Source organism: Aotus nancymaae, unplaced genomic scaffold (genome assembly GCF_030222135.1).
Source record: "Aotus nancymaae isolate 86718 unplaced genomic scaffold, 86718_ANA_hifiasm-v0.15.2.pri h1tg000022l_1, whole genome shotgun sequence".
Taxonomy (NCBI): Eukaryota; Metazoa; Chordata; class Mammalia; order Primates; family Aotidae; genus Aotus; species Aotus nancymaae.
The window spans coordinates 47,819,740-47,941,635 of NW_026988435.1; the positions used below are offsets into that span (position 1 = coordinate 47,819,740).

The 121,896-nt window shown below is 61.1% G+C and overlaps 2 protein-coding genes across 3 annotated transcripts; one reads left to right on the forward strand and one right to left on the reverse strand.

The window, feature by feature from the left end:
* The first annotated feature begins 34,706 nt into the window (after nucleotides 1-34,706).
* COL18A1 (collagen type XVIII alpha 1 chain) lies at nucleotides 34,707-90,298 on the forward strand. Of its 2 annotated transcripts, none has more exons than XM_064380260.1 (41): nucleotides 34,707-36,027; nucleotides 46,411-46,955; nucleotides 53,030-53,107; nucleotides 54,083-54,142; nucleotides 54,962-55,091; nucleotides 57,155-57,231; nucleotides 57,494-57,718; nucleotides 58,092-58,118; nucleotides 60,701-60,763; nucleotides 60,868-60,954; nucleotides 61,398-61,451; nucleotides 61,616-61,774; nucleotides 62,738-62,800; nucleotides 63,211-63,237; nucleotides 66,746-66,877; nucleotides 67,324-67,386; nucleotides 68,263-68,289; nucleotides 69,212-69,247; nucleotides 69,913-69,984; nucleotides 70,252-70,287; nucleotides 70,630-70,719; nucleotides 71,825-71,854; nucleotides 71,953-71,979; nucleotides 72,351-72,413; nucleotides 72,675-72,749; nucleotides 73,658-73,684; nucleotides 73,972-74,025; nucleotides 74,442-74,516; nucleotides 75,695-75,763; nucleotides 76,269-76,311; nucleotides 76,759-76,821; nucleotides 82,262-82,305; nucleotides 82,640-82,747; nucleotides 83,304-83,457; nucleotides 83,536-83,609; nucleotides 83,992-84,120; nucleotides 85,756-85,791; nucleotides 87,276-87,521; nucleotides 87,988-88,185; nucleotides 88,879-88,994; nucleotides 89,898-90,298. In XM_064380260.1, exons 1-41 carry the CDS (start codon nucleotides 34,707-34,709, stop codon nucleotides 90,106-90,108), a joined length of 5,214 nt encoding a protein of 1,737 aa, XP_064236330.1. In that variant the 3' UTR covers nucleotides 90,109-90,298. The 2 variants fall into 2 exon arrangements, with proteins under 2 accessions (XP_064236330.1, XP_064236331.1); XM_064380261.1 differs by having other exon boundaries at nucleotides 34,707-35,325.
* A 2,290-nt stretch (nucleotides 90,299-92,588) lies between these two features.
* SLC19A1 (solute carrier family 19 member 1) lies at nucleotides 92,589-121,447 on the reverse strand. Its single transcript, XM_021669421.2, has 6 exons — nucleotides 121,361-121,447; nucleotides 113,308-113,541; nucleotides 107,443-108,205; nucleotides 106,780-106,981; nucleotides 102,685-102,826; nucleotides 92,589-94,246 (listed from the first exon to the last, which is right to left on the reverse strand). Exons 2-6 carry the CDS (start codon nucleotides 113,494-113,496, stop codon nucleotides 93,776-93,778), a joined length of 1,767 nt encoding a protein of 588 aa, XP_021525096.2. The 5' UTR covers nucleotides 113,497-113,541; nucleotides 121,361-121,447; the 3' UTR covers nucleotides 92,589-93,775.
* Nucleotides 121,448-121,896: the final 449 nt, after the last annotated feature.

Sequence of the window (121,896 nt, forward strand, 5' to 3'; positions counted from 1 at the left end):
GTGCTCTCAGGACGCAGGTGCTCTCAGGGACAGGCGCTCTCGGGGACAGGCGCTCTCAGGGACAGGCGCTCTCAGGACGCAGGCGCTCACAGGGGCAGGCGCTCTCAGGGGCAGGTGCTCTCAGGACGCAGGCGCTCTCAGGGGCAGGCGCTCTCAGGGGCAGGCGCTCTCAGGAGCAAGTGCTCTCAGTACGCAGGTGCTCTCAGGGGCAGGCGCTCTCAGGGACAGGTGCTCTCAGGACGCAGGTGCTCTCAGGGACAGGCGCTCTCAGGGACAGGTGCTCTCAGTACGCAGGCGCTCTCAGGACGCAGGCGCTCTCACGGACAGGTGCTCTCACGGACAGTCACTCTCAGGGGCAGGCGCTCTCACGACGAAGGCCCTCTCAGGGGCAGGTGCTCTCAGGGGCAGGCGCTCTCAAGGGCAGGTGCTCTCAGGACGCAGGCGCTCTCAGGGGCAGGCGCTCTCAGGGGCAGGTGCTCTCAGGACGCAGGTGCTCTCAGGGGCAGGTGCTCTCAGGGGCAGGCGCTCTCAGGAGCAGGTGCTCTCAGGACGCAGGCGCTCTCAGGGGCAGGCGCTCTCAGGGGCAGGCGCTCTCAGGGACAGGTGCTCTCAGGACGCAGGTGCTCTCAGGGGCAGGTGCTCTCAGGGGCAGGCGCTCTCAGGAGCAAGTGCTCTCAGTACGCAGGTGCTCTCAGGGGCAGGCGCTCTCAGGGACAGGTGCTCTCAGGAGCAAGTGCTCTCAGTACGCAGGTGCTCTCAGGACGCAGGCGCTCTCAGGGACAGGTGCTCTCAGGGCGCAGGTGCTCTCAGGACACAGGTGCTCTCAGGGACAGGTGCTCTCAGGACGCAGGCGCTCTCAGGACGCAGGCGCTCTCAGGACGCAGGTGCTCTCAGGACGCAGGCGCTCTCACAGACAGGCGCTCTCAGGGGCAGGTGCTCTCAGGATGCAGGCGCTCTCAGGGGCAGGCGCTCTCAGGGGCAGGCGCTCTCAGGGACAGGCGCTCTCAGGGGCAGGTGCTCTCAGGGGCAGGCGCTCTCAGGGGCAGGCGCTCTCAGGGGCAGGCGCTCTCAGGACGCAGGCGCTCTCAGGGGCAGGCGCTCTCAGGGGCAGGCGCTCTCAGGGGCAGGTGCTCTCAGGACGCAGGTGCTCTCAGGGGCAGGTGCTCTCAGGACGCAGGTGCTCTCAGGGGCAGGTGCTCTCAGGGGCAGGCGCTCTCAGGAGCAGGTTCTCTCAGGACGCAGGCGCTCTCAGGGGCAGGCGCTCTCAGGAGCAGGTGCTCTCAGGGGCAGGCACTCTCAGGGGCAGGCGCTCTCAGGAACAGGTGCTCTCAGGGGCAGGTGCTCTCAGGGGCAGGTGCTCTCAGGACGCAGGCGCTCTCAGGGGCAGGCGCTCTCAGGAGCAGGCGCTCTTAGGGGCAGGTGCTCTCACGATGCAGGCGCTCTCAGGACGCAGGTGCTCTCAGGACGCAGGTGCTCTCAGGACGCAGGTGCTCTCAGGGACAGGTGCTCTCAGGACGCAGGCGCTCTCAGGGACAGGTGCTCTCAGGACGCAGGCGCTCTCAGGGGCAGGCGCTCTCAGGGTGCAGGTGCTCTCAAGACGCAGGTCATCTCAGCCGCGCTGTCCCAGGTCCACACCACAGTAGTGCTGGTCCCTGAGGTACAGATGCCCCTGCTTCACGCTCAGCCTTCTGGAAGGCAATGCCTGTGCATTTGCTTTCTGTTGCATTTTAAGAAGCCGGGCTCTCTCGGGAGCAGTTGTGGGGCCTGGTCACTGGAATATTTAGATCGGTGGCATTGATGGGCGACTGGGCTGGGGACTGGGCCCGCCTTCCCGTTCTCCGTTTTGGTGCCGTATCTACCTCCATCGCAGCTCTTTCTCTGGAGCTTTTAAATCAAAGCATCCCTTCCCCCTGCTGTCCTGCTGTGGGCCGCTGGAGGCTTCTCCCCACTCCTTTCTTCTGGGTCTTATGGTTGGCATCGACCCAGGAGGCCAGATGTGTCCCCTCGTAACTCACAGCAGCCCCTGGGGCTTCTGGCTCCCCTGCCTGCTGGCCTCCCATGCCTGCCTCGGGCCCCCGACCCACCTGGCACTGACCAGACCGTGTGCCGGGTGCTGTGCCCACGGGCTCCGCCTCCCCCAGGCAGGCCCCCTCTTGCTCCATGGCACCCTGGCCCCTGACCTCACACAGCTGTGGGCGTGCTGGGACACACCAGCACCACGGTGGGCGGGGAGCAGAACTCTCCAGGTGGCCAGGCGGGTGGGCAGTCACCGAGGCTTCTGTACACACTGGCAAGTACCCTGGACTTGGCCTCGAGGGGTGGCCAGTGCTCTGGGTGCCTTTGCTGGATGATGGGTCCACCAGGCCGAGCATTCACACTGGTCGCTGTCACTCGACCCCCTGCTTCCTGGACCCACGTTGGGTCTGCAGGGCTGAGAACCAGCGGAAGAGGGGTGAGGCCTCGGGAACGCGCAGCACCTGGCGATGAGCTCAGGCCTGACTAATGAGCCGAGGTGACTCATAGGTGCCCCCGGGCCTGGATGAGTCTGATGGTTCAGGCACTTCCCTGCTTGCCCTGTCCTGGGAGACACCGTCCCTGGCCCTGCAGAGCCTGGAGGACACGAGGTCTCCTGGGTCACAGCCGAGGCGGCCGACTCTTGCCCACTGCTCACACCGGCTGAGGCCCAGTGGCGCCACCTCCTCCATGAAGCCTTCCTGACTGCCCCTGCCCCCGTCCCTCTGTGTGCAGCTTGAGTGTGCATCTTGAGTGCTGTGCAGTGTAGGGCACGGTGCTCCCATGGGCAGGCGGCGTCCAGGCCCTGGGCTCTCTGACTTTGAGGAGTGTGTGGCGAGGGTGGCCTCGGGCCTGAAACACGCAGCATTGTGCGAACTGGGAGACTGGCTGAGCCTGCTCCGAGGAAGGTGGGGCCAGGGGCATGCAGGGGTGACCCACCAGGTGCGGCCAGGGGTGGGGTGTGTGGGGTCGGGAGGCCTCAGTAGCGGCCAGGACTGAGGCTACAGTTTCCATCTTTGGCATGTTCCATCTTTTATAGAACTGGAAACAGAGTCTTCAACTTTTTAAAGTTGAGGTGAGATTCACAACACATAAAATTAACCATTCGGTGGCATTCGGTCTGGTCAGAAGACTGTGCGGTCATCACCACTACCCGATTCTAGAACATTCGCACACCTGGGACAGGAGGCCCTGTGCCGTCATGCGTCACTGCTCAGCCATCACCACTGCCCAATTCTAGAACATTCGCACACCTGGGACAGGAGGCCCTGTGCCGTCATGCGGTCACTGCTCAGCCATCACCACTGCCCGATTCTAGAACATTCGCACACCTGGGACAGGAGGCCTGTGCCGTCGCGCAGTCACTACCCGGCCATCACCACTACCCAGTTCTAGAACCTGCTTCATCCTTTTCATGGGTGTGTAATAGTCCACCTTGGATTCTCTATGTTTTAAAGCGTGTTTTATGTGCCCTAAATGTCTCTGTGTTAGAGACTATAGCTGTCTTTAAACGCATCCCCGGAGGGATGGGAGAGTCTCTTTCCCTGTCTTCTTTCCTTCGGAAAACGTTCCAGCTGTTCCTCCCCAAGAGCAGAGTCCTAGGCATGGGTGCTGCAGGTGCGCAGTTGCCATGGTGAACTCTGGGTGATGGTCACCGTCACCCATGGCTGCTGCAGGTCCCTGTGAGGAAGGGGCAGTGCCAGAGCAGGAGGAGAGGGGTCAGCGGACATCATTTAGCCGAGCCATACATTCAGGCACCCGCCCATTCCATCCTCGTCACCCACTGTTTGCCCAGCACCCAGGCTCGGCTGCTCAGAACACCGCCCAGGAAGGCTCCACTTCCTGTCTCCTCCTCTCCCCTCTCCGGTCTCACGAGGTGGCTGGAGGCATTTTCTAGTTTCGAGTTCTGAGCTAATGAGCACGCTCATGAGCAGGCGGTGGGACCCTGGGACTGTGCAACCTGGCGCCAGGCTCTTACGGCCTCTGTCAGCGTCCTCTCCAGGGCCTGCGAGGGTCACTGTGTCCTCAGCTTCCAGTGCCCCTCCCCACCTCCCCTGGGCCCGTGTGCGCAGGACCTGGGCTGCCCCGACCACACCAGCCCTGGTGCCTGCCCGCCTTGGTCCAGCACGACGGCTCCCACCTCTATACCGCTGCAGGGCCAGGAGTGCTGTGTCCGTGGAGTGGGGGTCATAGTTTGGGGGCACCCTGTTTCCCTGGCACCCTCTCGCCCTCTCCTGCACGTGCGGGACTCCATGGTGGTCAGAGCCAACGCTCTACGCAGGCTGAAGGACCCTCCCTGGCTCCTCTCCCTCGGATGCCCTGGGGGACACAGCCTTTCCTTGGGCTGTGATTGACATGGCAGGAGGGGCTCCCCGCCGCCCGGCCCTCCGCTAGGGAAGGGGCTGGAGACCGGCATCGGGCTTCTGCTCCACCTGTGCCCAGGGGAGCTGCTGAGGAGGGGCTGGGTGAGGCATCCGCCCCGGGCAGGTTCAGGGTCATTCTTGGTGACCCCGGGTCCAGTTACAAAGGCTGATGGAGCACGTGGGTGGCTGCCTAAGTCTCTGGAAGCCCAGGAATGTGGCGAGGGCGCGTCTAGGCCTGGGATCTCGAGGCGGGTCTGGGAGAGCTCGCCTCTATTTCTAGGAAGGAGAGCAGACTGAGGGAGGCTTGATGGCCCGGCGGCTTCTCCGGCAGATCCCCCCAGCCCCCAGCCTGCACTCATCCGCTAGAGCAAGCTCCTTTGTGGGGCTGGCCTGGGAAGCCGGGATCACCCCATGAGGCAGGGTCGGCTCCGGAGCACGGCGGATCAGACGGAGCAGAACGCGGACTGCCTCGCCTGCCCTTCTGCCGGGCCATTGAAAACCAAGGCCTAGAAAGACCTAGAAATGAGGCCCTGGGTGCCGATGCCCGCTTGGCGGTGGGCCTGGCAGGGCTATACGCAGGCTGGCTCGGGTCTCTCGGCTTGCAGGTGGTTTGTGGGCAAGGCTGGGGGTGACACTCGGGAGAAGGTTGCATTCCATTCACAACAGCTTATCTGGGCTGTCAGGCGGGCCTGGGAGGGGGCCCACCTCTGTTCCCTCCAAGGGTGGACGACGGACGGACAGCATGTCCCACCCCTTCTGGGCTGAGGACAGAGGGGCAGTGTTTGCAGGGACCTGGGGAGGCACAAGTGACCTCCATCGAGCCCCCTGTGTGCAGGGCCAGTGCTGGGTGTGGAGACAGCAGAGCCTGTGTGGACCCTGGCCTGGGGGAGGTGCCCTGGGCGTCAGGGGTGGAGGCCAGGCCTAGAAGGCCCACGGGGAGGGTGGGTCTTTCTGACCGATTCCTGGAAGCCTCTGGAGATGGTGATGTCTCGGAGGCCCCAGCAGACCCCACGGCCCCGTGACAATCCCAGCTGACTCTCTGTGGCTCCGTGTCTGCCGTTTGAGACCATCTGGACACAGGCCTGGGACAGGCTGTGGAGGGCGGTCTAAGCTGCATGCATTGATGGGGTAGCAGAGCCCCTGCCCTCAGCTTCTCAGGATGCAGCGGGGGCACCAGGGTGGGTGGCTGGGCCGGGGCTCATTTTGGCAGCTGGAGGCTGGCTGGTGTGCAGCCTGGAGCCGGCTGTGGGAGGCACTTGCTGGCCCCTGCTGGTGCTGCTCTCGTTCCTGGCCCGTCGCTAAGAAGGCTGTCAGGAGCCGCCTTGTGGCCCACATCCTGTGAGCCCACCCCTGGAGACCCTCCCACGGCCAATCCTGCTGCGGCCTGCATCCCCGGGCGGTGCTCCCCTCAGTCCCCACTGGCCTCCTTCCGCCCTTTAGAGCAGACACAGGTTGGAGATGGGGAAAGTTCCGGAGCAGGGACCGGAACAAGCCCTAGGCCTCTCCCTGCCCTGGCAGGGCCTCCCTGGGTTTGGGAGACAGGGGCCCTCATGGGGGGTCCTGAAAGTCAGGCTGGGGCTGGGCTGGGGCTGGCAGAGGTGACCTTGGCGGGGATGGCGTTCCACGGTCTCACTGAGAGTCCGAGCCTTTCAGGGACGGCCTCCTCTGCCTCTGCACAGGGCCTGGAGTGGGAAGGACGGGCCGAGAGGCTGCGGGCTGGGGGCTCTGCAGGCCCTGGTGAGAGCCACACTGCCACCTTTTGTCACCCACGTTTTGAGTCCACACATCTGCTGCACCTCAGCACCTGTGGCTCCAGTCAGAGCGTCTGTACCACACTGCTGGGGCAGAGGCCGACAGGACAACGGGCAGTTTCTGTGTGATTGCTGGCGGGAATCTTCAGCCATTCCGTGGGCTGGGATCCGGAAGCTTCCTTGAAATGTCTCTGGGGATGCGGCTCTGTGTGTCGGACGGCTCCGTGGGTCAGGTGGCTCTGTGGGTCGGGCAGCTCCGTGGGTTGGTCTGTGGCCCCGTAGCAAGCCCTCCTGCAGCAAAAGGCTGCGCTGTGAGCCAGCCCTGTGCAGGCCTCTCTCTGCACGGCCTCCAGGAACTCACGCTTCACCCCCAGAAATCCAGGGCTGCGGGAGACAGCGCCCTGCACTGACCGCTCGGCAGAGTGATGCCAGATGCCCCTCGAAATTCACCCCTGTAGGGAGAGGCGCCTCCTGTGGCCACTTGGACTAAAACAAATATGAGAAACCCCAAGTAGGTTCTAGAAAAAACAGCAGTTTGCACAGATGTTAATCCTCTTTGAAACTTGACTGAATAATTTAGCCAAAGAAAATAGTAACAGCGGCCTCATTTTGAGAGGGTCACGGGCGCCTTTAATGCTGGATTCCTTCTGACCTTGTGAGTATTATGAAAGGGCAAGGAGGGGCGAGCTGGGCTGGGTCAGATGTGGACAGAAGGTTCGGATACAGCGACAGAACGTTGAGTTCCATCTTTTAATTTAAGGCTCTTAAAAGCCCTTTATTTTTTACAGGTAACAGGCTTTAAAGACTAACGTCTGAGGTTGCTGGTGCTCTCTGTGTGTGGATTGGACGGCTCCATGAGAGGTGGAGCCCTGGAGCCTCTCTGGGATCCCTGGGGCCCCAGTAGCGCTGTCTGGAAGGTGGCTGGGGCCACAGAACACCAGGAAAATATCGGGGCCTTTGCAGATCTTGGGCTGGACTCAGGTTGAGCCAACAGACCCCGTCCGAGGGCCTGCAAGGAGGTGTCTTCTGTGTGGCTGCCACAGCCCCTGGGCACTGGGTCTGCAAGAACACCTTCCGAGGTCGCCCCTGGGGAGACGAGCGGGTGGCATTTGGGCCACAGCAGCACACGCTCCTGAGCTCTTGGTCCCGTGGGCTCGATGACTGTTTTCTTTACAGGCAGCATCTCCTTGACCTGCCGTGTGACTGTTGGGTCATGTGTCTTCTCTGTGCCTTAGTTTTTCTCTCCTGCAAATGGGTTTACTAAAAGCACCGGCCAGGGGAGGGGCTGTGGCATACCATGAGGGGCCGAGGGGCAACAAGCAGGTGCCAGGAGCCAGGGGGTGTCAGGCGAGCCCTCGGGAACCCCAGTCTGTGTGCACAGTGGGAAAGAGGCCATGAGGGGCAGAGGGGAATGAATCCCCACCCTTCGGGGGCTCAGGTGCTAAACAGATGCGTGAGCAGGTGGGTGAGCCGGGAGTGAGAGCAGACACTGCCTGTGCCCCTGTGGCTCATGGGTGGGTGGCCGGAAACCCAGAGGGAGTGGCTTCACCACGGGTGGTGACATTCAGGCTCTTGCAGGAGGGGTTGGTGGCAGGGTGGGCAGAGCATCTGGGGGAAGGATGCAGGTCCCAGCATTTCTGCCGTCGGGGACAGGCGCCCCACGCTGGGACGGGAGCAGGAGCTCCTGAGACCTCTGCTGTCCTTTCAGAAACCAGGTGCTTTTCCCATCTGACCCCAGGCAGCAGTTAACAGGGCCAGTAAGAGAGTTTGTCCCTGAGGTCTGCGTTCCTTGCTCTCTCCTCGGGTTCTGAGCGTCGGGCCGGAGGCTGGGACTCCTCCCTGCCTTAGAATGAGGACGAGGGCTTCCCGTGGCTCTGTGAGCTTCAGATGCTTGGCGGGTACAAGCAGGGCGGTTATGATAGCATTTAGAAGTCACGGAGAAGCACGTGCGTTTCCTCTCGGGAAAGAGGCTGAAATGAATTTGCACCTGGGACGTTCTGCCTTCACCTTCTTCCTGACCGAAGGACTGTGTACGCAGGTGGTTCGCAGACGTGTCTGGGATGAGGAGGGCTGACCAGCAGCGGGGAGAAGATGGGGGATCCCCCACATCTTGGCGGGGGTCCTGGTGGGTCACGGCCCCCAGAGCCAGACTTCCTGGAAAGGGGCACCACTGCTCTGCTTTGGGGGTTGCTCTGGTGAGGGTGACCCAGGGCCTTGGAACAGCCGGTTCTAGACCAGGCTGTGGTCCCTGTGATGTTGAAGGCTGCGGCTTGAGAGGCTGGGGTGGGAAAGCCCCGTCAGAGAGGAAGCCTGGGGCTGGTTCTGATCCACGTGGTTTCCTGAGGGACGTGCTCAGTGGGATTTGTCCCTGGAGCACTGAGGGCTGAAGGAAACCCGCTGCCCCGCTCTCTTGCTGGGGCCCTGGTCCCCGTTCTTCTGTGGGTGCAGGTGGGGACAGTGGGGTGAGCCTGCCCTCCTGGGGATGGATATATGCCGGGATGCTGGATGCTGCCGGTGTGAACCTCGGGAAGTGGGTGGGGGTGGGAGGAGGAGGAAGGGGGACTGGGAGTGGGAGAAGGGTGGAGGGAGGAGGAGGAAGGTGGGGTGGGGGCGGGAGGAGGGAGGAGGAGGAGGAAGGTGGGGTGGGAGCCGGAGGAGGGAGGAGGAGGAAGGTGGGGTGGGAGCGGGAGGAGGGAGGAGGAGGAAGGTGGGGTGGGGGCGGGAGGAGGGAGGAGGAGGAAGGGCACATCCCCATCAGGGATGCCTTCTGCAGGCCTCCAGCAGTTTGGTCCGTGGGTGGGTGGGTTTGGCCTGGGTTTGGGGGATCCTTCAATGTGGGGTGCTCAGCTGGGCCATGGAGCCCTGGCCTTCCCTCTGAGCACAGGCCCACCAGGAATGTGCAGCCTGTCCTTGGTGACCCTGGGGGCTGGGGAGTACCTGCCCTTGAACCCCAGCTTGGCCCCCATGTCAGGTGGGAGGCACCGGCAGGGCCGGGCTGTGGGAGTCTGAGAGGGAGTCGGGGGTTGGCTGGGGCAGAGGCGGGGTCTGGGAGCAGGAAGTGAGAGTTTGGCCGCTGGTGTGGAGGTGGCGTGGAGGCGGGGTGGAGGCGGGGTGGACGGGGAGCTGGGAGTGAAGGGTGAAGGGTCTGCCCTGGGCTGGGGCACTGTTGGGGCATCATGAGCACCCATGCGCCCCTCGGCCCTCCCCACTGTGCTCCCTGCCACAGGTCTGCCCCAGGGTGTCGGCCTCGCTACAGTCAGGATCGTGCGTCTGTTAACCCGGCCATCCAGGAATGAGTGCTCTTCGTGTCATAACCCCGTGAGCCCCTCTCCTGAGCCCTGTGAGATGCAGCCTGAGGTCCCGGCCTCACCCGCTGTCCTTCACAGCAGAGCTGGAGGTCCATGGTGCAGGGTCTGGAGGGTCTTCTCTACGGGTGTGGAGACGAGAGACTGGAAATACACGATACACCGAAATCAGGAGACAGAGCTGGCCCAGGGGAGAAGAAAGAGCTGGCCCAGGGGGGAAAGAGCTGGCCCAGGGGGGAGAAAGTGCTGGCCCAGGGGAGAGAAAGAGCTGGCCCAGGGGAGAGAGAGAGCTGGCCCAGGGGAGAGAGAGAGCTGGCCCAGGGGAGAGAAAGAGCTGGCCCAGGGGAGAGAGAGAGCTGGCCCAGGGGAGAGAGAGAGCTGGCCCAGGGGGGAAAGAGCTGGCCCAGGGGAGAGAGAGAGCTGGCCCAGGGGGGAAAGAGCTGGCCCAGGGGAGAAAGAGCTGGCCCAGGGGGGAGAAAGTGCTGGCCCAGGGGAGAGAAAGAGCTGGCCCAGGGGAGAGAGAGAGCTGGCCCAGGGGAGAGAGAGAGCTGGCTCAGGGGAGAGAGAGAGCTGGCCCAGGGGGGAAAGAGCTGGCCCAGGGGAGAGAGAGAGCTGGCCCAGGGGAGAGAGAGAGCTGGCTCAGGGGAGAGAGAGAGCTGGCCCAGGGGGGAAAGAGCTGGCCCAGGGGAGAGAGAGAGCTGGCCCAGGGGGGAAAGAGCTGGCCCAGGGGAGAAAGTGCTGGCCCAGGGGAGAGAGAGAGCTGGCCCAGGGGAGAGAGAGAGCTGGCTCAGGGGAGAGAGAGAGCTGGCCCAGGGGAGAAGAAAGAGCTGGCCCAGGGGGGAAAGAGCTGGCCCAGGGGGGAGAAAGTGCTGGCCCAGGGGAGAGAAAGAGCTGGCCCAGGGGGGAAAGAGCTGGCCCAGGGGGGAAAGAGCTGGCCCAGGGGGGAAAGAGCTGGCCCAGGGGAGAGAAAGAGCTGGCCCAGGGGAGAGAAAGAGCTGGCCCAGGGGGGAAAGAGCTGGCCCAGGGGAGAGAGAGAGCTGGCCCAGGGGAGAGAAAGAGCTGGCCCAGGGGAGAGAAAGAGCTGGCCCAGGGGGGAGAAAGTGCTGGCCCAGGGGAGAGAAAGAGCTGGCCCAGGGGAGAGAAAGAGCTGGCCCAGGGGAGAGAGAGAGCTGGCCCAGGGGAGAGAGAGCTGGCCCAGGGGACCACCGCCACCCGCACGCGGCGACCAGCCATGGCCCCCAGTGCCTGACACTCTGACTTTTACTGGGTACAAAACGGGGGCAGGGTAAGCAGGGTGAGTCCTCCACAGTTATCGATAGGGTCAAGCAAATCACGTGTCTAAGGAACAGGCGGCCCAGGGCTGGGAAGTAACTGCAGCGGGGCAGCGGGACGCCCCCGTCAAGTGAGGACAAAGGCTTCAAGAATTATGCTCCTTCTTACTGTGGACTAAAGCGGAGCCAGGCGCAGAAGTAGGGAGTGAAAGCGGACACAGATTGTAACCAACACAGAGAGGTAAGCCCCGGGCGGCTGCGGTCGGGCTGACTGATCTCAGCCCTTCCTCAAGAGCACGGGGCAGCGGAGTGTTCTCAGACTCGCCCGAGGACAGGGATGTCCCCTTCCAAGGTCTGCTGAGTAGCGGGTGCTTCCAAGCCCTGGCGCTGCCGCGGAGCTTTCAGATGCCTCCAGCGGGCCTGTGGCGGCGTGAGAGGGCTGGGCTTCGGCGTCCAACAGGCTGTCCCTGCTGGGCGCCCCAGTCGATGTTCCCCAGGTGACAGGTGTTACCGCCCTTGCCTCGTGGCCACATGCCATGACGTCCCTTATCAGTCTCCAACCACAGCAGCCCAAGGTTCCCATATAATCGTGCATAAGGTACGAGAAGGCTTTAATCAAAGTTTAATGTTCGATGTGAGTCACATCCGATCACTCGTGACACTTAACATTCAGCAAGTCTAACATCCGATCACTCGTGATATTTATTCCTGACGAAATTCTTCTTTCTGTACTCTATTTATTAAATGAGAATTGGCCGAGGCTTCAGTCTCCTGCTTCGGCACATATGAGAGTTTCCACCCACACGTGGCCTGGCAGGGTGGCCGATTCCTGTCCACTGGAGTCGGCAAGAGGGACACTGGGGCCTCAGGCTCGTCTTCTGGCCGCCTTTATAAAGCCAGCATAACGTGGGCCTTGGCGGGCAGTATCCTCTGTGAGGAAGAGCGTGTTAAAGGGGCCCGTTTGGAACCTGCCTACGGGGCTGCCATCTCTTTGGTGAAACGCCCACGTGGGTGGCGGCAGTGATTCTAGCCCTTGACTTCCTGGAGCTGATGGTGGGCCTGGGCTCAGAAGCCCCTCAGTCAGGAGATCCCAGGCTCAGGGACCAGTGAAGCAGCCGCCCTTGCCCCAGGACGAGGGACTGGGCCGGTGCCCCAGTGTGAATCTATGCCCATTTTCCTGACTTCCTGCAGACCACATTTCTTGTGATTTTAAAGCTGGGGGGCGGGGGTTCCATTTCCTTCTCTGTCTGGAAGGAGAGGGCTTTCAATTCGGCAGAAAGGTCATCTTTGTGGGCGCCTGTGCCTCAGGCCACATAGAGGCCACGTGGAGCTCCCATGGGGGAGGGGATCCTGGAAGTGAATGGCGGGAAAGTGCCCCACCTCTGCAGCCCTGGAGCTGTGGCTGGGGTGGGCTGAGGCTGGGGGAGGGAGCCTGGTGGGGAGGGAGCTGAGGCTGTTGGGGTCATTGCCACTAGGGGGCCTTGGGAGGAGGGAGTCATGGCTGTGGGGTCCCTGAAGGGAGGGAAGTGTGGCTGGAGGGGAAGCCATGGCTTGGGGGACCCTGGCTGGGGAGGGGCTGGCTGGGGGTGAGCTGGGCTGGGGGGCCTTGGCTGGAGAGGGGCTGGCTGTGTCGGGAGCCATGGCTAGGGGGGGTCCTGGCTGGGGAGGGGCTGGCTGGGGGTGAGCTGGGCTGGGGGGCCTTGGCTGGAGAGGGGCTGGCTGTGTCGGGAGCCATGGCTGGGGGGGGGTCCTGGCTGGGGAGGGGCTGGCTGGGGGTGAGCTGGGCTGGGGGGCCTTGGCTGGAGAGGGGCTGGCTGTGTCGGGAGCTGTGGCTGGGGAGGGTCCTGGCTGGGGAGGGCTGGCTGTGTTGGGAGCCGTGGCTGGGGGGGGGTCGTGGCTGAGGAGGGCTGGCTGTGGCTGGAGCCGTGGCTGGGGGGGTCCTGGCTGGGGAGGGCTGGCTGTGGCTGGAGCCGTGGCTGGGGGGGGGTCCTGGCTGGGGAGGGGCTGGCTGTGTTGGGAGCCGTGGCTGGGGAGGGTCGTGGCTGGAGAGGGGCTGGCTGTGTTGGGAGCCATGGCTGGGGAGGGTTGTGGCTGGGGAGGGCTGGCTGTGTTGGGAGCCGTGGCTGGGGGGGGTCCTGGCTGGGGAGGGCTGGCTGTGTTGGGAGCCGTGGCTGGGGGGGGGTCCTGGCTGGGGAGGGCTGGCTGTGTTGGGAGCCGTGGCTGGGGGGGGTCCTGGCTGGGGAGGGCTGGCTGTGTTGGGAGCCGTGGCTGGGGAGGGTTGTGGCTGGGGAGGGGCTGGCTGTGTTGGGAGCCGTGGCTGGGGGGGGGTCCTGGCTGGGGAGGGCTGGCTGTGTTGGGAGCCGTGGCTGGGGGGGGTCGTGGCTGGGGAGGGCTGGCTGTGGCTGGAGCCGTGGCTGGAGCTTCTGCTCCCTTGTCCCTCCCTGTACATAGAGGACGTGGGTTCTATTGCCAAGGTTCTGCAGGTGGGGGTGTACTGCTCACTCCAAGCGTCACACAGGCTTTCTCCTGCACAGACACACTCAGACCCTCACTCTCCAGGGCTGCCCTGAGAGGACCCCGGACCTGGCCTCCGGAGCTCGTCCCGGGGTGGCTGGGCTGTGAGTGCCGTCGCACTGTGGGCCCTCCTCGTTTTCTCCATGTTGGGTTTACTCTTCCTGCTGGCGGCACGGGCTGCTTCTCAAGGCTCTGGGCTGCCCTGCAGGCTGGTGTTTCAGGCAGGACAGGGAAGGGGGCTGTGGAGAGGGAGCGTGTGCCTGGGGAGGGGGCGTGTGCCTGGGGAGGGGGCGTGTGCCTGGGGAGGGAAGCGTGTGCCTGGGGAGGGGGCGTGTGCCTGGGGAGGGGGCGTGTGCCTGGGGAGGGGGCGTGTGCCTGGGGAGGGAAGCGTGTGCCTGGGGAGGGGGCGTGTGCCTGGGGAGGCTGAGACCCCATTGGCTTTGGGCCCTCACGTGGCCACTCAACTCCGGGGGGAGGAGGGGGGTCCACTGAGGCTCAGGGCTCGTCCACATGGTGCCAGGGCCATGAGAGCTCCCCAGCACGTGGTCAAAGGTGCGTCTGATCCTTTTGGGCAGAGCAATTAGCTTAGTAGACAGCGTTAGCAGGTCTGTCTGTGCAGCCAGAGGGAAGAAATGAAGTTAGATGCCCATACGTGACTTGGCACCCAGAGACCCATTCCAGATGGCGACCCGGGCTCCGTGGGTGTGGTCTGGGGGCCGGCGGGGGCCGAGGGGCTGCTCGGTCTGTGTGGAGACTGGTGTGGAAGCCACAGACTTGCATGGCTGTTGGGCAGAGCCGTTTCCAGCACAAAGAAAGGTGACTGTCGGAGGTGCTGCTCATCACCCGAGTCTGACCCACCGGGCACCCCACAAATGCGACCCTCATGCGTCAGTTAAAAACTACTCTTAATTAAAGGTTTTGAATTTGAGAAAACATATCTGTTGCTGTTAGGTACAGTGCGGTGATCGACAAACTTGTTCCTTGGTCATTTCCTAGCAAAACGTGGGAGGGACGTGCGCTTCCGCGGCGCCTCTGGCCGGCCTGGCCTGGCCCCGACGGCCGTGGCTGGGGGGCGCGGGGGGTGCAGAGGACGTGGTGCGTTCCATTCCGGCTGCTCTGGTGTGTGCCGCCGTGCGTGCCTCGTGTGTGTGAGCAGAGGCCAGGTGGATGCCAGGTGGATGCCAGGTGGATGCCAGGTGCCCGCCGGTCCTGGGCCGCTGGGCAGAGAGGTCATGGCCTTTTCCTCTCTAGGCCTGTATGTATTGCAACGTGTTCATTATGTTCATGATAAAAACGTGCAATGAAACGGAGCGCAAAGTGAACTTTCCGGTGCAGCTCGGGGTGGGACTAAGGTGCCTGCTGAGAAATGCCCCGGCCTGTGGCTCCCCCTGGCGGCCAGTCCCTGGCTGGACAGAAGCGTGCCCCGCGAGGGCTCCAGGCGTCCTGCATCGTCCCGTGCCCAGGGCCTCAGGGTCTGCGAGCTGTGGGGGATTCGCAGCGTGTTATTCCTGGAGCTGCTGCCCCCACCCCGGGTGGCTTTGGGCGCGTGCAGCGAGCAGGGTTTGGGTTTGGAAGCGAAGCTTGTCCGGGTGCCAAGCCCAGAGCCTGGCCTCAGGATGCTCAGGAAATGCTGTGCCCTGCTCAGTGCAAACCTGCGAAGTCGATTACGGGACTCCAGCAGGGAGTGGGAGCCAGGCAGGGGAGACGGGACTGTTTGTCTGAATGACTTCCTGAGTGAAAGCAAACGGAAATCTCTGACTGCGCACTGGTGCTCCAGCCCCCCACCTCCCACCCCCAACCCCAGCCCTGCACCTCCCAGCCAGACCCCTCAACTCCCACCCTGGCCCTGCACCTCCCACCCCTGCTGTGTGGCCAGCACCCAAAAAGGGCAGGGCAGGCTGGCAGGCTGTGGGCCGTACTGACGGCAGGGCCGGTCCTCTGATAACAGGACAGATGTCTCCGGCCTAGTCCCCGATGCTCGGGGACGTGAGGGCAAGAGCTTCGGGGTCAGAACCTCTGCTGTGACTGCGTGGCCACGCCACAGTTTCCAGCTCAGCTTCCTGACCTGTGTGTCCACAGGCTCTGGCTGGAATTTGCTGCGTCCACCAAGCTCTGCACATTTCAGAAGCAGGAGCCTCCCTGGGCTCTCACGGCCCCCTGGCTTCTTGACCGCCCACGTAGGGGGTTCAGGGCTGCCCCTTGCTGTCTGTGAGGAAAGCGGGTGCTTCAGGCCTGCTGTGGGGGCTCTGGGAGTTGCTGGGTGGGCTCCTCAGGCCCTGCCCGGGGCTGACCTCTGCCTCCAGCTCTCCGTGCCACGTTCCCGGAAGCAGTCGGGGCCTGCTGGGGCTTTGTGTCACACCCCGGCTGCACACGGGGGTCGTGCCTGAGCGTTTTGAAAATGTCGATGCCGGACTCCACCCCAGAACTGGAGCTAGGAGCTGGCCCCTGGCCGTGGGCCCGGGCAGGGTGAGGTTTCACAGCACCCTGGGTGGTTCAGCGTGGGAGCAGGGCTGGAACCTGGGGACGAGAGTGGCACTTCTAGCAAGCTAGGACGTTATGATGCGTGGGAACCACGGGATGCTCACGCACAGGAGGCTGATGGAGACCTCGCTGCGTGCCCGTGGGATGCAAACCCCAGGGACACCCGCCTCCCCCTCCCAGCCAGGCCCTGGGACTTACAGCAACCTCCCGTCTCCCCACTTGGGCAGAATCTGCTGCAGCCGCCCAGACCCAGAGTCTTAGCAGGTGCTGGACACCGCTGCTCCCCTACACATGGGGGCCGCTCGCGGGTGTCCCTCACCCCTCACCTCTATTCCTGGCACACGCGTGCCCCTCGCCTGCTGTTCTTCGGGGTTCATCTTGAGGTCTTATTTTGGTTCTGCACCGGGGGAGGGGGAAGCAGTGGGGCCAGACACTGCCGCTACCGTCCCTGGAAGATGAGGGACGGCACAGACGCTGAGGCTGAGTTTTCCTGTGTTAGATCATAAAACCCCCAAATGCCTGCCCCAGCCCCGCCACCTGCCCCAGCAGCTGCCTCCCGGCCTTGGGACGCCTGACCCCACCTCCAGGTCTGCCGGCTCTTGGGCTGGAGATGCCACCTGGTCCTCCAGCACTGCTGCCCGCAGCCCTGGCCACAGTTCCTGTCCTGGCTGTTCCCGTTCCCCGTGCTCCCCCCCGTTCCTGCCGTCTCCACTCCACCTGCCAGCACCTTCCACAGAACACAGCGTGAGCTTCCCACGTTCTGCCGCTGGCTCGTCACACCACTGGCTCTCCTCTGAGCGGGGCCGGCTCTCAGTACAGCCCAGGTCAGCTCTCACCTGCTCCCCTCAGACACCCACCTCTGCTGTGTGACTATTTGCAACAGAAAATGTCCCATGTCCTTAAAGGACAGAGCACACTGCTGGGAACATGGCTCACTCCATAAAGGCAGAACCCCAGCCACGCCCAAGACCATGGGAGTCCAGGGAGGCTGCCCTCAGCACAGGGGCCATGGGGTCTTGGGGTCTCTCCCTGCCAAAGCATAGGCCTGATGACCTCTCAGGACCCCCACTCCCGGGAGAGGACTCTGCATCTTGTGGGCTTCTCACAGCCACTGTTGGGTACAGAAGGGGCTCTGCCCACCACCTCACATGGCCAGACCCACTCAACCCTCAAGAAAGCCCAGCCCAGAGCCGGCAGTGAAGGCAGACAACCGTCAGCTGACCTCCCCACACTGCACACTTGTTCACACAGTCCTGGGGGTCACCTCACCCTCACCCACACAGTCCTGGGGGGGTACTCACCCTCACCCACACAGTCCTGGGGGTCACCTCACCCTCATCCGCACAGTCCTGGGGGGTCACTCACCCTCATCCGCACAGTCCTGGGGGTCCCCTCACCCTCATCCACACAGTCTTGGGGGGTCACTCACCCTCATCCACAGAGTCCTGGGGGTCACCTCACCCTCACCCACACAGTCCTGGGGGGTCACCTCACCCACATCCGCACAGTCCTGGGGGTCCCCTCACCCTCATCCACACAGTCCTGGGGGTCCCCTCACCCTCATCCACACAGTCCTGGGGGTCCCCTCACCCTCATCCACACAGTCCTGGGGTCCCCTCACCCTCATCCACACAGTCCTGGGGGTCACCTCACCCTCATCCACACAGTCCTGGGGGTCACCTCACCCTCATCCACACAGTCCTGGGGGGTCACCTCACCCTCATCCGCACAGTCCTGGGGGTCCCCTCACCCTCATCCACACAGTCCTGGGGGTCCCCTCACCCTCATCCACACAGTCCTGGGGGTCCCCTCACCCTCATCCACACAGTCCTGGGGTCCCCTCACCCTCATCCACACAGTCCTGGGGATCACCTCACCCTCATCCACACAGTCGTGGGGGGTTACCTCACCCTCATCCGCACAGTCCTGGGGGTCACCTCACCCTCATCCACACAGTCCTGGGGGTCACCTCACCCTCATCCGCACAGTCCTGGGGGTCACCTCACCCTCATCCGCACAGTCCTGGGGGTCACCTCACCCTCATCCACACAGTCCTGGGGGGTCACCTCACCCTCATCCGCACAGTCCTGGGGGTCCCCTCACCCTCATCCACACAGTCCTGGGGGTCCCCTCACCCTCATCCACACAGTCCTGGGGTCCCCTCACCCTCATCCACACAGTCCTGGGGGTCACCTCACCCTCATCCACACAGTCCTGGGGGTCACCTCACCCTCATCCACACAGTCCTGGGGGGTCACCTCACCCTCATCCGCACAGTCCTGGGGGTCCCCTCACCCTCATCCGCACAGTCCTGGGGGTCCCCTCACCCTCATCCGCACAGTCCTGGGGGTCCCCTCACCCTCATCCGCACAGTCCTGGGGGTCCCCTCACCCTCATCCACACAGTCCTGGGGGTCACCTCACCCTCATCCACACAGTCCTGGGGGGTCCCCTCACCCTCATCCACACAGTCCTGGGGGTCACCTCACCCTCATCCACACAGTCCTGGGGGGTCACCTCACCCTCATCCACACAGTCCTGGGGGTCACCTCACCCTCATCCACACAGTCCTGGGGGTCACCTCACCCTCATCCACACAGTCCTGGGGGTCCCCTTACCCTCATCCACACAGTCCTGGGGGGTCACCTCACCCTCATCCACACAGTCCTGGGGGTCACCTCACCCTCATCCACACAGTCCTGGGGGTCACCTCACCCTCATCCACACAGTCCTGGGGGGTCACCTCACCCTCATCCGCACAGTCCTGGGGGTCCCCTCACCCTCATCCGCACAGTCCTGGGGGTCCCCTCACCCTCATCCACACAGTCCTGGGGGTCCCCTCACCCTCATCCACACAGTCCTGGGGGTCCCCTCACCCTCATCCGCACAGTCCTGGGGGTCACTCACCCTCATCCGCACAGTCCTGGGGGGTCACCTCACCCTCATCCGCACAGTCCTGGGGGGTCACCTCACCCTCATCCGCACAGTCCTGGGGGTCCCCTCACCCTCATCCGCACAGTCCTGGGGGTCCCCTCACCCTCATCCGCACAGTCCTGGGGGTCCCCTCACCCTCATCCACACAGTCCTGGGGGTCACCTCACCCTCATCCACACAGTCCTGGGGGATCACCTCACCCTCATCCGCACAGTCCTGGGGGTCCCCTTACCCTCATCCACACAGTCCTGGGGGTCCCCTCACCCTCATCCACACAGTCCTGGGGTCCCCTCACCCTCATCCACACAGTCCTGGGGATCACCTCACCCTCATCCACACAGTCCTGGGGTCCCCTCACCCTCATCCACACAGTCCTGGGGGTCACTCACCCTCATCCACACAGTCCTGGGGGGTCCCCTCACCCTCATCCGCACAGTCCTGGGGGTCCCCTCACCCTCATCCACACAGTCCTGGGGGTCCCCTCACCCTCATCCACACAGTCCTGGGGGTCCCCTCACCCTCATCCACACAGTCCTGGGGGTCACCTCACCCTCATCCGCACAGTCCTGGGGGTCACTCACCCTCATCCGCACAGTCCTGGGGGGTCACTCACCCTCATCCACACAGTCCTGGGGGTCAGTCACCCTCATCCACACGGTCCTGGGGGTCACTCACCCTCATCCACACAGTCCTGGGGGGTCACTCACCCTCATCCACACAGTCCTGGGGGGTCACTCACCCTCATCCACACAGTCCTGGGGGTCCCCTCACCCTCATCCACACAGTCCTGGGGGTCACTCACCCTCATCCACACAGTCCTGCAGGAAGGCCCACTTGGCCTTGACCGCACAGTCCTGCAGCTCAGCTTTGCCCTTGAGTGGGTGACGTTGCCCTGGTGCCCGCTGTGGCCACTGGCCGTGGCTGGATGCCACCCGCTGCCCTCGAACAGGATGCAGGTGAGGAGGCCCTGCCCCTGCCACGCCCGCGCGTTGCTCTTTCTCTCCTTTGTTTCAAATCCCACCCGTGAGTGTTATTTTTGTAACTGTAGAGCGTGATGAAAATGGTGAAGCCGCAGAGGCTGTGTGGCGTTTGTGGGGAGGGCCCTCACTCTCTGGCTCCGAGTCACCCCCCGCCTGTCTCCTCGCCACCGTGTCCCTGTCCCGAGCCCACCCACACCCGCATCCTCAGCCGGGCAGGTGCTGCCCCCCTCCCCCTCCGCCTCTGCCATCTCCTGGGCATCCTGGTCTCTGTCATTGGGCAGCAGCAGGACTGTGCCCCTTCGGACGAGCAGGCCCAGTGGTGGGGGCCAACAGCCAGGCTGGGGTCCACCCTGCAGGCTTTCCCCTCGTCTGTAGGGCGAGGCCCGGCAGGATGGTGGAGTCCCACTGTCAAGGACGTGATCGGGAGCGTCAGAGGGCGGGGCGGGTGTGGCGTAGGAGGGAGCTGCAGCCGCTGGGGCATCACGTGCCTGCCTTCACTTTCCAGGGCACGAGCTGAGAGGTGACCCCACAGTGGCCCCTCAGCAGCTCATGGGCCTGGGTCTGCCCCAGGCCGGTGCTGCTTTGCTGATGGTGGCCATGGTGTGCAGAACACAGGCCGTGGGTCCCCTCGCGGTGCGTCCACTGGGGAGATGGCCATGGTGCCCCAGGCCGACCACCTGCCTGCCCCTCGCCTCCCAGCCAGCCCTGCTTTCTGCATTGGTGATGATGTCTAGGTATTTGCAGTGAGGTGAGGTCCTGTGGCAAGGAGCAGATGGGGATGAGGGGTGGTCTGTGGTCAGGAGCGGGGCCTGGGACCCCAGCCTACATCGAGGTCCAGCCTGCCTTGGTCAGCCGGGTGTCCCTGAGCAGGCACAAGGTCGGAGGTCCTGGTGTGGGTGGGGTCCCAGTGCAAGGCGGGGGTCCCAGTGCAGGGCGGGGGTCCCAGTGCGGGCAGATTCCCAGAGGACAGGTGTGTCTTGTGTCCAGCACAGGTCCTGGTGCCTGGGAGGTGTTTACCCCATGGCCCGAACAGGCATGAGTGTGGCCATCACAGCCGGGGTCTGGGCGGGTCTGGCAGCCCCGTGGGAACCTGGCTGTGAGCCCGCCCTGGGACCTTCCATGAGAAAACCCAGTTAATGAGCAATCTGGTAGACCCTTGAAAACTAAGTGGGCCTCAGCAGCTTGAGAGGCCGCCCACCCTTGTCTCCTTCTCGGCCGTCGCAGCAGAGAGTCCTGCTGGTGGAGATGCTTTGCCTCCGCCCCCGCCCGCTCCAGGGCTGGGAGCCTCGGGCCAAGGGCCCGCTCCTTGCACCGTGGTCTCTCAGGATCTAGGAGGTCTGTGGACTGTGCTGAACTCTTGTCTGGCAGGCAGCCCTTTTTCTCCCACGTGGGCGAAGGGTGACACCTCTGGGTGGTCCTGTACATGCCCATCACATCCCGGGCTGCAGCTGGGTCCCCAGGGAGGCCTCAGTGGGAACACAAATCCAATGTGAATTTCCTGGCGAAGAGTCTTTGCGAGAGCAACGCGGCCTGTGCCCCTTCACGCGGCCCTGCTGGCGGAGAGGAACGGCGGAACGGCGGCACCAGAGAGGGACTCTCACCTGTAACCGTGGAGCGAGCGCCTAGACGCGTCCCAGGGACACTGGACACCGGGTGGCCCTCCAGACTCCCAGGAAGGGGACCGTCCTCCCGACGGCAGCTGGGACTGCTTGTCCTCTTTTGGGTGGCCAGGATGTTGCAGGCCGCGTGGGCGTCTGGCTCGGGAGGCCACGTTGCCACACAAGAACCTGGTGGCCCTCTGTGGGGAACGTGCTTCCCTGGCTGCCACGCGGCTGCTGTCTCTCGTCTTCTGCTTGGCCCCTCCCCCATTGCACATTCTGGCCTGGCCTGGTCGTCCGAGGTGCCCTCCACCCTCTCCAGCTTGTGTGGTCCTTGGTACCTCCTGCCTCCCGAAGTCACCTCTTCCATTCACTGTGCCAGGCACAGAAGCCACAAGGGCTGAGACCCTCCCCTTTTGCATCTTCAGTGCTGAGAGCAGGCTGGGCTTGCAGCAGGAGCCTGGGTGTGGGTGTGGGCTGAATGAAGGGCAGTGGTTGTGTGCGTGGCATGCAGGGGTGTGGTGAGGCATGGGGCATGTGGAGTGAAGGGCAGTGTTTGTGTTGGGGGGGGACTGCAGGGCTGTGGTGGGGCGTGGGGCCTGTGGAGTGAAGGGCAGGGCTCTTGTTGGGGGCGGATTGCAGGGCTGTGGTGGGGCGTGGGGCCTGTGGAGTGAATGAAGGGCAGTGGTCATGTGGGGGGGTTTGCAGGGGTGTGGTGGGGCGTGGGGCCTGTGGAGTGAATGAAGGGCAGTGGTCATGTGGGGGGGTTTGCAGGGGTGTGGTGGGGCATGGGGCCTGTGGAGTGAAGGGCAGGGCTCCTGCGGGGGGCGGGGGTTGCAGGGGTGTGGTGGGGCGTGGGGCCCGTGGAGTGAATGAAGGGCAGTGGTCATGTGGGGGGGTTTGCAGGGCTGTGGTGGGGCGTGGGGCCTGTGGAGTGAATGAAGGGCAGTGGTCATGTGGGGGGGTTTGCGGGGGTGTGGTGGGGCGTGGGGCCTGTGGAGTGAATGAAGGGCAGTGGTCATGTGGGGGGGTTTGCAGGGGTGTGGTGGGGCATGGGGCCTGTGGAGTGAAGGGCAGGGCTCCTGCGGGGGGCGGGGGTTGCAGGGGTGTGGTGGGGCGTGGGGCCCGTGGAGTGAATGATGGGCAGTGCTCGTGCGGGCGGGTTGCAGGGGTGTGGTGAGGCGTGGGGTGGGGCCGGCTGATCATCCCGGACTTTTGGGTTTCTGGCTGTAAAATGAATGCGTGTGCTAGGATGATTGTGCGGTGCACGCTCACTAGTGTGTAGAGCGTGGTTCCACAGTGCGTGGACACAGGAGCCCTGGATAAATCCCAGCCATGAGCACCAGGGGTCGGCGAGAGCATCTCCGAGAGCCGGGTCGTTCGGGGCGAGAGAGGCGCCCGGGATCGCGGGCTGTGAGCCCGGGAGGACACGCCACCGACGCGTCAGGGGAAGGCCACGTGCTGGTACCAGGCCAGCGGCAAAGATGACTCCGTGTCCGTGTCCTAGTTTCAAAAAATGATGAATACTCTCTTTACAAAAGAGTTTTAAAAGCTCAGGAATTTATAAGAGAAACACTTTCATAAAATATGTGAAAAAAATCCATCTCACTCAAAATGGAATTAACAAATTAATCAGCATGAAGGATTGTGTGGTGTGGAAAATGTGTGTGGGCCCCCCTTGGTTTTTTACAACGGCTTTGTTGAAATGTAATTCACATGCTGTACGATTCGCTCATTTGAAGTGCACAATCCGATGGTTTTTCAGTATATTCAGAAATCTGTGCCACCATCATCCCCGTCGACCGTGGAACGTTTCATCACTGCAGAGAAGCCTTTCCGCCGTCCCTCCCGTTCCGCCACTGCCGTTCCTGCAGTCCTGGCCCCGCTCATCTCCTTTCCGTCCCTGGGTTCTCTTTTCCGAGCCTTTCTGGAAAGGAACGTGTGGGCCTCTCTGCCTGGCTTCTTCCCCCTGGAGTGTGGTTTCTGGGCTCGTCTGTGTTCCGGCCTGTGCTGCGGCTTCGTTCCTTGCTGGGCGGAGACACCACGCTGTGTTTGTCCCTTCTGCAGTTGGTGGACCTCTGAGCGGGTTTCCACGTTTTCACTGTGATGAACGGTGCTGCCGTGAACACTTGTGTACAGGCTTCGACGTGGATGTGTGTCTCGTTTCCCTTGGGTTTGTACTAAGGCGTAATTGCCGGGACCACAGTAACTGTGCCCACGTGAGCAGCCGCCCGCCTGTTTTCCCAGGTGTCAGCACCAGCTCACGCCCCTTCGGCGGCCTTGAGAGTTCTAGCCCGTCTTCGCTGTAAAGCAGTATCTCGTGGTTTTCATTTGCGTTTTTGTGGCGACTGATCGTGTTGAACATCTTTTCTTGTGCTCGTTGGCAATTTGTGTTTCGAGAAGCGTCTATTCCGATTCTTGCCCACTTTCAGCTGGACTGCGTCTTCTGTTGGGTTCTGGGTTCTTTACGTCGTCCAGACACAACTGCTTCCTCACATACGTGGTTCGCAAATGTTTTCTCCCATTGTGTGGGTTGTCATTTCACTTCCTGATGGTGTCTTTTGAAGCACAAAACTTTTAAATTTTTATGAAGTCTAGTTTATCTATTTTTTTCTTGTCACTTGGGCTGCTCTCACGTGTAAGAATCCTTTGCCAAATCTAAGGTTATGAAGAAGAAAACCTTCAAAAGCCTTTCTGTCTTAGCTCCTACATTTAGGTCCATTTCAAGTTAATAGCTTCACGTGGTGGAAGGCCAGGATCCAGCTCCGCCCTTTTGCGTGTGTCTGTTCAGTTGGCCCAGCACCGTTTCACTGCTCTTTCCTCACTGAACAGTCTCAACATTCTTGTCAAAAGCAAGTTGACCGTAGGTTTGTGAGTTTATTACAGAACGCTCAGTTCCACTGCACTGATGTATGTGTCTGTCCGTGCACCACGCCCACACTGTCCTGTTACCATCGCTTTGTAGTAAGTTTTAAAACTGCGAGTATAAGTCCTTGGACTTTTTTCTAATCCAATACTATGAATGAACCAGATAGCAGATGAAATGGAAAAATTCCCAGAAAGGTGCAAACTCAAACTGATTCAACAAGAAACAGACAATGTGAGTAGATGTGTAAGAAGCAAAGAGGCTGAATTAGTCATCCAGAAACACCCGTAAAGAAAAGCCAAGGACCAGAGAGCTTCCCAGCTACATTCTACCAGGAATTTAAAGAATGAAAACCAAGCCTCACAAAGTCTTCCAAAAAACTAGGAGAGCGGGAAGCACTTTCCTATGCATTTTATGAGACCAATGTGACTCTGATACCATAATCAGACAGAGACGTTGCCAGAAAAAAGGAAACTGCAGACAAACTGATCCTGTGAATATGGGCACAGAAATCCTTGGTAAACTACCAGGAAACAAAATCCAGCAACATGTAAAAAAAAAATTCACCATGACTAAGTGGGATTTTCACCAGGAATTCAAGGTTGGTTTAACACTTCAAAAATCAATATAATACATTATATCAATAGAATAAAAAGTAAAAATCACCTGATCATCTCAACAGATGCAGAGAAAGTATCTGACAAAATTCAACACCATTCATGAAAAAGAACACTCACAAGAAGCTGGTAGAGAGCGCCCGAGACAAAGCCCACAGCTGACTCCACGCTTGTGGTGAAGGAGCAGATGCTCTCCTCCTAAGAGCAGGAGCAAGGTGAGGGTGTTCCCTGTCGCCCCTTCCATTTAACATTGAACTGGGGGTTCTAGCCAGGGGAGTTAGGCAAGCAGAAATAGAAGACATCCAGATTGGAAAGGAACAAGTAAAACTGCATTTTTAGAGGCCAGATCTTATATATGTTATATATCATATATGTTATATATCATATATGTTACATAAAGCTCCTGGCCTCTAAAAATAGTTTTTTATTATTCCTCTAAAAATACCGTTTTTTCTAATTAATCTACAAAAAAAATTGTCTGTACTAATAAGTGAGCTCAACAACATTGCAGCATACAAGATCAGTGTAGAAAAACCTATTGTATTTATTTATACTTGGAATGAACGATCCAAAAATGAAATTAAGAAAGAAAAATCTATTTACAACAGCATCAACAAGAATTCTACTCTGAAAACCACAAAACAACCTTGAAAGTAATTAAGGAAGGTCTAACTAAATGGAAAGTCATCCATGCTTGTGTATTGGAAGATAGCAGCACTCCCTAAATCAGCTAGGGTCCACGCAACTCCTGCCAGAATCCCCACTGGCTGTAGAGATTGTCAAGACGACCCCAATACTTAAATTGAATCTCGAGGAGCTCAGAATGGCCAAAGCAATCTTGGAGAAGAACAAAGTCGGGGACCCCTTGGCTCTTGAGGTTGTCAGAGTCTGAAAATACCTGCTTCGTTTTGAGGTAGAGTGGATGGTTCCCTTAGAGCCTACAGAGCACGTGGAGATCTTTTGTTTTGCCTCAGTGAACTTTACAACACCAAGCAGGAGACGTTGGTGACCTCGTGGCCCCACTGTGCCCCACCCATTGGCCCTTCTTGCTGCAGCATTCAGAAGACGGAGGCAGCATCTCCTGCCAGCCTCCTCAGGCTGGGAGGAGTAACAAGGCTTTGAAGGCGTCCCAGGACTGACACCCACACGGAGCCCCAGGGGACATGGATCGATGTCTGAAAAGCATTTCTTCCCACCTTCTGGTGATCACCTGCACTGCCAGACGTAGGGCTGGCATAGGGAGTTTGCCGGAAGGCATCAGGAAGAAACCTCTATTTTCTCTACAAACGTCCTATGAGAACATTTCAAACCTGCACTGAAGTTGGTAGGATGATCAGAAAATGCTCAGACACACCCTTCCATTCGACTCACAACCAAACACTTGACACGTTTTTCCCAAGCACGCCCTTTCTATCATGTCCGTATCCACGTACACACACATTGTGCACACATACCCACGTACGCAGGTATCCATGCACGTGCATACACAAGCATGTCATCTCCCTGCACCTCCACCTGCATATCTGCACACATCCTTGACGCATATCCATGTGTGAACCTGTGCATACCCACGCCCACAGATGACACATGCTCGTCTATATGCACACCTAATCCACACACAGTCCACTCCACAGATACCCGTGTGCATGTATCCATATGCACACTCATTCACACACACCCATATCCACACACCCGTATCACACCCATATCCACACAGCCGTATCCACACACACCCATATCCACACACCCATATCCACACACACCCATATCACACCCATATCCACACAGCCATATCCACACACACCCATATCACACCCATATCCACACACAGCCATATCCACACACACCCATATCACACCCATATCCACACAGCCATATCCACACACACCCATATCACACCCATATCCACACAGCCATATCCACACACACCCATATCACACCCATATCCACACACAGCCATATCCACACACACCCATATCACACCCATATCACACCCATATCCACACACCCATATCCACACAGCCATATCCACACACACCCATATCATACTCATCCATATCCACACACATCCATATCCACATGCAAATGCACACACCCTCTCGGTGAGGTAAGTGGCAGCTTCTCCACCTGTTGCTCTGTACATGCACTTCTGTGTGCATGTCCCAAGAATAACAACATTCTCCCACAGAACCGCAATGTCATCGTCACGCCTGCGAAGTCCACAGTAATTCTGTCCATCCTCCCGTGGGCAGTGTGTGTGTGGATATGGGTATATGTCCACGTGCACTCCATCATGCACTGGCCTGCGTTTCTCTCGGCAGCCCTGGAGCCACCGGGGACCACGTGTTGCATGAGTGTCCTGCTCTTGTAGTCTGTTGATTCTGGAGCAGCCCCTCTCGCCCCCGCCATCCACCGCCTTCTTCCTGACCTGGGTGTTTCTGGGAGTCCAGCTGGGTGTCTGTGGGAGCATCTGTCCAGCAGCCTGGACTCACCTGCATGCTGGTGTTTAGGTGCAGGCTTTGTGGAGAGTGGTGCAGGGACACGTGTCCTCCCCACGGGCTCCACTTGGAGGTATAGGTGGCCACTGTCCCCAGGAAGGTGTCTAATGTGTCTTCCCTGCATCGCTTTGATCCTCATGCTGCTCCTGCCTCGGGCCCCGCTGCCCCGCTCATGACGCTTTACCAGTGATCTGTCTCCTGTGGCTCTGGTGGCCTTCCCAAGGGTGGGCCCCTGGGGGGTGGCGGCTGCACCAGGCCAAGGGGAGGACCAGGCTCTCGTGGGCTTCCAGTTGCCGCTGGCCAGGTGTGGGGCCAAGAGGCAGGCTGCCCACTGAGCGCCAGGCTGTGCTTGGCATTAGTTTAGGAGCCGAGAAGCCTCCCACCGCTCGTGATCACCCAGTGGAGGGTTGGGGTTGAACAGCTAGGGCCCCCCACCTGGTAGCCCCCGGGCTCTGCCAAGCCATCTGCAGGGACGCCAGAGCCTGGGGAGGGGCGGGGCTGAGTCTGGGCGCGCGCAGCCAGGGAGCCGCTGAGAGGAGCCTCGTCATGTGGTCGTGGAGGGAAGCCTCACTCTGCCCCCACCGTGGCGAGAGGATGGGGTTACGGGGTACCCTCAGGACTGAGCAGAGGGAGAGGGAGGCTGTAACCTGGGAGTGGAGGTTAGATGGGGTGTGGCCACACTCCCTCCAGCACAGCGGGTCTCCAGGCCCCCGTGCTTGGCGACAGGGAAGCGTCCTCCAGGGACCTTGACCTGGGCCCGGCCACCTGGCTTCTCACTGCGGCCACCTCCAGCCACTGAACCTGGAGGCAGCAGCAGGTCGTGCCACTGGCCACGTTGTGGCGGCTGCCAGGTCTGGTGAGAGGTCCCGGCCTAGCAGTGGGGCCTTCAGGGGCGTTTCAGAGCTTCTGGCCTTTATCATTGTGGTTTGAAAAAGTAGCCACAGAACGCAGAGCGCAGGAAGCACATTCGGAGTTTGGACAGTCATAAAGTAGTTGCACCACAGGGAGATGAAAAGTCATGTTTTCATTTCAAAAGAGCTGGAGATGTGTCGGTAGCGCCCAGACCTCGACTGGCTGTGCCACCTGGGGGCGTGTCCACGGGCAGTGGGTGCTGGGACGGCAGTGCCCTGCCAGGGCCTGACCCTGTCCTCCGACAGTCTCTGGTCTCCGGGGCAGGAGGGGAGGGAGAGCACACTGGAGGGGGCGCTGCAGGACACTGTGGGCTCTGGCGAGCGTCGGGGGCGGCTCAGGTGGGGGAGGTCAGGCTCGCTCATCCGGGTCATCCTCAGGGCCGAGGTGTGGGAGGCCCATGGGGAGGGAGCCCAGAGCTGCCCGCCACCGGCCAAGGCCGGGGTGGTCAAAAGCAGAAGGGCGCCCCTGACGATTGAACTGCCTGGAGCCTCAGAGCTGCAGCTGGGCCTCAGCCCTGAGACGGGCCCCTTCCCCGACAAGCCAGTTTCCTCTGTTCACGTGTGGGTGTTTGTGCCTTTTTAAAAAAGGAAAATAAAAGACCACACTCTTTAGGAATCCGAACCAGACAGGCTAACAAGACAGGACAAACCCTGGCTCGGGGAGGGTGGAGGCAGGGGAGGGCGGGACCTTCCTGGAGACCAGATGGGGTGGGGGGTGGGGAGCTCAGTTCTTGGCACCTGTGATCATGGTGGGTGGCGTCCCTCAGCCTCTGAAACTGCAGCAACTGCCTACGACCCCCTCCCCTGCATCCCAGGCCTCCCACCTCCAGCCCGTGTCCCAGGCCTCTGTGTCCCAGGCCTCTGTGTCCCAGGCCTCCCGCTACCATGTCCCAGGCTTCCCACTGCCCCGCCCCCGTGTCCCAGGCCTCTCCCCGAGTCTCAGGCCTCCCTGCCTCCACGTCCCAGGCCTCCCCCCGCTGTGCCTACCCTGCACCCTGCTGCCAGCCTCTTCTGCGTTCGGAGCCTGTGGCTGGCTGTAGGGCACGTTGAGAGCCAGATGTAGGGCTGAGTGCCCACAGGGTCGTGGGGTGAGCCTTATGCTTTGCTGAGGCGCAGGATCTGAGAAATAAAGAGACAGGACACAGAAGTACAAGGAAAACGCAGCTGGGCTTGGGGGGCCACGCCACCTATGAGCGGAGTCAGGTTAGGCCCCGAATGTCCAGAAGCGTGAGTATTTATCGTGTATAGGTTAGGGGGCAGGGCAGTGAGTGAAATCATCTTTAAGGATTGTGATAGGGTCGTGAGCAATAAAACATGGGGTCCACCCCCATTAGGTCACCTAGGCCGGGAGGTGGACAGTGCGCAGCAAGGGGTGGGTTCCCATGAAGGCAAGGGCCGTGTGCAGTAAGGGGTCCATCTCCATTAGGTCACCGAGGCTTGAAGGTGGGCCGTGCGCAGTGAAGAGGGTGCAGTGTGCAATACTTCTGTCTATGGGCAGACTACTTCTAAGAAGATTTATGGGGGGATGCTTTAAGTCACACAGCAGTGACAGAGTTGTCAGGGTTACCGCCACCTTCTGGCAGCTTCCAGTGGGTTCTATGGGCAGATGCTTTTCAAGCAGCACAGTAGCAAGAGCTGATAAAGTTCACAGTCACCAAGGTGGATTGCCGGTCTGAGGGCAGCCTTCCACAAGAACTGGAGCAAGGTCCTACAACTCCTTTATCAGGAGGGGTGGCTCTCGCCCCAAGCCTGCCATACAGCGGGTATCTTTACGATACTGAACGCTGCCGCCTGGCCGTGGATTCTTGTCCTGGTATAACTGTTTTTCCCTTAAATCATGCTCTGCACTGTGTCTGCTCTAGGCATTCCTCCGATTATAAGCTGCTTATTCCTTAGTTCATGCTCTGCACTGTGTCCACTCTAGGCATTCCTCCGATTATAAGCTAAGACATAATTATAGGTATATATGTAGGGAAATATTCTTTAGGCACTCATACTATCAACTCTTATGTGATTATATATAAAGGATTATATAAAGGGATTCGTCAAGCCCTATTTCTATAAACAAATATATGACTATGTAAAGAATTATATAAAAGGAAATAGCTGAGTAGTAACACTATAAAGTGAGATATTCCTCAAGCCCTAACTGTGCCAGGGTTCTGCTTAGCTCTCATTCCCCGGTGCCTATCTGGGGGGTTACCCACAGCTGGCGTGGCAGTGGCGAGCCCTTGATGGCTGAGGGAGGAACCTGCTCCGTGGCACGGCAGCACCCCCGGTCCGCCAGGTCCAGGGCCCTCCTGGCTGCTCTGGCTCACGGTCACCTCAGGAGAGTCCTGGGCTGCCCCGGCTCTGCAGGACGGCGCCAGTGGGGGACAGCAGGTCCTCTGGGGGTGCGGGGTCCTGAGCTGTTCGCCTCGGGCCTCAGGAGTGGGCAGACCGTGATAACAGGAGTGGCTGAGTGCGGGCTGCCCATGGCTGCGGCTTCCAGCGGGCATTTCCAGTGCCCTGGCCAGACGGCCGGCCAGCGGGGGCCGTGCACCACCGCAGCACTGTAGCCTTCAGAGGACACCCATTTTCTCATCAGGTTAGCAGGGGAGTAGAGCAGGGCATCAACCCAAGATCAAACCACACAGACTGGGGCAGGCTGTGATGATGCCCAACCCAGCAGCGGGGCCAGCCTGGCTTCCAGGAACGGAGCCCCTTCTCCCGCCTGTTCTCATCACTAAGAGGAAGAGAAAGGATCCCACAGGCTCTGGGGCCTGAGGACATGGCTGGGTGGCTGCGTTCTGTGGTGCCACCTTTCTGGAATCCCAGGGGGTTGGCAAGCCACGTTCTTCCCCAGCTCCCCGCTGGCCTTCACAGGGATGACGCGCTTGTCTGTACAGGGTTCTCTGAGGGAGCTGGGGTTCTCTGACGGAGCTGGGGTTCTCTGAGGGAGCTGGGGTTTCGCTGAGGGAGCTGGGGTTCATGAGGGAGCTGGGGTTCGCTGAGGGAGCTGGGGTTCACTGAGGGAGCTGGGGTTCGCTGAGGGAGCTGGGGTTCTCTGAGGGAGCTGGGGTTCACTGAGGGAGCTGGGGTTCATGAGGGAGCTGGGGTTCACATTGCTCTTGCTGAGTCGAGTGAGGAACCGTGACGCGGCTGTGGAGGACCTTCCGTTTCTGCACTCAGTGGCAGGAACGCTCAGAGAGGAAGGCGACGGGATTTGAAGGCTGCTTCCTCTGTGAAATCCAACTAAGGGGTCGATCTCCGGCCTCAAAGCAATAGGGTGGTGAGACCTCAGACTGGGGCATTCTCCTCTGTCACCCACGTCCCCTGCACCCCAAGAAGGGGCCTCACCTGTCCTGTCGGCTCTGCTTGATCGGGGGCCATGGGCCCTCTTCCTCCTCAGTTTGGCTCCTCTCCGTGTGAGCTCCGTCACGGGCCTCCCAGCCGCCCCATCAGAGCCAAGCGGTTCCTGCCTCCCTGCAGACCCCAGGGTCCCTCAGGACCACAGGTGCGTCGTCTGTCTCTAACAGGCTGGAGGCTGCACTTGCCCAGGTGGGGCCAAGGAGCCGCAGGGAAACTGCCAAGTGCTGCTCCTCCTGCCTCAGCTTCTCCGCCTCTTCCACCAGAGGGGAAGAGGCCACCCCGACCCTGGTCCACACTGCTCGTGGCACTGCCTGGGCACACAGACTCCTGGAAGGAGCTGGGCGGGGGCTGGGGAGGAGGCCTGGATCCCTGGCTACACTGCTGGCGGGACTTGGGCGACACCAGCGTGCTCTCTGAGACTGCAGGCGTATGCTGAGTGTGCTTGCCTGTGTGTGTGTGCGTGAGTGTGCACGAGCATCTGTGAGTGGTCGTGTGAGCAGGCATGGCAGAGCTGGATATGTGCACGTGTGTGTTCATGTGTGAGCATGTGTGACTTCACATGTGACACACATGGCTTACTGAACATATGCACATGTATGTGTGCTGTGTGTGCATGTGTAAACTTATGCACAGCTGGGCACGCATATGGATGTGTATGTGTGTTGTGTGAGCATGTGCGCATGTGTGAGCATGTATGTATTCACATGTGACATGATAGAATAGCTGGCAGGCATATGGACATGTATATGTGAGCACATGCATACGTGTGAGCTTGTGTGTGTTTGTGTATTCACATGTGACATGGATGGCCTAGCTGAGCGTCTGTATGCATGTGTGTGTGTTCATGTGTGTGCATGTGTGTGTGAGCCTGTGTTTGTGAGCTTGTGTGAGTATTCACATGTGACATGGATGGCACAGCTGAGCATGCATATGTGCGTGCATGTGTGTTCATGTGTGAGCTTGTGTATGTGTTCATGTGTGAGCATGTGTGTGCATGTGCGATCTTGTGTGTGCATGTGAGTGTTCACATGTGACAGATGGCAGAGCTGGGCATGACGTGCACGTGTTCATGTTTGAGCAGGTGTGTGCATGCATGTGTGTGTGTAAGAAGGTGTTTGTGTGTGAGCACATATGCATGTGAGTGACGTGTGTGAGGAGGCTCACGTAGTAGCCACCCTTGCCGGGTGCTTCCTGGTGGGAACCGGATCCCAGGGGCTGAGCTGTGGAGCCGTGGCTGAGCCGCACTGGCTGGGATTTCCAAGAGAAGGCTGCACGCGTGCTGCTGCCGAGGAGCTTGGAGGATAAAACCCTGGATGGTGGACGGAGTCTCTCAAAGCACCTGGAGGCGGAGGGTCCTGGGCAGTGGGCTGGAAGGATGGGGTCAGGAGTCGGGGGCAGGTGAAGGGTGGAGGGAGCTGGCACCCCGCACATGCCAGGGTGGCGCTTGGTGCAGTGGGGCTGCCGCCATCCTCCGAGTGTGGCCCCAAGGGCTGGAGCTGCTGTCCCTCCGTTGCCAGCCATCATCAGTTGCACCTGGCTCTTCCCAGGAGCTGTATGTTGGGGGCGTGAATGCAGGGCCAGCCCAGCTGGGCAGTGACCCTCTGAGCACAGAGCCTTCGGGAAGGGGGCTGGGGACATCCCCTCCCTGACAGTGAGGCCGGGCATCCCCCGCAGGCAGAGCCCAGAGCTTCCTCCCCGAGATGTGACGGGGGACGAGGGGGGCGGCGTCTGGAATTTCTGTTCGGAGACTTTCCGGAGGCATGTTTAGGCACAAAATCACATCAGCACAGTTGGTTTTCAAGCAAGGAGACAGTTCTCTGGGCATCTCTAGGATGAGTTTGAGCAGCGTGGGGCTTCATTTTGGGAGCAAGCTCTCGCTGAGACGCGGCGTTTGCTCGTGGAATGCCAGTGCCTGCCCTGGAGAAGACGCTGTGCTCAGCTGCTTGAAATGAGTCGGGGTCCCACGCAGCCCAGCCCTGCCCTGGGGACAGTGGGGACAGCTCAGGACAGGTTGTGGGGCTGTGGCATCACAGCTGCTGTCACTGCTGACCCCAGCCCTAGGGGAGGGTGGCTGCGACCCCAGTCACACAGCCTGGACGGGGCAGGGTGACGAAGGACTCTGGCCGGGGGAGTGGGCATGCAGAGCGCTGCGGGAGGTAGATTGTGGGGCGAAAACTGCATGTGAGGATGTGCATACATGTGAATGTGTGTGTGTGAGCGTGTGTGTGGTAGCACGTGTGTGCGTGTGAGTGCATGCGTGTGAGTAATCACGCCTGTATAGGCTGCCTGGGTTTCCTCTGGCTCCACCTGCAATGGCCTCCGTGATCGTGAACTGGGTCAATAGGCTTGTGCCTCAGTTTCTTCATCTGGAAAATGGGCCACACACAGGTCCTCAGAGGGCGTAGGGCACACAGCACCCACTGCTGTGCAGCCTCTCACACGTCTCAGCCCCGTGAGTCGCTCACTCGTGGACTGTTCTGTCTAATTGGATCCTTTTGTGGACGGGGAGACTGAGGCAGGGAAGGAGGACGCCACTGTCTCGGCCCGTGAGCTGAGCGTGGCCAGAAGGCAGCATTCCTGCCCTGGCCCCGGGCGCCACCGTTGCCAGTCTCCTGAGCAGAAGGTCAGGAAGAGCTGAGAGAGACAGAGTCCCAGGCAGGTAAAGCCCAGGCTTCGAGGGGAGGCACAGCCGCTGAGAGGCTCCAAGCCCCTCCCCCGGGATGTTAGAACTCGGGCAGCCATTGCAACAGTGGAATTGGCATCGCAACAAGCTGAGCATTTTTTCGGTTCCAAGTTTACCACAGCACAGTAACTCCATGCCAGGCATCTCTGGGCATTCCAGGTCAGAGGGGGAGCAGGGGCTGGGGGCCACTGCCTCGGTGCCCCTGGGATGGGATCCTGGCCTGGAACCCCCTCCAGAGACCCAGCAGCCCTGCCCGGCAGTGCCTAGCGGAGCACGTCGGAACCCTGTGGGCACCGCGCAGTGCCTCTCTGTCCTCATGGGGCCCAGGGCTGCTGCGGGGCCATGGGAAGGAAGTTGTGAACCCTCGGGTGCTGGGACCTTCAGGTGCTGGGCACCTTGATTCCAAGGCTGGTGCCTTTTTTCCTTCTGCAAGAGTGAAGGGTGGGAGACAGCCACCCAGAGGCTGGGAAGGCTGCCCGGGGCGGGGAGGGCAGGAGGGCGGGAGCCTGGCTGGCCCCACCTCCAGGCACAGAGGCCTCGCGCCGCCCTCGGCTCCAGCTGCACAGCCCCAATGGCTCCCGACCCCAGCGGCCGCTGCGTCCTGCTGCTGCTCTTCTGCTGCCTGGGGGCTGCCCAGGCCGACCTGCTGGACCTGAGCTGGTTATGGCCCAGTAAGGACACCAGCCACACAGCTGCCACTGTCCTCAAGCCCACAGCAGGCCCCACCACGCATGTGGCCCCGCAGAATGGTTCCACGGAGCCAGAGACAGCCCCTGGCAACCCTAAGCCACCCTCAGAGCTGTTGGAGGGCGGCCAGGGCACCCCCACTTCTGCCGAGAGCCCGGACGCACCGGAGGAGAACATTGCTGGCGTGGGAGCTGAGATCCTGAACGTGGCCGAAGGCATCCGGAGTTTTGTACAGCTGTGGAATGACACTACTCCCACTGAGAGCGTGGCCAGGGCGGAAACGCTGGCCCTCGAAACTCCCGTGGGCCCCCTCGCCCTCCCTGGGCCCTCTGACGCCCCCCGGAAGAATGGGACCGCTCTCTGGCCTGGTCGTGGCGCTCCGAGCTCTCCAGGCCCCCACACGACCGAGGCTGGCACCCTGCCTGCACCCACCCTATCGCCTCCGTCGCTGGGCAGGCCCCTGGCACCACTCACGGGGCCCCCAGGGCCGCTGCCGTCCTCAGGTAGAGCTTCTCTCTCCTCGCTGGGCGGGGCGCCTCCCTGGGGCAGCCTCTCGGACCTGGATGGCCAAGGACTCTCGCCCGCCGCCTCCGCTCCCGGCCCGCAGCTCCGACGCCCTGACGTCCGCCCACGCTCGCCTCTTCTGCATCCCCTGGTGATGGGTTTCCTGGGCCACGCGGCCCCCTCTGCCTTCTCCTCTGGCCTCCCGGGCGCACCGTCTCAGGTCGCAGTCACCACTTTAATCCGGGACAGCGGTGCTTGGGTCTCCCACGCGGCTAACTCTGCGGGGCCTGGTCTCACTAATCACTCTGCCCTGCTCGGAGCGGACCCCGAGGCCCCCTCCGGCCGCTGCCTGCCCCTGCCGCCCTCCCTGCCAGTCTGCAGCCGCCTGGGCTTCTCGCGTTCCTGGCTACCCAACCACCTCCACCACGAGAGCGGCGAGCAGGTGCAGGCCGCGGCACGGGCATGGGGGGGCCTGCTGCGGACGCACTGCCACCCCTTCCTCGCCTGGTTCTTCTGCCTGCTGCTGGCACCCCCCTGCGGCAGGGTCCCGCCGCCCGCCCCACCGCCCTGCCGCCAGTTCTGCGAGGCCCTGCGGGACGCGTGCTGGAGCCGCCTGGGTGGGGGCCGGCTGCCTGTTGCCTGCGCCTCGCTCCCGACCCAGGAGGACGGGTACTGTGTGTTCATTGGGCCGGCGGCTGCAGGTAACTGGCCGGCCGCCGCCTCCCCGCCCTTTCCCTTTTGTCTTGTCAGGTAAGCCTGGTGCAGGCTCCCCCACACCGAGTCTCTTCGTTCAGGGCCGCGGCCCTCGGGCGGTGGGAGAGCTGGGAGGGAGGCGCCCGTGCGGGGAGGAGGTCGGCGTCTGGACCGGAAGGGACCTGGATGAACCGCAGCCGACATGTCCAGGCACTGCCCGGGCCAGCGGCTCCCTGGGCGTTTTAGTGCATTTAGTCCTCACCATGGTCCCGACATACCCTGCAGCCCCACGTCACAGAGGGGAAACTGAGGCATGGGGCAGTGGCAGGACTCGCTCCAGGAAGCCGAGATTCCCGCCCAGGTGCGGCTGCGTCGTCCTTTCCCCCTAAGCTGCGTGGTCGGATGCGCCTCCTGGGAGCCCCGGCGTGCTCAGGCCGAGTGTGCTGCTGCGTGGCAGTGCGGAGATGCTCACGGTGAGGGGAGGGAAGTCCGAAGGGCCTGTCCTGGAAGGGAGCCTTCCACGTCCCCCTCCACAGCCTGGAGCACACCACCTCCTGCTGCAGTTGGGGCCGCTCCTGGGCCTGGGGGAAAGCGCCCCATCACTGCGTGGCCTGGCGCTGTTGCTGGTGGGGTGTTTGGGGAGCAGGAAGAGGAGGGAAGGGGGACTGTCTTTAACCTCCCGGGGGCAGGGGCAGCCCAGGAAGGACCCCAGCAGCTCCTTCCTCTGCGTCTAGGGGTAGACAGGGCCCCTGAGCTGTGCCTGCCCCATTCAGACTCTGCCTGCCATGTGCACCCGGCAGCCTTGGCCAGGAGAGTCCACCCGGAGGCCGCGTCCCTGCAGGGTGAGGGGCTCGGTCTTCTGCTGTCCTCCCCGTGGTGCTGAGGGGAAGCGGCCTTGGTCCTCGCCCTTTGAGCTTTGGGACCAGGTTGGTGGGGGCTGTTGGCGGCTGTGCCCGACTCCGAGGTGGGGGTGACTGTGGTGGAAATGTTGGTGGACACCCACCTGCCGGGCTCCGTGAGGGATGATTCGCCTTGAGTTTCGGTTCAGTGGCCGTTTCTGTCAGCAAAGCCCAGAGCCTCTGCAGACCCAGTGCAGGGCCTGGGATGTGGCCAAGGGGCCACGGACAGGGGAGGGACAAGGACTGACAACAGGTCGTCCCAGGAGCGAAGCCCACGTGGGCTGGAATGGAGGGGCAGGCGGGGGGGTGCTGCGCGGGGTCAGGGCTAAGCCCTGAGGAGGGTCACAGGCACTGCCCTGGGGGAGCCTGGTGTGTGCAGGTGTGGGGGCCCTGGTGGATGTGCCCCAAAAGCTTGGGGCTGGAGCTCTCCTGAGGCAGGGGGAGGCAGGGGCTGTGCCCGAAGCTTAGATGTCACCCCCAGGGCAGCTGGAACTGCTCTAAGCAGGCGGATTCCTGCGTCCTGCTCATGCTCCGTCCCTGCGACACCCAAACTAAGCAAGCACCAGCCACCTCGCAAGGTCCCCTCTGCCCAACGGCCACAACCCACCCGGTGGCCAAGCCCTGTTCCCTACCGAGCATGTGGGGGGGCAGCCCTGCCCCTGCAGGAGCCGTCCTACCTGGAGGGGAGGGCCAGTGTCACGGAGCCCCAGCAGGCTCGAGCCCAGCCCACCTCGTCCCCTCCACTGCAAGCCCACAGAAGTGGACAGGCCAGCGGCCGGTGGGGAGGGGAGATGCCAGGCCTGCTCCCCCGACCCTGCCCTGGCCTTGCCCGCCGAGACTGTGGGATCAGTCGAGTGCTCCGAACAAGCGCCGGCCGCAGGAGGGTGGCGGTCTCCTGGCGCCAGGGTCAACTTCGTGGCTTGGGGGCTGGGGTCCGAGTGGGCTGTGAGGGTGAGGAATTTCTGTAACCGCAGCTGGCCCGGTCGGTGGCGTGGCCTGAAGGGGACTTCTCACTGCACATCTGGACAGCTTGGCAGGGCCCCTGTGTGAGGGAGGCCATATCCCAGGCAGGGCCCTGGGGTCCTTGTCCATCTGCGTTCACGGCCCACGTGGCCTCTGGCCGGAGGTGAGCCTCGGGCTTCAGCAGGGAGCCCCTTCCCAGGTGTGGCCTGGACGGGAGGGTCCTGCTCCCTCTTCTGGCCTCTCAGCTCATCTGCAGCCCAGGCTTCTCTCTGGGGTGAGCCCCCACTCCTGCTGGGCCCCCGTGTTGGGCTGGACACTCCCAGCCCTGGGTGAGGGGCAGGAGGAGGAGGGGGAGCCCAGCCCCCGACATTGGTGCCTGACCCCTCGGGGCTGACTGTGAGGCCCTGGAACTGGGGGTGCTGGGCTGTGAACACGGAGGCCCCAGCTTCATCTCCAGGCCCCGGGGTCAGGAAGGACGTGCCCCTGAGGGGAGGGAGTCGGAGGGTCCTGCTGTCTCCAGCCCCGCTCCATCTCCGGCTCCCCCTCCACCTGGTCTGGGCACTGCACTGTGTGTCCACCCCCCGCCCCGCCTCCAGGAGAGCATGGGGGGCAGCGCGGCTGTGCTGGAGCGTGGGGGTGCTCCAAGGGAGGGTGCACCCGTGGTGCACACAGGCAGGGACCCTGCGGACGGTTTTTCTGTGCCGTGGGCTTGTCCCTCAGGCCCACAAGGAAGGGAGTGAGGCCCCCACACAGGGAGGGAGGCTCTCCCTCCTGCAGCTGCCAAGGGTGAGTGAGCGGGGTTCGGGCTTTGGCTGCCCGAGACACTGCCTCCAGGAAGCCCCTGGGCTGTCCCCGTGGGGCTTTGTGAGTGACACAGAGCTCAGGTCACAAGGGCTGTGGGAGCGTCACCACACCACAGCAATGTGTGCCTGGCACTCTGGACTTTGCTCTCTACACCCCTCCTGAGCTCCCCCAAACCCTTCCTGGCCCCTGGGACCATAGCAGAGGTGAGTGGTATTTCTAAGGAATCCTACAGGCAGGCGGCCTCTGACCTGGGAGGTGGGTATTGTTCCCGTTTACAGGTGAGAAGCTGAGGTCTAGGAAGGACAGATTCACCTGCGTGCCGCAAGCGTGGTTAGCAGGAAGCGAGCCTCAAGGAGGGTAGCCCGGCCCGGAGCGCCCTTCAGCATCACAGCTGATGCAGGGCTAGCAAGCCCCCAGCCGGGAGCACCCGGGGACCAGCAGGCGCCTACCCTCACGGTGCAGGCCGTCCGACGAGGGGCAGGGGCCGGTGCTGGGATGGATGGCGTCTGTGCATAGAGTGGGGTTCAACGGGGCACAGCCGCCACCAGGATGCTTGGGAGCAGGTCCACACACGCCGGCCAAGTCTCTCCTCTCAAATGCACAAGCCTCACGATCTTGGCAAGCGGCGCACAGGCCCTGTCTCCACCCCCATCACTGGATGTTTGGAGGTCAGCGGGAGGCCACGACAGGCACAGGAGTGCACGTGGTCACATCACCACGATGGCCCCGAGGGGCCGTTTCTTCGTAGCTGCTCCCTACCTCGTGGGCCAGCCCCTGGCGCACAGGTGTCCGTACACGGTGCTTACCTTGTGCTCCTTTAATGAAATGTAGAACTTGAGAAGACGTTCCTGTTCCTTCACGTTTCCACGTAACTTTGGTTGAAGGAGAGAAGACGCTCCGCGGAAAACACATGCTTCTCTGTCACCGCTTGGCATCTTACACGCCTTTTTTGATGACGCAGTCTGAGCTTCTCACAGATTTCCCGTGCCTCCCAGATGCACCAGGAGTCACTCAGCATTGAACTCCTGCTGGAGTGTCGAGGGCCCACCTGCCCCTGTCGGGGGCTGTCGTCTGTGGGTGCGAGATCTTGTGTGATTCTGAGCCAGACACAGACAGAGTGAAAAGCACAGCATTCCAAACGGGGTTCCCTGCTGGTCCTTACATATATTTGTTTTTTGTGTATGTTTAAAGTATACAGTGTTATGATTGCCACAGTCAAGCTGGTTGACATCTGTCACTTCAGCTAGTCACCGCTGTGTGTGAGCGTGGCGGGCACACTTACGAGCTGCTCAAGCTTCGAGTGCCGTGTGCAATCCCGTATTCTAGCTGCAGTCACCATGCTGTACCTCAGGCCTCTAGAACTTACTCGTCTTGCATAACTGAAACTTTGTGCCCTTCAACCAACAGTCACAGTTCCTCCTCTCTGTGGGCTGGCCGAGGCTGTGCCCTGCTGGCATTCCCAGATAAACAAAAGCAAAGGGACCTTCCCTGCAGGAAATGGTCCGGTAGTCCAACAGTGAAATGAAAGACACCAGTCAGTAACGGTAAGTCAAGGAGGCCACCGTTGCCCATGCATGGAGCGGGGTGCAGCTGTGCCCCATTGTACGGCCTCTGTGCATGGGTACCATCCATCCTGGCACTGGTCCCTGCCCCTCATCAGATGGCCCGCACCATCAGGGTGGAGGCCTGCTGCTCTCCTGATGTTCCCCTGCTGGGGACTTGCTTGTCCCGCATCTGCTGCAATGCTGAAGAGCCAGGCTGCTGGACCCCCTCGAGGCTCCCTTCCTGCTAGCCACACCTGTGGCGTGCACACACGTGTCCTTCCCACACCTCAGCCCCTGACGACCACCGTTCTGCTCTGCTCCTGTGAATGTGAGCTTTTCAGATCCCACGTGTGAGTGAGATCATGCACTGTTTCTGTGCCTGCCTGGTGTGTCCTCCAGCTTCGTTCATAAAAGTGCAGTTACAAACTTGTTGTGATACTAGCTTTTATAGTTACTCACGTGTTTACGTTTTTTGAGATCTTTGTTTCTTCACGTGACTTCCTGTTACTGACTAGGACCCTTTCATTTCACCTTCTGGACCATTTCCTGCAGGGTAGGTCTAGTGGCAGTTAACTCCCTTAGCTTTGTTTATCTGGGAATGCCAATTTCTTCCTCGCTTTTGAAGGACAGTTTTGCTGGATCTAGGACTCTTGGTGAACAGCTTTTTTTTTTTCTTTCAGTACATTGAATATATTGGTTCACTGCCTTCTGGCTTCCAAGGTTTCTGATGAGAAATCTGCTGATAATCTTACTAAGAAGTCCTTGTATGTGATCACTTGCTTTTTTCTTGCTGTTTTCAAGATTCTCTCTTTGTTTTTTGAAAGTTTGATCATAATGCATCTTGGTGTGGGTCTCTTTGAGTTCATCTTACTTGGAGTTCCCTGAGCTTCTTGACTGTTTATATTAATGTCACTCATCAAATTTGAGGAGTTTTCAGCCATTATTTCCTCAGATCGTCTCTCTGCACCTTAATTTTTCTCTCCTCCTTCTGCAGCTCCCACAGCTATGCGTGCTTTCTTGTCTGTTGATGGTGGCCCACGTGTCCCGTGGGCTCTTTTCACCTTTCATTCATCTTTTGTCTTTGATAATTTCCACTATCCTGTCTTCAAGCTCATTAATTTATTCTTCTTTCTGCTCAAATCTCACTCCTCTAGTGATGTTGTTAATTTCGGCTGTTGTACTTTTCAGTTCTGTGATTTCTTTTTTGTTTCTTTATTGATATTTCCATTTTGTTCACACACTACTGTCTTGACCTTGACAGCTGTTTTAAAGTCTTTGTCTAGCTCTGCCCTCGGGTCTTCTGCAGGGACAGCTTCTGCGGATTTATCTTTCTCCTCTGAATGTGCTATATACTTTATCACTTCGTGTGCCTCGTGATTTTGTGTTAAAAAGCGAACATTTGGATTCAGTAATGTAGCTTTGGAAGTCAGTTCTCGTCCTTCACCAGCACTCACTGTTTCTGTTACTTAAAAAAAAAAAATTGTCTCTGTGCCAAAGATCTCCCTGAGGTGTGAACGTCGCGTCTTCCTGGGTCTTTCCCTGGGTGCCTGCAGCCACTTTCCAATTTTCCTCTTACGTGCTGCTGTTTTTCAATGTCCTGTTCTTTAGTGTTTGTGTCCCAAAGGAGGAATAAGAGAAAAATGAGGGAGAAAAAAACAGTGCCAGCCCTCCAGATCCCCTGGAAGTCACTTCAGCTGGACGGGGGAGCTTGCAACCACAGAGGGAGTGTGAAGTGATGGCCCCAGCTTTCTGTCTGCACCTCCCTGATCCCGAGCAACCTGATGAGAGCAGAGGTTCTCGACGTCTGCAGGGCAGGGCCCTTTTTGCCGTCCTGTTTCCCACAAGCTGTGTGGGTCCTGAACACATGCGTGGCACCTGCTGTGGGAACGGGGGTGGGGGTGGATGTGCGGCCGCTACTGTGCTAAGAGCTGGTTGCAGCGAAATTAACCACCCATCATTGTCCAAGTCTTCCTTTGGACGTTGCAAACTTTCAGTAGACTCCAGCGTTCCGAAAGGGTTCTGAACAGATTCTGCCCCTGCACTTATTAATTAGTTGGGGAGATGGATTCCTGGCGCTTTCCATCTGCCACTTCCCAGAATACTCCAGAGTCATTTTCAGACACGTTTCTTTCTGTCAAGAAATCAAGTCTTGGCCGGGCGCGGTGGCTGATGCCTTAATCCCAGCAGTTTGGGACGCCAAGGCGGGCAGATCACCTGAGGTCGGGAGTTCGAGACCAGCCTGACCAACATGGAGAAACCCTGTCTCTACTAAAAAGACAAAATTAGCCAGGCGTGGTTGCACAGGCCTGTAATCCCAGCTACCCAGGAGGCTGAGGCAGGAGAATCACTTGAACCTGGGAGGTGGAGGCTGCAGTGAGCCGAGATCGCGCCATTTTACTCCAGCTCGGGCAACAAGAGTGAAACTGTCTCAAAAAAAAAAAAAAGAAAAAGAAATCAAGCCTTGGGCAGCATCTTTGTTATATCACGTGCAGGTGTCCAGCCTGGATGCCACCCAGCTAGGTCAAGTGCAGGAGAAACTCCCTATGGGCACCTTGGCTGCGTCCGGAGCTCGGAGGCTGGAGCTCTGAGAGAACTGGGCAGGAGCCCCACCCTGATGGAGCCTCTAGCTCTTGGGAAGAGACACACCTCTGGGTGGAGTGACCACGTTTCCAGGTTACTCAGCCCTGGGGATTGAGGTAGTGGCCTGGCACTGGGGCCGGGGCGGATCCCACAGTCCCTCGGTGGAAACCCGAAGCCCCAAGCCCCCCGTTTTCCTCTCTCCCTCTTCCCGGGATGGGATTTGGGAGATGAGATCTTCCTGGTGGCTGGAATCTGTCCCAGAAGTCAGCAGCTCACTGCGGGGCCCCAAGACTCCCTAAGATAAGGCAAGCCCTTGGCAAGACCCCAGCCGCACATGGGAGGGCGGAACGCAGCTCCCAAGCCCCACTCCGTGGCACCTGCAGTGGTCAGGTGGGGGCACGTGTATGTCCCCCCGTGGGATCACACCAATTTGCATATAGGTATGTAGCTTCGTATTGTGGCTGTAAGAAGTCGCTGCAGTTCACGGCTGGAACCACCACAGATGTCTCACCTTTCAGTTCTGCAGGCCAGAAGTCTAACACCAGTTCGCTGGGGTGAAACCAGTGTTGTCAGGGCTGGGTCCCTCGGGGGCTCTGAGGAGAAAACATTTCTTGACTTTTCTAGCTTCCAGGGGCTGTGGGGGAGGGCAGGGGGCCAGGCAGCCTTGGGTCTCATCCTCAGGAGCCTTTCAAAGGGGCAGCAGAGACTCCATGCCCCGTGCCCCGGGGGTCAGGCTGGGCTGGTTCTGGGGAGTGGCTGGAGCGCCTGGTGCTGAGTACAGGTGGGCGTCCGCGGGGTGCATGTGTCGGTGGGTCTCTGAGGGTCCGTCCTTTGCTTTGAGGCCACAGTGGCCGTCAGGGATGCGGGACATTGTGTGTGGCCCTCGAGGACTGGCCTGGCTGGAGCCCACTGCCCCGTGGGTGAGCACTGCTCTAGGTGGAGTGCTCAGGCTGGGGAGAGGGAGGGTCCTGTCCCTGGAGGTGTTCAGACGGAGCCCAGGACGGGGTTCGCAGGACGCCCCCCGGCCAGGCCGCGCAGGGTGAGGCTGGGAGCGAGGGTCCTGGGAAGTCTGGCTTCTGGAAGAGGGCGCTTTGTCTCGGGAGCTGCTGTGGAAGGAATGGACCTCCTGGCCCGCTAAGATAAGGGACCCAAGGGAGGGGCGGGGTCGGTGGGCGCTGGTGTGAGAACAGCAGAGAGTCCCCACCAGAGGCCCCTCCCCTCGCCTGCGGGGAGGATGCCGGCTGCGCCGATGGTCCTGGGCGTATTTAAAGGGGCCTCTGTTAACACACACAGGTCTCCAGAACCATCCACACTTCTGGCTGGCCCGATTCCTACGTGGGAAATGGTCTTGAGCAAGGCAAGCGCCTTGATCCCAGCAGGAGGGGCCGCCCCACCACACCCCGGAAGGCTGAGCTCTCAAAGCCGGGCTCCGGCACTCGCCGTTCGGATTCCGGAGCATCTGAGACAGCTGGGCCCGCGCCTCGGGGAGTGGAGCCTGTGCCATTCTCCGTCCATCCAGCATCTTAGGGCTGGGCATTGGGAGCTGACTTCCGAAGGGAGCCACCAGGAGCTTCGTGGAGAGGAGACGGGACAGCTTGGGAAGGGCTCGCCTGTCCTGGGGTCCCTGGGGCCGCTGGCGTAGCGTGCTGGTGGCTTCAGGAAGGTGGCACTGGCCGCATCCTGCTGTCCCAACTGATGTCGGAATGTTCTAGCAAGGGTGGCAGGGAAGTTTCTCGAAGGTGAACTTGGGGGCATCTGGATGACTGAGAGTCCTGTTTCCTGGTGTTAGCACCACCCCGGCACGGACACGTGGGGCCTGGGCACTTCTTATAAGAAAGGGTCATTGTAACGGCTGCCATCTGGGAGGACGGTGGCCTCTGTCTGAGGGGGACGTGACCGCTGGCCCCCAGAGTCCAGACTCCCCGCCGGGACCCCTCTGCCCCTAGCCTCGGGGCGCAGGCCAGGCTGCTGTCCACAGAAGCCATTGTCCACTCTGCACCCAGCCCTGCTTCCAGTCCACACGAGGGTGGGGCCCACAGGGAGTCCAGGCCGCCACACTGCCCCGTGCTGGAGTCAGGGCCACGTGGGGCAGCAATGGCTGCTGGAGGTGCCCGCGGGCGGAGGGTCTGCGCTCTTGTTTCTTTCGTGTTCTGTGTTCCGTGAGCTCTTTGGAGGCACCACTTCCCTCGTGAAGTCCAGGCTCAGCACTTCTCCCGTGTCCGGTCCCAGGTCAGCCTGGCCGCGGCAGGCACACGCGCGTGTGTGTGCTCACCCCCGCCTTCCTCAGGACGCCCAGGCATCAGCAGCCCCTTCCCACAGGAGCGCTCAGAAGGAGCCAGCCTGCCGCACGAGCGTCGCGGGGTGACCATCACACTCTGTTGAAAGCAGACCGTGTCCAGGCTCTCTGGTGTCTCGGGAGGAGGCGTTGGGGCAGGGCCCTGGCCCAGACTGTGGCTTCGAAGCCCGGGCTCTGCCTGGCACAGCAGGTGTGCTGAGAAGTGACTGCCGAGCAGGGCCTGTCCTTGAGTGGGTGCCGACGCCCTCCATGGGCAGGAAACGAGGTGTGAGAACGCCGGGCACCATGGCTTCGTCTCTGGCTTCGGCTCCCTGGAGAGGGATGGACGGGGCTGGCTCTGACTCTGGGCTACTGAGTTGAAGTGAGGTTGCACTCAGCCTGGGCAGGAAATAGTGGAGTGAGTGGCCGCACTGCGGGGCGTGGGCACGGAGCAGGGAGGCTGGTGGGGAGACTGTGGTGCTGGCAGGTGCGTCAGGCGGGCTGCCCCTCCCAGGGGTGATGGTGGCCCTGAGGGGAAGCAGCACGGGAGTGGGAGCCACGGCTTGTCCGTGCCATGAGACGCCTGGCCCAGCGGGTGAGTCCCCGACAGCGCTGGGTGAATCCCGCCCGGTGTCTCAGAAGCCACGCAGACCCACAGCCAAGGCGGCTGCTCTGGGCCAGGCCCCACCTGCAGGCTCTGCGCTCCCACGGCTGTTTGTCCTCTAGGCTCCCGCTGCTGCCGAGCCTTGGAAGAGCATCGGGGTGTGGAGCCGGCCTCCTTCCTTCCCTGCGGTGGAGCTGCGGCTCTATGGTGGTGGCTAGGCTGGGGTGCCGGCCTGGGCTGCTCTGGCCGTCTCAGAGTGGGCGGGTGGGGCACAGGGCCGAGGGGGGCTGCCAGCGGGCCACCTGGCCACTGCTGGCATCTGGCCCAAAGACGTAGGCCAGCCCCTCACAGCTCCTTGCTCCAGTAGGGGTGCCAGCCAGTCCCTGGCAGCTTCTTCCCCATGGCTGTGTCCATCCCTGGGGGTCCCTGCTTTGGGCCATGAGCACAAAGCAGGGAAGGGGCCCTGTGGACACCATGGCCCCTGCGGATAGGTTTCTGCACGGAGCATGCCCATCATTTGGGAATGAGTGAACCAGGGTGGCTGTTGAGTGGCCAGTGGGTGGCTGAGCCCAGGGGATCAGGGCAGGCTGCCAGGAGCGTGGAGAGCCCTCCCAGACTCAGTTTCCCCTTTGTGCCTCTGCCTGGCCACCTCTCCAGGCCGCCTGGGTGGCCCCCAGTTTAGTCCCGCGTGGCCACCTCACTGGGTGTCCTCCTTTTTGCAGAGAGCGTCGGCGAGGAGGTGGGGCTGCTGCAGCTCCTTGGGGACCCCCTGCCCCAGCACGTCACCCAGACAGAAGACCCCGACGTCGGGCTGGCCTACGTCTTTGGGCCAGATGCCAACAGCGGCCAGGTGGCCCGATACCACTTCCCCAGCCTCTTCTTCCACGACTTCTCACTGCTGTTCCACATCCGGCCAGCCACGGAGGGCCCAGGGGTGCTGTTCGCCATCACGGACTCGGCGCAGGCAGTGGTCTTGCTGGGCGTGAAGCTCTCTGGTGTGCGAGACGGCTATCAGGACATCTCCCTGCTCTACACGGAGCCGGGTGCGGGCCAGACCCACACAGCCGCCAGCTTCCGCCTCCCCACCATTGTCGGCCGGTGGACACAGTTAGCGCTCAGCGTGGCCGGCGGCTCCGTGACCCTCTATGTGGACTGTGAGGAGTTCCAGAGAATGCCGCTCGCTCGGTCCTCACGGGGCCTGGAGCTGGAGCGCGGCGCCGGGCTCTTCGTGGCTCAGGCGGGAGGAGCGGACCCTGACAAGTTCCAGGTAACCCTCACTGTGCGGTCGCTGGGGGGCTGGAGCAGCTGAGGGGGGGTGAGGTGGGGGTGGCCACTGGGACAGGGACGGAGCTGCAGCCGGAAGGGGAGAGCCCCCACCCAGCTGCGGTCAGTCCTGGCCTCCAGCACGGGCCTCCGGGTTCTTGGCCGGCCTGGCTGGGGTGGCATTCACGTTCTTGGCTCTCTGGCTTCTGGGCCCCCTGGAAGGGTCACCCTGGGCTTCTGTGGTTTCTCTGAGACCCCGAGGCCCAGCCCAGGAGGGACCCTTTGGACGACCTTGTAACTAGACATTCACCCCAGCCGTGACCTGGAGATCACCCATGCCTGTGCCAAGCCCCGTGGTTAACTGGGGCTCCTGGCCTCTAACCGGCCGGTCGGGGAGTGGGGACCGGGCCCAGCCCCATGCCTCGTGGCCCCGAGCAGAATGAAAGCCGAGGCTCTTGTTACAAACGATGAATGATCCGGAGCGGGCGGCAGAGGGCGTTGACCGCAGCAGGGGCCCTGTGGTGGACGCACGCCCGCCGGGAGCAGGTGCGCAGTGTGGCCCTGCAGGTCGGGGCCTTCACAGGGTGCACAGCCCCCGGCCTCTGAGACTCCACCTGGGAGCACGTGGGTGGGATGTCCCCCGTGGTGATGGCACGTGGCCGTCTGCACCCAAGTCTCCCTGGGAAGTCCCTCCAATGAGCCTTCATTTCTTGGGGCCAAGGGAGTGACAGAGCCCTAAACCAAGGTGGGGTCTGGGTCCAAAGCCCCCGCGTTTCTGGGAACCGTTGGCTGGGAACAGCCACGTGAGTGACCTCAACTGAGGCCATCTCACAGTCCCTGAATTCTAACATTCAAGCTGGCCTGCAGCTGCGATGCCCCTGCCCTCGTGGTCCACAGGGACAGAAGGTTAATTATTGCCCAGACAAGGGCTGCTTGTTTGAAGTTGTTCTAAGTCCTGGCATCTGGGGGTTCTGAAAGCTGACCTTGCACCTTTGGCAGGAACTTTTAACCCCGATCGCTCGGGAGCCGCTAGGACGTTGACACCAAACGGGCCTTCTTTGTTTTCCCCTTGATCACAAACATGATTACTGGGAAGGAGGTCAGAGTCCCCCTCCTTGTGAGAGGCCGTGGGTTGTGTGAATCCCCTGGTGTTTCTTGGTGGAATAAAGTCACCCGTGTGCTGCTGGCCTGGGTGCGGTGCTGAGGGCCGCGTCCTGCTGGCCTGGGTGGGGTGCTGGGGGCCACGTGCTGCTGGCCTGGGTGGGGTGCTGGGGGCCGCGTGCTGCTGGCCTGGGTGGGGTGCTGAGGGCCGCGTGCTGCTGGCCTGGGTGGGGTGCTGAGGGCCGCGTGCTGCTGGCCTGGGTGGGGTGCTGAGGGCCGCGTGCTGCTGGCCTGGGTGGGGTGCTGAGGGCCGCGTGCTGCTGGGCCTGGGTGGGGTGCTGGGGGCCGCGTGCTGCTGGCCTGGGTGGGGTGCTGGGGGCCGCGTGCTGCCGGCCTGGGTGGGGTGCTGGGGGCCGCGTGCTGCCGGCCTGGGTGGGGTGCTGGGGGCCGCGTGCTGCCGGCCTGAGTGGGGTGCTGGGGGCCGCGTGCTGCCGGCCTGGGTGGGGTGCTGGGGGCCGCGTGCTGCTGGCCTGGGTGGGGTGCTGAGGGCCGCGTGCTGCTGGGCCTGGGTGGGGTGCTGAAGGCTGTGTGGGTTGATCTGTGTAGGTCCCTGCAGGCCTCAGGTGTCAGGAGCTTCCTCTCTGGGTCTTAGGTGAGATTCTATCTGGGGAGGGGAGGAGCACGCGTGTGTGGAGAAGAGGAGTTGTTTAGCACACGACTTTCTCAGACTTCTCAATTGAGGTTCTTGGGAAAGAAACATTAAGTTGTGTGACTCACAAGTTTTGGCAGAAGTCAGCACAGAGCTTCGGGTGCGGGGAGGAAACCGAGGCTTCCTCGTCAGCCTCTCACGAGCCGCACGCCCCTGACACTGCCACGGAGGGTGCCTCGGACGCCCGACCTCGCTGGGTCCGACAAGCCCTCTGGCTTTTATCGTGTCTCATCGTGACCGTCCTCGGCCGTCACTGGCCTTTTTGGGTTTACTTCTCGAGTCCAATCTGTCAGCGGCTTCTCCGGGGACCTCACGCCCCTCCAGCTGCCGCGGCTTCCTGATTTCCAGGGCTCTGAGGCCACGGTGTGATGGGAAGCATTTTCCTGCTCGTTCCTGACACAATGCCCGTGACCCCTCTGTGTGATCTCCGGATTTCATAACTTTCAGTCCTCAGTCCCTCAGATATTTGCGACAGGCCTGTGGCTTTTGCACTGACGCCGTCAGCCCCAGCCTGGGAGCCCCTGGCCACACACAGGCTCGGCGCTCCTCTGCCCTCTGCAGCCGCCGCCCACCCGGGCACCCTGTAGCTCCATGCAGAAGGCGCCGGCGACCTCGGGGGCTCCCTCAGGACTAGAGTGCTCTGGCGAGAGCGTGGCAGCCGCCAGTCGGGCACTCAGGGCCTCACGGGTCCCTCCGGATAGTGTGTGTCTGTGTGGGGATCGATGCCAGGAATGCCCAGGCCCTCCCCCGCACCAAGACCACCCAAGATGCACCCCAGCCCGGGCTGCCCAGTGGAGAAGCACAATGTTCTAGAATATTCAGCGCCCCTCCCTGCAGTGTGAAGCTGAGAATCACTGGTGGTTTCTGAGGGAAACCTGGGCTCACCCAGGAGTCCCACGCATGAGCACACACGCGTGTGCATACATGATTTCACACTTGCACGTGTTCCTGCACATGCATGCACTCATGCACGTGTGCCCACACACTCAGGCCCCACGCCTGACCCACGCCCAAGCCACCTCAATGACCAGACCCCAGAGGCCCATGCAGGGCTGCTGTGCCTCTGCCCCGAGGTTGTCCCTTCCCGGCTCTGCCCCTCCCTGGGTTCCCCCACAGCCTCTGCCTGGGAAGCTGGGCTGAGAGCGGCCGGGTCTCGCGCTGACCCGGGCTGTCCCGGGGAATTCCTCTGTGGGCCTTGCTCTGACCTGGGCTGTTCCAAGGCCGCCCCAATCTCCCACTTGCTGAGGACTCTGCAGGGCAGTGAAGACAGCGGCAGAGCCCGCACGGGCTGGGATGACAGCAGGGAGGCCTGAAGGGGTGGCCGAGGCCACCACAGGGCCCTGTGCAGACACCTCCCGGATGCTGCCTGCGCTGGTCTGGTTGAAGTGGGGGCCGACGGCAGGCCTTGGTGGAACCCCTAGGCGTATCCCAGCGCTGAGGACACCCTGAGGAGGCACGTCCCGGTGGCTTCCTGGCTGACCCCCATCCCCCGGTCGTGGCCTCCTTCCTGCGGGGCAGCCGCTCACAGCCTGGGCTCATTCTACATCAGTGCCGGCTGCACTCTCCCCGGACGCCCCGTGGGCCGGCCACCACCTGAAGCTTCCTCGGGCACCTCCAGGCCTGTGCTGGTCCCACCCAGCTGCACCAAAACTGTCTGGAGCTTCTGATCGTCCTGGGCAGACTGGGAGCGAGTGTGGCAAGGGAGGCACTCCACGGCCACAGTGGACACAGGATGCCCTGAGGGACTGTGGAGAGGGGCCTCGGAGCTCAGCCCACAGAGCTGGGGCTGGATCTTCCTGCCACCAAACCTCCTGCCTTTCACCTTCTGCATCCCAGTGGCTGCCGCTTCCGCCACCTTCAGACACCAACCCAGTGATGGGGAGCAGGGCGTCCCTCAGCGTCAGCCTGTGATGGCCCCAGCACGTGCCCATGCCATGAGCTCAGCCCCTAGTCGGGGAGCAGGGCGTCCCTCAGTGTCACTGTGCCTGTGACAGCCCCAGTGCGCCCCATGCCGTGAGCTCTCCGTGTTCATCCGCAAGAGGAGGAGACCCTGGCAAGTTGGGAATCGGCCTGAAATTGTTGGGAAAATGACAGAGCTGTGGCATGTGTGGCCCTGTCTCCTCCACACCAGGTCCCCAGTCATCTGCCGGGAGCACGCCTAGGTATATGCTCCAGCACACTCGCTTGCACAGGCACACACACGCACACTCGTAAAGGCATGTGCACACACATCCTTGCATGGGCACGCACACACACAGGCACACACACAGATGCTTGCATGGGCACACACACACTTGCACGGGCATGCAAACACACACACAGACATGCACACACACACACAGGCATGCATACAGACGCTCGAACAGGCACACACACGCACAGGCATGCACACACACTCACAGCACATGCACACACGCTGTCACAGGCACGCCCACAGGCATGCACACACACACACAGGCATGCATACACACGCTCGAACAGGCACACACACGCACAGGCATGCACACACACTCTCACAGCACATGCACACACGCTCGCACAGGCATGCAAACACACCCACAGGCATGCACGCACACACACAGGCATGCATACACACGCTCGAACAGGCACACACACGCACAGGCATGCACACACACTCGCACAGCACATGCACACACGCTCGCACAGGCACACACACACATGCACACAGACCTCGCCGTCAGCATAGGGGAGGCGGGTGCAGAGGCGGGACCTGCAGCTGGGGTGGAACGGATCCCAGGAGGCTCTAGCTCTCCCCAGGCGGGGCCTGAGCGGTGCCTGAGCGGTGCCCTGAGCAAGGAGCTGGGGCGCATGGGGCATCTGGTGTTGCAAGCTCCCAGGACGTGGCTCCAGTGGCCCGGGGAGGAAAGGCAGCGTCGCGGCACAGCCTCTGAGCCCGCCGGCCCGCAGCTGGAATGGCGTCTACGCTTCTGGAAGGTTGGAAAGCGTGAAAAGAGACTTCGTGACACGTGTACATCATATAAAACTCCGGTTTCGGGGTCCAAGGATACACTTTTGTTGGAGCGGCCACGCCTATTAGTTTCCTTGTTGTCCGTGGCTGACTTCCCAGGGCAGCGGCCACGGATTTCAGGAGGCGGGAGGCCTTCGAAGCAGAAACCACCGTCGTGGCCTTTCCAGAAAAGCTGTGCTGAGCCCTGACCCAGAGCCTCCCGCTATGAGAGCCATGAAGATGTGCATCCTAGCTTGGATGAAATACGGTCTCGAAAAAGTACACAAAAACGATTAAAATATTAAATAAAAAATGAAGAAAATACTAGAAACCCATGTGGACAAGCCTGTCATTTCCCCATGAGGAAAGCCTTTTACAAAGTGTCAGATGGACCCCGGGCACACGGCAGGGAGTGGGTGCCAGAGGCGGCAGCCCCGCCCAGGTTTTGGGGCCTTGCAGGCTCGGCTCTGAAATCTGGGCCGGGATTCAGAACCAGCAGTGCGGGCGGAGGCCCTGGTCACATGCACGGCCCCCACGTGGCAGCCCCTCTTCCCACCGAAGCTCCTCCCTGCATCTCTCCGTCGGGCAAATGGCTCACATGAGATTGAGGACGTTGCGTGCTGCTGTGCCCCCGCCCAGCGTCCCCATCCTGTGTCTCACGGGGTCCCGGGAAGTGCCCTACACCCCCGGCCGCGCCAGGACCAGGGAGGGCAGGGGCGGGCACCCTGGCGCTCAGCGCAGGACTGGGAATGCCGGAGGGAGCCGCGTGCGGGTGGGTGGGTGAGATCAGCTCTGGACGAATGGGCGCAGAGACCCAGGAAACTGCCCCCACCGTCCGCGGCGATTTCGTCCTAGGCGGAGTTCCGGGTTTGGTTTTCTGTGAAAAGGTGAAGTTCAAAGAAAGCAGAGCCGGCGCTGCCTCGGTTGTCCCAGTCGGGGAACGAGGCCGCCTGGCGCGAGCGTAAAGCTCCCGGGACTTGACCTGCCGCCCCGGAACCCGCCCTTCTCCCAGGCCGTGGACTGAGCCACGCCTGCTGTGGTTCTAAGCCCGTAGCACTCGGGTGGCCCATTGGCCACCTCAAACGCAGCGAGTCTGAGGCGGCAGCCTCCGCCCGGCCAGGTGCCTTCCACACAAAAGCGACCAGGACGTCTTCCCGCCGTGAGGGGCACCGCACCCCCAGGGAGGCTGCCCTAGACCCCCTCCCTCTGAAGGGGGTCTGACATCTGGAGCTCAGACAGCGCCGGGTTTGCTGTGGCCGCCTGAGGACCGCCGGTGACCCCTTTCTCTCTCTGCCGTTAGGGGATGATTGCTGAGCTGAAGGTGCGTGGGGACCCCCAGGTGCACTGCCTGGACGAGGAGGACGATGACTCGGACGGGGTGAGTGACGGCCAGGGACCAGGCAGGGGGCTCCCTCCACCCCTGGGACGCGGGGTTCAGGGCCAAGGGCTGTGTGTGTGGGTGTGTGTGCGAGTGGTGTCCCTGTCTTGTGTGTGTCTGCATGTCTGCATGGTGTGTGTGTCTCTGTATTTGTGTGTGGTGTGTGTGTGTGTGAGTGGTACCTAAGGGGAGACTCCGCCAGTCCCAGAAGGTGTGAGGAACTGCAGGGAATTCTCATTCGGGGCCCAGGTCACGACGTGCCCGCGTGGACATGGACCCACACCCTCCCTCCTGGGTGGCATGGGCAGGACACAGCGTGGCTGGGCTGTGGGTAGCGTGCGTATATCCGTGTTACTTTCATGTTTTTTCTGTATTTTGCCCGATAATTCTGCTGTTTTTACCTGGAACATGCCAGAAGATGCCGGCTTGTTTACACAGCGGCTGTGACAGGGCTGCTCCCCGGTGCGGCTTGCTGGGTGCTGGGGGTCGCCGAGGCGTTGTCACCCCTCCCGTGGCTTACCCTGCCCTCGCGGGCCATTAGCGGGGCCTCAGGGTGTTTCTCCTCCGGGTTTTCATGAAGTGTGAAGCGTCTGGTCGGCTTGGCGTGCGTTTGGCCCAGGCCTGGCCCGGTGGGGCCTCCGCCAGGGAACCCCGTGGGGGCGCGTCTGTGGCTCGGCCTCCTCCAGGGCGGGGCTCCGGTCGGAGGAGAGGAGCGCGTCCCCCGCCTCTGTGTGTCTGACCGGCAGCCAAGGCACTTTTGGAACGTCAGTGTCCTCGACCTGGTTGGACGTCACTCACTGAAGCCCAGACGGTGCCCGGGCACGGAGGGCCAGCGTGCCCACCCCAGCGGCCCCTGCACGAGCGCCAGGAGGGCTGGACGGGGCAGGGGCGAGGCGGGAGAAGCCCCCTTTGCTTCCCAGGCCTGCTGGGGTCGGGGCCTGGCCGCCTGACTCCTTTCCTTTGCAAACCCCTCAGGCGTCCGGAGACGTCGGCAGCGGGCTCGGGGATGCCCGGGAGCCTCTCGGCGTGGAGACGGTGAGTAGCCGGCGAGGCCAGCCCACCCTGCGGGGTCCCGGAGGCCCCTCCCAGCAGCGGGGTGCGCACGTGTGCACAGGCGTGGAGGCTCCAAGAGCTCACTCGACGCCACGAAGGCGAATTCCCGGCGGGAAACAGGCGCGGGCTGGGCACACACTCCGAGCCTGGGGCACGCCCCGCTCCCGCCCGCCTGGCTGCTGCGCGTCTCTGGCGAGAGGACGTTCCTTTGGAACGAGGCTCCTACCCTGCACGTTCCTCGGCCTTGAGGCAACCTTGGCCTTCCGCTCCCCCAACCCTCCATGAGCTTGTGATGGCCGCCGTGGGGTGGACGGGTGTGAGTGTGGCGAGCAGGAGGAGAAGGCGGGCGTCCAGGCGGCCACCTTCACGGCTTTCCCCAGCCTGGGCACCTGAGAAAACACGCAGGAGGGGCGGGGGCCAGGCGGGGAGGCCCAGCACCGTGACTGTGCCCTGCATGGCGCTTTCCGCTGGAGAAGGGCGTGGGAACGCGGTCCCCGTGGGGTCCCTCAGCAGGGACACATCAGCTTTGCGGCGTGGCCTGTCAGGCACCGGGGCCCTTCTGCGGCGATGGCGGACTCAGCCCTCCTGCCACGACAGGTGCGGTCTGGGACCCTGGGAAGCCGGGAACCCACGGGCGGCCTCAGCCCACCGCAGGAAGCCCCTCGCCCGCAGGCTGGAGCTTCCCGGACCATCCTGTTTCAGAGGATTTTCATCTTGCTTGCAATCTTAAGTATTTCGTTTCACATACCGAACTGGGCATCTGCAGCTGAATAACAGGCCGCCTCCCCTCTCATCTGCCAGGGCGCAGCCCTAAAACCCAGGCTCCCCACACCACCCCCGGTCACCGCTCCACCCTTGGCTGGAGGCAGCAGCATGGAAGATTCCAGAACTGAAGAAAACGAGGAGCAGACCACGGTGCCTTCGTTAGGAGGTAAGCTCTTTTCTGGATGTGGTGTGAATGTGTGTGCTATGGGGGGGTGTGGTGCATGTGTGAGTGTGGTAACGTGTTTGTGTGATGGTTTGTGAGGTGTCTGTGTGATACATGATGTGTGTAGTGTGTGTATGGCTCATGTGTGTGTAGTGTGTGGCACATGTATGTGTGGTGTATGATGTGCATGTTTGTGTGATGTGTGATGTCTATGTGATGTATTGTGTGTGTGGTATTTGTGGTGTGCAGGATGTGTTGTGTGCTTGTGTGTGGTATACCTGTGTGTGGTGTGTGGCATGTCCATGTGATGTGTGGTATGTGTGTCTGTGGTGTGTGGTGCGTTTCTGGGTGATGTGTGACGTGCATGTCTGGTGTGTGGTGTGTCTATGTGGCGTGTCTGTGTGGTGTGGCGTGTTTGTGTAGTGTGAGGTGTGCGTGTCTGTGGTGTGAGGGCTGTTTAAAACAGGCAGAGGGCTGACTGGGCGCCAACCAGGCCCATGGGCAGTGCTTTGCTGAAGGAGGAAAAGCGAAATGCATTGTGATCCTGGGTGCTCCCACACCCCTGTCCCCAGAGAAGCCACCTAGGACTTCCTGGGCCAGCGGCGGGGGGCAGGGTCTGAACACAGGCCGAATGTTAGATCCTCACGTGGGACCAGCCATCACTTTCCTGGGTTTGTAGGAGGCTGTTGTCACTCTTAGGAGATGTCGCAGGATTCAGGGGAAGGATCGTGATAAACGCCACAAACACTGAAATGTGTCTGTCTGCTAAAGAAGAAATGATGAAGAGGGGGGTGTGTGTGTGTGTGTGTGTGTGTGTGTGTGTGTGTGTAGTGGGTGTGTGTGGTGTATGCGGTGTGATGTATGTAGAGTGTATGGTGTGTATCGTGTGTAGTGTACGTGTGTGGCATGCAGTGCATGTTGTGTGTTGTGTGTGTGGTATGTATTGTGTATGTAGTGTATTGTGTGCACATAGTACGTGTGATGTGCATGTGTAATGTGTGTGTACAGTGTGATGCATGTGTATATTATACGTAGTGTGTGGTGTGATGTGTGTAATGTGTATGTGTGTGGTGTGTATATTATGCATAGTGTGTGTGGTGTGATGTGTGTAATGTGTGTGTGATGCATGTGTATATTATGCGTAGTGTGTGGTGTGATATGTGTAATGTGTATGTGTGTGGTGTGTATATTATGCGTAGTGTGTGTGTGGTGTGATGTGTGTAATGTGTATGTGTGTGGTGTGTATATTATGCGTAGTGTGTGTGGTGTGTTGTGTGTAATGTGTGTGTGATGCATGTGTATATTATGCGTAGTGTGTGGTGTGATGTGTGTAATGTGTATGTGTGTGGTGTGATGTGTGTAATGTGTGTGTGATGCATGTGTATATTATGCATAGTGTGTGGTGTGATGTGTGTAATGTGTATGTGTGTGGTGTGTATATTATGCATAGTGTGTGTGGTGTGTATAATATGCGTAGTGTGTGTGTGGTGTGATGTGTGTAATGTGTATGTGTGTGGTGTGTATATTATGCATAGTGTGTGTGGTGTGATGTGTGTAATGTGTATGTGTGTGATGTGTGTATATTATGCGTAGTGTGAGAATGTGTGTGTGGTGTCATGTGTGTGATGTGTGTGTGGTGTGTGTATATGTGTAGTGTGAGTGTGTGTGTGAGGCAGGTGGGGAGATGCTGAGGCCCCGATCGTGGTTCTGGGTACAGGTGCCGGGTGTTTGCTGTGCTTCTCTTGCAGGACTTCTGTGGGTTTTCATTTTTATTTTCATTACGAGTTAAGAGGGGAAGAAGGAGGGAAATGCATGCTGGGTGGCAAGGAATTTGGGGGGCTGGGTCTCCTGTAACATATTCAGGAAGCATCTCCCAGGCTTAGATGGCCACACCAGCCTCACTGCTGATTTTAAATTCTCTCTCCCTGTTACTGGTGCCTGGGAGCCAGAGCTTCGGGGAGTGTGGCTTCAGGCTGGGGATCTGACCGGGGGCACCCGGGGGGCCGAGAGCAGAGCTGGGGGCACCCAGGGGGCCTGACCGTGGCCAACTCTGCTTCTCTTTCCAGCTCAGACGCTTCCTGGCTCAGATTCCGTCTCCACGCGGGACGGGAGTGTCCGGACCCCAGGTGGCCGTCTGAAAGAGGTAAGGCCACTCTCCGCGCCCTTGAGCCATCCTGAACCAGAGTTCCTGCGGTGTTTCGGGTCACTTGCTGGCGAGCCTGACGGAGCCCCTCTGTGCCTGCACCTCCTCCGTGCCCAGCACACGGTGCCAGCATGCATCCACCCTGCATGTCCACCAGGGGAAGCAGAGCCCAGCCCGGGACTCTGGAGGGCACAGCGGGGCATGCTGGCAGGTGTGTGAGCCCCACCCTAGCCCCAGCCCTTGTGTTTTTTTTTATTCCCAGGGCGGCCTGAAGGGGCAGAAGGGGGAGCCAGGTGTTCCGGGCCTGCCTGGCCGGGCAGGCCCCCCAGGCTCCCCATGCATCCCCGGTCCCCCGGGTCCCCCGTGCCCGGTCAGTCCCCAGGGTCCTGCAGGCCCAGCAGGACCAGCATTGCAACCTGTCCCCGGACCACAAGGACCCCCAGGGCTGCCGGGCAAGGATGGCAGCCCGGGAAGGGACGGCGAGCCGGTGAGTCCTCGCACCCCCTAGTCCAGGCCATCTGCAGGTGGGGCTTGGGCAGGAGCAGGAGAGGTTGTGGCTGGCATGGGAGTGGGATGGGCTGGGATCGGGGCAGGTCAGCAGCATTGTTGGGACCCTGGAGACCCTGGGACCCCGCACTGCTTGGGGTTGGCGCTGGGAGGTGGCGGCCGTGGGAGGCGGAGCTGCTCAGACACAGCCCTTGTGGGTGTGAGGAGGCTCCTGGCGCAGGGGCTGGAGTGTTGGGGAAGGTGTCTTTGCCACCTCATGGGGACTTCGAGCGTGGGGTGCATTTCCACGTGCAGACTCTGGGTGGGCAGGAGGTGTCATTTACCATCGCTAACGGCTTCTCTTGCACACTCAGGGTGACCCCGGAGAGGATGGGAAGCCGGTGAGTCTCCTTGTGCTGACCCTGTGTGATCTGCGATGTTTGCTTAGACCTCGGGGCTTTGCCACCGATGACACTCTTTAAACGTGACCCAGTGAGGAGACTGCACAGCAAAACCATTTTGAAAGTGAAACTTAAAGAAAAGAGGAGTCTATTGATGGGAAACAGGCAGTTATGCGTCTGTGTTGAGATGTTTAGGCCACAACTACCAGGAAGGAGAGGAGAAAGAAAAGCAGAGCTTCCAAACCTCAGAGGGAGCAGGAGGTGGGGGGGCGGAGGCGAGACGGGAGAGACGGGACAGGCCTCCGAGCGGCCGGGGGCGAGACGGGAGAGACGGGACGGGCCTCCGAGCGGCCGGGGGCGAGACGGGAGAGACGGGACAGGCCTCCGAGCGGCCGGGGGCGAGACGGGAGAGACGGGACGGGCCTCCGAGCGGCCGGGGGCGAGACGGGAGAGACGGGACGGGCCTCCGAGCGGCCGGGGGCGAGACGGGAGAGACGGGACGGGCCTCCGAGCGGCCGGGGGCGAGACGGGAGAGACGGGACGGGCCTCCGAGCGGCCGGGGGCGAGACGGGAGAGACGGGACGGGCCTCCGAGCGGCCGGGGGCGAGACGGGAGAGACGGGACGGGCCTCCGAGCGGCCGGGGGCGAGACGGGAGAGACGGGACGGGCCTCCGAGCGGCCGGGGGCGAGACGGGAGAGACGGGACGGGCCTCCGAGCGGCCGGGGGCGAGACGGGAGAGACGGGACGGGCCTCCGAGCGGCCGGGGGCGAGACGGGAGAGACGGGACAGGCCTCCGAGTGGCCGGGGGCGAGACGGGAGAGACGGGACAGGCCTCCGAGTGGCCGGGGGCGGAGGCAAGACGGGAGAGACGGGACAGGCCTCCGAGTGGCCGGGGCAGAGTCAGAGCTTCCATCTCAAAACACTCGGTTCGGGTTTTAAAAATCAGCAGCACTGTTTCCAAGAAGCACAGTGAAATAACCAGCGAATAGAGACCTGGGAACAGCCTGGCCAGCAAATGGTAACTCGCGGCAGGAAGTGGGGCGGTCGCAACGCCGGACAGGAGGGTTCACGTGAAGAACAGTCTCGAGGGTCCGAAGGGACGGGGGGCATCGCCTGCTGCCACCGACCGGTCATTCCCGACCCCGCAGCCAGGCTGCCTGCGACGAGGGCCGTGGCAGATAAGCAGGGCAGTCAGCTGGGGGCGGCACAGGCCCAGCCTCCACGGCGGTGTGTGCGCGCGCGTGAGTGTGTGTGGTGCAGGAGCCACGGGGCTCAGCAGCGGGCTCGCTCTCAGACCTCCCCATCCACACAGTGAGCCCGGCCCACCTTTGTCACGCTCACTGGACGGTTCGAAACACTGACCTTCACTTAGGTCCAAGGCACTCACCTGCTGACCGGTGTAGCAGACATGCAGGTGCTATGTCCACAACTCCCCTACCACACCACACGCAGACACATGCACACACACGTGTGCACACACACCACAGACTACACACATGCACACATCCTGCATTACACACATCACACATTCACACACCATATCCCTCACACACACACCATATCCCTCACACACACCATGTATGCACACAGCACACACTACACACATGTACACACCCTGCATTACACACATCATTCACACACCACACCCCTCACACACACATGTATGCACTCACACCACACATACACACACCAGACTACACACATGCACACACACCATACACCACACACTACATACATGCACACACCCTGAATTACACACATCACACATTCACACACCATACCCCTCACACACACACCATGTATGCACACACACACCACACTACATACATGCACACATCCTGCATTACACACATCATTCACACACCACACCACCCCTCACACATGTATGCACACTCACACCACACATACACATACCACATGTACACACACCAGACTACACACATGCACACACACCATATACCACACACTACACACATGGACACACCCTGCATTACACACATCATTCACCCACCACACCCCTCACACACACACCATATATGCACACTCACACCACACATACACACAACACAGACTAGACTACACACATGCACACACACCGTGTACCACACACCATATGCACACACACCACACATGCATATCAGACATGCACACACACATCACATACACAGCACAGCCCTCACACACAGCATGCATACCACACGCACACACGTACACACACCATATACCACATACCATATGCACACACACATCTCCACATACACAGCACACCCCACACACAGCATGCATACCACATGCACACACGTATGTAACAGTCTAAGCACCGGCCACTGTGGAGGCCGTCGGGGACTCATCATGTCCTCTGGAGGGGTGTTCCCTCGGCTCCCCCCAGGTGGCTGGCGAGATGGGCTCAGGCGGGGGCTGCTCTACGGGCCTGGCACCCTCCTACCTTCCAGACCCTGGGGACTCCTCTGAAGAGCTCAGCTCCTGTTGGTCCCCTGCTTGGGGGAGGAGCACAGAGGGTGCCAGGCCGTGGCCCATGGCAGTGCCTCCCCTGACAGGGCCCCTGGCTGCTGTCTTCCAGGGCGACACCGGGCCGCAGGGCTTCCCTGGGACCCCAGGGGACATGGGCCCCAAGGGCGACAAGGTGAGTCTTTGAAGCTGGGTGGGGCCCCTTTCTGTGTTTGCCCTTGGCCTGAGGTGGGGGCCTGCCCGTGCTCAGCGTGTGATGGGCTTGTCTTGTGTTCCCAGGGCGACCCCGGGGTTGGAGTGAGAGGGCCCCCAGGACCCCAAGGGCCTCCAGGGCCCCCGGGACCCTCCTTCAGACATGACAAGCTGGTGAGTCCCACCCCTGGCTTCCTGCAACCCGGGGTCTGCCCTTCTCAAAAGTGGGCACTGCCTCTGGGGGATATCTGGTCCAGGTGCACCAGCTCCACCCTCAGGGGCTTACATGGGGTCTCGGCTGAGCTGAGGGGTCACAGGTGTGGTGGGAGCCCTCGCCTACCTGCCTTCAGCTTCTCTGGGCGCAGTGGAGGGGCTGTGGTTTCTCACCTCCTCGTAGAAATAGCTTGATAGGCAGTTTGTGGGGCCGGGAGTAGGCCAGGCGGGGGTGGGGTGGGAATAGGCCAGCTTAGGTGCTGGGAGTAGGCCTGGTGGGGGGCGAGGCGGGTGGCGGGAGCAGGCCATGTGTGAGGGAGCGGGAGACGGCCTGGCTGGCGGGGAGGTGGGAGCCATGTGGGGGGGCCAGACTCTGGGCACCACGTCTACCCACTTTCCTGCAGACGTTCATTGACATGGAGGGGTCTGGCTTTGGTGGTGATCTGGAGGCCCTGCGGGTGAGTGGCCCTTGGCCAGTGTCTGTGCCCACAAGGAACAGGCTGCAGAACCCTGAGATTCAGCTGGGGTCCTATGGGGGTCGGGACCAGGCCCGGTTTGGGGTTGGTGGTCATCCCTGGTGGGTGCCACGTGGGCCGTGACCATCTGTGTTTGCCACGTCCAGGGTCCTCGAGGCTTCCCCGGCCCCCCCGGCCCCCCTGGTGTCCCAGGCCTGCCTGGTGAGCCCGGCCGCTTTGGGATGAACAGCTCCGACATCCCAGGACCCGCGGGTCTTCCCGGTGTGCCTGGGCGGGAGGGTCCCCCTGGGATTCCTGGTCTCCCGGTAAGTCCTGCCCCCTATCAGTGTCGGGTGCCCTGTCTGCTGGGAGTGGGGGCCCCTGCCCTGCCACCGGGCATCCCAGTCCTCGCCCCCTCTCACCTTGTCTCCTCTGGGAGCTGGTGGGTGGCTGCTGACCGGGCCGCCCTGGGGCATGCGTGGCCACCCTGTGGTTCTGGGGGTGCTGACCAAGGGTGACCACAAGCAAGGCTTCCCACCTATCTGCCCCTGTGGGTCCACGGACCACACAGTGTCTCCATGAGCCATTCCCACAGGTGGGGGTGGGAGGGGCACGGTTAGCACCCCTGGAGGCCCAGGGGCGGGAGGAGCCTGCTTGGCCAGCGCGGCTCGTGGGGTCTCAGGGCCCTGTGGCACGGTCCCCAGCAGCTCTGGGGCGCGTGGCAAGCAGCAGGTGCCCACAGAGGTGGCTGTGTGATTGGGTCACGCTGCACTGGTGTCCCGTGGCCTGGGGTCACTCGGCAGCATGTCGTGACGCATAGAACAGGGAGTGTGGAGTGAGGCCACCCGTGGCGTGCCCCTGCTCTGGGACGGTCCCCACCTGAGCCAGCCCATCCTGCTGATGGGCGTCGCCATCCTCATTGGCTCTGAGGCCTCCGGCACCATCTGGTGCCGCATGGCAGGTGCTCCCCGGGATCAATTATAAGGGGCAGTTGGGTCTTCAGGAATGTGCCTAGTTCACATTCATACCTGCGGTCAGACGGCCTCTCGGAGCGGGCAGTGCGTGATAGAGTGTCTCCCAGCGTGGGGCTGTCAGCCCTGCTGTCTCATCCTGCCAGCGGGGCTGCGGCACTGCGGGCTACGCACGCACTGGGGTCTCCCGTGAGCCCTGGGACCCTGGCCCTGTGTCCTGGCTTCGGGAAACCTGTGGAAACTCAGATAAGCTGTTAACCCAGAAATCTTTTTGGTGGCCGATGCCAGCAAGACACACTCTGCTTTGCTCTCCCCCAGGGACCCCCAGGCCCTCCAGGAAGAGAGGGGCCCCCAGGAAGGACTGGGCAGAAAGGCAGTCTCGTAAGTCTCCCTCGAGTCTGGGGTGAATGGGGCCCAGTGCCACACCGTGTGGCCGGGGTGCCCAGGGGGTCTGTGGGTGGACCTGGTGAGAAGCACCTGCATTCGGCCCCCTGGGGCGTGGCCTCGGAGCCTGTGTCTGAGCCGAAGGGCCCTCCAAGGGGGAAGGCGTGCAGGCCCCTTGTGGAGCCGGGTCCAGCACTGGGGTCGGGCTTGGCTTCCTTTCAGGACCCCGGCCACAGCAGAAAGGGTGAGGATGGCAGCAACAGCCTCGGAAACTATTAAGCTGGCACAGGCAGGCGGCAGAGCAGGGAGCCAGGGTCAGGGCACGGTTCCCGGCAGGGCGATGCGCCCTCCTCTGCCCGCTGTGCCGACAGTCTGATTTTGTTGTAACCCTGCTATTTTCCACACAGGGTGAAGCAGGCGCCCCAGGACTTAAGGTACAACCAGAACACCCGGCACAGCAGTCCCCAGCCCCGCAACCCCCGGACCCGCCCGCTCAGTCGCCGTGCCCCCAAAGAGGGTGGGGCCTCGCGGTAGAGGGAGTGAGCACTCCCGGGGTTGGCCTTGACCCCCACTCCTGCCGTCCATCCTGCTGGAGTCACTGGCAGCGGCCTCTGTCAGTCTTAGGAGGTGGCTTTCATCGACCCATGGTCGGCTGGTGAAGTGAGGGCAGACGTGGAAACAATCTCCCGGTGACCCATGCCCGATAAAGCAGCTCCTGGGAGCTTCAGGAGGAGGGGCTGGGCCACTGCAGGTGGAGAGGCTGTCTGTGGCCTCAGAGGGGCCCTAAGCTGGGGACCCAACATCCTCCCACAGGGGAGCCCCCTCCCTGCCTGTCCTGCACTCTCATGAGCGTCTAGGGGTACTTGGAGGGAGCACTGAGGGCAGCCGGGGTGTCTTTGGGGGCCCTGGCCTGGCCCAGAGTCTGCTCAGGCCCTCTGGACTCAGGGCTGCCGCTCTCACTTGGACCCAGCCTTCCTTCGGGCAGCCTGAGGTCTGGGCCATGGCCTGGTTGGACCGGACAGCTTATCTGACACCCCACAACGACCCAGTTCCTCCTCCTGTTCTGCGGGAGAGGACCTGGAGGAGGAGCTGGAGCCCTGCAGAAGAGGGGCTGGGAGCCGGGCCGGGGCCTCGACTCAGGGTCTGTGCCGACCCCACCAGCACCCACGCCCCTGGAGGTCCCCTCAAGGATCCAGGCCTCTGGGGGCCGCCCGCTCAAATCACGTTCACAACGTGAACTTCCCCCAGCGCGAGGCCAGCTCTAGGCTGGGAGTGAGGAGGGAGGGAAGGCCAGTGGGGAGAGGAGGAAGGAACAGGACGGCTGGGAGTCAGGTGAGAGCCCAGAGGGGCTGAGAGGAGCGTGGGCTGGAGGTGAACACACCTGCACGGACACACAGATGTAGCCCATGTGCACACATGCATCTCCCGGATATGTGCACACACGTACGCCTATCTGCAGCATGTGCACACATGTATGTACTGTACACACAGCACGCACATATGTGTATCTACGGTGTCTGCACATATGTAGCATCTGTGCACATCTGCACACGTGTATTCTAGGCGTGTGCCCACGTGCACTTCTAGCACACACGCACACATATCTCTAGCATATGTGCGTGCACACGTATCTGTAGTCTGTGCACATTCATGTACGATGTAGGCTTTGAGTTAAGCAGGGGAGAAGTATTTTGATCAGGTTTAAAATCACCGAAATTAGATACGATATATGAAAACAATGCAAGCTTTAAAAAAACAAAAATCTCAAGTAACATGAATGAGAATTCTAGAACCCTACAACCTAATTGTAAACAATTTAAAACAGAAAAAGGGAATGAAGCTAGAGGTTTTCAACAAACCTTTTTTTTGGAGTTGAAATCTCTGTCACCCAGACTGGAGTGCCGTGGTGCGATCTCAGCTCACTGCAACCTCTGCCTCTGGGGTTCAAGTGATTCTCCTGCCTCAGCCTCCCAAGTAGCTGGGATTACAGGCATAAAAATGGCTAATTTTTTATTTTTATTTTTTATTTTTTAGTAGAGACAGGGTTTCTTCAAGATGGCCAGGCTGGTCTCAAACTCCTGACCTCAGATGATCTGCCTGCCTTGGCCTCCCAAAGTGCTGAGATTACAGGCGTGAGCCACGGCACCCAGCCTAAGCAAACTTTTTTATAGGCACTTTTTAAAGATCAAAACTTAGATGAAGCTGGGCACAGTGGCTCACACCTGTAATCCCAGCTGTTTGGGAGGCTGAGGCAGGAGGATCGTTTGAGTCCAGGAGTTCAAGGCTATAGTGAGCTACAATCACGCCACTGTTCTGTAGCCTGGGCAACAGAGTGAGACCCTGCGTCTAAAAAGAAAAAATAAATTAGACGAGATTTTTAAAGACAGTAAAAGGATGCCAGCACTAAAATAGTTTAAAACCAAGAGTAAACTGTAAGATTCTGTAAAGTCAGCCCTCAGGGTGAGTGGGTAGGAGATGTTCCCATCTGTAAGACCTGGAGCGGCGAGTGCCCCCCGCCACGTGAGGCCCAGCCCTAGAAGAGAGGAGGTGGGTCACTCGGGATCGAATTGGCGGGTGCAGGAGGGGAGGCCCTGGCTTGGAGGCCCGGCCCCCGTGGGGATGTGGGAAGCGGGAAGGATCCTTCCCCACTGGGGGGGCTTCCTACCTCTGGCTGGGCTGTGACCATATCAAGGGAGCAGTCGAATTCCTGCCCCAGTTGCAGGCAGCACTGGGCTCACGCTGTGTCATTCGGCTCTTTCCCGAGCCCAGGGAAGGAACCCTGCGCCTCTCTGTCTACAGCTGAGGAAACTGAGGCTCAGGGAGTGTGTGGCTGCGATGAGGGGGGTGGTGCTGCTGGGCCATGTCACAGCGGGACCTCTGCCCTGAGGTCTCCCTGCACCCGGCTCTCACCAGTCACCTGGGTCCCTCGAACTCTAGGTGGCCCGGACCTTGGGTCACAGATGGGTACACACCTAATGGTCTCCTGCTTCTCACGGCCTAGAGACTAATGGAGTCACCGCAATGCCTGTGTCCACTCTTGCCCCTGGTGGGCCCAGGTCCTGAGCCTCCTTTCCTCTCTCCTCCCCTCACCTGCCATAGCTGCCCCGCCTGCCCCGGAGCCAGGCCTGGAGGTAATGAAGGCACCATGTGTGTCCCCCACTGTGCACGTGCGCCCGACCTGGCCAAGCTCGGGCTCTGTGGCTGTGTCCTCAGCTGTGTCCCTAAGTGGCTGAAATCGAGGCCCCTGTCCTCAGCTGTGTCTCTAAGTGGCTGAAATCGTGCCGTGAACTCGGGAGGAAGGACCCTGTCCTCAGCTGTGTCTCCAAGTGGCTGAAATCGTGCCGTGAACTCGGGAGGAAGGCTCTGTCCTCAGCTGTGTCTCTAAGTGGCTGAAATCACGCCGTGAACTCGGGAGGAAGGCTCTGTCCTCAGCTGTGTCTCCGAGTGGCTGAAATCACGTCGTGAACCCGGGAGGAAGGCTCTGTCCTCAGCTGTGTCTCTGAGTGGCTGAAATCACGTCGTGAACTCGGGAGGAAGGCTCTGTCCTCAGCTGTGTCTCTAAGTGGCTGAAATCACGTCGTGAACTCGGGAGGAAGGCTCTGTCCTCAGCTGTGTCTCTAAGTGGCTGAAATCGTGCCGTGAACTCGGGAGGAAGGCTGCTGTCCTCAGCTGTGTCTCTAAGTGGCTGAAATCGTGCCGTGAACCCGGGAGGAAGGCTCTGTCCTCAGCTGTGTCTCTAAGTGGCTGAAATCACGTCGTGAACCCGGGAGGAAGGCTCCTGCTGCTGTTGGGCTTAATTGCTTGGCAGGGCGTTACTTACCTTTTGATTTGCAGGCGTTGAGAAAGCATCATAAGAAAACGCGTCTGCACTGGGGTTGCAGGGCAGGTGGGGACTGGGCTGGGCTGGGCTGGGCCCTGACACACTCTCCTCACCCCACGCAGGGGAGCAAGGGAGACCCCGGTCCTGCTGGTGCTCGCGGGGAGAGCGGCCTTGCAGGAGCCCCCGGACCTGCTGGACCACCAGGCCCCCCTGGGCCCCCCGGGCCGCCAGGACCAGGACTCCCCGCTGGATTTGTAAGTACCACCTGCATCTGAACCCTGGAGAGCCGGGGGTTGCCCGTGCCCCACCCCTACTGCCCCTGGCATCGCACTCACAGAGCAGCACGTTCCTGTTGGCCTCACTGGCGTTGCCCCAGCCTGCGATTCTGTCTTCCCCGTGGGGGCTCCATCTCCCGCCCATGCCCTGCCACGCTGAGGGGCTGCTCCTGGGGAACTCAGCCCAGCGACGCCCGGCACCCTTGCGCTGAGCGAGAGCAAATAAGCTGACCCCAGAGAGGTGGCCTCAGGGTCCCCCCCCAGGCCCTGCCACCAGGTGAACAGTCTCTGTCCAAGAATGGCGGCTCCCCAGGCCACCATGGCCCCAAAGAATGGCCTGTCCTGCTCTCAGGCAATGCTGGCCCCAGGGAGGGGTCCTTCCCTAAGAAGGGACACGGGCCCACACGCGTCTTGTGCTCCTCCAGGATGACATGGAAGGCTCCGGAGGGCCCTTCTGGTCGACAGCCCGAGGCGCTGATGGGCTGCAGGTACCACCGTGAGCTGGCTTGGCCGGCTCTGAGGGGTGAGGGGGTGTTGCCTGGGGCAGAAGAGTGTCCCTTGAGCGGCCGGCCTCGCCTGGGGCCGGAAGCTGCCCTGCACAGCAGGCCACATGTCGGGTACTGTGCCAGCCACCCTCACTCTGGAGATGCCCCTTTGTTGAACTAAATCACGAGGTGAGGGCCTGGTCTGCAAAGTGGGAGACGCAGTGGGTGGTCAGGACGGAGGAGCGGGGCCACCGCGCCCTGAAGGACAGGACTTTCTGGGGAAATTCAAGTCATATTCTTTTTGTGGCCCAATTTTGGGAGGTAACAAATGTTTGGCCTGAGTAGAATCTGAAATTCCTGTGACATCTCCACCATGTTCCACTGTCAGCCTATATACTGGTCAGGGTTAGGGCCAGCCAGGAGTCACCAAAATCCCCAAATAACTGAGCTCAGACAACTCGTGTGTCGGGGCACACCCAGGGCCGGCCGCTCCTTCCTTCCCCGCCCTCACCGTCCCCTTCACGACACCGGCTCCCCCGTGGTGCCAGCACGGAGGAGCCCATAGGCGCCACGGCCCCTGCCTGAGACGTGGAGTGGCTGAAGCCACAGCGTCCAGCTTCACGCTCAGAGACTCAGCCTGTTGAGAGCAGGGGTGGTCGAGACACATTTCTCACTCAGAGAAAAATAAATGAGAAATTTCAGTTAGGCAGAAACGAACCGGTTCCACGGTACGTTAGCAGGGCGTCACCATTTTAACCTAGCACCTTTCCTTCCACACACGGATTTTTAAGTCTTGACTGTTACCGCTGGCTTTTCTTGTGGGGTGAGCGTCTCACCGTAGGGCCTGCAGCTGAACTAACGTCTCCTCTGCCCTCGCAGGGACCCCTGGGCCTGCCAGGACTCAAGGTCAGTGATGACGGAGCGTGCGCTTGCGTGGCCGCTGGCTTGGCCCCGGCCTTGGTACCCTGGGGCTGGGGGGACGGGGCCTCGCCTCGGGTTTTCTGATGGCAGGCGTAGGATGAATTCATCACGGGAAATTTGCAAAATGCAGCACAAAAGCTGAACTGGGAAACGATGACACACAGCCCCTGTCGGGGCCTCCAGCGTGAGGGACTCCTGTCCCGTTCTCTCTCAGAAGCCTGTGAGTCAGGATTCCTGGGTTCACATTCCTGAAGCAAACTCTCCGACTTGGGCCGAAAGAGGGGCTCGGGAAGAACCCGGGGTCCCCATCTCAGCCTTAGGGACAGGCGGGCTCCTGGGCTCAGGGCCAGAGGTGTGGTGACCCTGGAGGACCCAGGAGTTCGTCCTCTGCTGCCCTGTTCCTCAAGGACACCGGCCCCCACCTGCCCCAAAGACCCCACCCCCGCCTGGGCCCTGGGCAGCAGCCGCCTTTCACCCAGCTGTGCACACGAAAGCATCGTCTGCTTGGTGGCAGGGGGCCCGCCCTGCGGCCGGACTCTCACTTGTCACCAGCCCTGCCCTGGCGCCCGCGCCTTTGAGAATGCTCCGCTTTCATTTGCAAGACGTTGGACATTTCGAAAGGCTGACTTTTTAGAAGGGCTGTGTGTTCACTTAAATTGGGAAAGAGGTCCTCTCAGCGGGGTTCTGCTTGGGGTCCCAGTGATGGAATATGCCCCCAGGCTCCGCTGCAGACCAGACCGGGTGCCTCTGGCCACCGTGGCCCACGGGGTCCCTGCACAAGTCTGGGCTGGGGGAGGGGCTTGAGATGCATCCCGGGTCACTCACTCTTCCCGTCCCCCGGGGTGGACGCTGCCTGGGAAGCTGGGCTGGCCCCAGTAGGTGCTCACGAGACCCTTTATCCACTTAGGGGGATCCTGGCATGCCTGGGCCACCGGGGGCCAAGGTAAGCATGACGCTGGCGCTCAGAGACGTGGCCAGGCAGGGGCAGGGAGGGCCCAGGCAGACGCCTGCAGAGCTTGGCTCGGGGCGGCCTCCCCTGCTCTTCCTCCCACCGTCCTTTATAATTGAAGACATGCCGGTTTCAAAGGCAAAACCGCCAGGACACCCACATGCAGGGCACCCAACCCTAGGGCACCTCCAGGTTTGGCTGCATCAGGAGCACAGCCTTCCTCCCTCCCAGCTGCCCGACTGTGCAGGTCCCCTCCGCCTCTGCCACCAGCCTTCTGCCTCTCCCTCCTTTTACCCCACTTCCCGCTCCCCAACTTCTCCCTCCTCCCACTTCCCCTCCTTCCTCCTCCTCCTCCCAACTTCCCCCCCCACTTCCCTCCTACTTCCCCTCCCTCACCTTCCCTTTCCCCCACTTCCTCCTTCCCCATTTCCCCTCCCCCACTTCCCCTCCCCCAACTTTCCCCTCCCTCAACTCCCCCTCCTCCCGACTCCCCCTTCCCCACTCCTCCGTCCCTCCACAGTGCCCACTTAGGCCCACAGGGGTGAAAGAGAGAAGCCCAGGCTGTCACCACCTCCAGGGGTTCCCCAGACTCCCCGTGAGGGTCCCTGCAGCCCTGGGTGTGTGGCCGACACCCTGCATTCTCCATGTCTCCCTTTCAGGGAGAAGTTGGAGCAGATGGAGCCCCTGGGTTCCCTGGCCTCCCCGGCAGAGAGGGCACTGCTGGGCCCCAGGTGAGAGCCCCAAAGGCACCACGCCAAGTTGAAAGCTGGCAGGAGGTGTGTCCCCCGGGCCCTGGGCCTCCGTGTTCCCTCTGGGTCTCTGAGTGCCAGGAACCGAGTGCACGGTCTCCATCAGGGCTTTCGCTGGCTGCCTCCCTCCCAGGCCCCTCCCAGTCTGGAAATAAAGAACTCCATGTCTTCATCCACAGTCATCCCTCGTGGGAGCCTGGGGGCTCCTGTTTCTGTTTGTGATGAACCATTTCTTTCCTGTCTCTTCAGGGGCCAAAGGGAGACAGAGGCAGCAGAGGAGAAAAGGCGAGTGTCCCTGAGTGGGTCGACGGGGGTAGGGGGTGCTGGGACATCCCGAAGGCTTGGCCTCAGCTGCCCCCAGGTCCATGCCCCTGATGCCCATGTGGCCTCAGAGACTCAGGACAAAGACCCTCAAGTCGGCAGGGGCGGCTTTTAGGCGGGGGCAGTGTGTGCAGCTCAGCCATCTCCCTGCCCTGCCTGGGAGGGGGACTCCAAGGCTGCAGTCCACATCCCTGTGCCCTCCTTACCCCCCGTGGGCTCTGGGCACCCCCTCCAGGGCTGGGTGGCTCTGGGGTCCTGGCCAGAGCAGCTGAGACGAAATGCTGGACACGTGACATCTTCTTCCAGGGAGATCCAGGGAAGGATGGAGTCGGGCAGCCGGGCCTCCCCGGCCCCCCCGGCCCCCCAGGGCCTGTGGTCTACGTGTCGGAGCAGGACGTAAGGATGCTGCATGGGTGGGCACCCAACCTGTCCAGACCTCCCACTGGGTGCAGAGATCCCTCCCCAAACCCCCACAGCCCACAGGGAAGGCCAGGCCCTGACCTCGAGGCCGCACTCTGACTCCACAGTGGGGCTGCTGAGGCCCCGGGTCAGAGATGCCCCAGGGGTGGGGGGCTCCCATTGAGTCAGTCCCTGTGTCCTTGACACTGTGGCCCTGAGGCTGCACGTAGTCCTCCAGCTGCCCTGGCCCTCTGGTGAAGGTTGTGTCAGTTCTGGAACCTTCCTCTCCACCGAGGCCCGTCCATCAGGCCTTTCGGCTGCACCCTCTGTGCCAGCCAGCAGCATGCCCCACTGGTTCCTATGCCACCCTGGCCTCACAGGCAGACGCGACCCTGCCCAGCCCTGCCATGTGGAATGCAGCGGCAGCCCCAAGCCCCGCGTCTAGGCAGGAGGCTGAGCCCGGGCAGACGCACGGCCCAGGGGGCAGAGCTGGGTGTGGGCAGGGCTTCAGACCCCCGCTTCTCTGTGGCTGCCAGTGGAAGGGGCTGCCCGGGCAGAGCTGAGAGCAGGCACCGTCAGCCCTCACCCTGGACTAGTTACCTACCCTGTGCTCCGGGCCCTCACTTGGGAGGTGGGACCGCACCAGTCTGGAGAGGAGGGTGGGGTTGGGCACAGGCGGGAGAGCCTCCCCAGCATGGCTTTGCTAGGAGCAGCGGATGGGCATCGCAAGGCAGGGGCAGCCCGGAGGCCACAGGGACTTGGGTGTGACGGTCAAGTCGTCGGAACATCCGGAAAGCCCCCGGTCGGCCGAGCTGCTTCCGCTGGCAAGCGAGGGAGCACCTAGCAGAGGGAGGAGGGTCTTAACCAAAATGGAAGTGAAAACCGTGGCCCTCAGGGCGTCTGGAGTCTGCGTCCGGCTGCTCTGAGCGAGGAGGGTCTGCTCAGGAGGGACGCTCCTGGCCCAGGAAAGCTGGAAAGCAGCCTTCTCCTGAAGTTCACGTTTCTTTTGTTCTGTTGATCTTGTAAGTCTCACAGTGAGGGTCCGGTTTAATTTTAAATGCAGTTCTTTGCTTCTGCTTTCTTTTTGCCGGCTGGTGGACAGGGAGCCGTCCGGAGCGTGCCGGGATCCGAGGTACGTGACTGTGGGGACCCGGGTTCGAGGCTGGGTGGGGCCCAGGCCACGGTGCAGGTGTGCGGTGACCCCAGCTGACGCCGCTCCTCTTTCCCCAGGGCCGGCCGGGCTTCGCGGGCTTTCCTGTGAGTAACCTCGCGCCAGAGCTGAGCGCTGCCCCCCACCGCCCTCCCTGCAGGGAGGGAGGGGTCTCCACCTGGTGGCACAGAGCAGCCTGTAGAGCTGGGGTGGGCCTTGTCAAGCCTGGAGGACGAGGAAGTGATGGTAGCGGGATGTGGGCAAGAGCCCCTGGCAGGCCCCACGCTGGGTGGGCACCCTGGAGGCTCAGGCAGCTTCTTTCACCTGCAGTGTCTGGGGTGAGGTGGGGCCGAGAGGGTCCTGGTGGGGATTGACAAGGCGGGCACGTCACGGGGGCAGCTGTGGGAGGTGGAGCAGCCATCGGGGATGGGGGAGACGCAGCTGCTCGGGCCTCACCCCTACCTGGCCCCCGTTTCAGGGACCTGCGGGGCCCAAGGGCGACCTGGGCTCTAAGGGCGAACGAGGCTCCCCGGGACCCAAGGTAAGGGCTCAGGCGCCGTCCCTCAGCCCCCTCTGACCCAGGGGCGGCCCCAGCCTGCCCAGGTGACCGCTGTCAGCGGATCCGGGAGTCCCCAGCCTCTGCGGTGAGGGGTACACCCCACTTGGGCTGTCCCTGTGGTCGCCTCCCGCCCGAAAGAGGACCCAGGCTGCTCCCCGGCTGAGGACTCCTACCTTCAGGGCGCTGGGTGAGGCTTTGTGGGAAGGAGCTGGCCTGACCCTGCCGGACCTCCTGCCGTTCCAGGGGGAGAAGGGTGAGCCTGGCAGCATCTTCAGCCCCGATGGCAGTGCCCTGGGCCCTGCCCACAAAGGAGCCAAGGTGAGGCCGGGCAACCTCCTTCCAGTGTGGGGGCGTGGGAGCTTCTGGGGGCTGTGGAGACAGCCTGGGAAGGGTCTTGCCGAGGTCTCCCTCCTGACCCACGAGCCCCACCCGAGCAGGGCTCCAGCATCCAGGCCTGGCCCCTCCTGGCCCCTCATGGCCCCTCCCCTCTTGCACCCAGAGGGCCGGTCCGCCAGCCCCTCATCCTCTCCCTGCCCCTGAGCCCACCCTGCTGAGGGGAAATTCTCAACGGCTGCAGCTCTGAGCTGGCGCCTCCCTGGGGCCTGGTCTGCGGGGTGCAGGAACTCGGGCTGCACCGGCTCAGCCTTGGCAGGTTGCTGGCTGCCCCTCTAGCCTCTTCCCGGGGGCCCTGATGCCATGGGCAGCAGCTGCTGCTTCCTCTCTGCAGCCCCAGGGCAGGGCCCAGAGTCAGTTCCTCAAGGGGCCTGTGCCTGCGTCCCCGCCCCCAGTAGGCAGCCACCTGGACAGGTGGGGGGAGGGTCCTGGGGAGGATCCTGGATCTTTGGGGTATGGGGCACGGGCTCCCCCTCAGTGCTTTCCGAGGGAGCACTGAGCCCTCTGGGGGGTTTGGGTGGGCCTCAGACATAGGATCCCCAGGCCCAGTGAGAATGCCACTGTCCCACCCAGCTGTGCATCTGAGCGGGGACCTACGGCAACTGGGACACTACGTGGGCACCCCCCCGCCCCTGCTTCAGGGCCCCAGGCACACCCCATTCTTACACCAACCTGGACACAAACCCCAATCCTGAACCTCCCCCACCGGCGGCTCCTGCCTTCCGCAGAGCCGCTTGTGCCTTGGGGTCTGCCCGACGCACCAGGGGCCCTCAGGGAGGCTGCCAGGTGGGCCACAAGCTGCCACCTAACTGTGCCTTCTTGTTTTTGCTCAGGGAGAGCCGGGCTTCCGAGGACCCCCGGTAAGTGGACCCCTGGCTTTCTTTGCACTGAGCTCGGATATGGTGGCCCCCAAGGACAGGCTCGCTCAGCTGTGCGGCCCAGGGCTCCTCTCCCAAGTGCAGCTTTGAAGTGCCTGGGGCAGGTATTGGTGTGAGGCCGCAGCGGGCTCCTCGGAGCTGATGGGTGGCCCAGGGTGATGAGCCCTGCATGGCCCCTCTGCTTCACTGGCTCCTGGACTGGGGCCCCCCCGGCTCGTGGACAAGGGCTGGGGCCTGCTCCACTAAGCCCGGCTCCCTTCCTCCCGCAGGGCCCATACGGACGGCCTGGGCACAAGGGAGAGATTGGCTTTCCTGGACGGCCGGTGAGGACCTGGGGTCTCCTGTGGGGGCAGCAGATGGGGCCTGGCAGGTGGGGAGCAGCCCAGGCCCACAGGGGTGACACGCCCAGAGGGGAGTGAACAGTACTGTCCTCTCCCCAGAACCGGCCCTGCCTGAGCACAGCTCTTGTCCTGGATGTGGCTAGCCAGGACCCAGGAGGAGGCCCTGTGGGGGATACCGGGAAGTGGCCCTGGCTGTGCTGGGATCAGTCACCTCCTCCTGAAAGAGTCCTTGAGCAGGAAGAAGGAGGAGAAGGGCTGGGGCAGCCTGAGGGCTAGAAGTGTGCAAGACTGAGCGTGGGCCGGGCGGGGCCTGGTGTGGTGCTGCGGCAGCTGCCCTGCGGAAACCTGGCTGGTGGTGCCCAGTGCCCAGCAGTTCGCACCCCTGTGCCCCACCCCAGGGTCGCCCCGGGATGAACGGATTGAAAGGAGAGAAAGGGGAGCCGGGAGACGCCAGCCTTGGAATTGGCATGAGGGTGAGTGTCCCTCAAGGGGCGGCCTGGGTGGCGGGGAGACCAGGGCCTCGGGACGGCCTGGCCACAGCCTGGGGTCCTGCAGCTCCTACCGTGTAGCCATACTGCACTGGTCCTGCCATACCCATGCACAGTTATGCACACGCACACGAGTGGCCATTCTACATGCGTGCACGTGCGTGCACATACATGCCCATGCACCTGCACATGCGTGCCCATATACACATGCATTCATGCATGTATGAATCAAAATACCTGCACACACATACATACACATAAGCATGTGCACATGTACACGTGTCCATATACATGTGTGAGCCCTCCCTAGCCCATTCCATGATGGACACACACACTGCACATGTACATGCACACGTGTACAGAGATGTACGCAGATGCACACATATACACATGCATATGCACACGTGTGCACCCCCACCCGCATGCACATTCACATGCATGCACATTCACACGCGTGCATCCACACAGGCACAGCCATGTACACGCGCGCACACACACACACCTACATAGCTACTTATGCACGCATGTGCACCCGTCCACACACACACACACACACACACACACACACACATACACAGGCTGTTTTTCGTGCGCATGTGCACCCACCCGTACACCCACCCGTACACCCACCCGTACACACACCCGTACACACACAGACAACAGGCCAGCGTGGTTTCTCATGCGCATGTGCACCCATCCATACACACACACACACACACACACACACACACACACACACACACACACCAGGCCAGCGTGGTGGTTTCTCAGGGCGCCCATGGGCCTGGCCCGTGCCCTCCACACCCTCATGCTGGAGGTTCTCACGCTTAGCCACTGGTGTCCACTCTGCTGTCGCTGGATCCAAGAGCTTTGTCTCCTGGTGTCAGCAGGGTGGAGCATTTTCAGTCACCTTTTACCTGAGACACAGTGGCCTCTTCACTCCTCCGAGGGACGTTTGTGCACGACTCTGGTGTGGGGTGAGGTGGGGCCAGGGCCAGCTCCTGTCCTCAGAGAGTTGTGGCCTAAGTGACCTGCTGCATTCTCAGTTCTGCCTGTAGAGGTGGCCAGCTTCCTGATTTTTCTGATTTTCTGAACTGCTCCTGCTCTCACCTGCTGCCTGACAGGCAGCCTGTAAGCCTAACAGCTCTCTGCCCTCCCCACAGGGAATGCCTGGCCCCCCGGGGCCTCCAGGACCCCCAGGCCCTCCAGGGACTCCTGTTTACGACAGCAATGTAAGTCCCCAGTGCGCCCACTGTCCTGTGGCTGCCCATGGCTCTTACCCAGAGCCCTGCAGAGGGGCTGGGCCCTCTTCTCCCTGGGCCTCTGCGTCTGGAGGTCCTTCTGGGATGGGCCAGTCTGGTGGGCAGTGGATTAGGAGGTGAGTTCCCGAGGAAAGCGAAGCCTCGGGGAAGGGAGGGCTCTCTGGGCGCGCAGCCACTTCCGGCTGGAATTCTGCTGAGGGCCAGAGCCCAGGGGTGCTGGGGGCACTCCCGCTTTCCCGGGCTCAGCAAGTGGCCTCACACCAGGGCTCCTGGTTCTCCCAATGCCTGTTTCCTCCCGTGTCTGAGTGAAGGAACCCATGTTGCCCTGCACCTGTTACCTCCCGTGTCTGAGTGGGGGAGGCTGCCTCGTGGCCTCGCATGGTGGGGGGCGCTTCTGGGCTTGGGGACCCTGAGTGGCGGTGACCTCAGTTTCAGAACATCACCCTCAGCAGCTGCCTCTCTCCGCTCCTTCCAGGCGTTTGTTGAGTCCAGCCGCCCTGGGCGTCCAGGATTGCCAGGTGAGGGCCTGGGCTCACAGCTGGGGATACAGGCTCTGGAAGGGACCCTCTAGGGCCTCACGTTCCTTCCTGAGCCAGCTCGCTGAGCCCACACTCAGTCCTGATGATCCGGGCCCTTCCCGAGGCCTCTCCTGGCACAGCCATCCAGGACCTGACCTTGGGGCGGCCCCCATTTGCTATTTGCCATTTACATTTTGCTTCTCTACCCGAAGCAGGATGGAAGCAGCCCAGCCCCTGCTGTTGGTCAGCACGTGCCCTTCAGGCATGGCCTGGCCTCCACGTGGCCTGCTGAGGGGGACCTGGGGCTCCCCTGCTCTCCGGAGCTCTTGCTCTGACCATCCCCCACGTCCATCTGATGCCCCCACCCTGGACCCCAGGCACGGGGCATTTCGGGCTGGATCCCCCCCGGCGCACTCCATGACGGGCACTCGGTCTCTCTTCCTCCAGGAAATCGAGGCCCTTCAGGGCCCAAGGGTGCCAAAGGAGAAATGGGCCCCCCCGGACCACCAGGTGAGCAGGCGGAGGAGCCCTGGCGTGGCCAGCACTGAAGCAGGGTCACACCCAGAACCCCTGGCGGGTCCTGGCCCCTCACTGTGTGGTGACCACCTTGCCCTCTGGGAAGAAGGAAGCCCCTTCTGGGTTGATGGAGCTCTCAGAGGACCTGGTTTTGACCCCCAACAAGATCCCCCGATCACCCCGCCCACTGAGGAGCCGGCGGCTGCCCCTCCATGCTAGGCCCGAGTGGGCACAGTGTCCTTGATGTGCTGGCGATCCTGACACCCCTCTCCCCTCCATGGGGCTGGGGAACGTCTCCCAGGGCCTCGTGTGGGGAGGAGGCATTGCCCAGCAGGCTGTCCCGGGGGTGAGCCCAGTAATCCCTCCAGAAGGGCGAGAATGCCCCAGTGAGTCCCGCTTCCACTGAGGGTGGCGGGACTGCTTGGGTGCCCAGCTAAGACCACCGAGAACAGCTGGACACAATGTGAGAAGCCACTGTTTGAGGATGTCTGGGAGCTGGCAGAGCAGAAGCCCAGAGGGCTAGGCCAGCTGTGGGCACCTCTCACTGCCAGGGTCCTTTCCAAGGAGGCTGCCACATGGCCGCTATAGCTGGGGTTGCACCCCGGGGTGGGAAGGGACCGGGCAGGCGGAGGCCAGGTCTGGGCTGGGTCATCCTTAGGCCGGCACAGGCGAAGGCGGGCGGAAAGCGAGCGGGAAGGTGGGGGATGCGCTCGTCCCAGCCTCGGCTCTCGCAGCGTCTCACACGCCCAGGAAGGAGTGAGCGGCACACAGATGACCGGCGCCCACCGGAAATCGGGAGTGGCCGGCGACAGCAGACCTGAGGCCCAGCTGATGGGGTCAGCGGACCCTGAACTCCGACAGTCACACCCACAAGCTGCAGGAAACCTGGAGGTGGCGGCAGAGAGCTGGGAGGCGCAGAGGGGTCGGAATGAACCGGGGCTGACGGCAGAACAGTTGGAACTTGGGACCCGTCTGTGGGTTTAGGTGGATGAGACGTGACCAGAGAAGCAGGACGTCCAGGTGGACGTGGGCTGCCTGTCCCTGGGAGCCAGAGAGAGGGCCCCGGGGGCAGCGGAGGGGGCGGTGTTTGCAGCGGAATGGCCGAGGCTCTTCCAAAGCCCAGGAAGGTGCAGAGCTCCCCACATTTGAAGATCAAGAATAAGAGTGATGAGATTTCTCAACAGAATGGGAGAAGCCAGAAGACCATAAATGGTTTCAAACATCCAAGAAAGGGAACTGCCAGCATGGACTCCTACAGCCAGAGGCATCCCGCAGCGTCAGAACCAGATGGCGTCCAGCAGGCAGCCACTCCAGACCTGACCTGTGTCGGCGGAGGCTCTTCAGGGAGATGATGAGGCCGAGGGAGTGCAGAGATGGGGGGAGAGAATGCCAGCGGGAACCCATGCAGGCAGCGTGACAGGACGTCCCGGCGACAGTGGGGTCAGAGGCTCCCGCAGGAACCGGTGCAGGCCGCGGGACAGGACGTCCCAGCGACAGTGGGGTCAGAGGCTCCCGCAGGAACCGGTGCAGGCCGCGGGACAGGACGTCCCAGCGACAGTGGGGTCAGAGGCTCCCGCAGGAACCGGTGCAGGCCGCGGGACAGGACGTCCCAGCGACAGTGGGGTCAGAGGCTCCCGCAGGAACCGGTGCAGGCCGTGTGACAGGACGTCCCAGCGACAGTGGGGTCAGAGGCTCCCGCAGGAACCGGTGCAGGCCGCGGGACATGGGGTCCCAGCGACAGTGGGGTCAGAGGCTCCCGCAGGAACCGGTGCAGGCCGCGGGACAGGACGTCCCAGCCACAGTGGGGTCAGAGGCTCCCGCAGGAACCGGTGCAGGCCGTGTGACAGGACGTCCCAGCCACAGTGGGGTCAGAGGCTCCCGCAGGAACCGGTGCAGGCCGCGGGACAGGACGTCCCAGCCACAGTGGGGTCAGAGGCTCCCGCAGGAACCGGTGCAGGCCGTGTGACAGGACGTCCCAGCGACAGTGGGGTCAGAGGCTCCCGCAGGAACCGGTGCAGGCCGCGTGACAGGACGTCCCGGCGACAGTGGGGTCAGAGGCTCCCGCAGGAACCGGTGCAGGCCGCGGGACAGGACGTCCCAGCCACAGTGGGGTCAGAGGCTCCCGCAGGAACCGGTGCAGGCCGTGTGACAGGACGTCCCAGCCACAGTGGGGTCAGAGGCTCCCGCAGGAACCGGTGCAGGCCGCGGGACAGGACGTCCCAGCCACAGTGGGGTCAGAGGCTCCCGCAGGAACCGGTGCAGGCCGTGTGACAGGACGTCCCAGCCACAGTGGGGTCAGAGGCTCCCGCAGGAACCGGTGCAGGCCGCGGGACAGGACGTCCCAGCCACAGTGGGGTCAGAGGCTCCCGCAGGAACCGGTGCAGGCCGTGTGACAGGACGTCCCAGCGACAGTGGGGTCAGAGGCTCCCGCAGGAACCGGTGCAGGCCGCGGGACAGGATGTCCCAGCGACAGTGGGGTCAGAGGCTCCCGCAGGAACCGGTGCAGGCCGCGGGACAGGACGTCCCAGCCACAGTGGGGTCAGAGGCCCCCTCAGTCTTGGCGCCCTGGGGAGTGGCAGTAGTTCTCACTCTGCTGGACTGTGAGGTTGGAGAGGAAGGCAGAGCTGACGGGGAGAGGCAGGATGGCGCACACGGGACGTTTAAAACAGACTGCATCCAAAGAAGCCAACACGGGAGAGGAAAAGGAGCGTCGAACAGGCGGGACGAACGGAGACCAGGGAGTGAAACAGGAGCTCGAAGCGCAGGTCCATCTGCAGGTGCCGTAGTGTGACTCGGGGAGACACGGCCACCGAAGGACAGACGCCGTCAACGGGATACGCCAAACCCGACGTGTGCTGCTGCGAGAGACGCGCCCCCTGCTGGGACCAGAGAGGGCAGGGCACCCGGGGGCGGGTGTGGGTTCGGGTGTGTGTGGAGCGTATGTGGTGTGCTGGGTGTGCAGGGGTGTGTGTGGGGGTGTGGAGTGTATGGGTGTGTAGTGGGGTGTGGGTGTGTGGTGTGGGTGTTGGGGTGGGTGTGGGTTCGGGTGTGTGTGGAGCGTACGTGGGTGTGTGGTGTGGGTGTATAGGAGTGTGTGGGTGTTGGGGTGGGTGTGGGTGTTTAGGAATGTGGAGTGTGTGTATGTGGGTGTGTGGGTGTTGGGGTGGGTGTGGCTATGCTGGGTGTGGAGTGGGGTGTGGGTGTGTAGTGGGGTGTGGTATGGAGTGTGCGTATGTGGATTTAATGTGGGGTGTAGTGTGCTAGGTGTGCTGGGTGTGTGTGTGTAGTGTGTGTGGAGTGGGGTGTGGGTGTGTAGGAGGGTGTGGAGTGTGCATATGTGGATGTAGTGTGGGGTGTAGTGTGCTAGGTGTGCTGGGTGTGTGTGGGTGTGTAATGTGTGTGTATGGGTGCGTATGTAATGAGTGCGTATGTGGGTGTGTAGTATGGGGTGTGGCTCGGTGTGTGCAAAGTATATCCTGGATTAGGAAACATGGTCAAAAATAACAAATGCTCGTTGGGCGCGGTGGCTCACACCTGTAGTCCCAGCACTTTGGGAGGCTGAGGCAGGCAGATCACGAGATCAAGAGATCAAGACCATCCTGGCCATCATGGGAAGCCCCTTCTCTACTAAAAACACACAAAAACTAGCTGGGCATGGTGGTGCGCACCTGTAGTCTCAGCTACTTGGGAGGCCGAGGCAGGAGAATCCCTGAACCTGGGAGGCAGAGGTTGCAGTGAGCTGAGATCATGCCACCGCACTCCAGTCTGGCGACAGTGAGACTCCGTCCTGAAAAATGTTCATTGAGACAATGAAGCATCTCTACTAGAGAAATCCAGTAGTTCTACAATTCTGTGCATCTAATGAGACAGCCTCAAGATACGACGAGTGAAAAATTGGTAAAGTCAAAAAGAAAAATCAATCATTATAGGGAGACTTTCATCCCAGGGAGACCTGAACGGCAGGTCTGTCAGGCGTTACCTGCTAAGGTCTCCAGGCTGCGTTCCCAGCATCGGGACCAGAGGCTAGGTGGACAGCAGGCCTGGCCTGTGGGAACCGAGATCTCACGACGTACAGCGGAAGCACGTGGGAAATGCCACAGGGCAGTGCCCTTCCAGGCGGCTCGTGAGTCAAGCAGAAGCAGGTGGACGTGAGAAACGGCTCCAGAGCTTAGGTGCGCCGAGGGCAGCCCCAGCCCTCACATTGCAGCCGCGGGGGCCTCACCCCAGCACGACCCCCAGGCTCCCAGGCCCTGGGGCCTCCACAGCCAGTCACTTACAAAAGGACCCGGAGTGCGGCCCAGCCCGGGAGGAGCACAGGTCCCAACAGCAGCTGTGCCCTCCAACCCCAGGGACTGTGCCTGTGGGATGGGGGACGCTCTGGGCATGTGGAGCGACCTGCTCAGAAGCTTCCGGGTCACAAGGCACGGCCTCCAGGTGAGGTCGTCTCCACCCCGGTCAGGCTTCCAGGGGACAGTCGGTGAGAAGGTTCGCCCCAGGCCGCCTTCCCACCTGGAAGGAGAAGGCGTTTTGTTATCTCCGTTCACAAAATTACAGCCTTAAATGGCACACGTTTCCACGCACCCCGCCTAAGATGTTAACCACAAATTTTTTTGATGAAAATAGACGGGAAGAAATATTAAAGATCAGTTATGAAAGAAGACAAGTTACATATGTTTTATATATTTATAAAATAACAAGGACCAAGAAGGTAAAACAATCCAGTGAGTTCTTTGAGAAGGCTGATCGTATTCACACACCTCCGCCAAGACTGATAAAAAGGAGGAAACAAGTGATTTCACCAAAGGCCTCGTCCGTGGTCTGGAAGGAGCCACCGTGGACTTTCCACAGCGTCACCCTCGGAGAGGGTGCGGGACCCTCATCGGGACTGAGACACGGAGGGGGTGCGGGACCCTCGTCAGGACCGAGACGCGGAGGGGGTGCGGGACCCTCGTCAGGACCGAGACACGCTGCAGGGGAAGCCTGGGCACCGTTGGACCCCACTCAGCGACACACCCTGTCTCTCTCGGTGCTGGGGGCTGCAGGGGAAGCCTGGGCGCCTTCGGACCCCACTCAGTGACACCCCGTCTCTCTCAGTGCTGGGGGCTGCGGGGAAGCCTGGGCGCCTTCGGACCCCACTCAGTGACACCCCGTCTCTCTCGGTGCTGGGGGCTGCAGGGGAAGCCTGGGCGCCGTCGGACCCCACTCAGCGACACACCCTGTCTCTCTCGGTGCTGGGGGCTGCAGGGGAAGCCTGGGCGCCTTCGGACCCCACTCAGTGACACCCCGTCTCTCTCAGTGCTGGGGGCTGCGGGGAAGCCTGGGCGCCGTCGGACCCCACTCAGTGACACCCCGTCTCTCTCAGTGCTGGGGGCTGCAGGGGAAGCCTGGGCACCACCAGACACCCCTCAGCGGCACCTCTGTCTCTCTCTTGTAGGGCAGTTTCCATTTGACTTCCTTCAGTTGGAAGCTGAAATGAAGGTGGGTGACACCCTAGTGGGGCTGGGGGCCCCCAAGGTCCTGTACATCTCCTGGGTGGCAGCTCCATCCAGCCCAAGCCCCCTTTTCTGTGTTCAGGCCTGTGAGGGGTGCTGGCCCCAGAGGGCGTGGCGTTCCTGTCCCCGCTCAGTTTTTGGGAGACTTGGCTGATGCAGTGGGAGCTGGGGAGTCAAGCCCCGTTTTATGCGGCAGCAGCTAGGAGGCCTGGGCTCTGGAAGCTTCCGGCCACCTTGCCCTGGCTTGGGAGGGACAGGAGGCTGCCTGTGCCTTGTAGGGGTTTGGGGCTCCCGTGTCTGACAAGTGCTTCCGTCCACAGGGCGAGAAGGGAGACCGAGGTGACGCAGGACAGAAAGGCGAAAGGGGTGAGCCCGGGGGCAGTGGCTCCCCGGGCCCCCCAGGCCCCCCTGGCTACCCTGGGATTCCAGTAAGTCTCAGCCTGTGCAGACAGAGTGCATGTCGCAGGGGTCTGGGTCCAGGAGCTGAGGGCGGGTCCAGCCCAGCCGCTGACGTCTGCCAAGGCTGGAGAGGCCCCTGCAAGTCCGGCAGCCCTGACGCGTCCCTGTCCCCGCAGGGTGTGTGGATGTGGGTGCGCTGGCCCCGGACGCCCCTCGCCCCCACAGCGCTCTGTGTCGTGCCCTCCTGCGGGGGCCTGGCCCATCCGCCTCTGCTCCCCGGCTGGGTGGGATAGGGGCTTAGGCCCATCAGTCCTGAAGACTCCAGAGAGCTCTGGGTCCCAGCTTCTGCCTGGGGGCCCATACATCGTTGGGGGCCGCGCTGGTCCCTGTCCCAGGATCGCGCCCCAGGGAAGGATGATGGTGTGGGGTTTCTCAGGCTACGGCGTGGGCAGGGAGGGGACCAGTGACCCAGAGGCTGCACTTGCTAAGGGGGTCTCCGCAGACACAGCCACAGCCCCACAAGCTTGCCCGACCTGTGCCCAGGCCATGAGGTAACCAGGAAGCGTCTCTTGTCCCCATCCCTAGGGTTCCAAGGGCGAGAGCATCCGGGGCCAGCCCGGCCCACCTGGACCTCAGGGGCCCCCTGGCATTGGCTACGAGGGGCGCCAGGGCCCTCCCGGCCCTCCAGGCCCCCCCGGCCCCCCAGGGGCCCCGTCATTTCCTGGCCCTCACAGGCAGAGTAAGTCAGTGGGGAGTGGGCCCTGGGCAGAGACCCCTCGTGTGGCCTTGTGTTCCCACCTTGGTTTCTCTCCCACAGCTATCAGCATTCCCGGCCCTCCAGGCCCTCCTGGGCCCCCTGGGCCCCCTGGAACCATGGGTGCCTCCTCAGGGGTAAGTATCGAGGCAGCCAGCCGGGCACCTGCGTCCCGTGCCCTGGCTGGTTCTGCAGACCCTGCCCCTCAGAGGCACCGTCCCACGGACCCCACAGGGAGAAGCATAGGAAGCCGAGATGCAGTTTCCGGGGTGGAAGCGGGGCGGGGCCACGGGGGGATTCAGTGGGCCCAGGAGGAGGACCCCAGCTGCGAAGTACCCGGGGTTCATGCCCTGTGCACAGAGGCTGAGGGGCTGGAGATGGGCAGGCATCCCCATGGTGCTCATGGGGCAGCAGCCTCAGTCCACGCCTGCCCAGAGCCCTGCGCCCCCCGCAGCACCCTGAAACGGGCATCCCTTCCTCCTGCCTCCGCCCCACGCTCCTGCATTTGGGTCCCGCCAGGTGAGGCTCTGGGCCACGCGCCAGGCCATGCTGGGCCAGGTGCACGAGGTGCCCGAGGGCTGGCTCATGTTCGTGGCCGACGAGGAGGAGCTCTACGTCCGTGTGCGGAACGGCTTCAGGAAGGTCCAGGTGAGTGCTCTGTGCGGCAGGGTCCCAACCCGTGGAAGGGCCAGTGCCGCCTCCTGGGGCTGGCGGAAGGCAGGAGGCCCAGACCCCAGGCAGGGATGGAGGGTGGCGGCCCGCGCTTCTTAAACTTTGGAACTTCTAGAAAAGTCAGTAAAATGCTTTTGTGAGCAGTTTTTGGTTTAGAGAAAAGTGAGCTCAAACGTCTTAAAGTGGGCGAACGCATGGTGTGTGAGGGGCGCTCTCCCGGGGCTCCCCAGAGGTTCACGTCGCAGTGAACATTTACAAAGACAAACATCACCTCGCACACCCGTTAACAAGACAAGGTGTCTGATGGGACGACGTGGCGGGTGGGCTCAGTCCTTCAGGGGCCACGTGACGGCCACAGCCTGGTGGCTCTGCACCCCGAGTTACAAACGCCCAGGTGGGAGGAAGTGTGTCCACACTGCTTAGAACTGGCCTTGCTCACGGGCCTGGTTCCTCAGACACACCCGGGGTGGCGCCAGCCAGGCAAGGCCAGCCCCTTTCCTGCTTTTCCAAAATGGCCTGGGTGGCAGGAACGGCCAGTCTGATCCAGGGGGGCAAGGCCGTGCTTGCTGGGAGAGGTTTGCCTTCATGTGGCGAAGGTGAGGACTGGGAGAAGCCCCATGTCACTGGAATGGCCATGATGTCCGTGGGAGCCTCCACTGCAGAGCACCACGCATTGACGTAGCCCTGCCTTCCAGAGCCCTTCCACCCTCAAGCCACCGGCCCCCACCGGGCCTGGCTGGCCCCTGCAGCACCCCAGAGAGTGAACCCCACTCCAGTCCCTTCATTGTCCAGCGAGAGGCTGCAGGTCTCACAGCAGACACTGAGCTGGTGCCCACTGTGTGCCAGGCGTCCTCGTAGGCACTGGGACACAGCCCCGTCCCAATGTTCAGGGGCTTTGGTCCTGGCAGGAGGAGGCAGGGGATGGCATCCTAGCAAACACATGCCAGGAGGGCCAGGTGCTGGGGAGAGACGGCGGGTGCTGGGGAGGGAGGGCGCCCTGCTGTGGGCAGGGAGGGCCAGGTGCTGGGGAGGGAGGGCGCCCTGCTGTGGGCAGGGAGGGCCGGGTGCTGGTGAGGGAGGGCGCCCTGCTGTGGGCAGGGAGGGCCGGGTGCTGGGGAGGGAGGGCGCCCTGCTGTGGGCAGGAAAGGCCGGGTGCTGGGTGCTGGGGAGGGAGGGCGCCCTGCTGTGGGCAGGAAGGGCCGGGTGCTGGTGAGGGAGGGCGCCCTGCTGTGGGCAGGAAGGGCCGGGTGCTGGGGAGGGAGGGCGCCCTGCTGTGGGCAGGAAAGGCCGGGTGCTGGGTGCTGGGGAGGGAGGGCGCCCTGCTGTGGGCAGGAAGGGCCGGGTGCTGGGTGCTGGTGAGGGAGGGCGCCCTGCTGTGGGCAGGAAGGGCCGGGTGCTGGTGAGGGAGGGCGCCCTGCTGTGGGCAGGGAGGGCCGGGTGCTGGGTGCTGGGAAGGGAGGGCGCCCTGCTGTGGGCTGGCAGGGCCAGGTGCTGGTGAGGGAGGGCGCCCTGATGTGGGCAGGGAGGGCCAGGTGCTGGGTGCTGGGAAGGGAGGGCGCCCTGGTGCAGGCCCAGCCGCAGGTCCTGGATGACCCTGCTGCTTTTTTCCAGCTGGAAGCCCAGACGCTACTCACACGAGGAATGGTGGTAAGCAGCGTTTTTTCTGTCAGACTGGTGGGTGGTCAGAACGTGAGGGGGTACGTGCTGTGTCCTGTTTTGGGAGCAACACCTGGTCCTTTGGCGTCCTGGTGCTGAGAACATGACTCGCCGTTGGCCGCTGCTGCAGAAGTGGGTGCAGATCACCCAGTGCTTCTGAGACTCTCGGCTGCCTGCCTCACGCGGTGCCGCTCCCGTCCCTCGGCTTCCTCCACGTGTCTGCTCCTCATTGCCCTCCTCAGGGTCAAATCCTCTCATCCAAAATCCACATCTTGTGTCTTTGCTGTCCCTTACCCAAAGTGCCAGACCCAAGAATGGTTATCTGTAGAGTGGTGGGCGACTGGGTGGGTGAATCAATAGGGAGGTGGGTGGGTGGATGGACAGGTGGGTGATGGATGGGGAGGTGGACGGATGAATGGTGGACAGGTGGGTGGGTGGGTGGGTGGATGGTGTGAAGGTGAGTGAGTGGGTGGGTAGATGGATGGTGTGAAGGTGGGTGAGTGAGTGGGTGGGTAGATGGATGGTGTGAAGGTGAGTGGCTGGGTGGGTAGATGGATGGTGTGAAGGTGAGTGGGTGGGTGGGTAGATGGATGGTGTGAAGGTGGGTGGGTGGGTGGGTAGATGGATGGTGTGAAGGTGGGTGGGTGGGTGCGTAGATGGATGGTGTGAAGGTGAGTGGCTGGGTGGGTAGATGGATGGTGTGAAGGTGAGTGGCTGGGTGGGTAGATGGATGGTGTGAAGGTGGGTGGGTGGGAATATTTTCACTTTCCTGAGTGTTCGTCCCACTGCTGTCAGCCCCTCCTTGAGTGGAGGTCATGCCTCCTTAATTGGCTCAGGAGTGAGGCCTGATGTGTCAGGGACTCCTCACAGGGCTGAGTCTCACTCATCTGTGGATTCAGTCAGCCCGTCAATAGTCACGGCCCGCCCTGCTTGCCGGGTAGCCGTTGATGTCCTGGGTCACCGACTGCCCGGCTCCGTGGAGCGGACACTGGGGACAGCAGTGCAGGCAGAGTGCGGTGGATGGCGGCCGGCTCAGGAGAGCTCAGGCTGCGGGGAAAGGTGCAGAATCAGTCAGGAGAGTCAGGCCTGGGCGCTGGGATTTCTAAAGTGTAGGTCACGTCTGTGAACTGAGGCAGACAGAGCAAGGGCTCAGGGGGATGAGAAGGTCAAAGATCGCCACGCCGAGGTCAGGGCCCCTGAATTGGAGCCGAGTCAGCAAGAAGAGGGCAGGTCAGGGCACGTGGGCAGTGAGGGCCGCAGCTTCTGAGCACGGCTGGGCCTGCTGGGCCTGAGCAGAGGTGACCCGCAGCGCGGCACCGCGCCACACAGGACTCCCCTCCCTGGCTCCTGCCCACGCTGCCAGAGCAGCCCTGGGGTCGGGGTGCAGCTTCCTGCTCGCCAGCTCGGAGTCCAGCCCAGAGGGAGGGGGGACCTGCAGGGCCCCCGCCCACCGGCACCTCATCTCCGGCCTGCAGGACAACGAAGTGGCTGCCTTGCAGCCCCCCGTGGTGCAACTGCACGACAGCAACCCCTACCCCTGGAGGGATCAGCCCCGTCCCACCGCGCGGCCCTGGCGGGCAGACGACATCCTGGCCAGCCCCCCTCGCCTGCCCGAGCCCCAGCCGTACCCCGGAGCCCCACACCACGGCTCCTACGTGCACCTGCGGCCGGCACGCCCCACGAGCCTGCCTGCCCACACCCACCTCAACTTCCAGCCTGTGGTGAGTGCCCCCAAAGTGGGCTCAGCTCCACCTGGCCCCTCGGCTCTCAGGACAGTGGAAGAGGACCCAGCCCCTGCAGAGCTGCTGGGGTCCCAGGCTTCGGCCACGGGTGGGCATCTGCTGGCTCAGGGCCACTCAGGGCAGGTCGGCAGGGCCTGGGACTTGCCCTCTGGTGGCCAAGCGGTGGTCATGGAAGTCCAGTGCCCAGGAAGCGGTCCTGGTCACATCCTTGAGGGGGCAAGCCTCCGCCTACAGAGGCAGCGGGGGGGCTGCCATCTGGGCCCTCAGTGTCCCATGGGCATTTTCCACTCAGCCTCCCAGGCCTGCCTGTCCACACGGGTGTGGGCCTGGGTGATAGACCCAGGGCCTCCGGGACCCCGCCTGGGGGCAGAGGGCAGCACCTGATGCAGCCCGTGAGGTTCACCTCTCTCCGGCCTCCCCCACCCTTCCCACCCCCTCCCTGCAGCTTCACCTGGTTGCACTCAACAGCCCGCTGACGGGCAGCATGCGGGGCATCCGCGGGGCCGACTTCCAGTGCTTCCAGCAGGCGCGGGCCGTGGGGCTGGCGGGCACGTTCCGCGCCTTCCTGTCCTCGCGGCTGCAGGACCTGTACAGCATTGTGCGCCGCGCCGACCGCGCGGCCGTGCCCATCGTCAACCTCAAGGTGGGTCGGTCAGTCCTGAGGGCGCGGCTCCTCGGCCATGCGTGGCCTGTGGGGTGAGCTCCCGGCAGGGGGCTTCCCTCAAGGGTCTCTGGAGGCCGCCATGGTAGACGCTGCCACCCAGCCTGGTGACTTCAGGACAGGCTCTGGGTGGGTCACACCCCGCAAGGCTCAGGCAGGGCCTCTGCATCCCGGGGCACTGCCCCATCCCCCAGGACATCCCAGGAGGCCCCCAGCGTGGCCCCCTGACCCCCGCTCCCCCGCCAGTGCCTCTCAGAGGCTCCCATGCTGCTGGCCTGAGTGTCCACATAGGCGACAGGCCTCACATACAAGCCTGGAATGGGGAACTGTCCCTTGGGGCTCCAGTGCCACCCAGCCTGGTGGCCCCTCTGCCATAGCACCCCCCACGTGGCTTTGTTCCTTGGCTCCTTTTTGTGCACTGGGTTGTGGTTTCTGGGTGTCCAGGGAACACCCACATTCCCCAGAACCAATAGCATCACAGACCCAGGGTCCAGAGCTGGGGGCAGGCGGCTGCGGCCCAGCGCTTCCCACCTTCTAATGGCCTGGCGTTAGGGGACTGGGTTCCCTGCCTTTCCAAGGCCTCTTGGGGTCCGCAGAGACTGCCTGGCCAGGGCTGGCTCCCAGTGGGATGTGCCCCGGATCTGCAGAGTCCCCATACACAGGGTTTCTCCCCAGGACGAGCTGCTGTTCCCCAGCTGGGAGGCTCTGTTCTCGGGCTCTGAGGGCCTGCTGAAGCCCGGGGCACGCATCTTCTCCTTTGATGGCAAGGACGTCCTGAGGCATCCCACCTGGTAGGTCCCCCGTGCCGCGCCAGCAGCTTGAGAGTCCCCATGAGGGCGGGTGCCCACACTTCCAATGCAGTTCACCCTGAGCGTGTGGGCAGATCTGAGCCATGCTCAGTGCTGAAAAATTAAAAAATCCAAGAGTGTCTAGAAAAACGAAAACTGCTTTGAGAGGTCATCATTAGCCATTCTAAGAACGCCCTTAAGCGCCCCGCCCCTCTGCCCGTGACTGACAGACTCCACGTCTCCCGGGCTGGCACTAAGCCTGTGGTCAGCTTCGCAGTGAGTTCATTCTCCAAGAATAAACTCAAAGGGCAACAGAGTCCAAGCATGTGTGCCCTTAAAATGCTGACCGAAATTTCCCGTGTCCTGAAGAAAGCTTCACCCCAAGTCCCTGTGCCCTCCCTGTGTAAGGGCTCCGATTCCTCCAACACTCGTGCTTTTCGGGGCCTCTTGGGGCACCGCACAGCGTGTCCCCTGCAGTGCCTGGCCATCTGCTGTGGCAGAGATGCAGCTGCCAAGGATCTCTGACGGGAGCACTGTGGGCCGGGCCGGGCCCCGGGGCTGCCTGGAAGCCAGGAGCTGGCGGGCGGAGCTGGTTCCTGGCGAGGCAGTCCCAGGAGGCCTTTGCCCAGCAGGCATGAGGGCCAGGTCCACCAGCCCCGAGCCCTGGCCCCTCTGCCCTCTGCTGTGGGTGTGTCTGGCAGCGTGGGGTGCAGTCTGGGAGATGCAGCCCCCTCCACGGGCAGCCGGCTGGGAGGCCACGTCGCCCTCCAGACTGTGGGAGCCTCTGCAGCCCCCTAGCATCCCTGGTGCCGGCCTCCTGCCTCCACCTTTCCTGCCCCAGGCGGGTGGCCTCTGCCCTGAGCACAGCGGGTCTGTCTGTGGCTGATGGCCTGGCTTGTTTTACAGGTCCCAGAAGAGCGTGTGGCACGGCTCGGACCCCAGCGGGCGCAGGCTGACTGAGAGCTACTGCGAGACGTGGCGGACCGATGCCGCTTCGGTCACAGGCCAGGCCTCCTCGTTGCTGGGCGGCAGACTCCTGGGGCAGAATGCAGCCAGCTGCCACCACGCCTACATTGTGCTCTGCATCGAGAACAGCTTCATGACTGCCTCCAAGTAGCTGCCGCCTGGATGCGGAGGCTGGAGAGGACGTGCCTGGAGGGAGCCCCCAGTGCGGGCAGGGAGCGGCTGGCAGCCCCCACCCCGGGACCTGGCTGGCATACTTTCCTGTATAGTTCACATGTCATATAATCCTCCAGAAATAAAAGGAAGCCAAAGAGTGTATTTTTTAAAAAGTTCAAAACCGAAGCCTGGTGGGCATGACCTGATCGTGCAGCCTGGGTCAGGCAGGGTGTGGCATCATGCCCTGTGCAGCCTCTTGGCCTGAACCAGACCACAGCTTGATTTCGGCAGGAGGCCAACCCCGACTTCCTGCTCTGGGAAGCTCTGCTTGCCCCAACTCCATTTCCCACCTAGTACCTCCTTCTGTGGGCCCCGTGAGGCAATGGGGGCCTCACCATACTCAGCACAGGGCCACCTGGCCCCCCTCCAGGGTGTGTGCTCGCCCCGAGGTGGACGGGAGGGTGACTCGGGTCCCTGGGAATGGGGGCAGCCCCTTCTGCTCAGCTCTGGGCCGTTCTCCGCAGCAACCCCAGGCTGGAGCAGATTTTCAAGCTCAGAGGCTCACTGTGACCCCCGGCTCTGGCCTGTCTTCCACCGCGCACAGGAGCCTGGAGCTGGCCCTGACATGGGGGCCTGTCTTCAGGCCTGTCCGTCCTATGCTGGCCTCCCATGAGATACATCCAGAGCAAAGCGCTCCACCCTGGCCGAGTCCAAGCTGGGAGCTTCGAGGGACGCATGAGTCGGGGTGTGGCAGCCTCCCACCCAGGGCCCCCATCCCATGCCCAGCACCCCTCTTCCAAGGTGTGGGTGCCCAGCGCTGCCTCCGGCCCAAGCTGAGCCCACCCCCAGTTTCCTGCAGCAGAACTGCTGGGGTTCTGAGTCTACCTGGACAGGGCTCAGAAAAGCACAGGGAGCAAAGCGGCCTCCAGGAGCCCCCGGCCAGGACATGGCTCAGTCACACTGTCCAGCCAAGAGCCAGGACGGAACAAGGCCATGTCGAACAGGCCGAGGCTGGCACAGGACATGTCGAGGCCGGTGCGCAGGGCAGCTGGGGAGGGCGTCATCTGGGCGCCACCATGGACAGGCTGGCCTCAGGTGTGGGGCAGTCCTCGCCGCCTGCTAGGAAGCCTGCACCCTCGCCTTCCTTGGGACTGAAAGGGGCCCCTGGGGTGCACACAGGCCGCCCTGTGGACGAGCAGAGCAGCCACGAGGTGCGATGACGTCCTCTGTCGCCGTCACCCCTGAGATCCGGCAGCGTCGACATGAGAGTCACTTGTTCTGTGGAGGGATGAGTGGGCTCGGGGCAGCGCCAGGTTGACCACGGCACGGCCAGCACGCACCTGCCTCGAGACAGACAGAACCAGCGGAGTGGGTTCTGTAACTAACTGTGTGATGTGAAGCCAGTTCAGACAGGCGAATAAAAGTGACCTTTTACACTGACACTTGGTTTGCAAGCAGTCTTCACTGTCACAAGAGCAAACTTCTCCAAAACAAGTTCTAGGAGCCTTTTAGCCCTGGAGTGCCCCACTGGTAGATCCTGAGGGAAGACGAGTGTGCATAGGCACACGCATGTATGCACAGGCGTGCATGGTGACATGGGGCGTGTGGGTGTGGATACAGGCAGGCAGGGTGACGGGGTGTGCGGGCACGGACACACAGGTGTGCCTGGGCATACACAGGTGAGCTTGGACATACACAGGTGTACAGTTACACACAGGTGTGCCAGAGCATACATACTGTGCACAGGTACACAGGTATGCATGTGTGTGTGGACACACACTGACACACTCAGGTCTCCCTGGCTGCCAGGTCTGACTTCAGGACCGTGGGAGTGGGTCTGCACCTGGGTCCCCAGCCCCTAAACCTGTGTTCTCTGCTCGGCTCCTGTGCCTTGTGGGCTCAGGCAGGACTCACCATGCACACCCACAGCAGGATCTGGCTTGCTCCCAGGGAACACTTCATCCTAAGCCATCCCTGTCCTAGTGGCCAGGTGAGTGCAGGGCTCAGAGCCAGGCAGGCGGTGGGTGCAGTGAGCAGGCTGCGGAGGGAGCAGGCCCTCGGGTCCGGGAGGCGCCAGCGGGAGGGTGCTGATGGGGGTTTAGGCCTGCCGGTGATACTCTGGCCCGTGGCACAGGCCCAGCCCACCTCTGCCCATCACATCCTGCTAGAGCCACAGCCAGGAAATGGCTGGTGCAGACCCTTCCAGGAGGGTCCCCAGGGTGGCTGTGGCAGGGTCCTGGATGCCGGGACCACGGCCCCATCTGACCAGCACCATCCGCTGACTCGGGCCATCCCACATGTGCAGCCTCTGCCTCAACCCTCATCCCAGGGTACCCCAAGATGCCCTGCTCCCCTGAGATACCTCAGGGGACCCTTGGGCCCAGCGGCCCCTCCCCAGTCAGAGATTTTTGTCCCAGCTCTCCATGCTGAGGTGGTGAGCAGCCAGCCTCTCACCCGGGCGCTGCTGAGATGTGGCAGAGACCCCACAGGATAGGGCCGTGGACTAGGGTGGGGCGGGAGGCTCAGCTCACGGGCACCAAGACCCCAAGTGGGCTGGTTGGGGGAGAAGGCTGGGACCCCTCTCCTGCCCTCCTCGCTGACTGCTGACCCTCAAGCCTCAGGCCAGGCCGGCCTGGAATCAGAAGCCCTGCTCACACGCATGTGACGAGTGTGTTTAATGTATCTGGGAAGAGCATTCACATCACATCAGACGGTTCCACACCTGTGGGCAAGGCACTAACGCTCCTCAGACCCGAAGGCTGCTGAGATGCCCTCCCCCAGCGCCCACCACGATGGCACTTGGACAACCCTGCAAACCCAGCGTGCTGACGCCGGAAGATGGACGGCGGCTGGGGGCAGGTCTCAGCTGCAGCATCAGGGCCTGTCGTCTAAGGACCCCCAGCCAGGCAAGCCCGGCACACACCAAGGCCAGCACGTCCGTGGTGACCGGGACCCGTCCTCTCTGGGCTGGCGCGAGCATGGGAGCAGCTGAGGACCGCAGGTCGGGATTAACACACTTCGGAAGGGCAGACGGGACCATGGAGGGCTCTGGGCCAAAGCCCTTGGAGCCGGGGAGAGGAACCAGCTCCAAGCACCAGAGCCTCTGCTGCCCTCTGATGGGGACTTTTCTGCCACCAACCTGAGACGGCTTTCCCACAGAGACAGAGCAGCCCCATGCAGTTCTTCATTCTATGTCAGTTAAAAACAGAGCAGAGCATCTTTCAAAAAGCAAAAGCACCACGGATGACCAGCGGCCACGGCTCAGCCACGCCCGGGCCTGCCCCAGAGGGCTCACAACTCCTGTGGGGCCAGTGGCCCCTGAGCTGCTGGCTAAGGCCACTTCGCCAGCCCTGGGGGACAGAGAGGATTTGTCTCGGGCTTCCCAAGGGCGTGAGCCAATAAGGCCTGGTGGACGCAGGAGCCCACCACCCACCTCTTCCAGCAACCAAAGCCAGTGGGGCACAGCATGGGGACAGCATGGCCACCCTGAGTGTCGCCAGCAGGCTGCAGCCACCACTAGAGTGCAACGCAGGGCAGGGGGAGTCCTATGGGGCCTGCCAGCAGGACAAGCGGAGGCCCCCATGGCTAAGGCAGGCGGCCCTCGAGGTGGGGGTCGCGGGGGTGCATCAAGGGCCACCTGCAGTTACCACAGGGCTCCCCCAGAGTCACTGGCTCACATTCTGAACGCTGACACTTACACGACGCTGCAAACCCAGCGTGCTGACGCCAGGAGGATGGACAGCCGGCTGGGGACAGGTCTCAGCTGCAGAGTCAGGGCCTGAGGCTCGGGTGGGGCCCGGAGTGTAGGCGGAAGGGGCTGGTACTGGGCTCAGGAATCCAGTCGCCTGTGGGGTCATGGCTAGGTCGCTCTGTCTCTGCTCCCCAGAGCCTGGCCCCGCAGCCCCCAGGCCGTCTTCTGGGGAGAGCCTCGGGCTCCGAGCTGGCGGCAGGCTTCTGAGGTCCTTGTCCGGCACGCTCAGCGCCAGCGCAGCCTTCTCCTCCGTGGGACTCTTCAGGTCCTGGGCCAGGGGCAGCGGCTGGTGGCGTCCCCGCTGGCAGTGCCGCAGGCCATCCAGCACGGCCCCCAGGAAGTAGATGATGGACAGGAGCAGGAAGTACACAGAGTATAACTGGAACTGGAAAGAGAGGCAGGTGACAGGGGGCAGGGCCCAGTTGGACGCTGGCCCCCCATGCCCCGACACCTGCGCCTGGGCTCTCCTTCCAGCTCGGAGGCTGACCCCGAACACTGCACGGCAGCCAGAGGCCAGGCCCGGGAGCAGGTGCCACAGTGCCTGCCACCAGACCCCCTTCCCGTCACAGCCTGGTACAGGCCTGAAGTGGGGCTCCCACTGCTTCCCAAGAACCCCTCGGAACCCGGCATGTGGCCTGCTTCTGCGTGGCCTGCAGCATCTGCCCCCAAGGGCCCTGCTCTGTGGGGCCTGGAACCCAGCATGTGGCCTGCTTCTGCGTGGCCTGCAGCATCTGCCCCCAAGGGCCCTGCTTTGTGGGGCTTGGAACCCGGCATGTGGCCTGCTTCTGAGTGGCCTGCAGCGTCTGCCCCCGAGGGCCCTGCTCTGTGGGGCTTGGAACCTGGCATGTGGCCTGCTTCTGCGTGGCCTGCAGCATCTGCTCCCGAGGGCCCTGCTCTGTGGGGCCTGGAACCCGGCATGTGGCCTGCTTCTGCGTGGCCTGCAGCATCTGCCCCCGAGGGCCCTGCTCTGTGGGGCTTGGAACCCGGCATGTGGCCTGCTTCTGCGTGGCCTGCAGCATCTGCCCCCGAGGGCCCTGCTCTGTGGGGCCTGATGCCCACCCATGGTGCCAAGATAGCGGCGGGGGGACACCCATGAGGGCCAGAATGTCCTGCCTTGCAGAGCTGGGTGAGGGGAGCCACAGCAGGTGACCAGGAGCCGTTCCCCAGGGCTTCGTGCCCAGAGCGACCCCGCAGCAGCCTGCACAGATATTTTGCAATTGAAGAAGGCAGCAAGCTGGAAATGCCAACAGATGCAGGAAAAAGAGCCCATGAAAGCAGCTCTCTGCGGCCTAAGGACCAGGAAAGGTGGGGCCCAGCATGAGGAAAGACCCCGAGACAGGAATCACCTGCTCCAACCAGACACCAGGCCTTGGCTCCACCCACCACCAGCAAGGAGACCCCACCCCCCCAGCCTGTGACAGGAATCACCTGCTCTGACCAGACACCAGGCCTTGGCTCCACCCACCACCAGCAAGGAGACCCCACCCCCCCAGCCTGAGACAGGAATCACCTGCTCCGACCAGACACCAGGCGTTGGCTCCACCCACCACACCAGCAAGGAGACCCCACCCCCCAGCCTGTGACAAGGACCCCCAAGTGCCCTGTGGGGTGGTGTCAGACAACACCAGTGGGTACCACAGCTTTCACTCCCACCGGCTGGCAGAGACCCCCACTCTCACCCCCATGGAGTCAGCAGAGACCACAGGGATGCCTAGACTTTTGTCCCCAAAGCCTCATGAAGTCAGCGGAGACCATGCGGGGAGCCAGGCCTCTTACCCCAGGGGCATCCAGGAGGCCACAGGGGGAACTGGACTCCCATCCTTGCCTGGCAACAAGAAGGAGCCCCCACCCAGCCCCCCATCCTCCCTCAGGTGTCACAAAGGCTGAGTGGGAGCCTGGACTTCCACCCCACCTGGCTGTGGCGAGGTGCACACCCCACATGACCTGCTGGAGCTGTGCCAGCCAACACGAGATGCTGAAATAAGGTCCAGTCTCATTACATCACACCCAAAATGCTTGCATTTCACTAAAAAAGTCCCTCAGCATCCTAAACCACAAAGATCCGAACTGAAAGACCATTAACAGACACCAACACTCAGACAACAGGGATGGTAGAATTATTCAAGAAAGATCTTAAACCAGCCACCATAAAAACGCTTCAGTGAACAACACAAACATGCTGGAAAGAAATGGAAAAAAAACACAGTCTCAGCAAAGAAACAGGAGAAATAAAAAGATTAGAACTGAAAAATACAATAACCAAAATTTTAAAACTTAATGAACCATCTCAACAACAAAACAGAAGAGGCAGAGAAAAGAATCAGTGAACTGGAGTTAGAATAATAGAAATTATCCAATCTGAACAAAATAGAAAGAGTGAAAAAAATGAACAACGCCTCATTCCTTGTGGAACCACATAACAAAGATCTAACATTTGTGGCATGAGTGTTCTAAAAAAAAAGGCGGGGGGGAAAAGGAGTTGGGTTAAAGAAGCACTTCAGGAAATAATGGCTGAAAACTTCCCAAATTTGGTGAGACATACACTGCAGATTCATGAGGCTTAGTGAACCCTAAATAGAAAACCCAAACAAAACCACACTGACACACACCATATTTAAACTTCTATAAGCTAAAGATAAAAATAAAAGAAAAAATTTTGGAAGTGGCCAGAGAAAAATGACCCCTTATGGGCAAAATTCAAAAATCTGAATGACAGTAATTTGTCATCATAAATCCTGAAAGCTATGAGGAAAGGCACCACATTTCTTACATGCTAAAACAACAACAAAAAATACTGTCTACCCAACATCCTATATCCAGTGAAAACATCCTTTGAGAATAAAAGAGAAATCAAGACACTCTCAGATGGAGAAAAACAAAGAGAAGAATTTGTAACCAGCAGAAGATCTACCTAAAATAATGGCAAAAAAAAAAAAAAAAAAAAAAGTTCTCTAAACAGAAAGGAAATTACTAAAGAAGAAAAGAATCTTGAAATAACAGGAAAGAGGAAATACCATGATAGGTAACATTATGTGTAAATAAAACAGACTTTCCTTCCTGAGTTTTCTAAAATATGTTTGATGATTAATGCGAAAATTACAACATTATCTTATGTGGCAATAAAAGTATGTAGAGAAAATATTTCAGATAATTGTACTATATAGTGGGAGATGACAGAGTGACATAAAGGAAGGCAAAGTTTCTATACCTCACTCAAACTGGTAATGTAATACATAAAGCAACCACAATAGCTATACTAAGTGCATTCAAAAACACAACAGATAAACCAAACAAAATTGTAAGGGATGTGCAAGTAACCCACTGGAGGCTGTAAAACATGTAAACAGAAACTAAAAACAGAGAATAAATGAAAAATTAAAAATGAAATGGCAGACTTAAGCCCTAATATAAAAATTATCATATTAAATATAAATGGTCTACATACACGAAATGTAAGACAGAGATTAGCAACGTAGATTTAAAAACATGACTCAACTACATGCTGTCTACAAGAAACTCACTTCATATATACCAAGACAGGAAGGATGAAAGTAAAACAATGAAAAAAGAGGTATCATGCAAACATTAATCAAAGAAAAGCAGGGGTGGCTACGTTAACATCAGCTAACGTAAACTTCAGAGAAAAACAAAGAAGACCAGAGGCAGAGACAGACATTATACAATCCCACTATTACATAGTTGACAAGAGGGTCAGTCCACCGAGACAAATTACAATCCCAAATGTGTATGCAACAAACAAAAGAGCTGCCAATATATGAAACAAAGACATGGCAGAACTGAAAGGAGAAACAGATCCACAATTATACTCGGGAGACTTTAATACCCCTCTCTCAATGATAATAAAAGTAGACAGAAAATCTACAAGAATTGAGATGAAATCAACACCATCAGCCAATAAGATCTGATCGGCATTTACAGAACACGCCACCCAAAAAGCAGAATATACATTTTTTCCAAGTGTCCATAGTATACCAAAACAGATAATATTCTGGGTCTTAAAACAAATCTTAACAAATTTATAAGGACTTAAATAACATAGAATGTGTTTTCTGATCACAATAGAATCAAAAGAAATTAATAATGAAATATAACAAGAAAATCTCAAAACACTTGGAAATTAAACAACAAAATTCGAAATAATAATGAGTCAAAAAATATGCTGAAATAAGTGAAAATGAAAACACGGCCTATTAAAATTTGTGGGATGCAACTAAAGCAGCACTGAGCGGGAAATTTATAGTGTTAGATGCATAAATTTTTCTAACCAATATCTCACCTCAAGAACCCAGAAAAAGAAGAGCAAAATAAATCTAAAGCAAACAGAGGGAAGGAATTAATAAAGTTCCAGCCAGTACAGTAAGTCAAGGAAAAGAAATAAAAGATATACAGATCAGAAAGGAAGAAATATGTAAATATCTTTTATTTCATAGAATGTTTGCATATTTCTTCCTTTCTGATCTGCATATCTTTCACAACATAATTATCTACATAGAAAATCTCAAGGAATTTCAAAAACAAAGACCAAAAAATGGAAAATCCTCCTAGAACTAATAAGTAAGCTCAGCAAAATTGCAGGCTACAAGATAAACACACAAAAATCAACTGTATTTCTACACACTAGCAATAAACACATATACTCTGTTATGGACTGAATTGTGAACCCATCCCCCAATTCATATGTTGAAGCCCTAACCCACAACGTCACTGCATTTGAAGACAGGGCCTTTAAAAAGGTAACTAAGGTTAAATGAGGTCAAAAGGATGGGGTCTTACTCTAACCTGACTGGGTGTCCTTATAAGAAGACAGAGATACCAGGGAAGAACATACACAGAGAAAACACCATATGAAGACAAAGGGAGAAGATGCCAACTGTAAGCCAAGGAGAGGGGCATCAGGAGAAACCAACTTGCCAACACCTTATCTCAAACTTCCAGCCTCTGGAACTGTGAGAGAATATATTTCTGTTGTTTATGTCACCCGCTTGTGATACTTTGTTATGGCAGCCCAAATGGACTAATGCTGATAACACATTTCAAAATATGCACAGTACTCATACACTAAAAACTACAAAATGCTGAAAGAAATCAAAGATCTAAATAAACTGAAAGATATACCATGTTCATGGATTGAAAAACAACACAGTAAACACGTCAATTCTCCCAAAATTGATATACTGGCTTAATTGCAATTCCTAACAAAATCTGAGCAAGAGTTTTTGTAGATACAAACAAGATTACTCTAAAATGTATACGGAAAGGCAAAGAAACTATAATATTGGAAACAATTCTGAATAAAAAGAAGTTGGAGCAATCAGTCTATCCAATAAACACTGTTATGGACTGAATCGTGAACCCATCCCCCAATTCACATGTTGAAGCCCTAACCCACAACGTCACTGCATTTGAACGTAGGGCCTTTAAAAAGGTAATTAAGGTTAAATGAGGTCAGAAGGATGGAGTCTTACTCCACCTGACTGGGTGTGCTTATAAGAAGACAGGGGTACCAGGGAGGAACATACACAGAAAAAACTTGCCATAAAGCTTCATAACCAAGACAGTGTAATATTGGTACAAGAGTAAACACACAGTTCAATGGAACAGAATTAAAAAAACATAAACACACTCACATACACACGCTCAACTTTTGACAAAGGTGCAAAAGCCATTCAATGGGGAGAGCTAAGTCTTTTCGACAAATGATGCTGGAATAAATGGATACACACAGGCCAAAAAACGTGACCCCAACGTAAACTCCACACCTTATACAAAAATTAACTCAAAGCAGATCAAAGACGTAAATGAGAAACACGAAACTTTAAAAAAGAGATCTCGGGAAAATCTTCTGAATTCAGGGCCAGGCAAAGAGTTTCCGTAAAAGGAAAAACTGTCAAATCAGACCTCATGGGAGTTAAAAAACACTTGTTCTGTAAAAGACCACGTTAGGTAGATGAAACCACAAGCCAGAGTTGGGGAAAAAATTGCAAACTGTACATATCCAACAAAGGACCAATACCTGGAATAAACAATGCTTAAAACTCAAGAGTATAAAAATGAACAATCCAGTGAGAAAACAGGCAGAAGACAGGAAGAAACATGCAAATGGAAAACAGGACATAAAAAGATTTTCAACATCATTTTCCACCAGGGAAATGCAAATTAAAACCACAGGGAAATATCACTACATCTACCCCAATGGCTAAAATAAAAAATGGTGGCAACTCGAAACCCAAAAGGTGTTGCGACTGGATCTCTCAAAGACTGCTGGTGGCAGGTGGTACACAAACGGTCCAACTGCCTTGGAAAGTGGGCAGCTTCTTCAGAAACAGGCAACCCCCTTGTGACCCAGCACTTGCACTTCTGGGCATGTATCCCAGAGAAATGAAAATCTAGATTCGCACAAAACCTACAAAAGAATGTCTGTAGCAGCTTTATTTGTAATATCCCAAAACTGGAAACAAGTCTTTGAATGGTGAATAGTTAAATGAAGCGTGGTGTATCTACACCCTGGAACAGCACTCAGCACCAGAAGGGATCAGTCTGGATGAGTGCTCAGAGCACAACGCCGAGTGCAAAGCGCCGAGCCCTAAAGGACACACAACGCACGACTGTGTTTATGCAACACTCCTGAAACGACAAAATTACACACGCCGAGAAGAGGGTAGTGGTTGCCAGGGATTAAAGAGAAGGTGAGGCTGGGCACAAGGTGGGCGTGGCTACAAAGAGCAGCATGAGGGATCGCTGTGGGGACAGAATGTTCTGGATCCTGACTGTACGGCTGTGATGTGGATGCCGGCTGTGACGTGCTACAGAACCGTGAGACGTGAGCAGCGGGAAAACTGCATGCGGAGTACCTGGATCTCCCTGTATTATTTATTAAACAGCATATGAGTATCAGATTACCAAATATAAAGCTTACTTTAAAAACCAGGTGAACCCAGGCGAGCTCCAGGCCTGGCTGCTCCCCGTGCTCCATCACGGCTCCCACCCATCTCCAGACTCTACCCCACCAAGCCCAACTGCTGGCCCCGCTGTTCTCCGTGTGCAGAAAGGAGTGGACACCCAGCACCCAGGCATAGGCGGGGCAAGATGGGCTGGCGCCACCCTCCTCTAGGCCAAACAGGGTGTCTAGCCAAGAGCAAAATGCCCCGCGAGTTACTTTTTAGCCTGGAAATCAAAGAAGCCGGAGAAAAGTCCGCGTGTTTTTTCCCATGTGACAAGAGGCCACCAGGAACCACAGGCCAGAACCTGCCTCTGCCTCCCCACGGCCTCCACGGCTGCACCACCACGTGGGAGGGGCCGGGACCAGGACCAGCTGAGGAAGGGGCTTCCTCGTGACTAGCCCTCTGTGGAAGAACTGCTCCACCCCCTGCACCGAGCCCCCATGGGCCCTTGGAAGCCCACTGCAAGGGGTCTCCTCCACAGGGCAGCTTCGGGGGCACAGGGTCCCTAAAGGGTCCTTTAGCGTCTGCCCCTCCATCTACCAGAGCTGAACAAGAGGCTATCACAGAAGGATGGAGGTGGGGGGCATGGTAGTGGGGGGCAGGCAGCACCCAGAGGCAGGTCAAAAGCCAGGCCCAGCCCGGCTGGGGCCACATAGGGCCCTTGGAGTCTCCCTGGGACAGGCCCTCCTCGCCCACACACGCTGGCAGCCACTGCTGTCTAGGGGCAGAGGTAACTCAGGGCTCCAAGAATGAGGAGGGCCTCCTCCAGGATGCTGGGGCCCCTCCAGGGCCAGCTGGACTGCTGCCAGCACCCCCACCCAGGACCATGCAGCCAACAGAGACCTTCTGGGCCTCTCTTGTACAGACCTGAGAACAGCCCAGCCACCAGCCACCCAGACTGTGTCCGACAGGCTGGACCTGGACCCGTTCACCTTTCGGCCTGAGGCTCACCCGTCCGAGTGTTCACACTAGGATCGAGGGTAGTCCTCCCTGAGGAAGAACAGGGCCACGAGGCCTGCCAGTGTGGACAGGCCCTAATGACACTGGGGCTGAAGGATGCATTTCCACAAGCAACCAACAGCCATCCTCACCTAAAGGCATTTACAAGCCGAAGGGGCTGCCTGCTACTGCCCGGGCCTCGCTCGAAGCTCTGGAGTCACTGAGGCTGAACAGACTGGGCGCCCTTGGAGGATCAGGGCCAACCCTGACAGCCCTCCTGCCCAGCGAGACCTGGGCCCCAGGTGGACAAAGCCCTGGTCCCACCTGCCAAGGGCACATCTGTACAGCGGCAGACTGGGGGCCAGTCCCGAGGCGCCCGGAGGGCCTCTCCCACCACACCCACCATGGCTGATTTCAGCTCACTCAGACCCTGCCTTGGCCGGGACCACCAGGAGTTAAAAGCGTGTTTTCCAGCTCTTCTCAGAAGCAGCAAAAGCCAGCCTGTGGCGGGAAGCGGGAGGGTGCCACAGAGGCCTGTGCTCCAGCACTGCTGGGAGCCTCCGCTCAGCTCTCCTGAAGAGAACGAAGCTCACGTGGCCTCTAGCCAGGGCTCAAGGACACCACGTTCCAGCAGCCACAGGCAGAGAGCAGAGACCAGGTCCGCCACGGCGAGCAGAGGCTCCGTCGCTCCCACCGAGGCCCAGGACCCGCGGACGCTCCCGCCCACGACAGACAGCGGAGCCCTGCTGGGGCCTCTCTCACTTCCTGCTCTCGCTGGCCAGGGGGTCCCCCTGGAAGCCCCAGGCCCGCATGCTACGCTTCCAGCCCACAGTGGCCTCTACATCAGGTGGGCACCAGGAGGCCCTGGCAGCGTCCCCGCGAGTCGCTTCCGTCCCCAAGGACATGCCTGAAACCGGCTCACCTGCTGGTGGACGGGGAGGCCCAGGCCCCGGATGTCTGAGACGATGAAGGTGATGACGGTCTTGACAATGGTAGCAAAGAATGCGTTGACCCCGAAGACCAGGGCACAGAGTTCTTTAGACAGAGAAGCCGCAATCTGAAAGCTGAACAAGAAGAGCGACGATCGGGCACTGCCGGGAGAACGAGACGCAGCAAGCGGAAAGCCCACAGCCCAGCTCCCACCACCCACGACCCACCGGGCAGCCACGGGGCCCCAGGGGACGCACAAGCCCCCCACCAGACCCCCATCTCCCCCACACATGCCCGCAGCCCTGCTCCCACCACCCATGACCCACTGGGCAGCCATGGGGCCCCAGGGGACGCACAAGCCCCCCACCAGACCCCCATCTTCCCCACACATGCCCACCCCCACCAGGCAGGAGCCAGCACCCAGGCTGCCCACCCTCGAGGGGCCACTCTGGGAGCTGCTACATCCCCCTGGCTCCGTACAGGGAGAGGGTCCCTTATCCAAAATGCCTGGACTGTAAGTTTGGGATGCTGGAATACCTGTATATCCATAGTAAGATAGCTTGAGGATGGGACCCACGTGTAAACATGAAATTCATTTATGTCTCATACATGCTGTATCCACACATCCGAAGGTGATTTTATACAATATTCTGAATAATTTTGTGCATAAAGAAACTTGTGACTATGTTCTGAGACTCATGGATCAAGGTCAGGTGTGAGACTTTCCACTGGGCTGTCTTTTCAATGCTCAAAAACTGTCAGATTTTGGAGTATTTCAAATTCTGAATTTTTTTTTTTTTTTTTTGAGACAGAGTCTCACTCTGTTGCCCGGGCTGGAGTGCAATGGCACAATCTCAGCTCACTGCAACCTCCGCCTGCCGGGTTCAAGCAATTCTCCTGTCTCAGCCTCCCGAATAGCTGGGATTACAGGCGTGCAACACCACGCCCAGCTAATTTTTGTATTTTTAGTAGAGACGGAGGTTTCACCATGTCGGCCAGGCTGGTCTCGAACTCCTGACCTCAGGTGATCTGCCTGCCTCAGCCTCCCAAAGTGTTGGGATTACAGGCATGAGCCACTGCGCCTGGCCAAATTCTGGATTTTTTAAATTGGGGATGCTGAACCTGTACAATCGGTGCCACAAAACAAACTCAAGATGCCCAGAAGGGCTCCCTGAGCTCTGGGACAGACCGGGTTACAGCCATCTCAAAACGTTCAGAAAATCATCCTCAAGGGAACCTCTGGGCACAGACAGAAAAGTCTGGAACGAAAGTCTTTCATGATTAAATGTTTGATAAATTAGGGGAAGAGCAGTGAAATCAGAGTCGGTGGGCGAGCAGCCGGGCAGGGCGGGTCCTGGAGGTGAGTGGCAGCTGGGTGGGGCAGGCCAAGGAGGAAGGGCGGCCCTGGAGGTGAGTGGCAGTTGGGTAGTGGGCTCTGGAGATGAGTGGCAGCTGGGTAGGGCGGACCTGGAGGTGAGTGGCAGCCGGGTAGGGCGGGCCACGGAGTGAGTGGCAGCTGGTTAAGGCAGGCCAATGAGGCAGGGCGGGCCCTGGAGGTGAGTGGCAGCTGGGTAGGGCAGGCCCTGGAGGCAGGGTAGGGCGGGTCCTGGGGGTGAGTGGCAGCCAGGTAGGGCGGGCCCTGGAGGTGAGCGGTGGCGTGCACATGCCCAGGAATGAAGGCGCCACATTCCTCACATGGAGAGGTGACATGCCAGGCTTCTGGTGCTCTGCAAACAAACTAGTCTTTGGATGCAGTTCCAATTAAAATCCACAAAGTGCTTAAAAAAAAAAACTGGACAAAAAATGTCCTAAAGTTCGCCTTAAGAAAAAAATAAACAAAAATGCCCAGAAACCCTTCAGGGAAGGATGGAGGTCCCTGTGCTGCTGGGTGGTAGAGGCAGCGCGCCGGCGGAGACAGTAGAGACGCAGGCAAGCGGGTGGCAGGGAGAATGAGAAACACACAGAGGCCCCGGGGAGCAGGTCAGCAGGACAAAGGGCACCCAAACACCAGGAGAACCAGCACAAACATGAGCTTCTGGACGCTGCTGCCAGGCAGGGCAGAACCCAGGCCAGCCCCCGGGGTGCTTCCAAGGGTGCTCAGAAAACACCATGAGTGGAATTAAAGGCAAACAAGCGAGGGGTGTGAGGAGGGCACATGTGATTGAAAATACGTGATACATGTGAGGGCACTCCAGATCAGCAGGGAGGAAAGTGAGTCCCAGCAGTCAGGAGACACAAGTGGCCACTCGGTCCACAGCAGGACAGTAGGCCTTGCTCTGGTTAAGGAAAGGCTGGGAGTCCAGCTTCCCGTCAGGGGCTCAAGGAGGGTGGGGAGGCCGTCCACCATCCCAACAGGGAGGAAGCCCGCATGCAGGCCTGCAGGGTACCTGCAGTATCGACAGAAACCTTTCAACAGCACGTACTCTCCGACCTGGCCATTTCCCTTCCAGGAACCCACTTGTAGACCATTAGAATTTGCGCGGCTGAGGTGGGCAGATCACGAGGTCAGGGGCTCGAGACCTACCTCACCAGCCTGGTGAAACCCCGTCTCTACTAAAAAAATACAAAAAATTAGCCGGGCACGGTGGTACGCACCTGTAATCCCAGCTACTTACTTGGGAGTCTGAAGCAGGATAATTGCTTGAACCCAGGAGGCAGAGGTTGCAGTGAGCTGAGATTGCATCACTGCACTCTAGCCTGGGAGACAGAGCGAGACTCCATCTCAAAAAAAAAAAAAAAGAATTTAGAAAGAAAAATGTAGGTAGAAGGACATTCATCTCAGTGTTTTTCTATTGTAAGAAAAATGGAAATGGTGACTTTACCCATCCACTCACAGCCCACCCCTCATGACCAGCAGTGGCCACCTATGTCTGTGTCTGACACCGACCCAACACGGATGAGCAAAAAATGCCGGATTCCCGGGAGCAAATGGCGGTTTTCCGCTTTGTACACTGCTGCCCTGTGCCTGAGGTTTTGTGATGGGCACCAATGACTTTATAACTAAAACCTTTCGGGTGTGGTCCCCCTGGACACAGCAATGGGACAGCAGAGGCCTGGCCCTTTCCACAGTGCTGACAAGTCAGGGAGGGGCCCGAGCAAGATGGCCGTCACAGGCTGGGAGCAGCAAGAGCCCAGGGTGGGCCTCGGGGAGCGTGAAGCAGGCGGCCACCCCGGAGCATGCAGAAGGGCCCCCAAGTGTGGCAGGGAAGGAGAGAAGGGTGAGCTGGGCTACCCACGCCAGGAGCTGCCTGCGTGTGCGGAGGATGGGGAAGTGCAGGGCCGGGAACGTCCAGGCAGGACGGTGAGGGGTCAGGCCATGGGCACAGAGGTCACAACGTAAGGGCCGGGAGGGCGCTCTCAGTTCAGACAGGCTCGTGGCAGCGTCAACCCCAGGGGGACGGTCCATGCGGTGAGGGAGGCAGGGCCTGACGGCCACTCCGGAGGTGAAGCCCAGGGTCCTCCCAGGAGGCAGGAAAGAGGGAACAGGCCAGGGAGGCAGGGGCTAGTGTGAGTGGGCAGGGTCAGTGTCTGAGTGTGGCAATGTGTGTGGTCTGAGCATGTGGTGAGAGTGTGCCAATGTGTGGGTACGTCCACGTCCGTGTGAGCGTGTTCATGAGTGTGGTGTGTGTCCATCTGTGAGCGTGTGCTGTGTGTTCATGTCTGAGTGGTATGTCCATGTGTGAACATGTGTGTGTTCATGTGTGTGTGGTGTGTGTCCATGTGTGAGCGTTTGTGTGTCTGTGTGCTGTGAGTGCCTGGTATGGGTGTGAGCTGAGCATGAACTCACACAGGTGCCCGTTCTCCCTCCTGCCTGGGTGGGCTCTCGGCAGCCTGGGACCCGGAGGGCGGGGCTGGGAGCAGGGCAAGGCTGTGAGCCCAGCAGGCTTCAGAGAGGAGTGCCGGCGGAGGGCCTGCAGGAGGAGCAGGACGGCACAGGCAGGGTCCCAGGGAGACGTAGGGGGGACCCTGGTCAGCGCCAGGTGGCTGGCGGGGCCCGCGGTGTCACAGCCACTGGGGCACAGCAGGAGGTGGGAGCACCTGGGAAGCGCCTGCCCACCCCGGCTCCCCCGAGCCTTCTGGAACTCACGTGGCGATGGTCACGAGGAACTGGTAGGAGCCGCGGAAGAGCACGAAGGCCGCGTAGCACAGCCAGATGTGGCTTGCGTGGCGCGTGCGCGACAGAAGGAAGACCAGCCCCACCTGCGTGGCCGTGACACCCGCGATGAGCAGCTTGGACCATCGCGCCCAGCGGATCTTCACGAAACCCGCGGCGAAGGACGTGATGGCACCTGGGAGGTGAGGGGTGGGGCGTCACGGCGGCCCTGGGGGGACATGGGGCAGGGAAAGGTGGGGGGAGCCCCGGGGAAGGAGCCGAGGGGCGGGGGGAGAGGTGGGGGGAGCCCCGGGGAAGGAGCCGCGGGGCGGGGAGAGGTGGGGGGAGCCCCGGGGAAGGAGCCGCGGGGCGGGGAGAGGTGGGGGGAGCCCCGGGGAAGGAGCCGCGGGGCGGGGAGAGGTGGGGGGAGCCCCGGGGAAGGAGCCGCGGGGCGGGGAGAGGTGGGGGGAGCCCCGGGGAAGGAGCCGCGGGGCGGGGAGAGGTGGGGGGAGCCCCGGGGAAGGAGCCGCGGGGCGGGGAGAGGTGGGGGGAGCCCCGGGGAAGGAGCCGCGGGGCGGGGAGAGGTGGGGGGAAGCCCCGGGGAAGGAGCTGTGGTGGGGGCTGGCGGGTGCCGGGACCGGGACCGGGCGCGCGTACCCAGCAGCGTGGAGGCGGCGTCGGCCGCGCCGTTGTAGACCCGTGCGCTGTCGGTGGTGGGGTTCACCTCGTTCCACAGGATGTGCACGTAGTAGACCACCAGGTAGTACCCGGCGGAGTTGAAGACCCACCAGAGGGACCAGAGGCGCAGCTGCGGCCGCCGCAGGCTGTCCCCCAGCTCCCGCAGCATGCGCGCCAGCACCCAGTCCCTGCAGGCCGCCCGCAGCGCGCGCCCCAGCTTCCCGCCCGCGCCGGGGTTCATGCGCTCCAGCTCCGACGCGGAGGCCGAGGGTTCACGGCCCGCGGCGCCGCGGTTGAAGAAGAGGCTGCGCTTGGGGCGCTTGAGGAACAGGGCGAGGACCACGCTGAAGGCGAGGAAGGCCAGCGAGATGTAGTTGAGCGTGGAGAAGGACACCCCGCCGGCGGTGACCAGCAGCTGGCCCAGCACCGAGCTGGTGAAGACGCCCAGCAGCACCGCGGCGCGAGAGTAGCCGGCCACACGCTGGTAGCGCGCGGGCTGCACCAGCGAGAAGATGTAGGACGAGTAGGCGATGCGCGCGGCCATGGTGACGCTGTAGAAGAGCTCCATGAGCTGCATGTGTGGCACGGAGCGGCCCAGCAGCAGCAGCAGCCACACCGACACGTAGCTCAGGCCCTGCAGCAGCAGCACGGGCGTGTAGCGCAGGTAGTCGGTGAGCAGGAACACAGGCACCAGCACGGCCAAGTAGGAGTAGGGCAGCACCGGCGTGATCTCGTTGGTGACCTGGGGACGGGCGAGCGTGCGCCCCACCAGGCGTCAGCGACTGTGCGGCTTCGGGGGACGTGGCCCTCCCGAGGCCGTCGCTGCTGACCGCTTCACTGCCTGATGCGACCCCACCCCGGTCCCTCCCTTTCTGATCAGTCTCGGCAGCCTGGGAGCATTGGCCTGCAGAAAGCTGGCAGTGGCCAAGAAGTTATGGTTATTAACAACACGGTTGATCTAAGCTTCTCTATTTTTTTTTCCTGAGAGGAAGTCTCCCTCTATAGCCCAGGCTGGAGTGCAGTGGCTTGATCTCATCTCACTACAACCTCCACCTCCCGAGTTCAAGCAATTCTCTCCTGCCTCAGCCTCCCAAGTAGCTGAGATTACAGGCGCACGCCACCACACCAGGCTAATTTTTTATTTTTAGTAGAGATGGGGTTTCACCATGTTGGCCAGGCTGGTCTCGAACTCCTGACCTCAGGTGATCCACCCACCTCGGCCTCCCCAAGTGCTGGGATTACAGGCGAGAGCCACCATGCCAAGCCAGCTTCTCTATTTTTAATAGAATAAAAACATGTTTTCATTTCATCTTAAACAATATGGAAACCAGAGCTGGAACCCATACACATTCACACCAACACGGCTCCTTCCATCATCACTGTGGAGGGGCAAAAGCAGAAGACACAGAGAGGAAGGGCAGGACCGGGAAGAGCAGGTTCATGGGAGGGGCTGTGGGGAACCCGGCAGAGGGAGAGATGGGAGTGAAGAAGGGCAGAGAGGGAACAGGCGTGTGGAAGGGCTGAGGGCCCTGGGGTGCGCACTCCCGTCTCACGCTTGTCCCCAGAGCAAGGTCTTCAAGGCCAGGCTCTAACCCAGGGGCAGGGAGGGGGTCAAGTGCCCCTGGAGCCACCCTGCACCCACCTTGGAGAGGGAGCACAGCCTGTCAGCCCGCCCAGCCCCACCTCCCCCATGACGTTATGTGGGAACCCAGCTCCACAGCCTTGGCCGCCGAGCTGCTGGTAGGCACTCCAGGCCTGGCTTCCATGCCTGTGGCCTCAACACACAACCACCTTCCTTGGGAACTTGGGGCTGGGCATGGGGCAGGGGTGCTGTCTCCTGCAGGACCAGCTCAGTGGGCACTGCCCCAGACTCTCCTCCAGGCAGGCAGCAAATGCCCTCAGCTGGCTTGGCAGGGGCTGGGGCTGCTGTGGGCACACCTGGGCACAGTCCAGAGGAAGAGGCCCCAGTCCTGTGAGGCCCAAGCCACTGGCCCTGCCCCTCCCTGGGGACTGATGTGGGAGCCTCCCTGTGCGTGCAGCCTCCCTGGGGCCCAGGTGCATTTTCAGCAGGTGGCCCCGCCCAGGGGCCCCATCAGACCCCACCTCGGATCTGCTGGGGGTTGGCACCAGGTGAGCCAGCAGGGCCTCCCTGGACTCTGGGCCTCCCACAGTCCCCACCCAACTCAGGCCTGACCACCAGCAACCCCACAGCCCTGTTCCTGCTGCCTCAGGTGACCTCCACCCCTGCCAGCCACACTTGACAGGACCGAACCCTGGGTCAGCACTGAGGGCTGCCCAAGCCACGCCACCTCCCCAACCCAGGCCCTCTCAGCCTTGTGTGACACACCCAAAAGTGTGGCCTGATGCGCTCAGGGCCTGGCCACCGGTGACTGTGAACAGCTGGGGAATAGGACCCTGCAGCCAGGCTTGTTGGTCAGGGCCAGCATGCTGAGAAGCGTCCAAGGGGTTTGGGGGAAGGCTACCCAGAGACCCCACCTGAGGCCACCCTGAGGTCGCACCCTGGAGCCTGCGCCCTCATGCAGGCCAGGCTGCCCCGAAGGCTGTGGTCCCAATAGCACCGAGCACCCAAGGTCCCTCCCGTGCTCCGTCCTACCCAGGACATTCCGGGACACACTCAATGCAGGTCAGGTGCCGGGAGGCTGAGTGACCAGGCCGGGTCATGGGGAGCCTCAGGGCCAAACACCAGCTTCTACACTGTGTTTACCGCAAAGCCCTGGGGACATCAAACAGCCCCTCTGTGGGCAAGCTCTCCTGGCCAACTGCCTGCTCGACTGGGGAGGCTTCTCATCAGGGCCAGCCCAGAGAACTCCTGCAGAGTCTGAAAGAAGAGGCTCAGAGGCAGGGGCCCTCCTAGCACCTCAGGGACCCCGACCTCCAGACACAGGAGGCGGCGAGGGGCCATGGGAGCCCCAGCACCCCGCCAGGGCACATGTCCTGCCCACAGCCCAGAGTCAAAATGGCAGCCAGCCAGCAGAGGCTCCCCCAGAGCCCACGGCTCTCTGGAAAAGGGCGGCCAGGAGTCCTAGGAGCCTCTCCCACCTCTGAATGAACGAAGCACACCTCACTTCTCTTCCGCCAGGAGCCAGCTCTGCAGGCCACGGCCTCCTCAGGTACTGCCTGGTCTTAGTTGAGGCTCCCAATGCAGTGCTCCGCCTTGGCAGACCACGGGGTCAAGATGGAGTCTGAACACCCCCCAGCACCCACCCAGGGCCCTCCTGCTCCTCTCCCTGCACCGCCGCAGCGGCCCCTACTTCCCCTTCCTCAGACTTGGCAGGTGGACAGCAGGGAGGCTCTGCCCAGAGCTATGACCTGCGTCCCACTTACAAGGCTGCTGGGGGAGGGCCACCCACAAAGGTCCCAGCAGGGAGGCGGCATGTGTCAGGCGGCCATGGCGCCCACACGAGTACAGGCTCCTGCTGCCTGAGCCCAGCGTCCGCCCTGCTCTCCAGAGCTCTTGGCTCAGGTCCGGGCTGACAGGCAGAGTGCAGGGAGCTGCGCCCAGATTGACACCCCGTCAGCTTCAGGGCAGCTCCTCTGAACAGGGAGGCGGCAAGGTGGGCGAGGCCCGAAGGCAGGCAGGCAGGACGCGAGGGCAGGGCCAGGTGTGGGGCAGCAGAAGGACCAGCTGCCACAGAAGGGCACCCAGCAGGGACTGGCTGAGGTCGAGGCATTGGCCGTGGGTCGAGAAGGAGTGCTGCGCACAGGGCCCCGGGAGGGGTCTCCCTGGAGGAGGGCAGGGGTGGCAGCTCCCGCCACACAGCACAGTTCCGCGGCGCCCAGGCAACCTCGGCCCACCCAGGAGCACCTCACAGACCCGGCCGGGGAAACGCTCTCAGCTGACACTCCAAGCAGAAAGCTGGAGGGAAATCTGGCCAAATTCAACATGGCTCTAGAGAAACACCGTATGTAACACACAGCCAGTCCAATCCCATGGGCACTGGGTCCCCAGGAGGCAAGAAAGGGAACCAGGTTCAAGAAGGACAGCAACCGTGGGGCTGCCAGGAAGCCCCGGCCCGCAGTGGGAGAAACGGAGGCCAAGCGAATGCCAGCCAAGGAAACCAGGCTCCTCACAGCGGCCAGACGCGCCGGCGCTCTGCAGCCCAGCTGAGCTGGTGAGGGCAACGCGGGCAACCCGTGGCGGGCTGCGGAGGAAGCAGCAGTCGCCCAGGAGGGAGCCGGCAATGCCAGCCCCGGCCAGCTGGGTCAAGGCCCACCGCCTGAGGCTGCCGGCTCGTGCTCCACCCGCAGCGTTCCACGAGGTGGGAGAAGCCGGAATCCCCCATCACCCCCAGCAAAGCGCCGGAGAAGCACCTTGTGGTTCAACCCCGAGGCGCAGCTTAAGAACAGCCTTGAACCTACGTGGAACGTCCCTCAAGTCAGATCGGGAAGGGGGCAGCTTGCGAAAGCTGAGTCACAAGACAGCACTTAGGTGACCTTTCTAAACACAAGCCCAGCCACAGGGGCTGCAAGTCCTGACAGGCCGGGCCTCTCCTGCAGCCAGAGGGGCTGAGATCGGGGTCCGGCCGAGTGGCAGGTGCGCAGAGCACCTTACCTGTTGCCCCTCCAGTGACATCCCAGGCCTGGAGGAATGGCTTACTTCCTGGAATCTACTTTTCAGTCAGTTACTGTGCAATGTGAGAGGGCAGCAGATGGGATTTAAACATTTTTGCTATAGAGACTTTTCTTATTTTCAGGAAAACCCCACACATATGCTCGTCCTTATAAATAACCTTGACCAATGGCCCTCCTTAAGAGCAGTGATGCCATCTGGTCCGTCAGTGGGTGGCGGGGGGAGGGGCAGACTGGCCAGGAGCAGAGGGCACTTCATGAGGGGTCAAGGAGGCGGCCCTACTCCTCCAGCACCAGCCCCGCCACCGACAGTTAGAGACCCTGGCCTCACCGGGAAAGTGACCTGGTGACCCGGCCCTGGTGGTCAGCAGTGCCGGCCTTGGGAGCAGACACAATCACACTCGCATAGTGCTCTGAGCTGGGCACCGGCAGGGCAGCACCTCCAGTTTTCCAAGAGTATACTCCTCATCTGCACGTCAGTTTCACAATTCTAGGGTCTGCGAGGGGTGGGGCCCGGCTTCTGGCCAAGAGACGCAGGAACAAGGGGCACACGGAGTGCCAGCAATGTGGGTGCAGCGGCCAGGTGGCCACACGGCCGAGGACGGGGACAGTGGCTGGGACAGGCAGGTGAGCAGGCCCAGGACAGGTTCACGGGCAGCACATGGGCCTGAGATGGGTGCAGGGGTGACCAGCTGGGCCGGCAGCCTGTGAGCACACTTTCCCCACAAAGGCTTCCAGGCTCCTGTGTAGACGTGCCTATGGACAATGTGGCCGGCTCCTGCCTCCACCCTTTACATGGCCTGAGAGACCCGTGACTGGGCATAAGTTTATTACAACAGTTTCAATAAGAGCCTTTGTCCTCATGGCTGAGTAAAATGAGCAGAAGGAAAATTCCTTCAATAATCTCTTTAGGTAAATAGCCACTAACCCCCTGCAGGAGGAGGTGCCCAGCAGGGCTGGATGTGGGCTTCCTCGTGTGCCCAGCCTGGCAGGGCGGGTGGGGCAGGCTCCGTCTCTGTGGGACACAGCGTCAGTTTTTATGTAGCCTGGTTACTAAGCCCCTCTACCTGACGGTGCCCGCTGTGGGGAGTGAGACCTCAGCCAGGTTCCCTCTGGGACCACTATCAGCTGACACGGCCACTCACCCACTCCAGCCTCAGAGCTCACGCCTCCAACAGGAAAAGCGCCCTGGCCCCCGAAGCTGCTCCCTGCCCACCCACCACTGGCCGCCCCCGCGCCCCGGCGCCCACGTGCCTGCTCCCGAGTGAAGTTCTTGTCCGGCCCCAGGAGGTAGGGTGTGATGAAGCTCTCTCCCGGCCGGATCTGCGCCATGAAGCCGTAGAAGCAGAGGTAGCACACCAGGCAGCGCCAGGACCGGAGCTCGCGGTCAGGCCCAGGCTCCATGGGCACCTGCTTCTCCACCGCTGGGCTGGAGGGCACCATCCTGCTCGGGCCACGTGCAGCCCTGGAGGGGTCGAAGGTGACGCTCTGTGTGGAAGGAGGGTGGAGTCAGGGCAGGTCGAGAAAATGGCCCGCAGGCCTCCCACCCCGCAGAACGGGGCCCAGTGCGGCCTGCTCCTCGCCACTCAGGACCAAACACCACCCTGGAGGCGAGCGCACGCCCCAGATCCGTCCTCACCCTGCAGCACCAACCTGGGAGCCACCCCAGCCTGAGCCGCTCCAGAGTGCCCCAGGCCGGGCTGTCACCACCTCTAGGGTCTTCGAGGCTCATCGAAGTCTCCAGCCACAAGGGGCAATTTAAATGCCAATCAAAACCAAGTTAATTAACTGATGACTTACTGTATTAACTAACAAAATTTAAATTTCAGGGCTTGGGGCCCCAACAGATGCCTGGCACTGCTGGACAGCACGTGTGGCTGTGGCGGGTGGGCACACCTCACCCCACAAGCCTGCTCTCACAGCACCCAGGTGGCCCGGGGAGGGCACAGGCAGGAACAGATGCTGCTAGAGGCCAGGGACACACCTGGTCACACCCCGGGCGGGTGGCAACAGGCAGAAGCCTCAGGTCCCCTTCAGCCTGGGGTCCGATCCTGCACACGAACATGGGGAACACGGCGCCCCCATGCCCCAGAAAAGGGCATGCAGGCAAAGCCCACGGTAAGGAAAGGGCAGAGGGAGAAGCAGGTGTCCTCGAGGGGGCTGAGGGCACCCAGGGGTGAAACACCCATGGGACGGACGAGACCCAGCCCGAGCCCAGGGACCCCGGCATTCCTGGAGGCAGGTTACCCTAGACAGAAGCAGCTGGCCAGAGCTGTGAGTGGACCCAACACGTTCCAGGTGGAGCATCCTGACCACGGGCCTTCGCCCATGAGGCAACATGCATCCAGCCTCCGGGGCCTCCAGTCAGTACTCCGCCCCACGTGGCAGGGCCCAGCCGGCACTCTGCCCACACGGCCAGGGCACACGTCAGAGCAACCACAAGAGGGCATGCCTCCTCCAGTCCTGATTGTGCCCAGGAGAAAGGCTCCCCAGTGCGGGAGAGAGCACCGTCTCACCACCACAATCCTTCTTCCAGCTGCAGGCAGCAGCCTGTCCACTTATCAGTATCGTGGCTCCAGTGCTGCTGGTTTTCCACGTAAAGTCGAGGTGTAAAGTTCTCTTTCAAGTCAATCAAAGCTGAGCCGCCATAAACAAGTGTGTCAGGTGCTCACACCAAGCCAACCCAGTGAGGACAGGACCCAGCCCTTGTCCCCCACGGGTGCACCTCACGTCTGTATCAGCAGAGCTGCTTGTGGAAAGCCCTGCTGCCCAGGCGGGTGGGGACGCAGCCCGTGCAGAGGGCAGCTGAGCAGCCGCGTGGGGCAGGGTTGCCGTCCCATCTGCACTGGGCTGACACAGTTGGACAGTTGTTCTTCGCCATAGGGCCTGCCTAGGAGGGGGTCTGCAGAGGGTCTGGATTCGGGGAGAGTCTCCTCCAACCCTCCAGCAGGGGGACAGAGCATCCTCGATGTGGGGCTGGTTTTCGGGGTTCAGGGACCCCGAGGAAAAAGCTGCCCCAGGTTCTCAGCACTCAGTCTCTCGTTATCAGAAACCACTCAGGCTGGCAGTGCTCCTGGAACCGCCCCCAACCTGACACGAAGGCTTAGGAAAGTCGTGGAGAGGGGGAGGAAGCCCCTCCCAGGCAACGCCGTCGGCATCGTCCCCGGCACTCACGTCTGTGACGAAGGAACATGGAAAGTGGTGGCAGGGAAGCCTTACGAGCAGGGGCCGGCGGGCTGGCCGTGGAAGCCACAGCGGGGCGGGGGAAGGGTTGGGGAACTCGAGGCTTTTGGAGCACCCTGGGACCAGCACCCTCCATCGGAGGCAGCTCAGACCCCAGAAGTTCTCAAAGGGCCAAAATGAAAGCAACCAGCCAGGGAGGAGAAGGCGCAGGCAGGGCCACCTCGAGGCTGAGGCAGATCTCACGGTCGCCTTCCACGCCTCCCCAGGGCCTGTGGCAACAGCTGGGAAGATCAGCGCACAAAGGTTCAGCTCCGTCACCAGGAACCCTGATGCCCAGAGAGGCCACAGGTGGAGCTGCACTCACCTGGGACCATACCTACTCCTCCCCAACCCTCCCCACCCGGAGACCCATCCAGCCCCGGGCCTCCCCATCAAGTTCACTCTCCACAACCCCTGTTGGCAGGTTTAAACAGGTGCATTGATCCCGGGACACCCAGAGCACCCACATCATCACAGCCAACAGGGACTCATCAGGAGCTGAACTGTGGCCAGAGTCCTTGGCCCCAAGAGTAAGGATTCTGCCCACAGGACCCCCAGGAGCCCCGGGGAACTTGGGCCCCCTGTTCCGAAAGACGCCACCTCCAGAGGTGAGCGGAACATTCCCTCCTTGGTGTCAGGAATTAGCGAGATGGCAGAGTAAGGACTTCCACCTCCTGGACTCCTGAGTTCCTGGACACCAGTTCAGAGCGAGCATTTCCACATCCTGGACTCCTGAGTTCCTGGACACCAGTTCAGAGCGAGCATTTCCACATCCTGGACTCCTGAGTTCCTGGACACCAGCTCAGAGCGAGCATTTCCACATCCTGGACTCCTCAGTTCCTGGACACCAGCTCAGAGCGAGCATTTCCACATCCTGGACTCCTCAGTTCCTGGACACCAGCTCAGAGCGAGCATTTCCACATCCTGGACTCCTCAGTTCCTGGACACCAGCTCAGAGCGAGCATTTCCACATCCTGGACTCCTCAGTTCCTGGACACCAGCTCAGAGCGAGCATTTCCACATCCTGGACTCCTGAGTTCCTGGACACCAGCTCAGGGCGAGCATTTCCACATCCTGGACTCCTCAGTTCCTGGACACCAGCTCAGGGCGAGCATTTCCACATCCTGGACTCCTCAGTTCCTGGACACCAGCTCAGGGCGAGCATTTCCACATCCTGGACTCCTGAGTTCCTGGACACCAGTTCAGAGCGAGCATTTCCACATCCTGGACTCCTGAGTTCCTGGACACCAGCTCAGAGCGAGCATTTCCACATCCTGGACTCCTGAGTTCCTGGACACCAGCTCAGGGCGAGCATTTCCACATCCTGGACTCCTGAGTTCCTGGACACCAGCTCAGGGCGAGCATTTCCACATCCTGGACTCCTCAGTTCCTGGACACCAGCGCAGGGCGAGCATTTCCACATCCTGGACTCCTCAGTTCCTGGACACCAGCGCAGAGCGAGCATTTCCACATCCTGGACTCCTGAGTTCCTGGACACCAGCTCAGGGCGAGCATTTCCACATCCTGGACTCCTGAGTTCCTGGACACCAGCGCAGAGCGAGCATTTCCACATCCTGGACTCCTGAGTTCCTGGACACCAGCTCAGAGCGAGCATTTCCACATCCTGGACTCCTCAGTTCCTGGACACCAGCTCAGAGCGAGCATTTCCACATCCTGGACTCCTGAGTTCCTGGACACCAGCTCAGGGCGAGCATTTCCACATCCTGGACTCCTGAGTTCCTGGACACCAGCTCAGGGCGAGCATTTCCACATCCTGGACTCCTCAGTTCCTGGACACCAGCGCAGGGCGAGCATTTCCACATCCTGGACTCCTCAGTTCCTGGACACCAGCGCAGAGCGAGCATTTCCACATCCTGGACTCCTGAGTTCCTGGACACCAGCTCAGGGCGAGCATTTCCACATCCTGGACTCCTGAGTTCCTGGACACCAGCGCAGAGCGAGCATTTCCACATCCTGGACTCCTGAGTTCCTGGACACCAGCGCAGAGCAAGCATTTCCACATCCTGGACTCCTCAGTTCCTGGACACCAGCGCAGAGCGAGCATTTCCACATCCTGGACTCCTCAGTTCCTGGACACCAGTTCAGGGCGAGCATTTCCACATCCTGGACTCCTGAGTTCCTGGACACCAGCGCAGAGCGAGCATTTCCACATCCTGGACTCCTCAGTTCCTGGACACCAGTGCAGAGCGAGCATTTCCACATCCTGGACTCCTCAGTTCCTGGACACGAGCTCAGGACGAGCATTTCCACATCCTGGACTCCTGAGTTCCTGGACACGAGCTCAGGGCGAGCATTTCCACATCCTGGACTCCTGAGTTCCTGGACACCAGCGCAGAGTGAGAATTTCCACGTCCTGGACTCCCGAGGCTTCTGAAACCCGAAGGCAGCGCTTCCTAACCAGGGGTGAGAGCGCACCAGGCCCTGCATCCCAGTGCCCAGCTGCAATTACACGCCGTGGCCCAGGACTTTGCCCTTCAACAAATCCACAGGTGAGCCAGGGAGTTTCCACACCTGGAGAGGCTGCTCTCAGGATTCCCGGTGTTGTGAGAAGTTCTGTGTGAAATCCCCTGTGACCAGTCCTAGCTCGGCGGCCCGCCCCAACCCACAATCAGACGGGACCGTGCTGTCCCCAGCACCTCCCCGGGCCAGCTCGAAGGGGCCAGGGAGGTGGGCAGCCCGGAGCCCTCCAGGGCAATGACACACAGCTGGAGCTTCACTTCCCAGAAATCAAATGCCAGGCCCCACACCAGGTGGGGGCCAGGGGCCCGTGACACACACGGCTGGCCTGGGGAGCACAGGGACAGGGCTGGCTGCAGGGCTGGGTCAGGCCTGTTTGGTGGCATCCTCAAAGCTGCCTCCTGAAAGAGCTCCTATGAGCCCCACCCCTGCCATATGGGGATGCTGTGCAGTGTCTGGAAGCCTGGTGGCAGGTGACAGGCCAGCCAGGGCCCTGGGCCACCCTGTTCTTGAACAACACGATTGCTAAGGACTAAGGGACCAGGTGTGTCTCCAAAAGCTCACTCAGCCCTGGGCTCCACCTAGGAACCCCGGAGGGCAGTGCCTCCCACCTGAGTCCCCACAGGCGCCTGCTTGGCAAAGCCAGCAGACCCGAGTCCTGGCTGGGGTCTCCACGGGAATGCTGGGCAGGCCCTCCCAGCAGGGCGGCCACGGGCACAGGGGAGCACCAGGGCCATGCATAGCGGAACTCCCTGCTCCTCAGCCCGGGGCCAAGGGGCACCCAGCCTGGACAAAGGCTACCAGCCTGTCCCAAGAGGACCTTTACTCCTGCACCCCACAGGGCCGGTCCCGTGACCCACTCACACCAGGAGGAGGCAGAAACACCAGGGAGAGCAGGCGCCAGACAGTGCCAGACGCCCCAGGCTCCGCAACCCCACCGCCACCTTCACTTCCATTTGAGACCCGGGGTTCTAAAACCCTGTCCCTCCCATCAGCACAAGGCCCTCTCCAGTGCCCCCAGGGTGGGACACAGTCCTGGACCCCCCTCCAGGAGCCCCTCCTGCTGATAGTTCCGCCTGCAGGGGCACCCAGGGTGAAGCAGGGGACAGGCAGCCTCTGGCTGTGGTGAAGGCTGCGGCAGGCCAACCATGCAGGGTAGACAGTGCCCGCTTGTCTGAACCAAGGGGCCCGGGGATGCCAGGCCCGCTCCACTCTGGCACAGGGGTCCTTCCTGTGCATTGCCCACACTTCCACAGAACTGATGGAGACTCCCAGAAACCTTGAAATCAGGCCTGGGGCTGCCCACTGACGCACCAACAGCCCAGTGACGGTACAGCGGTGAGGTGGGCCAGAGCAGGTGCCCGGGCTCTTCCCAGGAGCTCCGGCTGCCATGCAGGAACAGGGCCCAGAAGTCCCGGGTCTTATTTGAAATCCATTTTTAATGGCGGCCACTAAAAGAAAAAGTGCTGAATACCACAGACCCAAAGAAACTCATTAGAAGCACACAGCAGGTTGCAACCCCAGGACAGGGTTGGCCTCAAGCCCTGTTTACTCTGCGGCCTGTAGGAGAAAAGGCCAGGGCAGTCCCTCTGCTGCCAGCATACTGGCCCTACGTGCGGTGAACGTGGCCCACCGACAGGCACTCAGCTAGCAAGGCCAAGACTCACGCCATCGTAGAAATCCAGCCCCAAGCCGGGGAAAGCCTAGACACCAAGTGTCCAGCCCCATCCCAGACCACTTGAGGCCTCTTCCCGGCAACTGAAGGAGGTCCCAGGCCAGACAGGAGGGCCACGGGGAAGCAGGGAGAATCCCTGCCTTCAGGAGAAGGTTCTAGCAGCCCCGCTGTCCCCAGTGACCACCCTGCCCAGGCTCTGTCCTTCCAAGCACGTGAGAAGGCTGGAGAATCGCAATCAAAACAAAGGCAAAAGCCACCTATCATTCTGTGTTTAGACCAGCTTGTACTCTGGAAGGCTAACTAGGAATGTTTGTTATGTTTTTAGAATGCCTGCTAGTTAAAAAAAGGAGAAAGCATTGTACACCCTCCCAACCCCGCTGAGATGACCAAGTTCACGGTTCCTAAGAACATAATTAGACCCTCTGGCTGTCACTGCAGCAGGCCCAAACACCCCAGAAGCACAGTGTCTCATCTTTGTCCAGCACAGATAACTGGAATATCTGGAACTATAAAAATCCACCAAAGCCCCTTCAGAAGGAAAGCGACTAGCAATTGCAACAAGCAGTGCACAGGCGGCGCCCAGGCGAAGGCGGTCAGTGAGATGCAGCCTGGCTCCCCAGCCTGGAGAGGGCAGGCAGGTGCCCTGGGCCAGAGGGGCCTGCGCTCTGCTGATTGAATCTGTGCTGGATCCTCAGGTCTCCTCAGGGAGAGACCACCTCTTGACAGGGCGGCCAGAAGGAGCCTCCCAGGGCTCTGGATGCTTCTGCATTTCAGGGCCAGCTTAAATTTCAGCCTGTGTCTTGAGGCCAGGCAGGCCAGACTCCCCAGGACACGCGTTTCAGATGGACAGGACCCTCGGGGATGGGTTTCCTGATGGAGAGGTGCTGGAGGGACCCGCTCAGGAAAGGCTCCCACAGCGGCTGTCCAGGCGCTGAGAGCCTCGGGTTCGCTCCACTCCGCTGTATCTGCGCCCACAGGTGCTCCAAGGGAAAGCTGCACCCACGACGCTTTTGGCACAGGAGACAATGGGCTTGGAGGGGTGCCAGGGGCCCGCCCCGCGCGTGGCTGGCAGGGTTCGCCCGCCGGCTGGCCCGTCCCGAAGCAGCACGTGCCTGGGCTCCAACGCCGGATCCACGCGTTCCTCCAGACTCGGGGGTGGGACTCGGCGCCCCCGGATGACGCGAGAGGGCAGGCCGGGGCGGGACTCGCCACCCCATTAGCGGACTGGGGCGGAAAGTCAGCGGCGCGAAACCCGCTGCACTACGGCAGGCGCCCGGCACGCAGCCCCGGAGACCCCGGCCCGAGCCCCGCACCCTCCCCGGAGCCCCGCAGGGCCTGGCCCGCAGCTCGCTCCCAACCCAGGGCCCCCCGGGCCCCGGCACTCACCTGAGGGCCCCGCAGACCCCGGCCCGCGCCCGCACTCGCCCCGAGACACCCGCGGCCCGGCGGCCCCGCTCCCCACAAGCAACTGCGGCTGGGCGCGCGGCTCTGGGGCTCCGGGGACCCCGCGCAGGCGGACTCCGGGACTACAGCGCCCACACGGCGCTCGGCGCGCGGCTGCGGGAGGGGAGGGGAGGGGAGGGGCGGGGCCCCGCTGAACGCGCCCCGGGGGCGGGGCCTCGCGCCAGGCGCGGCGTGGGGAGCGAACCCACGGCGCGGGCACGCGCGTCCCGGAGCCGGCATCCCCGCGCTTCCCGCGCCCCGGTCGCGGCCCCTCGTGCCGCCCCCCCCCCGCCCCCGAGCCCCGCCGCGGTCCCGCCCCCCGCGCCGCCCCCTGACCCCGATCGTCGCTCGGGCCCCACCCGCGTCGGCTCCGGCATCCCGGGGGCGCCACGCGCGGAGGTGTCGGTCCCGCCGCGGGCGCTCCGCCTTCCCTCTCCCCTCCCCTGCTCCTCCCCACCCGCAGCCCCCCCACCCCCACCCCCGACCCACCTGCCGGAGGAGGCCTGGAGCGTTTTTCTTTTGGCGCCCTTACGCACCTGCATTCCTGGCGGGCCGCAAGCCGGATCCCGGACGCGGGCCTGGCCCACGCGCTCTCGGGATGGCCCCGGGCATCCTTCGTGGGACTCCAGCAGGGACACGCAGAGCCCCGAACCCGGCGCCCCCAGGACCCTCGCTGCCCCCCCTCCTGCCTGACCCTGACTAACTGGCTGGTACCAAGGAGCAAGCGGGATCCAGGACGCGGCCCGGGGCCATCACCAGGGACAGCCGTGGGAGACCCGCGCAGGCCTCGCAGGTGGGGTCGGCGGCGCAGTCGTACTCAGGAAGCGGGGCCTGGGCCGCGCTCCCCGGAAGCTGTGGGGCTGCAGCAGACAGCGCCGCCCCAGGCCTGTGCAGGAACGGTGGGGTGGCGGGGGGAGGGGGCAGAGAGTCACTCTGTCCTGGACGTTATCCAGGGCCTGGCTATGGGGAGGGAGGCAAAGCCGAGGGCTGAGGTGCTTGGAAGTCAGCCGCACAGAACAGAAGGG

Coding starts and splice junctions, on each gene's coding strand:
- SLC19A1 (XM_021669421.2), bottom strand. CDS start 113,496: ATGGTGCCCTCCAGCCCAGCGGTGGAGAAGCAGGTGCCCATGGAGCCT. Junction 102,827..106,779: donor TTCCTCGTGACCATCGCCAC/GTGAGTTCCAGA, acceptor CTTCTTGTTCAG/CTTTCAGATTGCGGCTTCTC. Junction 94,247..102,684: donor GCCTCCCCGTCCACCAGCAG/GTGAGCCGGTTT, acceptor CTCTCTTTCCAG/TTCCAGTTATACTCTGTGTA.
- COL18A1 (XM_064380260.1), top strand. CDS start 34,707: ATGGCTCCCGACCCCAGCGGCCGCTGCGTCCTGCTGCTGCTCTTCTGC. Junction 61,452..61,615: donor GTGATCTGGAGGCCCTGCGG/GTGAGTGGCCCT, acceptor TGCCACGTCCAG/GGTCCTCGAGGCTTCCCCGG. Junction 62,801..63,210: donor CTGGGCAGAAAGGCAGTCTC/GTAAGTCTCCCT, acceptor TTTTCCACACAG/GGTGAAGCAGGCGCCCCAGG.